Source organism: Helicoverpa armigera, chromosome 14 (genome assembly GCF_030705265.1).
Source record: "Helicoverpa armigera isolate CAAS_96S chromosome 14, ASM3070526v1, whole genome shotgun sequence".
Classification (NCBI taxonomy): domain Eukaryota; kingdom Metazoa; phylum Arthropoda; class Insecta; order Lepidoptera; family Noctuidae; genus Helicoverpa; species Helicoverpa armigera.
In genome coordinates, this window is record NC_087133.1 from 3,722,440 (window position 1) to 3,859,304 (window position 136,865).

The window sequence follows — 136,865 nt, forward strand, 5'->3', positions numbered from 1 at the left end:
AAATTCAATTAGAATTAAGTAAGCGTATCTGCATACTAATCATAAAAGTACAAGATGGTAACTGTGTGACTGTTGGTAGATAATATTACAAATTATGGGTTTTAGTCACGATTCCCTCCATTTGATATAAATCATAGCAACGCAATGGCCTGAGAGCGATCGTATCTTAGACAGTTTCGTAAAAGTCATATAATTTTCTTTTACGTCAATCTGGTATTTGCAAGCTTTTCTATTAGCGTTGGAAATATGAACAGTATGATCAAAATTAAGGTATCTGTCAAAAGTAATAGTTAAAACTAATATTTAAGATTAATTGAATTGTATAATATGTAAACTTTTTTATTTTTTTTCCAAGTGTTAGCTAAATTTGTCCAGTCATTTGACTATAAAAGCTAACAAAAATATGCTCACATTAGCATTTAGTTATCGTAGTTATGACAACTATTTACCTACTAGTAATCATGTATACCAAGTAATTCACACATCAGTGCTATGCATATTACGGTAACTATCCACTTAAATCCCATAGTCATTTATTTACCCAGCAACTGTAAGTGGGCTCTCTTATTAACATCACTTAGGTGAAAATTACTCAATCAACAATATAGGTTTTTAACGTATTGCATCTTTATCTTTGCTTGGGTTTTTATTTTTGTGTGTTATAACTCTTGTAGGGTTCAAAACTCCAATGCGAATCAAAATGTGTGTGATGTATTCGATTCTCGCGCAAGTACCTATATATTTAAATCAATAGATAACAAAAACCAGAACATTGATCGATCAATCGCTCAGGCATTTCTATATACAACGATGCAAAGGGCTTTGGCTGCTTGTAATCATGGCACAGGCGATCGTATAATATTTTTTTGAATTGCAAACTCAACGGCGTATCGATTTCAGTTTCTTTGGATCCTCATGATAAAAGAGCTGAATTTAATTGTGTTTTACCAAATTCAAAAGCATAGCCTTGAGAAGTCAATTTTGGTAATTATTTAATTCACATAAGAATTCTCAAGTATAAACAGTTGGATCACGTGAAGAGCTTACCTCATCTCTGCATCTCTGACGCACCTTTAAATGCCACTAACTTGTCATAATTTACAGATACATTTTTGAAAAAAATATGTAGTAAAAATATAGTTAAGATAGAAGTTCCGTCTGCATGGAATAATTGATATAATTATTCTAGTACATAGAAATATTTATTAATTGAGGCACAGAATATTAGAATCTCACGCGTTGAATTATTATTTAAAAAAAAACAAACGGGGTTAGCTGAATAAAACCGTTTAAAAATGGTGTTTTAATTATTTCTTCTGAATACAAAATAACGTCAGTAGCTGATAAAAAGGATGTCATAAAAAAATACACAATTTCAGCAAAGCAAAACAAACACTGCGAGTGATATTGTGGGCTGAAACTAGTATCCTAAACTTTGAAACATATTACAAAATTACATGAATTTGGAAATATCGAAATTAATGCTTTATTCAACATCAAAGAATTCAAGATGCATTTTTGTTGCATTTCTTACGGCAAGGTTATTTTAATTTACATAATGCTTTGATAATTATAATAATGTTATGTTCATTAAGTATTTATTTCCTAACGTATGTGGGTGGTTTACTGTTAATAACCTCTATTTGTACGTACTTAAGTATGCACAAAGTCAATGATCATTTACATCTGAATGAGATTAAATGAAATGTAATGTTTACTATCAAACTGGTTAATTAATTAGATAAATACAATTCATTTGCTGTTAGTTTTAAGTAAGAAACACCCGCGCATGTTTTCATTAGTCGGCATGCTTAGAAGAAGAACCAAATAAAGCCTAACTAACTAGATAACTTCAGTGCTGATTCTTATAGATTTTTCTTCATTAGAAACGTAATGCTAACACTTTTTTTCATTGAAACAAGACGAAAATTTTGGTCGGATCCAAAGTTTAAATAACAGGATTTATCATAATCCTAAAAGATACAGTGTACTTGACTTATTTTTTCAGTTTCCACATATCCTTAATTAGAAATAAAAACACATACATAATACTAAGTAGTATACTAAGTATAAAACTAGTATAAGAAATACAAGTCATCACCCGAGAGTGTAAATTAATGTTAAGCAGTGACTAAAAGCCTGTAATCGTCGCACAAAACGGTAAACTCTGACCATATTGGATCGGCAGAGATCAAAGTTCAGCGCGCGGTTAACGTAGTCGTTTAACTGGCTGTTAGTCAAACAATTTACAGTTCAATTCCGACACGTTTGAAAGTTTTATTGTGTGCTAAAATTAGAAGCTATTGATCAATTTATTTTTAGATATAATAAATCTTTAAATATAGTCTGCAGAAATTTCTAGCAATAAAAACAATAACGCATACATACATTCTTTCATTCTCTTATAGGTATTATAGACATAATAAATACCTAAACATATCAGACTATCCGACTGTGTCCCACACCTTCATAAGTGAATGAACTTAAGAGAAATGTTAAAATCCCAGACAGTTAGAAAGTTACTTAAGTTCACATCTTATTTTATTTCCACTCTAGAATCATAACTTAGTTCCTAGAATATAATTATGTAAACTATGACGATTGACACAAGACAATCGATTGCAATGTAACCAACTACAATTGTACTGTCGCAAAAATAGGCCTTAACAAAAAGACTATACTATAGGACAAAATTCTGTATCTAACACTAACAGATTCACCGTGAAGTTGCAAGTTATATTTAGCATGTCTTTTAGTATCGAAGTTAGTTTGCAAACGTCCTTCTGAGAGTCGAGGGCGGTTGCAAAGCGCGCGACTTTCATCTGTCGACAGGCTTCGACGCCGCGGTCCGAACGAGAGCCTTCAGTGCCTGACATACCGCACCGACGTAAGCACGTCTACCACAATACTACCTTATATTATTAATATTTTCACACTGAAAGTTTGAAGTTATGAACATAACTTAAACTGGACTTAGTGCTCGTCTTTGTGCCTAATGGTATATATAAGTGATTTGTGAAGGACTTTCAATTGGACAGTGAGGAGATTCTTATGATGATATCGAGGTACGTTTAATTTTTATTTATTTTTTATTGTTTTTCAGATTTTTTTTTACCAATTTTCATTTTTAGAATTGTATAGCCTCTTTTTCTTATGACGAAAATATTTTAATATTATTTTGAACACTAAAAACGCTAGATTTTTATGAAAAAGGATATCGCAATAATAATTCCTTTCAGTACAATATCGTTGAAGTCTTTTGTAAGGAAGTAGATCGTAGCGGCTACGAACGTGCTACGGACAATGGCGTAGCGCGTAATTGTAAAGCTTTTAGCATACTATGTCTAATGAATATGCGTCAAGTTGTAGACTTGCGGTTGATTGAATAAACTTGTATTCGCAATGTTGATCTTGTTGTGAGGTCCAAGGAATCTTGAGAGTGAAGTGCACTTAAAATATTTACAGCTATATTTTTTAAAAGAAAAAATAATATTTTAACCGCCATACTTAAAAGTAATGAAATTGTTTTGGGAATAAAGTTAGACATCATCTAACTAGCCATGTCTAAAGTCTTTAGCGTTGTAACATTGACTTCAAGACCTTAAAAATTCGAATGCAGTTTTTTGAACACCCAAATTGCATTTATTTTCCACAGTTTAGTTTAAGTAATGTCCATAAAGCTATATAAATAACAATTAATATCGACTATAAAGAATTACATTAATATTTTTGCAAAGTCATTGTTATGTGACCTCATGGCATAGTTTAGCAAGAAGGTTCAATATCTTTATATTCTAACATTAGCAAGTTTGCATATATCTACATAGGCACGCATACATATATGCAATATTCGCATATATCGTACAGCCTACGGTAGGACGAATTAATTTACATGAATTAATTAAGAAATAATTATAATTAGTCATCATTATACGGTCCTTACATTTTTGTCTTAATCTATTCTACATAATTTAAAATTTTCGTCATGTGTTTTTAAGTTATGAAATTGAACATACATATTTAAATATTTGTAAATGTTCTTGCATGCGAAGTAAATAAAAATTGAAGAAACATGCTTAATTATTTTATTTATCAAAATAGATCGAAACAGATTCCTAATAGATAAACTTACAAAGCAATAAATCCTCATTAGTTCTCAATTCAATTTAAAGTGGGCCAACCTTTTTTACCATGTTAAGGCATTATTACTGGCCAGTTACATCCAGTTAGTGTTGCCAGCGTGAGGGATCCATATGGCAATATTTCATGATAACTGTCACTTAATTCAGTGAGGCAGGAGTTAAGCAAAATGACGTAATTACAGTGTCCACTCCTGCGCAGCAAAAAGTGCAACTCCTATTAAATTGCTGTTTGATATTTTTTGTATTAATTCAATAGTGGAATGTGTGAGTTTTGATTACTGTTTAATATGGCCTAGTTAACCGAAAAGTTGCGCAACCATAAAACAATCATCAAATGATAACTCCTTTCATCGAAAAAAAGAAAAGAAACCATCATAATTAACTTAAAGTACCCGGACAGGACACTGCAGACTCAGAAGTCGGCTGACAGTTGTCACGATGGTTGGCATTTTTTTAAAGAAAATCTTGATTCCGGTAAAAGTTTTCGGTCGATCTGAATACCGACTAATATTCATCGTCATAGTGATTTATAAGCCCGTGCGGATACTCTTAGACTCTTAGAGCACACAGTATTAGTTTTTGGCTAGCCTTTTAATGCCAAAATTCCATATATTTCCAAAATTATAAAATACTGTACATAATACGCACAATTTACACATAATCATTTTCGACAATGAACCGTAATCCAAACAGCATAAGCTCCAATTTCGTCTTAAGTTCTCACACACGTGTAAGTATCTCATACACGGATAAGCAGGTGAAACCCGCACGTGCGAGAACCAGCTCCGTCAATAATAAGATTAGCTTATAGGTACCGTTACTTACTAACTCGTCTTGTGGGTAAGCCATACACGGTTCTCTATGGACGCTGTGGGTAAACGAAAGTGTTCGGCTGGTTAAGGAAAAGATTAGCTTAGTGTATTAGGAAATAGTTTAGTAAGTTTAATAAATGGAAAGGTTTGTTAAGTTAATATTTGTGGCTTATGAATTGAAAACGAATTAGAACTTTAGAGACAGGGAAATCCGCGGCAATCATTAGTTAAAATTTGTTTCACCCACAGACTACTAAAAATACTTTTCTTACAAGTCCGTGGTTTCACCTTGACAATATTTGTTACTCCAATTTTGTAACTATCTGGGTTGCAAAAAGGTCATACAAGTCTATAATAACCACAATAACAATATACCATCTACATAAAATTACTTCAAGTGAAACTAAAGTCAAAAGAAATTAATCATCCACCAACACTCCTTAGAAAACGAAAGCAACACCTGTATGACTCAACAACTAGAACAAAAACAAAAAAGAAACAATTTGAACAACTCCAGTGACACATGACTTCGAGCCATTAATAACAAAAACAATAATCTACATAATAACGGCTATTATAACTGGGCTCTATTATATTTATTAGACAATTTGCTGTGGAGAATCACGCCTAGTTTTTGACGTCATGAAGTAAGGGTAAATACATAAGACGACTTATAAAATCTAAGCTTAAATCGCGATACAAATATCACGAGTTATAGTTATTGTTTCTCACCCTGTTACTTGATACAGAGACAGTAGTCCTAGCATTGATCAACATTTTTGTCTAGGTGATCAGATATTTCAGACTTTTTAACTAATTGGATCTAAAGAAGACTAATAAGTGATAAATAAGTACAAAAGGACTCTGAGAGCCTACAATTGGAGTCACGAAAAGGACGGGAAGAAGAATGTTTATGTGTACAAGCCCTAACTGTAACTTCGAACTACGTTCCACCGAAAGCGAAAGCTAACCCAAGATTTGATAGATTACATTATACTTGTTACGTTTAGTGCCGTATAAGCATTGAGCATTGAGCATCGAGCGTCTGAGTAATGATGCTCGAAAGAGCTCATTTATCATACTTGTATTATATCATATAGTGCTTATTTAATACAAGTGACATTTGACCTGCACTTGTATGTTAGGCTAACGAGAGGTCATGTTTTGGACCTTGAGTGACCTCGGACGTAGGCCTGTCTCCTCAAGTGGTTTTTAGAAGGTTCTATAAATAGTCGCAGTTAATTTATACAAACGGGTTTGATATTGTAATTTTGGTGATCTGTTTATTTATGTATGAGGTAATTTTAACTGTATGTTTGACTGCATGGAACTTACCTTTTTGAATTCAGACAAGTAAGCAGGTGAGTTTAACCAATTATAAAAGCAAAAATGTATTAAGATTTTATTAGAAAAAAAAACCGTAGACAATGCTCAAAAAAAACCCAAGCCCGGCGCAAACGAAAAGTAACTCAAATTATAGGTAATAATAAGTAATGAAATACTGCATAGGAGGCATCATCGAAATCAATGACTAAATGTATGAAATTGCTATTTGATTTTTAAAGGGGTAACATGAGCAGCTGGGGCTTATAGTTTAATTAAAGTGCTATCTGAAACAACAAACAAGTAATAAGCCTCTCCAAAAAGATAAATCAATTCCGAAGTACAGCTCAGGACTTTGGGATAACTTCACTTTAGCAGTGTTCTTTTACACCTACATTCTTCATAAAAGGGAAAATGGCAGGAATGGCATATCAGGATATTACTGCTCATGTATTCATGGGTGGAGGACATTGGGCTGCAGTGCCCACGTCATGAGCGTTTTATATTACTTAGGGTGGGCTAGACATGAGGAACAGTTCGCGCATACCGCAACATTTTTGGATCATGTCGTGCTAGAAATAAAAAATCGATGACTGTTAAGCGTAATTATTAAAACGTTTTACAAAAAAAAAAATAAAACCGACTCCCAAAAACACTGAAAAGCAAAAAAAAACTATTCTTAGGTGCATCGGCCTAGAAGTCAGTTCCAGAGTTTATACGCCACCGACTTCTAGGCCGATGCACCTAAGAATAGTTTTTTTTTTGCTTTTCAGTGTTTTTGGGAGTCGGGTCTCCATCATCAGGTCAGCTCCAAACCTTCACAGTTGCAAAGTTCATTCAAAGTTACCTCTAAAATCTTGAGTAGCAATGTAGCGCAGATGTTAAAATTCGAATAGCAATTTCACACATATAGCCACTGATTTCGATAATGCCCCCTATGTAATATTTAATTACTTATTTTTACCTATATTTTGAGTTACATTTCTTTTGCGCCGGGCCTGGGTTTTTTTCTCATACTTCATGAGCATTGTCCATTATAATGTAGATAATGTTTTCTTGTCTACCTATTATATGTGTGTCAATGTGATTCCAAATATGCGTTTTTTACGAATATTTTGCATAACAGTTGCCGTCAAGGTTAAGGCCTTATGAAACAGAAGCCTATCGCATTAATTTTCTTAACGACTTCGTAATTTGTATTCAAACATTTGAACTGCAATATTTCTTAACAACTTAGCGCATACCTATAAATTAATATTTTTGTTATAGTGATAAATTAAAGACGTGGAACATTTAATAAATACAACAGCGTGCAACAGATATCTCTAAACAAAGTACCGTTAACCTAAAAATCTCAATAGTGACTAAAAATAGAATTTGGGTTTGAAAAATTTAATTTATTTGCATTCTATAACAGAAAGACAACATACTTGCAACAAAATTTTAGTGCATGATAATAGCACTTATATAAAATAATAGTTTTTCATAAACTATAAATGAAGATGAACTTAAAATAAATACACTTTGCACGATTACAGACAGGAGACAGCTTAGCTAATAAGTTTTGATCGACAGCTAACTCAGAAAAAAAAAACACAAATAAAAAAGTGAATTTAAAAGTAAAGTAACAAAGTTCAAGTGTTGTATAATTAGATGTTCGGATGTTTGACCGGTTCGCATTCGCAAATCTGTTACTTTCTAATGAACTCATATCTGCTATCTAAATCTAAAACATCTCTAATCGATCGCAAAATGATATGTTTGTTTCAAAACATCTTATCATATCATATCATATCATTTATTGCATTCCATAATGTACATTTGGTGGAAAATATAAAATAATAGAGGTAGTCACAATTATGGACCCTGATGGGCACAGCAAAGAGTTAGAAGAGAGGAAGGCGTTTAATGTAATAAATTAGGTAGTATGTAGTATATTATTCAAGTATTTATTTATATTATAATATTGCGTATATTTTTGTGTAGCACAACTACATTTTATGGTTATTTTTCTTTATATGTTGCTTTTATTTAATTTTCAGTTATTTCTTTATCGGTAATATACTCGAAGTACTTAAATGCGCATCGTAATTATTTCTGAACTTTGACAAACCAGTTTCTTTTTATTTCGATTTTAAAGATCGAACAATTTATCGATATTTAAATTCAAATTAAATTCCTAATGGTTCTCTAATACCTAGATCCTTTCAATTATATCGGCGTCTAGTGAAGGGTGAGGGGTCGATGACGTAAGCCGCGCATCGCACTGACCGTCAACACCGTCGCTTGCGCAACACACGGGAACCAAAGAGAAAAGTGCGCGATTTATATTCGACTTTTTTCACATTCATGATTCGTGACGTAACAGTCTGCGTCTCCTAACATGAAACATAAGACAAGTTGATACCTATCTTGTTTGCTAGCTTATGTAAGGCTTCAGGAAGCGTTTTGTTAGTTTTAGATTCTTTACTGTACTGTACCCAATTGATTTTAATGTCATCTGCGAATTTATTGGTTAGTGTCAGTGTCCATTATTAAGTAATTGTTCAAAAAGAATGAACAGGAAAATGGTTCTTATTATTTTTATTACGTAGTTACAAATATCTAAAAAAAGTTTTAAATCACTTTACCTATGCAGATAATTTCGTTATCTACTCTCCACTGATTAAATTCTTACAACACGGTCGAACAGTCATCTCAAAAAATAAAACCCAACTCAATTTTTCCGAAACACGCGAGTCACGTAACAGTAAAAATAAACTTCAATGGAGTATTCTTAAATTGTTTGTTTGTTCCCGAGTTAGCTTGCAAAGCACTCATCATGTCGGTCACGCAAGATGCGCCGGCGCCGCGGTCACTGGGGCAGCCATCTTGCATAATGGCGCCGAGACAAAATAACAAAAATGTTCCGCCTTGTATTGTATTTGGTTCAATGGGTTTTGTTGCAAAAACTGTAATGGTGAGAGAATATTTTATCAGGTTTTTTCATATATGGAACATTTTAAAAGCCTTCGTAAATGTAGATATCGTACATGTCAAAAAATCTCATGGACAGAAGACCGACCTAAATCTAAAGTAGAGCAAATTCGATTTAAATCATCTATGTAATTATAGCTATTAGAATAACATTATACATATGAAGTAGACAATGGCAACAAACTTGAACACAAACAGACACACATGTAAACAAGCGAATCGTGTGGCAACGCCATTAAGAACCCTTTACAAAGCATTCAAATGCTATAAACCACATAATTTGTCAGATGTCACAACTAAAGTACGTAAAATAGAGCAATTATATACGTTAATCAAGTTCGCAGTAAACATTGATCAATATTCGCAGTGAGAGGATTAAGCGATGGCATTTAGTGACGAGGCCGTCGAGTTACCCGAGTCACGAGGGACGTGACAAACGGAAATGGACGCTTTTCACAAATGAGTACACGCCATAGAGAATAAAATGATTAGCGGAGGTACCTTAGCGGAAAATCGCATAAAAAAGTAGCGTAGAAACGCTACTGTCTTACACTTTATGCGCCTTCTTTGGACCCGACCAATTTTAATAAAAAAATCGTTGACAGATGTCTCAGAGAACCTGAACGTAATTACTCGTAACTGGATAATTTTGGTCATGCCCTCTGTACGAATTTGACATAAGTAGAAGAAGGCGCCTGACTTATCTGCATTATGGCATCTCCATCGTATCTTTTCTTACTCCGTGATACAAGTTTACTTGCCCTGTAATGGCAAACATGGTAATTTTATTACGTACGTATCTACTAGTGTTTACAACGTCCGTTGTAGTTCAAGTTTGCAAATTTGTTGACAGTTTAATTAATATAAAGAGGTTCTGATTCTAAAGTGAATTTTAGAGCATACTTAAGTAGGTTTTATGAGCGAGCGAGAACGTTAGTTATTTTTAGTTAGTTTTCTTGGTAATATGTTTAAAAGCTTCTTTATATAATTAATTTGGCATTTAATTCATAAAACAAAAGACAACAGTTGTCCTTCTTACATAGTAGTATCCTTCTTACTAAATGTAGAATTTTTAAAAAGAATACTCGTTACAAAATTCTACGTTTTGTAACAAATATTATTTTTGTAACTGTTGAATATTTTAAACATAATTATTTGAATAACAAATCTGTTGCAATTAAATTATTTTAATACGTAATCGGTACCACGCGAAGTTTTTACGTTGAAGTTCACACACTTAAATCTTACTTTTGCTAATAAATCAATCTAAAAATTTAAAACCCCTTTTTTAATACGTACCTACTTTAACTTGATGTTACTACTTTAACTTGATGCAATACGAATAGATCACCCATACACAACAATATCAATAAATCAAACACCTTAAAATTATTCAAATTTATTTCCCACGATAACTATTAGTTTTTATAGTTCCAAATTACCAATGAGATGAATCAATTAACACTTTAAGATAAAAATCCCATAAAAATCGATTTCAATAAAACACAGCCGCGAGGCAGAAAGTCGAAAGAAATAGAAAGTTGTAATTCAAAAACAAAATACCAATATACTTAGTAAAATAATTGGCCCTGTTTGTGTATTAGTTCTAATTAAATTAATGGCTATATTACCTGCAGTTTATTCTACGGAAAGTTAGTAATAGTTACGCAATGGATGACGTTTGATTGATTGATAGTTCTCACCTAGCGGTGGCTTATAGGCAAGACAAATGTAGCAGGAACCTCGTTATACCTATGTATGTTGTATTATGGCAAAGCTGTGAAACTGGTGCATCCAGCTTATAAGACTCACCCAGTTCAGACCAATGGCTAATGCTAAATACAAAAAATCTTGTCGCTTCCTTGTAATAATTGAAAACTTTGTCAAGACTTTTTAGTTCATTGTAGTCAAGTTGGCGAAGACGAAAATATGTGATAACTACTGCACCAAAACATTGCTCCAATTGCTTATTGCACCGTTACATTATGTTCAAAGAATAAATAAAACACTTAACGTAGCTTTAGCTTGTAGTAGTAGTAGTTGTTGTGTAGCTTGCTGTTTACCTCGCATTTTTTCTCGCGTCAATTGAAATGCCATAAAATCATATTTCCAGCCAGCTTTTCAATTGCAGAATCAGAGTTTATAAATATAATGTCAACCTCCTTACGAGAATTCTATTGATATCTGTGTCAAGAATGCACTATGCTTTCGTAATTAACATCAGCATTTTATTTTGGATAATTACTTTTAACTATTTCTCGACGTCAGTTAAAAAGTTTGTCTAAGCATGTTAGACTAGACCTATTAATTATTTTAGTATTGCTTCACATGTACATAAACCGTCTTTATTTCGTAATGAACAGCCTAGGATTCAAGCAATGCTCTAGTTAAACTTGCAAAATAAATACATAGATTTTGAAATTCACATTACATTTGTTACTTTGCCACAGGCATGTGTATTGGATTACTTGCAAAATGCAGTACTTACGAGTATCACGGCCTAAAATCTCGCTCAATCATAATGATCTAATAAGCAGTTTAAGGTAATAAATAATGGCTTCATCGTTAAAGATCGATCAGAACGATTGTGAGACATTTTAATCGGGACCAATCGATTGTTTAGGCATGATCTTCAGTTCAAGATTCAATGCAAAATTGAATATTCTCCAATACGCTCTAATTTTGTCGATTTATTTTGTAACTTCTAATCGAAGATTTGGGCATTATTGATGTTATAATGCACACATAGAAAACTGATTGTTTCATTATAGCTTTATGTATTGAATTGCCCTCAAAACTCCGTGTTACTAAGACATATGTTGTTATTTAGAGGTGTCAGGCCGGATCATTAGTCACGTCGCGATCGCTTGAACTGCCGGCAGCCGGTAAGTACATTGGGTGGTCAGCCGTCGAGCTTTCACTGGTCATGCCGTCTGACACTCTATTACTTTGTAACTATGTACTTAGTAAGTGGTTTTGTCGTCTATGCATTATCATAAGTAATATTACAGTAAAATTGAGATCAGTTCGCCAAAAAATTTAGCAGATCGAATAAAAGTATATAGCTTTAGGTCATATAGTGCCACCACCATTGTATTCCTTAAATCAAGAAAATTTTGCTTGAAGGGTTAAGCTGTGAACAATGATAAACCTGGATTTACACCAGTTTTAATGAATGCTATCAACCAAACCTATAAACAGACTTCAGGCATCTAAATTGCCTGTAAATCGGTAGCTTAAGAAACAATGATGAGAAGAGGCAACCACAGGCACCGGGCTGAATCATATTAAATTCTAAAGTATTCGTAATGACCGTCCTAATAGCCAAGGAAATCTTTCATCATGTAGATAATTGGAATTTTCCTAATAAATATTTACCGTGATATTAAGTGTGTTTCGGTGTTGTAACACATAATCACAAGGACGGTATGTCTAAACGTTACACAGCTCGTTATGAAGTTAATATTATCAATATGCGATGTATTTAATGAACGCGAATAAACGTTTTGATTTGATTTGAATTTAATTTATTTGTATTCTGTGGTAGATACGAACCATCAAATATGTCAAAACTATTTTCATCAATTTGAAATTAATTTTTAACTGAATTGGTAGCGGCACTGTTAAGTAATCTGTGCTAGCAGCAACTAAACTTAGTGCTTACACAGATAAAAATATTCTTAAATAATACCATTAAATTCAACGTATTTAATACATGCAAAACTATGCTTAATAGAATGAGTAACAACCGTGTAATTAATCTAATTGAATCACATAGATAAAGTGCGATGCGGTTTTAAACACAGACTATAGACCGAGTCGGTCTCGGCGACCCAGTTACAGACAACTGCGGCGCCCGGCGCCCGCTTGTAATTGCAATACCTTCTATAAATGGTAAAACGAATCTGTAAGATTCGATCCCCAACTTCATTCAATTACGATGCCCAAAATAAGATGATTTATACTTACAAATAAAATCGGTTTTCCTTTCAATTGGTATGCAGTGCAGAATTGAAAACGAAATCAATCTTAGATGGCACAACAAAAAAATCGGTAACTTGAACATATTTAAAGGAACCAAATCAAAGAAGCAATCTTCTTTTATTATGGATGCGTGAAGATACCGTTATTTGTTTACCCTAGCTAATACTTAAAAAAAAAACATAATTTGCACATCAGCTTCTGATCATCTGATCAAACTTTATTTAATACCAACCTGCAGACACAATTAACTTTATCGGTCGAGGGTTGATTACACTGAAATTTAAGTTGAGGTTTTTACCTGAAGTCTTCTTTTAACCATCTTATTTCTTCTTCCAGGATATTTTTAGCAGCGTTATGCTGCGCCTACGCCGCGGCACTGTCGCCGCTGGCGCCCCCACACGCGGTGGGCGACAGCGGGGACTGCGCCCTCTATCTCAACGGGCCGGGCCGCACGTCAGCCTACGACTACAGCATCAACCTACTCAAGGGCAACTTGTGAGTACCATACTGCAATACAAAATAAAAACTATGGTAGTGCAATATCTGATTTCTATTTCAACATGAAATCAGGGCGATTTTCCCCCGATGCTCGAAGGGCACAGCATCTTGCCAAGGCCATGGAAATGTGGTCGACTTAAACGGTATCAATTTTAGTACCATGAAAAAAGGGCCAAGCTTTCTGCTACTATTCACTCAGCAGTTACAATAATGAGAAAATAAGATTATTATGTCCTTAACATGCGAGTAATTTCGACATCTGAACAAAAGCAACGCATAGCCAATCTTACGACAATGTCCTAGCAATCATACAAACAACTTGCATCATTAATTCATAACCTACATACATGTAGATTGTAGACTATAATAATTCAATTCTGTAAATACATACATGATATTGCTTAATCCATATTAACATTAACGATGATAGATAGCCATTGCACGGCTATTAGGCCATTTAAGTAAGCGGGAGTATGTATCGAATCACTTATGTATACATACGTACGTGGGGACATGTTAAATTGGTCTGAAATTACCATTCTCACCATAAATAATGTATTGGATCGATTTAAGCGACAGCTTGAACGTATTTCAATCAGCCTCCGAAATGTATGGCCGACAAAATTGCGTGGCGTACAATTTATTTCCTGTTTATGTTAAATTCACTTGAAATTAACGGTATGTATTTAATGTACTGCAACACGCATGCAGTATTAATATACTGGTTTCTTGTGAGAGGGTCACCAACAATCATTGCTACTGATCCTTATAATATTATAATCGCTAAAGTTTGTATGTACGGATAGAAGGATATACGGATGTTTGTTCATCTTTTATGCACAAACTGCTGGAAGAATTTTGATGAAACTTGTCTTAAAAACCAGAAGCAGGTTTGTTTAACGAGGAAATTACAAGAAATAGCTTTAACATGAAAATCAACTAAGATTAGTCAAGAACGCGGCAAAATCTTATTCTGTCAAACTATAACATAATGACGTTCGAATAAAGAACCCTCCAAGCATAGATGCACGGCTGAATGGCGAGGTGTCTATGGTCGCTCGTCTCTGCTGGCCTCTTTGTAACTGCTGGCAGCTAACACTTGGCTTATGTATCAAAATAACACATAGGCTTCTTTTTAATCCATGTGAGTCATTCCCTCAGGATGTGGATGAGACCGTGGTTGGAAGCTAGGTTAGATATACATATTTTTTACACAACATCCTTAGCTGATTCATAAAAAATCAGGAATCTTGGCTAAATGGGACTACTAACTAACTAATAGTGATGTCTAGGAACCCTATTTTTAGCAGAGGTTGATATCTACTCTACTGTATCAATAAAACCAGCCACAAAGTGATAGGCACTTGTCCAAGATATAAATCTGTATCAAATTACGCTTAGAGCATTCAATTTCACTGTCACTCGTCTCATTGAACATGCGGCTAATGTTACGCTTTCGCAGACGCCTTTACAAGTCCATACGACAAACAAGACCTATTGTGTGAAAGTAAATAAATGAAGTTCGTAGCCTAATAGCTATTATTCGTAGTGTCATAGTGAGAAATGAAAGCACTACTAAAGTAAATTACTATTTATAATTACGGTATTCCGATCTTGCTAAGGACAATGATTTGATAGAACTTGATGGTTTTCATGTCCTAAGAAACTGCACAATTTAAAATAGGAAGAGGACACTACATGTTTCTATAACCTTTATTTAGGGCTAACTCTCGAGGTCCTCAAAATGATAACACAGCTAACCAATATCCCACTTGATTTTTTACCTGAGACCCTGCCTAGCGCCAGCCCTACACCATCCGAGTACAATGTCATCTGCGCGGGAGTCTGTCACCGTTACATCACGCTGCCGCAAACTTGACACACTTCGCGACACACTTGACACTCCGACATCTTTCTCCAACAGGTGATAAATGATACGACACGCATTCAACTGAAGTTAATCTGAGAAGCCAATGACCTGTGTCGTTTAATTTTTCATGATATAACAAAAAAGTTTGAGCATTTTTGCCATATTAACGGGCTTAAAAACTAAACGACTTCTACTTTTTACTAATAGTTCCTTCTGTTCAACTACAGCTACGCAACCTCAAGTCAGTAGGTACATATGCGGTCATCCGAAAATAAAGTGTTATAGATATGTGCTATAGACAAAAGGCACTAATAGAAATAGAACCTACCTGGGTTCTAAAACACAATAATTGCCTACCTAAAAACCAAAATCTGAAATCATTATACTGAAGTAGATAAAAGATAAACTATCACAATTAAATGAGGTGTAATTACTTTCTACTACCCAATCTGCAAGTTTGGATTATAGATCAAGCTTTTGTTCTTTAGACCGCTCTCCGAGATGACCTCATGTCGTAACACTACATAACGCAGGTCTCGTGCTTTCATCTCCACGGAGCGTAACATTAGCTAACTGACGGATAGACTCGCGTTCACTTTCAAAATCCTTTCGCTTAATTTGTTGTACCTTTATCTGGTAAACAACGTTACCAAACTCTGCGGGAGAGGTAAGATCTCTACCTACTTTCAATCCTACCTAAACGTTTGTAGAAATGTAAATCTTATACGGAAATAATATTTCAAATCATATTTTAAACATACTGGATGTTTTCCAGCGGTTCCACGTGAGTCCAAGAGGAACTACCCAGCCAGTACCCGGATAAAATAATGTAGCCTATTTTTCGGGAATACTGAAGCTTTCAATTAATAAAGTTCAGTAGCCTTTGAGGTCCCAACAAAGAAACAAACTAATACCTACTCTTTATTACCCACACATATTAGTATAGATAACTGTTATGCTTGTAGAAAAATAATCTCATGATTTTCTTGTAAAGTTAAAGTTCGCGTAATCTACATAACGAGACAGATAGACATCAGTAACAATGACCCTGTCAACCTTCAAAAGCTTTTTGTGTAAATAAATGCGTGTACGTAATATAAGGCTGCTCTCTTAATTTTTTTTTTTTTTTTGCATATTTAATCTGTTTTTCAATTATGTTTGAGTCGTTTTATCAGTGTCCACGTCCAAACTTGGCTGTAAGATACGGCATTTATTCGGAATACTACTACGGCTCCTCTTGACAATATTGAGGCAAAACGGTAAACTAGTCGCGGACACATCATAATCGATACTAAATGAAACGGCAATCGATGAAATTCCATCGTTGTTTTAAAAGCTTACTGAATGCAGGTTTCTTAAAAGCGAACTATGAGAGTCTCGAGATTAGATATAGAATTTTGACTTTACCTTCGTAGATATTGTGTCAATTTTCAATCTCTAATCGTAAAACTATAGATAGATCGGATAAAGAAATCTACCACTAGTGGATATCGACTACCGGTTGGCCCAACTCTTCCCACTTTTGAATTTAGAATTATGTAGATGAAGGCGCGTAGGACTGAGAGTCAAATAAAAACGCGTTGTTACCAAATGTGTAGGTACTTCGATGCTATAAAATTTCAATAAAATCATAAGTATTGGATTTCATGTAGGTATCTACTTTCTATTTATTACCTTTTATAGAAAACAGAAGAATCACAATGCAATAAAATAAACTCCAGTGATTTAGCAACAACCACAAAAATATACATACCTACTTGTACATTTCACATGAAATAAAAATAATGACTCTATAGAAAAACTACGAGTATTTCCACGTAATAATTTCAAAAATACACACGAGAATACCCAGTCATTCTTCACTGGGTTAAGAAAACACATTAAAGCTCACCCAGACTAGACAACCGCTACGCAAACATATTTATTTTCGCATGCAAAGTAGCGTAATAAGTAGTAAGTAAAGAAGACATGTTGCAAGAATAACATAGGCATTGGAATCCTAGCAGACTGCAAACTTTTAGTCGGCCGATAGTTTGACTGAAATAGAGTGAAGTAGTGCGCATGTTACGAAGCATTCAACCAGCATCAGAACCACTAAAAAGTTTGATTGCCGTCGACCAACCCTCGGGTCAACTATTGGCCCACATTTTAGTCGGCAGTGTGTAAGGGCCTTTGAATGACAGACATGGTGAGAATCGAAGACGCCCAGTAATGTGTATCGTGGTCGTGGGAACGGGACGTTTGGTAACCACTAACTGGCAGTAACTGGTGTCATTACCAACGTTAACGCCTTATAATTACAACAGGTTATAAAGCAACTGAGTAATTAAATTGAATTGTTGTTGAAATTGGCCGATAAAGATTTATTAAAGTTTTATTTTATGTTTAAGGTTTCTAGACTTCTTTTGTTTATGACTGTTTTTACCTGTCTGGGAAGGGAAAGTCTAAGAGTCTGGTGGAAAACTAATACGAGAAAATAATTTCCCCTTGGTCAAGTATGAGTAACAACTGTGATATTTATCAACATCATTTCTCTAAAACAACCATCATAAAAATATGTATAGGTAGTCTAGTCTAGAAACTTTTCCAATACCTAGTCATGTGACTTCTTTAGTATAAAAACACAATGAAAGTTATTTTCTAACAAAAACAACAATAATTTGTACGATGTAACCATTTTGGTTTTATCGATTATTTATGTTAAAATACTCAGCAGAGACCGGAATAAATATAAAATGCTCATAAAAATTTAGATTTCCACATTCATAGTTTATACTTGGATAGAATGGTTCCGTATAACAATATAGATTGCCAACAATATAGGTAGGTACTCTATTTTAATAATTTATGTGACTGTTATTTTTGAATAATCCAACTAAATTAAACTTCGACATGCTTTTTAACCCGTTACTTGTTTAGAAAAAATTTAAAGCATTTACTTAACAGTATTTAGCTATAGTTTCTAAGGAACCCAACAAGTTTACGGTTGATTCTTATTTGAATATCACAAACTTAATGATCAGAGGCGCTTGTCGATTTAATTATAATGTCCATAAATTAATTTTACGCACGCCTCTTCCGCAAAAAGTTGTTTGTATGCAATCAATAAATATGTATTTCATGTTTTTCATATTTTAAACTGTGATACCATTGAAATAATATTATTTTACGAATACTATATCATTTTGTTTCATTATTTAATATTTTGACTCTCTCGGCAATAATTACCTTTAACATTACACGTACAAATTGCCTATTTTCTACAACAAATAAAGCTACGAACGTTCCCACCAGTTTACGTAACAGGCCATTTGTTTCTCTATCTAGAAAGGTAATGAGTGCCCCAGTATCGGCGCACCATCTCCTAGAGATGTTACCAAATTCACGAATCACGTGAAAATACTTAAACATGTTGAATAACACTGATTGCTATCACGTTAGTTAAGTAACTGATGGCCTTATACACACTTACCATCGGATGTAGGCCACGAGGCCAATTGCGAATACTTAATGTGAATCTTAGTGTTAATATTGGGTGAGGTTACTGCTGTTAATTAAATCGAACATATGTTACAAATGGATTCTGCATCATCTGTTATTTAAGGGCACATTAGCCCAAAGTAATCATGAGGCTACATTATTGTCTCTCACCAAGTATTCAATATGCCGACCATTCATGAGGCCTTGTTGAACCCATCGAAACTCACAGCCAGTTTTATCCATTTACGAGTGTAATACTCGTAAATTGTATTCAGTCAATCGCACAACATAAAATCCAAGTGCAATTGCATCAACATTCGACAAGTATGAGAGCACTTGCAATAAACACCACTAATGTTTATTTTACAATTAAATTATAGGAAAGTACTCACGAGTCTAAGTAATAAACATTATGGCGCAAAGTAATTAAACGTGTTTTCTGTCTGTTGCAGTGGGTACGAAGGACAGTCCAATTGCATCACATACGAAGCTATCAATCAAGCTTATCTCGAAGCCAGAAACAGAATTTGTAAGTATTTTGACTGTTGATAAGTATCTGTGATGTGATTTTTTTTTAAATATTTCCGTTTTTGGTAAATGTGAAACATATTGCGTGGTTTTGAACACAAATATTTTAACTTTTTTATTCATATTTGCATGTATGAGATTGGTAATGTGAGTATGAAATTGTATGACACAATAAATAATAAAAATAATACGCGACCGCAAACACGCAAGTCACGTTACTGTGCCATCAAGTGCGTGAACATCTCAACTCGTTATGTAGTTACCGTCAAACACCTTTCGATTTATTATAATGCAACAACATTATTATAACATCTCTATTTACATCATCACGTCCAATATTGTACGTTGAGTCATTATTCTCTTTATAAAAAACTTTTAGCCTTAGCATTTTGATGTGACAGGTGCCAAAGTTTATTAAACTTACGTTAAAGTTAACATTTGGTAAGAGTGCGATAGGAAAATCGGAAATTTGTTAATAAATGACTTCATAATATTTCTTGAAGCTTAATATCCGTTTGTTCCACAGTGGTCTCACAACCGAAAGGCGATTGGAAGGCTGAACACTTCGCGAGCGTCGGAGAGCTCATACTCGACATATCCATCAACTTGGCCCGAAGGTAAGCTAAAATTATTCTGACATTAAGATTCATTTCAGTGATATACAAGCTCCAAACTACTTTCTACATTCGTCTCGATCTGTTAATGTCAACAAAGGTAAACTAGACGGGATTATTACAATGCATAACCTTTTTGATAATAATGTAGGCTCATAAAAAGTCGAGGATTAATATTAATTATTTGCCAGTGAACTTTCCTTCGACATTCACCCACTGAACTTGCAGCCTTAAAAGAGGTTACATTATCTCTTTATCCTTACACAAGTTTTAATTGAAAGCTATAAACACGAATGTACAAGGCTGGTCTTCTTTCAAATCCGTTCTTTTGTCTTCTATGTCAATTTGTTCAATGCCAACGTCCACTCACGACGCGGAAAGATACTCGAACCAATGAGTCTATTGTGGCAGCACTTTATCAAATAACATTTATTCTTCAACTGTCATGGACCTCATTCTAGTCGACCCCGTATCGAATCGCAAGCTACTCATGTGACCGAATACATGATCAAGGAGCCGTAAAATGATCGTTTAATTTGAAACCTCGACCGCAACGACACACATACGCCATTTGCACATGCAAAATGGGACGGATTCAGTTTGTCAGTGACTAATACAATCACATTAACATCGAGGAAGTAATTTAAAAATAAACTCTCAAAAACGAAGCTATAATTATTGAGTGCGCAATTGTAGACAAGTTATGACTATTTTTGCATGCACAAATCGATTATTTTAATTATGTGCCGAACATGTAGGTGCACATTGAAATGGTGTTAAAGCTAAACCTTGATCGGTGTCGCCTACAAGGTGTAGTGACCTTTGTAGTGAATGTCCTGTGCAAATGTCATCTCGGCTCATTAGCGGTAACCGGAGCAGTGAATCACCGGCAGCCGTGAGTGCTGGGAACACGTCACAGTTGGCGCGGAAGAGAGCGAGAGTGGTTCTACCGAGACTCGAGCTGTTCCTTTGTATGGCACGACGACAGTGCGATGGCCGTTCACTTCCTCGTGTGATAGTAAAGGGTGGTTATCGAATAGAGATTGGATGATCGATCATCGTTAATCGTTTGAAAGGTGCTTTGAATCTTTAACAGAACAGTCTTTTCCTCAGTCAGAGTCAATCAGCGATTTATGAATGCATAAATTGAAACATGCTATGTCCAAATTACTACAAAAGACACAATACGATGATAGTACCAGCCTGAAAGCTCTTTAAAGCTTTCAGTGATTAGATAACTTGTTGAATCGGTAGAATGTAAAGTATTAGTTAACCGATTAATGTTTTACTTAGGTATCAGGCTGTCAATCTTTCGTGCAGATCTATAAATATTACCTTGTACTTAGTTTTGTATTCCGCTTGTTATCTGATCTCATTGTCTTATTAGGTACAACATGATCTTAAACAAAAAGGATGCATTAAAAAAAATACTTACCATTCATAACTTTACTGGTATACACTATACAGTCTCACTTGTTACCGATTTCAATAAGTACTAGTCAGCCAAAGACATTAAACATGTACCTACCTACTTAAACCTCTTTGGAGTTAGTCAAATGCCAGTATTTTCCTTCGCTTTTTATACGGCCTGGCATTTTAATTTAAACCGCAATTTAATGCATGTAACAACCTCAAACATTTGTTTTATTTGGTGTCATACCAATTTATGATGCAAATTCTCTGACTCACTTTTGCCGCGTCTAACAAATTTTAATTGTTATGACATCCGCTATGGTTAGTTACGAATTAAAAAATTACAAATTATAATTTGCATAAAGTATGCGTATAAATAGGCTTCATAATGTGCATGACTTGACCCATAAGCAGTTTGCAAATCTCTTAAGAAACTGGGCGTTGAAATCGGCAAGCTAATTTTGATTAATGTTAACTCTTAGATAACCGACAAGGTTACTTGTTTGGGTTGCAATTAATATTGTAACAAGCCTACTTAATTACGGTGTTGCATGCAAATATGTGAAATGTGAATAGGCTTCGTTTGCGTCACGCATTGTTTAAATAAATTAATACAAGGATTCAATTATGAACTTGTATATAGCGCCCGCACACCTTCAATTGGAATCTTAAAACAATTCGAATAATCTAGCTTCGTGCTTTCATTGACCTTCTAACATACAGACACAGCTACAAAGGAGATTAATTTAATGAGTTTTGAAATACATAAATAAACCTAAGTAAAATTGATGGAAATTAATGTACTGTTCTGAATAACATCTAGATAATTTAGATTCCGTCTGTACAAATTCGCCGTTGCGTATCACATCGTGAAGGTCGAAACAAAAAGAATTTAATTCTCGTCTGTCTGTCTGTCTGTTGTGATTGACGGAATTAGGTCGATATTAGATACTCGTATTGTTTCAATGTAACTTGTCAAACGGCTACTGTTTGATCGGTACCAGATAATGATTTAATTGCTTAGATCGTATTACTTGTTATATTTTATTTTTGGAAACGACAGGATATTTAATATTAGGAAGTCAATATTGTAGTACATATACATAGGTAATGTATCTCTGCCTACTTTACTTACATTAGCATTAACAGAAATGCGAACATATAGGTGGACAAATTACAACAGTTAGAATTTTTTTAAATTAGATATGTTATAAAACATAGGACTTTCTTTGTTTTATTATTAAAGCGCTACTTTTACTTTCTTTTGTAGTCTATTGTAAAGAACAAAAGACGGATAAAATCTAATTTATTACATTGTGTTTATGTTTAAAGCATCATTTAACACAAACCGTTCTCTTGTAAATAATGGACCGCTGAAAAGAAATCTTTAATAACTTATAGTTGTGTATTGTGTTTTTATAATTTTAGTTTTTATATTATACTTTCAATAAAAAGATGGTAATTAAAGTTTTTAAAGAAATGTTGAGTAATTAAACTAATTAGTTCATCCAATTGAAAGGTGTAGGTAATAATAATATTTTTCGGCAGTTATTAAGATTACATTTGTGTACAAATGTTTTTTGAGTCATCAATAACCATATCACAGTATCATAGTATAATCAATTAAGTTCAAGAAAGTTTAGCTTAGAACACGTAGGTCAAATTTTAAGAGCTCTCTCACTATGGCAGACCACTAAGCTTAAACTGATAACAAGTAAAAAGGTGTAGATTGTTGTAAATTCACTGTTATGGAAATGTATGCATATTGATATAATAAAATTGCCATTTGAGGAAAAATAGCGTTCACAAAAATGCGATTATGTAAGTTTTTATTGTGAACTCTCTGGTATTGTGATGAAACTATCCAATTACTTATATAACACAATAGAAATGCAATATATTGAGAATATTTCCTTATAATAAATACCTTTCCTTTTTGGTGTGAAATCATCAAATGGTACTTCCCGCTGTGGATGGAGCCTGGGGTAGTATCAGACTCCTACTGGCTGAAACCCACCATTTTCCTTCTGGAGCCCTTTGTGTATTAGGGCCGCGGTAACTCTTTCGAACAATCAATCGCAGCCATTGCAGAACATGTAATACCTAGAACAATAATTGATTGTTACACTATAGGTAGGTAACTATACTAATGACGTGTTTCTCGATAAAATCCGATCTACAAAATGCATAATTGCAAATGTTCCGCAATTTAAAGGTCAGTTTTAATAACAGTGGTTGGTTATCATTGCTAACTTTTGTTTTAAATGTGTACCCTTGAAAGTTGCCATTGATTTTTTGCGCCTTACCTTTAAGCTGGTAAGTGCAAACAATAAAAAAGCAAAACATTTTATAAGATCAATCGATAAAATAATTGAGAAGGTTTATCTAAATACACTTTGCAAGAAAATATGACGTTGTTTTACAGCTAGCATTCCAGCAATTGCATTAAGACAACAACAATTTAATCAAGAATATTTGTCCATCAGAAAGATTGCCTTATAATACCAAAATTCTCTTTCATTGCTTTTCTATAACTCAAATCTTGAAAGTTATCCTTGACTTCCAAGCAATCACGTTCTATCGCGTGAAAAGAGGTATTATTTAATACCGGAACCAATTCTTAGACAATAAAATTTGTAATCAATTAGTGCAAAATCTTCGTGCAAAACTAACTTGGGTGTAGTTTTGACCTACAGCACATTGTCTTACATTTAATGCAATTAAGAAACTGGTATGTGAATGCCTTGAACTACATGTAGATTATTTTTGACCTTTATTATTATGGAGTAGGTAATATATGTTATATGCATCGTTATGCACCGTCCATAGACTCTCTTACTCACGTACTGGAGTGTTACTAAAACTATTTACAAAACCTACTTAGCTTTTCTTTCGTTGAGATATGACCACAGTTATGACATTATTTTTTGTCGGTATAGGTAATACGTACGTACGTAAAAACTACGTAAAAATAGATGATTATTCTCGAGTTTCCTCCAAGGTAAAAAAGGTAATCAATTCACATTTTCAATGACACATTACCCAATCAAAGATATTAATTATATTAGTTACATACCTACTTTGCTTTTAATTAAAAATAACTTAATTACCGGAGGATATATTGTGTCATGTAACGGATTTGAATGATCTCATACTATACTTAACATTGAAAATGCCAAGGGACTCGTAATTTAATAACATCATAAATGGTGTTCCCAAATAAATCTTAAAACTCTTGTTACGATAGCCATAAACCTTGGCATTTGGATATCCGTTACGGAATCTATTGCAGTAAACGGCTTTAAAGTGTATCAATCAATTATTTTGTTAAATAAACGCCTATTGCAATTTTATAACGTGTTCTAGAATCGATTTGTTTCAATTTTAAATGCCATGTTAAGGTTCGTTCTATTGTTTATTTATTTATTGGATACGATTGTCAATGCTACAGATTTTTTTTGGTTTTAAACTTGCACTGGTTACATCATCGACAAGCAACATTTATCCCGTTACTTACAGTTTCTGGGTCAGAATTTATTTCTCCAAGGAAGGAATCTATAGCATGTCGCTCAGCATCTTTATGTCGAATGATGTTAATTAAAACGATAACAATTTCAAAGAACCCTTTGCAGACTATACCTACTTTTTGTTCCTTAATAAGGCTTATCCAAAGTATGTAGGTACCAATGTCCAGTCATCTAAGTGCAGGCATATAATCACGGCTGTGTAAGATATTCATATGGAAGTTAGATATCAAAATGTAAAACCATACCTAATCTTCTACCTGAAACTCCTTATGTAGTCAGTAGTAGATAATAAGGAAATAGGGAAATGAAATGCCGATTGTATGAGTTCATTTAAATATACATATGTATTTTAATAGAATTTCGATTGGTTGGATCGTTATGAGAGGCATTCACAGTATGTGTAATGCTATTTACGATTAGATAGGTGCTTGTACAGGGACCTAAATTCTATCTACACATACTTGTTCTTCGAACTTAGCTGTTTGATTCCTATGTCTTCGTTGCTTTGTCTATATTTTCAACAAACCTTCCCATTATCATAGCTGCCTCTTTAAGTATCAAAGTATATTGGATTATTTTCATTTCAAGTAATCTGTCTGTCACCAGAATTATTTTCATCAACATTAACATATTTTCTCTTTCCCAGATACGGTCTAACCTACGAAGAAATCGAGAAGGGTCTGCCACTAATCGATACATCCCGCACCCTCATCCGAGAAGTATGTCCCCCGGTGTTCTCGCACGTGGAGTGCCGCGCCGGCAAGTACAGGAGATTCGATGGACTCTGCAATAACCTGCAGCACCCTACATGGGGCGCTACTATGGCGCCTTTCCAGAGGTAACTGACACTTACTTTAGAAAGGGTGTATTACAAAAAAGCTAAGGGTATAAAGGTGAAAGTGTTAGGTAGGTATAGGGGGGTTTAGTAAGATTAGAACCTGAATATTAGGTTGATGTCTACAAACCGGTTGAAAATAAAAGAATGGTTTATCAGAAATCGACTCATAAAGTTAGTGATCTGCCATTTTTAACTGACTGTCAATAGTGAAATCCGAGTCAACCCAAAAGTATCGCAACATTCTTTGTTGTTTTTAAAACAGCATCTGTACGAACTATCTCTAAATAAAACACAATCAAGATTCAAGATAGTAGATTTCTGGTTCAACGAGAAAGTGAAATTCGCAGTGCAAAGCCCGGAGCAAGTATATAAAATAGAAATACCCGCTCACATATGGAGCTTGTGTGTCATTTGTTTCCTCTTTTCAGATTAATAGGACCGCTTTTCGCTGACGGTATCAACTCGCCGAGAATTGCTCATCATGGAAAGGACTTGCCACTTTCTCGTGTGGTCTCCCGCACTATGCATCCTGATGAAGGTTTTCACGACCACGCTGGTACCGTCATGGTCATCGCTTGGGGACAGTTCATGGACCACGATTACACTCTTACTGCGACTCCACTTGGTATGTTTCGCATCCAGACCAAAATTATAAAGCAATTATTGCAACCTTTTTTCTATTTCGATATTTATCTTCCACCAGACCCTGTCAACCGTAACGACCCCGAGGAATGTTGCAAGCGCCCCCCTCACCTGAAGCATCCTTACTGCAACGAGATCCGTATCCCTGACGATGACTACTTCTACCGTCTGTTTGGAGTGAAGTGCATTGACTTCGTGCGAGGTTTCCCGTCGCCAAGGCCCGGCTGCCGTCTGGGTAAGACACTCTTTAAATATCTACATCTACGAGTCATAAAATTAAAACCTTCGAGTTTTTGAAAGTCTGCAAATACTTTTAGATTTTTGAGTCGCAAAATTGTTAGGTCATGGTTCCACAATCTAAAACTCAAATATTTAATTTGGACATTCCTAAGGTCACATACAGTCGCAGATTCACACACGATTCACATTTTCTTTAGCATTGTACATGTAATTTTGTCCAACCAAAACAAATCATTTAACAATGCTTGGATAATAATACAATTCGATATTCATTTGTTTGGTCCTACTTTGCGGTTATTTGACACACATTGTGCGAGCATACTGACACTTAAACTGCATTAAATTATACAACATTACCTTCAGTTTCACGCTAATCTAGTTTTATCTCTCCGGAAATAAACTAGAGGATATTTCGCTTTCGTTTTACGATTACGAAGGAAACCGCATACAAACTGGCGTTTTAAGCGCATTATGTCCGAACTGGTAGCACGTACTCAGGCGCAGTGACCCCTCTTGGCATTGTTCGCGCATTACGTTAGATCCGATGGTTATCTTAAAATCTCGTCATCTGCCAACGGACAGAGAAAGCGGTGATTATTACGTGGTTACCTCTGTTCTCATATTGCGCAATTTGGTTCAGAACATTGCCTGACCGCTCGTGTTTGGCATTCAGAGATAAGTGTAGGTTGCTTTATGCGGAGAGCACCTGACTATCATTAGGTGTTGCATTATCAGTGAATTATTATGCGCTAAATGTTGCAACGCACTACCCACTGACTTTTTATTATTTTGGTGCATTTTTTATTTGTTGCGTTATATTCATGTAGTGTACCTATCATGATAAGCTTTTCCTCCACCTAAATTGCCAGAGATGTTAAAGAAAGTGATAGTTCAGTTTATAAATAAGAGACGTGAAGGATGACTAATCAACCAGCAAGCTAGGTATCCAATATCGATAGAGATAGTGTAGCTTCATATCAAAATAGACATTTACTGAATACAATTTCACAAAAAAAAAAACAAATGAGGAATAGGTACGCCTTTCATGCTAGCAATGGACTAAAAGACACTCAACTAAGTTGCAATAGCGCTGTTGCAAGTATGTTATTAAGAAATCGATTGCAAACCGAAAGTAAATTTTATGTTAATATATTGTGTGTTTAACGACACACGATAAATTCGTTACCTAGAGCATAATATACAGACATTATGGGGAGACTGGGCAAATCTGGTACACTAGTTGAAGGTTGACCGGTCCACTTGATGGATAATAGACCTATTTAATAATTTGATTGTCCATAATTGCATAGATAAGAGCGGAGCTAATCACGACAGACTAAGACATGTGACATGACATGGCTGCTTTAAAATAAACCGTTTTGTTAAAGCTAATATTGGTGTTTTAGGTTCAAGGGTTCCTTTCAACACTCTGACTGGAACTATTGACGGAAACACGGTGTATGGTGTAACTGAGAAGTTTGCCAGGTAAAGTACACATGTATACACATTTACATAAGAAAAATTGCTTGAATATATAATTACTGTATGTAGGAAATGGCTTAGTAACTGATTGCACAAGAATCAATGTCAGTGGCATTTGGTTATCTATCAACCACAATCTGCAGGAAATAGAAAAGGAAATGGTTAGCCAATTGCCACCTTTACTTTTCAATTCTTTCAAATTAAATTAAAAATATAATATAGCCATTCTCTTATTTCATAACTTAATTTTATTCAATTTGGTAAATTACAGAAAACTGAGGACAGGCTTCGGTGGTTTGTTGCGCATGAACCCAGTCTTCAAAGAGTATGGACTCAAGGACTTGCTGCCACTCAAACTTGACATCCCTGATGAAGGATGCACCAGACCTAACAAGAACATGTACTGCTTCGAAGCTGGTAATTATCTTATTCAAATTGAAAATTAGGATGAGTCATTCGAAATTACAAATGTATGTATTCCGTCGTTCTTTTTAAAATAAGATGTCATTTCTTTTTAAGGTGAAATCCGAGTAAACGAGCAATTAGTTTTGACCGTGATGCACACTTTAATGGCCCGCGAACATAACAGAGTAGCGAACGGGCTTGCCGAGGTCAACCCTCACTGGGACGATGAGACACTGTTCCAAGAAGCGAGACGCATCAACATCGCCGAGATACAACACATTACCTACAACGAGTTCTTGCCCATCCTACTCGGAAAGGACGTTATGGAGAAGTTCGGTTTAGTGCTCGAGAAAGAGGTGAGAATAGCTAAGATAATGGAAAAAACTATATTTCTTAAGATTTAATAGAATTTCTTAACGTCTTTGCAAAATTTGATGCCGATCAAAGTTGTTCATCCATCAAAATTATGTAAGAATGTTGCAGCTAGGTAATTGAACTTGTGACACCTCGCCACGGTGATCTACTTAGCGATTGCAACTGATTGACTGATTGGTTTCAGGGTTACTGGGACGGATACGATCCAGAAGTGAACCCTGACGTCATCGCATCGTTCGCTTCAGCTGCTTACCGATTTGGACACTCACTGTTACCTACAGCTGTTGAAAGATGGTCGAAGGCTCACAAATTCATCGGTAAGCTCTCACTTGTCAACCAACATTCATACTATCTTATTATTATCGTCAATGTACCTTTTACCTAATGAAACCTTGTCATTTCCAGCATCGAAGAGACTGTCAGACCTCATCCGTAGGCCTTACGACTTATACAGAGCTGGTGTTCTTGATGAATACGTCATGGGTCTGATGAACCAGGTCGCTCAAGCTATGGACGACTCCATCACTCAGGAAGTGACAAACCATCTCTTCAAGAAGGTTGGAGCTCGCTTCGGTATGGACTTGGTGTCATTCAACATGCAGAGAGGTCGTGAGTTCGGTATTCCCGGATACATGGAGTTCAGGAAGTTCTGCGGCCTTCCTCCGGCTGAAACCTTCCAAGACTTGTTTGGATCTATGCCCAACGCAACTGTGCAGAAATACGAGACTATCTTCGATCATCCCATCGATGTGGATCTTTGGTCCGGTGGTGTGTCTGAGCGACCTCTCCCTGGTTCTATGTTGGGGCCCACTTTTGCTTGCATCATCGCTACTCAATTCTCTTACTCAAGACGAGGAGACAGATTCTGGTAAGTGACCAACATACATTCTCAAAGTTATATTCTCAGGCTACAAGATTACTTGATCAAATGATGTTTTTTCCAGGTTTGAGCTGCCCAACCAGCCATCATCGTTCACGCCTGAACAGTTAGCTGAAGTCAGGAAAGCACGTTTAGCGCGAGTCATCTGTGATAACACGGACATCATCGACACTGTTCAGCTTTACCCATTCGTGTTGCCTGACCATGAACTGTAAGTACCTACTTTTAAGCTATATTGCAGGCCATACTCGAATTGTTCAAAAATCGAATCCTTTTAAACCCTTTTTTCTCATTTCAGAAACCCTCGTGTACCATGCAGAAGTGGTGTCATTCCTTCAATGGACTTCAGCAAGTGGGCCGAACCCGCGCCCTTCCACGGCGCCGGCGCCGCCAAGCAATTCGTGAGTAGCTTCTCATACGACCACTACGTGGGCAAGAAGTAGTCGCACCAGCACCTAGACTAGTGTTCACATAGATAGAGTATTGTTGTAGTCAACGGTGTAACTGTACGCTGTTCAAGCTGGGTATCCTCTCGCAAATTCGGTGATCCTAGAACCTACATGTAACGCCGTTAAGAAATAATTTCACATTTTCATCGTATTTAGGAAAGTAGATTCAGTCAAAGTTTTTTTTCAATAAGTTCTTCTTTTATGGATATAAGTAGTATTTGCGTAGAGGTTGCACAGCTTGAATTTTTAACACAGACCACGATAGTTTTGTATACTTTCACATGTTTGGTCTTCACTGTATAATGTAGAGAAGGTCTTTGTTAAAATTTATCCTAGACAGTTATAGTGTATTATAGAATTAAGTATACGAAAGCACACGATAGCTTTCGTTAGATAGCTGCTAATGTAAAAATAAAATGTCTGATTAATTCCAAGCTATCTAACTTAAGTTATCGTAGTGTTCCTTCAAGTCATCTTTTTAATATAAACCCTAGTTTTCATTTGGTTGTTGACATTCTTCGTTCACACCAAATGTGCCAAAATAACGTCGAAGTGCAATCTATCAATCACGCATGTTAGCTTTAAGAAAAACTATTTATAAATAGAATAGGAACTTTGTACAAAATCATAGATGATGGCTTAGTCGAGCTAATGTGCTTTTTATTGCCATATAATTAAGTAAATGTAGTTTTGTTCGAAAATACCTATTCACATTTTATGTAGTAATTAAATAAGCACTTGTAGAAGTAGAATTCAGTTAATGCCTTCGTGGAGGTCGTCGGAACAAAATGAATGTTTGTCAATTGCCAATATTTTGCAAAGGTACAATATTCTTCAATGTTAAAAGGTACCTAGTGATAGTTTTCTTCATATTTAACAGCCAACTCCTAATCATTTTGTGTGAGGCCTCCAGAATAACCCATTTATTGCCGTAGTTAGTAGTACCTCAGTATCAGCTGTATTGTGTAAGTAGTATTTGATGTAGAAGAGTTTTTATATGTTCAATCCATAAGTAGTTTCCCATTTTCCATAAGTTCGTCAAACATTAAATAAAAAGTCATATGTTGAGCCCACAATTTTTGGTGTAGTTGACCTGCATCATCTAGTCTGTCTGAAACCACGATCGTTTTAAACCCTATTTAGACATCTACATACTTACTATCCAAACAAAAGTAACTATCGCATCACCATCATTCTTATCGATCTAACTTAAGGACAACATCGCTTAATGAGATATCGCCAAAAACAAAGTATTTCTTATAACTCTATGAGGACGTTCAGAGGGTTGTAAACTGTAAACTCGCACTCATGTAGAACGCTTGAAGTCACATGCATACAACAGTTGATATAGTCAATCAGTAGATGAATAAAATAATTCATTCGTAGCATTTTATCTTCATCAAACCCGGTGGAAATGTATGTACCTAAATCAGTTTTGTTACTTTTTATTTATTTTTAGTGCAAGTTAATGTTTAATTTGTAATTATGCATGGTTAAGTTGTAGTAGATTGTGTAAATACAAGTATGTTGTAATAAATGTTAGCATAAAGCACTGGTTTTATTACATGCAAATACAAATACCTTATTTTTTTTAATACAAGAAACTGCACCTGTGTTCGCTGAGGTAAGTAGGATTTTGTATTTTTTTTATTTTACGAATATGTAGGCACCTATTTTCTATATTTTTGTAATTGTCGTCAATGTATTTATTTCCCAGATGACCAATGCCACGACTGCTGAAAACAACAGCACGAATTACTACGAAACCAACAAAGAAAAGTGCAACCAAACGTCAAATAATGATGAGGAACTACAAAAATGTATTATCAATACGCTTCGTATACTGCACGACGACTGCTCTAATAACACAAGCAATAACAGTTCCCACCTAAACAGCCATTGTGCAGCTACCAACAAAATAAAATTAGATTCATTGAATAATACTAAAGAAAATGAAATTCAGGACAAAGACACAGTTTTGAAATATGTATACAAAAAAGGCGACAAAGCAGAAATTCCCACGAAAGATAAAGGTCATATCAAAAACAGCTTACGACGAAAACGAGCGACAAATGAATTACACAGCAGAAGCCCACTCCCCAGCAAGTTCCAAAAGCCCATAACAGTCAATTATGAAACAATACATGGACCTAGAGAAGTAGAACCCTTAGCACCTCTCCGAAATACAGAAAACAAAATACTAGGAGCCGACCTAGCTGACTTTAATATTGAAACTGTTCATCAAAACACTGATGCAAACAGCAAGGAAAATATAGCCCCTAAAACAAACAACGACTCGAGTGAGGAAGTTCATTCAAATGAAGCAAGCAATGAAAGAAGTAACAACAGAAATTCCGTTAGAAATACTGAAGATAGTAGAGAACGTGGAGAATATAAGAATAGAAAATCACAAAGTGATCATGACAGCAGTGGTGAAGACAGAGATTACCAAAATAGGAAACCCACTCGGGGCAGTTCTGAACGGGATGACTATAAATCATCTAAATCAGAAAGTGATGAAAGTGGTGAACGCGGTGATTATCGAAACCCGAAATCTAGTCGTGAAAACGATAATAGTGCTGAGCACACAGGTTATAAAAATAGACAATCTGGACAATATTTAGATACTAGTGGAGAACGTGGTCACGAAAGGGGTGAAAGTGGAAACCGTGAAATAAATAAAAACGATAAATACAGACAAGATCAAGACGACAGTGGCGAACGTGGAAATTATCAAAACAAGAGAAATGGCTCCGGTGAAACTTACAGTAGTGCAGAGAGTAATGAAAATAATCGCAGACCTGACACCAGACCTTCCTCGCGACAAATTAAGGAAGACGATTCAGGAAGTGAGGAAAATAGGAAAAGTGATCCCAATAGTGCTGAAAGTCAAGAAAGTGCTGAGACCGGCAACAAAAGCTTAAAATCGCGCGGTAGGGATTATGCGCCAAGAACAAATGAAAAGTACCTTGAGAATGACAGGTCTTATGAAACACCGAATCATCACAGAAAGGGCCCAGAACTGTCAAATGAAAACAGTGACGAAAGCAACGAAGGTAAAGAAACTAAACTACCACAAAAAGAGGCAGATGACAACAATCAAGCTTCACCAGCTCCCATTCGTGAAATTGACTTAGATGACTTTAGCTATGAAAGGGTAAACGTAAATAAAGACGGGAAAGTTGAACCACTGAAAGATAATCTTGAGCTCGTAGATCCCAAACAAGCTGTAGAAATATTACCACTTTCCACAGCTTCACCAGACACAGCTGAAAATAATAATAATGCACTGAATTCGTTGGCAGAGAGTAATGCTCCAGAAACTCCAAAATTAGAAGGAAATGAAAACAAACTAATTCAGATAGATGATGGCGAAGTTAAACCTGTTGTTGAAATAAATCCTGAGAAAGATAGCGAATCAAGTGAAGAAAATAATAAATCAAACGTAAGTGATGAAGTTGAAAGTTTAGAATCAATTTTAGGAGTAAAGGAACCAGAAATTGTAAACGACAAGCACAATGATCAAAATGACAAAATAGTCGAGCAGAAGGCAGCTCAAGATGGAGACGTAAAACAAGAATTTGAAAGAATTCCATTGAATTACAATCATGCTAAGAAAAGTGAAAATGGGAACAGTCAAACTGAAGCCCCTAAAGATGCCACAGAAGAAACGCCAAGCGATGGTACCCTAGACGTTTTTATACCTGATATCAAATATGACGAGCATTTAAAAATAAAGTTTGATGATGTATCTATTAAGTTACCGGACATCAAATTGCCAGACGATATTTTAGCATACACTAGAGATGGTTCTCCATATGCTCATGATGATGACGATGATGACAAAAAGAAAGATAATGATGATATTTCTAGTTATAAACCAAGTTACTACCGTAATTACGCCGATAGAGGAAAATCACAAGATAATAAAAATGCTAAAGAAGATGACGATGATTCAGATGATCATAATGATGATCACGCACCTCGTTATTACGGATACCATGGTGACGATGAGGAAAAACAACAATATAAAAAGAAGGAGGCAGAAGCGAACGAAGCAGACGAAGAAAGTGATGAAGACGAAGATTTGTACGAAAAGTTTGTTCGTGAACGATTTGGCAAACGAGGCACATTTGAGAAAAGGTCTGAAAAATTAGAAGCTATGAACCCTGTTAATCCTGAATTGTATAAAACTATTAAACACATTCTTAAAAAGACTGCAGATATTGATGAACAAGCTAAAAAGAGCGGAGATCCCAACGCAGGTTACATGTGGACTCTCGAGTATGGAGAAAAGTTGTAATGTAACACTGCATAATTTTAATTACGCTATAAGTTATGCTAAAATAAAATAATGTTATCTAAATAATAATTAGGTAATATTTCATAGTCTGATAGCGTTTAAGTAGTGAAATAGGTATTCAGCGTGTAAAAATTAGACACCACATTTGAATAATCTTGGTCGGTTGTACCACAGAAATGGCTTCAATGCACAGCAGTTATTTTGACGAGAAAGCTTATAAATTAAGTATATCAAAATGTATTATGGAAATTCGGTAATCAAACAAAAGTTCCGCCAATCATGTTCCCGGGACCGTGTCTTCATATCGATGTATGTAGAAATCATCACCCACAATGGATGTAAATTAAAGCAAAAAGCGCATTACATCAAAGCTCTTATATAAAACAAATGTAGCTAACGTAGGATCTCATGTGATGACTTATTTTAAGTAAATGCCGATTAATTTAAATAAAATATTTTTCTTTCTATATTTAACTTTTTTATTTTCTGTATCCTCATCCCATCCTGCACAGCACAACAGTAGAGGGAGTACCTACGTAGGGAGAGTACATTCACACAATTCCAAACAAAAAGCGACAGTCCAAAGGGGTAGTATATTGAGGACGTAAATAAGTTAGTGCTTACTATACGTAGGGGCGTGTTATAAGCAAAAAGTTTTGCCTGTGGTCTGTATAGTGAACAGGAGAACCACATCTACAAACGTATTTCAAGAAAATCTTCCGTTTAGTGCCAGCTTATAGGGGAGAATGTAGCATATAAAAAAATAAGTTATTGGTTAGTGTAGTTTCATTCTTATAAGAAATATCTTAAAACTAAATAATAATTGTATGTGTACATTACATACACGAGGTTATAAAATATAATAAAAGAGTTTTTGTGGTCTGCCTAACTTAATGGGAAAACTAAACGTTCTCAAATGTCAAAATTATAACCTCACTTCTCTTCAAAAATAGATTTTGTGATTGTGAGGCAATCGTGATTTGGAAAGCAGAATTATAAAATAGCTTATTCCATTTACCAGATACATAGTGCATAAAACATTTTGCTACAATGACTGAGGAAATCCAAAGAAAAATGCAGAAAGAGCTGGAACTGTTGAGTGGTATACAAAAAGAATACCGTAAGGCGGTCGCTCAGAAACAACAATTAGATAGTCAGTTAAATGAAAATAAGGCTGTTAAAGAAGAATTATCACTGTTGAAGAAAGATGCGGAGGTATACAAACTTATTGGGCCCGTGCTCGTGAAGCAGGACCCAGAAGAAGCTAATCAAAACGTCGCAAAGCGAATGGAGTACATCAGCAAAGAGATCAAGAGAACAGATGACCACATATCTGCGTTAGAAAATAAACAGGAAGCCCTTCAAGAAAACCTGACGAAGTTAAAGAACGATATAAATAAACTCAAGTTAAAGGCTTAGTTCTTATACCTCAAAAAACGCTTCAGTTTGCAATTAATTACTTTTGCATTGTGTATTTAACTAATTATACTATACTTTTAATACCTATTGCCGTTATTTTTCTTGTAATTTTAATTCCTGTAATACAACAGTTTTCTGTGAACAGTGTATTCAGAAGAAAAAATGTAGACCCAGGTAGACCATTGAAATGAGTCATTATTCTGATCAGACTATGTCTCATGTACTGAATATTTGATAATATCACTGAATATTGGGTTGTCCTTTCATCTTGACTATGTAGATTATAACTATTTGCAATATCAATATAAACTTGGCTACTTTATAGCACAGGAATTCTTATTATTGAACACTTTTGCTTGCTATTTAACCTAAATCTTTTTAAGTATAGAGTCAGAGATGTCATAAAATTGTTAGGAATTTTAATAAGAAATAAGTACTTTAACTTTTGTCCTAAGTATGAATTATTATTAAAGTAGTATAAGAAGGGTACGAAAATGAATAAAACAAGCATGTATACTCTTATCTTTATTAATTGTATATCATCCAAAAATAATACATATTTTATGGCACTTTTATCCTGCTGTGCCCAATAATACTAAATATAAATATATTTCTTATGCTGTCATCTAAATTTTTAAGAAACAGTTGCTTTGTATAGAGCTCCCTTTTCGTTTATAATTATCACAATAATAAGACTAACTTACACTTGGCTCTTACTTTCTAATGTAATAAACTAAAATTTTGGAATTGAATAACATCAAAATAAATTATTATTGGCAAAAATACGTTTTATTTATACTCCTAAATATCTTATCTCAAAGCAATGAAAAATATAATCTTAATATAGTTATGCCTTAACTGAAACTGCGTTGGAATGCTTTATAATTAATCTAAGAAATACATCATAAAAGTAAATGGTCCCAAAATTGGAGGAACATTAATTTCTTAAATCACAATACACATAGGCACATTGTAACTACAAGTCTTTTACGTTAATTACTATTAAAAATATAGAGAGACATCTAAAAATCTATATCTTTCTAAAAATCTGTTAGTGTATAAAAATATATACTGTAAAATGTATACTTATATAAAACACTTTATATAAAAATATGATAATTGGCATCTAGGGACAAAATATACTCTTTGCATCACCCAAACAACTTACATTTGATTTACTTAATTCTGCTCTGAACACATGGCACGCTACAAAATGGCATCTCTTGTTTGACGACAAAGCGTCCGCTTAACAGACTCTTTCCGCACATACGACCCGAACATATAAAGCAATCTGCATGCCAGTGCATGTTGCCCCACGATACTCCCTGCTGCTCCGGCCCTATAACCCCACTGCAAGCGCGACAACGCTCCGCATAGAACTGATCATAACATTGCAAACAAATCGGCAGACCCGTCTTATCATCGGGGACGTACTTTTTCCCGCCAAGCGGGGCATCGCAGTGATAACAGCAGAAATGTTGCACATGGAACGCCCTTCCTTCCGCAGCTGTGTAAGGACGGGTGAATATCAGCTCGTCACATCCTGCACAACGGGGAATCTCCAAAACATCGGCCAAATCTCTAGCGCAGTAAATCTCGCCTTTGTAGAAGAAGTACACGAGATCAGCCAATAACTCATTACATTTGCTGCATGTGAAGCACTGAGGATGCCAGATGGCTTCGTGTCCTGCTCTTTCTGCCTTGACCGCGACTTCGCCCGCGAACATCGACTTGTTACAGCGTTGGCAAGGAACTCCTTCATTGTACAGCTTCCTGTTGAATTCCACCTCAGCAGGACTGAGCGACAAGTCTGTAAGCTGATCAATTATCTGTTCAGTACCTTCACCATAGTTCTGTGGAAGAGCCAGGTAATCAGCATTTTCTCCAACAGGGTGAATATTGTCAACCGGCTGGTTGTTCCAGTCTGGCACTGGTGGTGGTGGGACAGCACCGGGATATGTGCTGTAGTTTGGCAGAGGCGGAGGTGGCAAGTCATCTTCGGAGTGACTTCTGAGGTACTCTCGCAGAGGCGCAGTCTGCTGCGGTTCTACTTGATTTATAGGTTTAGTGACAGTGGAGTACTGCGGGTTGATCTTTGTAGAGCAAAGAGTACCACTGTGTTCAGGAGTCACAGGTTCGTGTTTCCAGCTCCAAATCTCTCCGTTCGGCGCAAATATAGTGCCCTTCTGTATTCTGCTGTCTAGCATTTTAGCTGTACCCATGACGTTGTTGTTGCTGTTAGACCATAAGTCAGGCATGATTTGAGCCCCAAGGGATTTGCTTGAGAATTCAGTAGTTTCATCCTTGAACTGAGGATTATTGTTGTACTCTTCGCGGAAGAGCTTGATAGGTTGCAGATAAACATCATTAGTAACAGGCATGTTCAAGTCCTCCAAATTCTTGAACAGTTTATCGTAGACAGGACCATGTTCAACTGCGCTCTTAATTCTGTCCGACTCAATGCGCATTACATGGAGTTTGTCTTTGACGATACGGCTCAGTATAGGACTGGACTTGTAATCTGGCAGATTGGCGGCACTGCTTACAACATTTCCTTGCGTATCTAAGACCAATTTCTTGTCGGAAGCATTTTTAGGGACGATATTGTATTTGACTCCTCGAGATACGTTGGATATTTTTAGGGGCAAGGCGTAGGATTTTGTAGCGGAATGAGTTTTGCTGCTCTCCACAGAGAAGACATCTCCATTTTGCAGAGGTCCCACTCTGACAACATTACCCATACCCACGACATGGTCTTTGATGCGAGTGATGTATTCCTGGGAAAAAAAAACATAAGTCAATTTATCTACTTAATTAAAAAGTATATATAGATATAGTATATAAAAATATATGATAGGTAGTACCTATACTATGATTTAATAAGGGTAAGTAAGGCGCACTATCACAGCTTTTATCACCGGCAGTCTGACCTAAATTGAGTGACGTAACAGTCTATGCAGCTCGGGTTAATATGCATGATGCCCTTTTGCATAAAATGTGCAGTTGACTACATATAGTACCAGGAACATTTCTAAAATATTTCTTCATTAAACAAACAAATAATAAGAAATCTTATGATACATGTTAATTAGATTTAGGACTTTATGTATTTTTCAAAAGCTTTTTAATGACTGGAATATATAAATCATGACTCTCCAAAATTCCCAAACTCGATATCTAACCAACAACGAATACTTATTATTTATAGAACGAATTATATTAGGCAAGATAAGATATCAGTCATAATCCGGTTCAAAAAAATATCAAAGGAGGATTGACTCACAGTGTGTTCTGACTTCTCAAAGTCACTGGCATGTTGTCTGACATCTGGGGCGACGTCGTGTGGTGGTAGTTGCGTCCGCAGTTGAGCGCGACGACGCCGGGCCGCTTCCGAACCGGAGACTGGGGCCAAGGAGCCCAGGCATGACATATACTCTGATACCTGGTGAATAGAAAAACAAAAAAGGTTTTAGTCACAATAAAAATTCTAGTGGCCAGTAGGTATAACATGACTGGTCAGGTATAACAATTCAAAGATGGAATGAGAGTCTGTAAAGAGTTTCTCATAATTGAGGTTCTATTGAAGATGATGGTTATCAGAACAACAATTATGTCTTTATTACTGTTCATAATATGAATTTAAATGAAAGGTCCTTCTGTTCAGTTGTCCACACAAAGGTAAAGGCAGGTTGGGTGGAAAATAAAAGACAGTCCAAAATGTGTATAACTTACCAGCTCTGTAGATGCATTTGGAGGCACCCAATCAAGTTTGACAGGTTTGTCTGTTACTCCTCGAATTTTTATTAGGGGTACTGAAAAATAACAATTTTAAAGTTAGTCTAAACTCTTCTAGATATCTTATCAAGTAACTGCTCAACCTTGTCCTTTTAATCAGCTTGTTATAGATTATTAAGCCTCTTGAAAAAGTCATGGTCAAGGGTGCTCTTTTTTATTCATATTCAAAGGAGGAAGCACACAGCATATTCTTCAGCTTTGAAATACTTGTACAGACCAAGTTGTATTCAGAAGGTAACAAAAAGAAGTCATACTCACATGAAGCCTTTTTCGGCCTGGCAGTGCCAAGAAGTTCAAACTGTGCCCATCCTGATAGGTCATCATCTTGTACGTCATGGACATCTTTGCTGCAGTGACATGAGCGGCACACCTTCCTCCAGAAGTGAAGGTCCAGGCCAGGGCATGATGGTCCTGTATAACCAGAGTAAAAAAAATTATAAACTTTATAAATTCAAATAAAGAATCAAAATAGTTTATTTAAGCAGAAGGTTTACTTTACATTATTTATTTATTCGAACTTCTCATGCAACAAATACCTATAGATATAAATAGACTTTATACATAAGTAAGCAACAAATTGAGTGGTACTTATATCTTGTGGAGTTTTATTTATAGAACAATATTGTTACACTGCTAAACAAGTCTGTTAGCAATATAACTGCTTTACTTTTTGAAAGTATACATACACCAGAATCTTATCATCTCCCATATAATAAAACCATGGTGAAGACAAATATTAGCTGATTTTATGGTGTGCGAAGAAGTTTACTCAGGATGCAGGCAAAACTACTGGAAATGTCTAGGACTGATATTAAAAAAAAGCTGTTGATTTGTTAGGTTTACTTATGAGCTAATATACTGATTAAATTTTGATGAAACTGTGGGTGTCTATAGTGGAGTGAATTGTTTGTAGATAATATTGAAACACTTGTCATGAGCAATGATGCCTGAAACCATCTTTTTAGTCACATGAAATATCATAAAAAATAATGTCTCAAGGAAACATTAAGAAAGCCAGATGTTGACTGCAGCGCCCGACCGTAATTACAACGACTGCAATACTTCTTTGCATGTATTTATATGAAATCACAGTCACCCTCTGATATCAACCGATTTCATGCAGTCACTGCATGTTCCGTTGGCCATTGGCTAGCAACTCTATTCCAAAAAGTACCTTTTCACACACAAAATATTCTATAATTCTTAGAAAAGATTTATTGTAATGGTTTCACTGTTATACAAATTTCCTACGGTTGTTATCGATGGCCAGAAGTATATAAAATAAGTCATTAGGGAAGTTTCCTCATTCATAAAGACATGAATCACCTAGTACAATATAAAATATTAATAAATATATAAAATCTTCCAGGAACACAATTATAAATAAAAAATACATTATTCCTTATTTATAATAATTCCTGAGAGGGTGAATCATTTAAATAAATAGGGAATTTTACTAAAGTCTCATAAAGTTAAAGTAGGAATTAGTATGAAAAAACAAGTGATTTCTTGGAAATATTAATGTTCATTCATTAAATTCCAGACACACTCATACATTGGCTAAATCCGTTAAACGCGTGCACAATGATAACGTTTGCATTGTTTTATTAATGACGTCATTTCTGCCGTAAATAGGATGCTCGAATCTAATGTTTATTGGCAAATATCTCTATTTAAGAAACCAACAATATAATATAATTTGTACCAGCTTTTATATTGAATAATAATTGAAAATAATAAATATTCCTTACCGCAAGAGTTGCAAGGTGCACCGGCTCCGCTATCATGCCCAAGTCGTGCTTTGCTTAACTTTTCCCTCTGACTTTCTAGCTTCGACAGCCAAGCTGGTGCTTCCGGAGTCTCCACACAAGAGCCACTCATCTAAAAACCACGTTTTATGTTATCAATTATTGTTATCACTAAGTACAAATGCTAATCCACAAAGTTTGAAGCACCCAAGCACAAAGTTTCATAACTTTTTATTTACCTTTTTATCCTGAAACTTAGACATTATACTGGTTTTCTCCCTCTATGACATGAGTCTAGCTAAGCAGAAAATTATATTAACTAAACAGTCACACAACCAAAAGCCAGCGGAAAAACTAGATAAATATTAAAACTTCCGAATCAGTGTTGAACAATAGATAATAATATCATGACATCATGACGTACGTGCGTGACTGACAGCACTCTATTATATTTTTTATAACTCAAAAATTATCGATACAAAAATAAATAAATTGCAAGTAATAAAAGCGAAAATATGTGATTTTCGCTTTATATACAATTTATAAAAACATATGAATTGTTAGTTCATGATTAAATAACTTTTGAAAGTAATCAACTTGAATACGATAAAATTACGAGGTAGACAATTAAGTTATGCCAACAATCATTAAAGAAATACCCTAATTACTCATTTTAATTAGTCATGCAAAGTTTCTTAATTGCCACTAGTTATTAACTAATGTGTCGCATAAGCAGAACTACGAAATAAATTATTGCATATAAATGAACGCAACATCATCCGTCAACTCAGTTCAATTTATTATCTGTAGCTCTTCCGTAAATGTCCCCATCCATCTTTCAATGCGTTTCCTATTCTAATTCGATGTAAAATTTTGAAAAACTTGCCCTTCTATAAATAGTTTGTCAGTGCTTCAACTCTTTGTTGTTCGTATAGTGTTTGTAATTCAGAAGAAGTGAGAAAAACTTTTTATACGGTAATAATATCTGATTGTTTTCAACATACGTTTCGGTTTTACAATGAGTCATAGGTTTGCCTTTATTTATCAATAATATTCTCTTCCATAGATGTCATCAGGAAGGCCGATCAAATGTGTGGTCGTCGGAGATGGTACTGTCGGTAAAACTTGCATGTTAATATCGTACACTACAGACAGTTTTCCTGGGGAATATGTACCTACAGTGTAAGTTATATTCACGTTGTATTGGAAGTTCTAAATAGTGTTTGAGCCCTAATTCTACAAGTGATTGTGAAGTTAGAGATATCCCACATAATTTTACCTTGATTGTAATAATTCCAGATTTGACAATTATTCAGCACCTATGGTTGTGGATGGAGTAGCAGTATCTCTAGGACTGTGGGATACTGCTGGCCAAGAAGACTATGACAGACTTAGACCATTAAGTTATCCACAGACAGATGTCTTCCTCATATGCTTCAGTGTAACAAGGTATGTACTCACTAGTGGTCAGTTTACTGTAATACTCTGAATGGAATGTGTTAACATATAACAATGAACAAAGAGAGGTCTTCATAGGCTCAAAGTTCTTCTATTAAACATCATACAATAGCCATGTAATTCTAAGTAATGGCTGCAGAAAGAAGAACCGGAAATAACCTCCATGTGACTAAATAATGAAGAATGTTAAATGCTTTTAATTACTCTACTTCTTCTAATTAATAAAGCCATCATAATGGGCACATTGCAGCTACAAAGGATAGGGACAATATTGAGTGTCTTCAATAATACGAACTCTAAACTTCTGAACCGGTTTCAACTGGTTCTACCTCTAACCACTAATAGCCTAATAGGCATTATCCTCCTACTTCACTTGTTCTGTTGAAGTCAGTCTGTGTGGCTCAAATTATCCTGTAAAATTCCACTGATAACCATAGACTACATGCTAAGTCTGCCCAGTAGGAAATAGAACTCCTTTAAATGCATAATGTATGCACAACTGGTTCTAGAGTATATGAATATTATTTATTTATAGAATCAACTAAAAGATAATATGTTTATGTAATTTTTTGCATTATTTTAGCCCATCATCTTATGAAAATGTGACTTCAAAGTGGTACCCTGAGATAAAGCATCACTGTCCTGATGCTCCCATAATATTGGTTGGTGAGTAAAAACAATTTTGTTTTAAAAAAACATGGTCTATTTAACAGTAATTTTCAATACAAACAACTATATCTTTAGGTAGCAATGTTCTTAGTTGCTATGTTATGTTATCAAATAAATTATGATAATTGATATATCACTGATTAATTAATTACTTTTATCTAATTACTTAAATACTTTTAATCACAGCTTAATGTTACTATGAGTATAATAGATTAGCCGATCATTAGCATTAATTTATTGCAATAATTATCTCTAATTTATTAAAAGAATATATGCGAGAAATGTGGAAACTAAATCCTTCATAATATCTAATGTTTCTTTTCTGTTAGACTTGTTTGTTACTTTCAGTCCGCCACATAAACAAGTAAAATTAAATAAAATGTTTAATTATAGGTACAAAGATTGATTTGAGGGATGATCGTGAGACCCTCAGTTTGCTGTCGGAACAAGGAATGTCGCCTTTGAAAAGGGAACAAGGCCAAAAGCTGGCCAACAAAATTAGAGCCGTTAAATATATGGAATGCTCTGCATTGACTCAGCGTGGACTCAAACAGGTGGGTTACATTTTTTTACTACTTCTCTATTTGAGTAGGCACCTAACTGTATCAACAATCTTGATATGACTTTTTACTTATATCTTTATAATATACAGCTTAAAACTAAACTGTGGCAAAAAGTCAATGTAAATACAATAATAACTATCACTAAATGTATTCATTATTATATTAAGCAGTAGTTTGTTTGTTTAATATGCATTTACGCAAAAGTCATACCAGATTTGGTCATACCTTTAGTTGCGTGCCTGCTCAAATGGAGTATAGTTATTTCTGTTGCATACAAATTACATAATTATAACATATTGAATTTGTAATGTGCTGTAGTTTAGGCTGGAAACAGCGCTCGGCCGACGGTCAGTGCTGACCGTATATCCGGACCGAATCACATACAAAATCACGCGCGTACCGTCAGCGTAGCTGAGTGCGCGTTCATAGATTTGCACAGATATAGCTACGTCGACCTCTCGCTGACCGTCGCTCGAGAACTGTTTCCAGCCTTACAGCTTTATAAGCCAAGTTCCTTTCTTAATGTACATTCCTTCAGAATGTAGTTGTTCTAAGAATTCTAAAACTGTATTATAATAAGCAGAGTTATAAGCTGCATAATACTAGTGCTGAAGGAATAGATAGAAGGCCATAAAAATCTATTCAAAGAGAAACTTGTATGTTCCTTTATGTTCTCAACAAGGACATTTTCTTAGGAGTGGTAGTTTTTGTTTGCATTTTTTCTTCATCGATATTTTTCTTTATCCCGCAGGTGTTTGATGAAGCTGTGCGCGCAGTATTAAGACCTGAACCACAGAAGAGACATCAGCGGAAGTGTTTAATTATGTAAATAAGACTCCATGACAAATTCGACAATTATACATGCAGAAATCTCGCGACGACAGTAATAATGTGTTTCTATACCAGTATGCTCTTCCAATCTAACAAACAACTGATTTTTTATTAAGAATATTGAACAAAATTACAGTAAATGCATCCCAATAAGTGCCATAAAACACATTCTCCATACTGCATAGTGATACTACAAATGTTAATAATTCTATCTGGATCATCACACAACTATTTTTATTTATATTTTCTGCTTATATTTAAGCATATGAAAATGCCAAAGATTTTATAAATAGATGTAAGACTCAGTATATTATTTAGTATGTTTTGTAAAGAAATCTTCAATGGTTAGAAACAAATTGTTACTGTTATGTAAAATGACTATAATGTTATTTTTGTATATGCAACTGGACCTCAATATTCGAAGTTTTGAAATATATTCTTATGCAACTTGTGAATAACGACTGACCGTAGATGCTAGTTTTAACATACTCAATTTAAACTCGAATTAGTTGCAGATATTTAAGCATTTATTATCCAGTGAATGATGTATTGGTTAAGCGGTATTTTATTTAGATATATTAATATTATTAATATCCATGCTTATAATAATTAGTAGGTTTGCTTTATTCTGGTTGAATAAAGTGTTATGAATTCATGCTGGTTCTCATAAGCTAACAATTTGTAAAGGCAATAACATATGAATTTTTATAGCCATGTATTACATACGTAATATAAATCTGACAATTCTCATACCGTATCGGCAGCTGAAATGACTGTTGTAAGCTTTAGTGGTGGTGAAATTTACTCTTATCGCCATTATTTTTCTGATTCTTTTCAATTTTCTTAACTTACTTATATAATTATATTATTTCGAATAATGTTTGTGATTAGACAAAGTGTGTTTATAGTGATTTATTAGGGCGAAATATTTTTGTATGTGGAAATCTTAGATTTAAGGAATATAATGCATTTAAAAAGTACTAATTTCGCAACGAAAGTTGAGCACAACAAGTCGCATGCAATGTCTCATGCATACAAACAAGGAAGTAGTGTAAGAGCTGATGTTTGCTTATTCTCAGTCCTCACAAATGAGGACAAAAGCGGGATTTCAGAATGAAAGATAATGTTGTGCGTGTTGATAACTGCACCATCAATTATTGATATTATTTGTAGACTGCTTTGATTTACATGTAAAGCTTCAAAAATAATTCGTGTATATAGGTACCTATTTATGTAAGAGCTAAATGAAACTTGTGTATTATGCACTTCATAAATTATTGAACTTTATGTTGATGTTTTATTTTATATCCACCCCCTAAAAGTTCTAACAAAACAAAAATGTAGAACCTATGGAATACCTATCGAGTCGTCTAAACTACTTATATGATACTATACAATATGATAAAGAGAAAACTTTTTGTTTGTACCCTAAGGGCTCCGAAACTACTAACCGGATTTGATAATTTTTTTCACTGTTGGAAAGCTACATTCTGAGTGACATCGGCTATATTTATTTATTCCGAGGCAAAAGTTTTCACGGGAAGCGAGTGCAGCTGCGAAAAACCGGGTAGTATACTATAAAAGGCTGTTATGTAGATATTTTTCCACATATACATATCATTAAATAGCTCACTCAGGCTTCACGCTACTTTTTACCGGGTGCATGCAGGAAGCGGTATCCGGGAGGAAAAGTTGGCGGAAGTTAGGCATTTATTTTGCAATAAAAATGAGAATGTATGTGGAGAAATATCTAGGTACCTAACAGGGTGCATCCAGGCATATACATACAACAAAATAACGTTCACAAAAAAGGATAATATTGTTAGGTATGGTCAGCAACAAGCCTACAGGCCACAGAGAGTCGTTTGCATATGCAAGTTTACCTACTAAAGTAGGTACATACCTATTCATGGTGTTTAAATCTTGTTTTTTTTTAACGACATCAAAAATCATCAAATGAGTCCAAAGACTATTTACTTTATGAATGAGTCCGTTCATCCCCATCCATGTACTCCCTTTATATACTTCCTTATGTACTCCCTTTATATACTTCTTTGTGTACTCCCTTTATGTACCTACTTCGTTATATATTGCGTTATGTATGTACTCCCTTTATATAGGTACTTCTTTGTGTACTCGCGTTATATACTTCTTTGTGTACTCCCTTTAGATAGTTCCTTATGTTCTCCCTTTATATACCCCATATCCCTTTATATCCCGCTGTGGGTAAGCAGCGGTGAGGGAGTGTCAAACTCTTACTGACTAAAAACCGTCGTGTTCCGTCGTAGGCCTTTTATGTACCAGGGCCGCGGTAACTCTTTCGAACAATCCCGCAGTCCTGGCAGGGCTCAGATTTACGTTTGAACTAACTATGATCGTCGGTGCTAAGCTATTTAAAGATTACTAGGCTAAGCCCATGGAGTATTTATAAAAGGTCAAAAGGATTTTAAATAAAAAACTCATTACTATATAATTTATTTATTTCATAACATGTTTACATGTTACTGAAACATTGATTAAAAACGAATAACTACACACGGATCAACATTAAAATTAGGACAGGTTTCACCAGAGCGCTTAGCACAAGTCGCAAAAACAGCAATCTCTTTATTGAAAGGGTCAATAATACATTATATTGTTAGGGTGGTTATAGTATGTCATGGAATACATCAAATACATGAAAATCGTCATTACGAAATCAATTTTACTGTGACTAGACATCTATCATTTTATCGTATAAAATATTAACATCAATCTTTTTTTTTTAGAACTAGGAATATAAAAATTGTAAAGATGTAATACATAAAAGGTTGATCTTAATTAACTAAATCGTGTGCGCACTTGAAATATTAAATAAAAAAATGCATTAGGAATAATCCTGCACGTGAATATAGCCACAAAAGAATACAAATGGTATCTAATTTCTAAATAACATACACTTATAAATAAGAAAATGTTAAATGCAACAGATAGGAAACCTATTGTAAATAATGCATAATTAGTCATGATGATAATGAGGAATTTCCTCAAAACAGTAAACACACTGTTAAAACTCCAATAATGTAATTATGAGATCTTTCAAAAGTTTAAAATTGATGTAAAATACCCACATATTTAACTCGTCTACAAAACATCAAAATCTAAATAACACACAAAATACTGATTAAAAACATTAGTGTATTTTTTAAAATATTTAAATGCCAGTACTTCATGAAAACAATTTGTGAGAAAATGCTTTTAAATATCAATTTAAAGGTACTGCTAGATATTGTCCAAACGAAGAGTTTCTTTGAAAATGCTTTTAAACAAATAATTTACTTAATCATAGTTAACTGGTATCTTATGACACTAAGCTCAATAGATTGCACATGCTTCTTATTTGGGTCTTCATATTACAATATAACAATCAGAATAAGAAGCTTTTTGACACTTGATATTGAAAGATCATTACTTACTATTTAAAAAATCCATTTATGGACTGGAAAACATGGATAATATTATTATTGTGCATTTTATATACAGCATTTTACAATATACTTTTACCTACTAACACTAATCAGTTTGTTTTTGTGATTTTATAATTTTTGTGATACCAATAAAACAATTTCTTAAATCTTAAACATCTATTACATAATAATGAAAACATTAAATAGTATAATATATTGGGAGTTATATCTATCAAACTGGACACAAAAATACATTGAAATAAATTGATAGACAGAATCATAAAAACATTTCAACCCACAATTATGTCAATTCTTACATTTAAACATTACTAGTAGCATACAATGGGTATAGTATTTTTTTTATTTCTCAACAGAAACTTTTGAGTATACATTTTCTGGATAAGCTTGCCATTTCAAGCACCTAAAAAAGTTTACTAGCCTTCTCCGGCCGGTAAATAATCATCTTCCTGATATCACATAGCTCTATATGGCCCTTGAGACTTTAAATATTGAATTACTAGAGAAGGTCCCGAGGACACCACTTCTGGTGGAATAGCAGTCAGTGGGCAGTTCTCAATGCTCATGATCTGTAAGCTCACACAAAGTGCTAGCTCAAACGGCAGATTGCACAGGTTGGGGTTGTCATTCAGATAAAGTGATTCTAGATTCTCCAAAGTGCCAATTTCCTCAGGTAAGTATTGCAAGTTGTTTTCACCAACACTGAGATATGTCAGGTTGGTCAGGTGGCCAATTGAGCGGGGCAGTGATGTCAGCTGATTTGACTGAACAATCAGTTTTTGTAAATCATGCAGAAAACCAATTTCATTTGGCAAAACTTCTAACTTGTTTTCTTCAAGATCCAAAACCCTCAATTTCCTTAGGCTTCCAATACTGGGAGGTACCCGCTTCAAGCAATTATTAGATAATATCAGAACTTCTAAGTTTTGTAGGCATTGTATGTCATCAGGTAATTTGGCCAACTGATTTGTTCCCAAGTTGAGTTCCACCATGTTTACCCAGGTTCCAATATCAAGGGGAAGAGATGTAAGCAAGTTCTCTTTCATGTTCAACTTAGTGACATTCTTAGCCCTGGAGAATATTCCATATGGAATTTTGTCAATCTGATTGTGCTCCAGATTTATAGAGAACACATTAGTAAACTGAGCTGGACCTCCCGACGGGTAGCTCCCAAATGAGTTCCTTGATAGAGTGATACTTGTCAGTTCATTTAAACTAGCCAAGAGGCCATCAGGCAGCTGGGATATAGAATTCCCTTCAACATTAAATTCATCCATGTGCTTGCAGTTGCTGAGTGAGGCAGGGATAGCAGTCAGTCTGTTGTATCTGAGGCCCAGGCGGGTAATGGCTTGCAGATTGCCGATGGTCTCGGGTATATCCAATAACTCATTGTGTTGAAGGTCAAGTGTTGATAAATTAACACAATTACCAATCTCTTGTGGTAAATGCTCTAAATGATTGTGTGAAACATCAAATGTTACTAAATTCACCAATTTGCCAATTCCAGATGATAATTCTTTGATTTTATTTTCTCTTAAACTTAACATTGTCAAATTAGTCAAATGGGAAATTCCATTGCCAACAACTCTGATTCTATTGAATCTTAAAAATAATGTTGTCAGTGATGTGAGCTTATAAACAACGTCTGGTATGTCATTGAGCTTGTTGTGTCGCAGATCTAATACTTTTAAACACTTCAAGTTGGCGAGGGACTGTGGTAAACTTGTGAGTGAATTCTCATTCAATGCTAATGTTTGCAGGTTCACCAGACATCCAAACTCTGCAGGCAGTAATGCTAGCTTGTTTCCATACAAATAAAATTCCACTAAGTGGGTAAGATCACGGACATTAGGTGGGAGACAAGTAATGGAAGATTTGCTTAAATCAAGCCGTTTAAGTCCTTCGTCACGGCATCTTTGAAATTCTTTGATAATATCTAAATCTGCCTGTATGGGTTTATTCTTCTTGGCTGTGGGTTTCGGCTTATTGGACTCCGGATGCTTGACAGTCACGACCTTCGGCCGAGCACCCTCAGCGTTCGTCAGCGACGCAGTGGATAGCTTCTTTTCTCTCATGCTTTGATATTTATCTCTCGGGCTCACAGTACCAACAGAATCTAATGCTTCAGAATTTTCTCTCGATGAATTATCGAGATTCATTCCGTTCTATTCCAAACACCAACAATAGGTTCAGAAAATCTCTTACTCTTTTATATTATTTACTAAAACACTCTTGACATGGTTTTGTCATCTCATCGTATTAGACACAAATCAATACCCTATTTCAGTGGTATGAAATGAACGACTTCCTGCACTCATCCACGATAACACTCGCATATAAATAGCACTTTACACTAACGACGCAATGTTAAACTGAATCAATAGCATAAAATTCTTCAAACAGGCGCAGTAATCACAAAAATTGTAATTTTCACGAAAACAGATTTGCTCAAGTCAAGCGAAAATGGAATGGAATTCGATTCAGACAGATTTCATTTCATTTCAAGCAGGCAGGATTTGACAACCAAGCCTATAGATAAAAATTATAATAAACAAAAAAATCGTTTCGATAGTAAATTAGGCAAATACAGTGTGACCATAAACCGAAAAATCGACTAAGGTAACTCGGTTCATCTCTATAGATTTCATTATCTGTGACCCTCCTTCACTCTCTTGTCTCTGGTAATTGACAGCATCACTGCGTACGTCAACTTCAAAGTTGTTAATTTTTTACAGGTTATATTCATCGGAAGCTGAGTCGGTATTTATGTTAATTTTGTTATTTTTGAGTAAATAAGCAAGCCTACACAGCATTCACCATGGATAAAAGTAAAGAGAAGGAAGAACAGAGTATCATGGACAAGTCCATGAGATCTGTCTTCGGTAAGTTTTGAACAACAGTTCATAACAGTATCTAACGATCATATTTATCAACAAATATGAATTCGGTGTTTCTTTTCCAGTTGGTAATATACCGTACGAAGCTACAGAAGAGAAACTGAAAGATATATTTAGTGAAGTCGGTCCTGTGCTGTCGTTTAAGCTTGTGTTTGACAGAGAAACCGGCAAGCCTAAGGGATATGGTTTCTGTGAATATAAAGATCAGGAGACTGCCCTCAGTGCTATGCGGAACCTCAACGGATACGAGATCGGTGGGCGATCCTTGAGAGTAGATAATGCTTGTACTGAGAAGTCTAGGATGGAAATGCAAGCATTGATGCAAGGGCCTCAGGTGAACTCCTTTTCTACTCTGTATAACAATTACACATTACAATAAGTTACAGCTATTCTCTCTTACAAATACTTCTTAATATTGAAACCAGTGTACACACTTAATATCTAATAAAAAATTTCAACTTTCCAACACATCACTTTTTAGTATACAAAAAATATCTCTACTTTTTGTGATGTTATTGTGTCTATACACTGTTACAGATAGAGAATCCTTACGGAGAGCCGTGTGAGCCTGAGAAAGCTCCAGAAGCCATCAGTAAGGCTGTGGCCACTCTCCCTCCAGAGCAGATGTTTGAGCTCATGAAACAAATGAAGTTATGTATCCAGGTAAACAAAACACTTATGAAATACTCAAGTTTTTTAAATGCTTGTAACTGTATAATATTTAATTATGACTGTACTTTAAGAATGTATTAATTGAGAATTCAAATCTTTCTTACTTTATATTATATCATGTTGTAAAATGAATACTACAGGCTTTGTCTACAAACATTTCTACTGCCAAGTGTTTCAGTTGTCAGAAAAAGAACAGTAAAGTGAAGTTACATATCTTTATTTTGTACATAAAAATGTAGATGTATTGTTTTGATTACAGAACAACCCCAATGAAGCTAGGAACATGATGCTGCAAAATCCTCAGCTGGCATATGCATTGCTACAAGCTCAAGTTATTATGAGGATTGTAGACCCAGCCACAGCTGTTGTAAGTAGTAATTTATACCTAGTAATAAATTGTCTGTTTGCGGAAACAGATAATATTAAGAACTACTGGTCTGGTTTGATGAAACATTTCTGTAATAAATAGCCCAACATATTAGCTTACTAGCTTTTGCCCGCGGCTTCGCTCGCGATAAGAAGTATTATTATTAATTAGGTACCTATGGTTTTTGCGGTATTTTATCCCCTTAGGGATGGAATTTATCAAAATCCTTTCTTAAGGGTTGCCTACGCCATAGTAGCTTTATGCATGCAAAGTCTCAGTCCGATCGGTTTAAAATTGACAAAGTTTCATACAAACTTTCATCCCCTATTTTATCCCCTTGGGGGTAGAATTGATCAAAATCCTTTCTTAGCGGATGCCTACGTCATAACATCTACCTGCATGCCAAATTTCAGCCCGATCCGTCCAGTGGTTTCAGCTGTGCGTTGATAGATCACTATGTCAGTCAGTCAGTCAGTCAGTCACCTTTGAGTTTTATATATTTAGATACTTTTTATCTGGGTGGAAGCAAGTTTTAAAATAAGCAATAGTAGTATGTAGTCCAAAAATACAATATAATTTGATGTACTTTATATACCAACAAGAAACTTGATTATAATAATAAACTGGAATCTTATCCTTTATGAGCAAGGGGAACAAAGGCCATACTGAACCTGATATTTTTATTGCAGAGCATGTTACATCCCAGTAACCCACTGCCACCATTGATTCAGCCGGGTGACAAGATTCCACCTTCAAACCATTATATTCCAAGCAACCCACCTCAGAGTAAGTAAAACTGCACAAATTTTAATACTGTACATTTTAGTTAAACTTCTCAAAATGAAAGAAACATCTTTTAGGGAAGATTCATACAAGCGGAAAATGCGTCGAGCGTATCGTAAATGTACTAACGCATCATTGGTTAGGTGTGAATGATTTAATGTTTTGTTATATATTTTTCTGTTTTGGCGTAATGCAACCGATAGTATGCAACGCATGCTCTGTCACATATGAACCTTCCCTTTACCAACTATTTGGGATTAGCTTCCAGTCTAACTGTATATAGCTGAGTATGGGCGTTTTACATTTGCAAATCAGATTTATGTTCTATTCATTTAGTACATAATAGTTTAGTAAGTAACAGTGTTTAACATTTAAATATTAATTTTATTTTCACTTTAGATCAACCGCCTCAGATGCCGCCGCTGCTTGCTGCGCCTGTCCCGCCACCAGCTCAATATGCGCGTGAGTAAAAATATGTACAAAAGTATATATAGCTAAAGCAAAAAGTGGTAATGCAAAAAAAGCTCTCGCAATCTGTACGTAGCACAACATTATAATGCCTACTAATAAAAAAAGATTACTATAATTCTGTCCAAGTTGCAACTTCATCTTCATCTACACATCTTGTCCACCCTATAAATATAGTGTGCTGAAAAACAGGTGTCTCTCTCTAACAAATCGGGAGAAAAATGCCCTATTATGTATAGGGCATTCTTCTATATACTTGATCACATATCTACAAAAGTTATATCCCCCCAGCTCGTCCACCAATGGGCGACATAGACCTGCGCGGGCGCGGCGCGGTGCCGCCGGCGCTGCTGGACCAGGACATGCGCAGCCTGCCGCCCGCGCCGCCGCACCCCGTGCCGCCGCCGCAGCACCATGCCGACACGTATGATATCTTTATTGATATATGTTATAGATTAAAAAGATTGGGAACTTCGGAGATTGACGATAGTCGCAACCAGTTGTCGGTGAAAGATTTTTACATATATTCATGTTAAATAATGTTGCATATATTCATGTTAAACATTTAGTGAGTTCAAATACATAAGTATTTGAACTCACTAAATGTTAAGAAAAACTGCTGGACTGATCTTCTTGAAGTTTAAGCTCAAAGTTAAACATTAATGTATCCTGCGAGATCTGCGGGTTATTTAAAGGTATCAGTTTTAAGTAACGTATTTTCAGTGCTAATTTGATAAAAATATACAAACTGACAAACCCCTTTTCTCTCAAGTATTGCTCCCCCAGTGGAGAAGCCTACAGAACCGATGTAAGTCACATTTTCATGATGTAACTTATGCAGTCTGGATTTTATAGTATTTGTTCATGTGATACCCTGCTTTATTTCCATTCACGCATGGTAGTTTTAAGTTTGTTTATTCCTAAAGGTTTCATTATCTTCAAATTTTTTAAATTATTTTGTATTTTTTTTTCTGGAATAACGTTGAACAACCAGAACTTCATTTTACTGGCAATCATTCAAAATATGCACCCATATTTAACCAACTTGAAGAATTTTCTGAATTTAAATATGACTATTCCTTTTTTGTCAGAAAGCAAAAGCTATCTATAAAAAAGCTTCCGTAGAATAGCAATTAGTGTTTTTCTTAAATTTATTTTAAGAATAATTTATAATGAATTCTTCATAAAATTAATATTATTTTTGTATAATAACAGTGGTTTCCCCCGCGACCCGCGCCTGGCGAGCATGCAGACGCAGTCGTTCAGCGCCGACCCGCGCGTGCGCTCCAACGATCCACGCACGCAGCAGAAAATTCAACAACGTATGTTATTTAGCTTTCATTATATAAATGTAATTAAGCTCACGAATTTTATAATGAGCCTTTACGCATTAGTTCACCAACAACATAAACGCCGCGCCGTTTTCTTAAAACAAATATTTGCTATGAATTTTCACGTCTATTTTCCAAATTAAACAGTTGCTTTCAGAATAGCGGACTTGTATGTTGTTAGTGAAATTGGGTCTTGTTTACTCATGGTTGTTTTTAATACACTTTTCCTTCTCAACATTCGACACATTTCTTCTAGTAATTTTCAGTTTATTTCGTTGTATTTTACTATTATTATGCTTGCAGAACAAATGCCACCTGGTATGCCAAGCGCAGCCCAGGCTAGAACTATCCAGGGCATACCTTCAGGAGCTTCCGATCAAGAGAAGGTAAGTTCCATATACACTTATGGGTCAAAAACAATTTTTTTACGTAATAATTTTCATTAATTGTGTTCATAAAAAAAAAACAAACAAAGAACTCTCCATCTTCATAATAATTATACCAAGATTCAAAAAGGTAATCAACGATTTCTCTCTCCCAGGCTGCGCTGATCATGCAAGTACTACAACTATCGGATGAGCAAATCGCCCTGTTGCCGCCAGAACAACGCGCCAGTATTCTGATGCTCAAGGAACAAATTGCTAAGAGCACTCAACAGCGTTAATTGAGATAACGCATCTATATTGAGACTTGATTCATGAATTTATGTTTTAAGCTACGGTTTTTTTTTTTCAATTTTAGAGTGTAAGTTAGTGACAGATTTATACCAGCCAGAAAAAAAAGTAATTTTATCTTTCAATGAGCTTAAATACTGCTCAGGCTGTAGATCTAATATTGATAATGATTAGACATATAGGCAACCGAATACGTTACGTTAGTAAGTAGGTATTTTATATTCTAATGTCAACAAAAAATATGGAAGTAATAAGAAAATATTTACGAAAAGCCTTTGTTTTTTTTACTTACCCAATTTTCGTGTTTACATTATAATCTTACATTTAATAATAATTAATCACTTCGAGATTATGAATCGTTTTTATGCTTCAGGTCAATTCAGGGCCCGTTATCGCGTACGTGATGTTTTTATCGTACAATATTAAATATTGATTATATTATGGGTATCATTTGCTGTTTATCCTGTAAGCCACTTGTTGCCTGGCTTTCGGACTGTTCGCATAAGGTATGTATCTTGTACCAAAGCTTTATCTCAAGATAATATCCTAACTTAGGGTGACGCATTATTTTTTTGGTGGTACGCGATGGAAGCATAAAATAATGTTTCGACTTAGTGAAAGAGGATCTAAGGAACCAATCGGTAAACGATTATAAAAGTATATTCGGTTATACTTAATTTCTTCAATAAAATAAATGTTGTATGTATGCAGTTGTTATTTATTACGAATTAATTAATATACCTGCTGTACATACAGTGATATGATGTAATTTTAATAATTAATATGATAATTATAACGGATTATGAATGAGTGATTCGTTATTATTACCGCCAAATGCAAGTTGCAACTGCAACTCGTCGGGTGTCGTCGCGTCCCCGTCTCTTGGACTATAATTACGACCTCAAATGTCAAACACCTGCCTGACTGCTGATTCACGTTTTGGTTATATGTTATTGTTTTCTAGACAATATTAAACAGGAATGAAATGTAATAATTTGTGCCTAACCGAAGACATTTACGATATTTTTTAAATATCAGAGAAACATAAGGTAGGTATTGCAATTATTTCAGCTTTCTTATCAATGAGGTTGGTATTAATCGCTTGGTTTATCCTCAAGTTGAGTTAAAACAATACCTATTTGTATTTGTTTATCGTTTATGTGCAAACTCATTCAGTTCCGTTCCTGCGTTTATAGAAAGCGAACGTGTCTATACGTATTGTACGTGATATGTTATGATTTGCGCACATTCCAAGTACTTTGGTTATAAATAAACATTAGAGACGCGTGACTTGTGTTTTTGGCAATGTATTCACATTTTAAGTACTTATAAGCATATTCAGATTTGATTCTTACGCCGGAAAATGTCGCTTGAATAATTCTCCTTATTTCCTCTTATATTTATTAAACTTAATAATATTTTGTTGTAGGTTTTCAAAATGAAGTGGCAAGTGATTTTATTCGCTTGCTTGTGCTTTTTAAATGCGTTCGAGTGCAAACATTATCGGGGGAAACATTGGCGGGAAAATGCGAATGAGGTGACGATGAGCCCACGCTATAGGGAGGGCCCTCCTGACCACACGAAGTTAATTGCTATGGCCAGATATGTTCTGCACAATGCTGGTAAGTTCATATTTATTTTGATATAAAAACTTTTAGTATAGGTAGGTATATTTAGGAGAAGCCCTTATAAATAATTCAAAGTTCTTGTTGACCCTACCAAGGGCCAAACTACGTGTTTTTGTTCTAGCAAAATATTTTATCGTAGTAGTTATGTACTATTCATATTACAATCAAAGATAGGTATCTAACTAAACAATAAATATTTACATATTTTAATTCCACCGTTATGTCCAAGTTTATGCTTATGTGACAGATGTCTTGTAGTTTTATTCTTGGTACTACCTCTTATATTTTCCTGTTGCGTTATTTTTTTCCACACACCTTTCTCGCCAAACTTGTCACACAAACGGCTCACAAAAAATTATATAGGTCCTTATTTACTTAATGCATAGGGCCCTTACTTCTTGAATACCTCCCTTGCGGGTTGATATATCTTAAAAAGTAGATACCTACCTATTCTGCGCAGCGTCTCGCGCGTACTCCGCCTACTCTCTAGCCGTCATAAAGTTTGGCGACAATATATCTACTGGATTTTTCCTAGGTTTCGCCTGTAAGAAAAGTGTTAATTTCCATTTTTACGTACATATACTACTAAACATAGGTTTAAATTTTCCGCAGGCTGGGCATCCTTAGCCACCATATCAGTTCTGCCAGCCATTGAAGGGTTCCCGTTCTCAAATGTCAAGTCTATCGTGGATGGGTCCCTCGCCAACTCGACCGGTATACCTTACTTCTACATGTCGCCTCTGGACTTCAGCGCTAAGGATTTATCGGTATGTTGGATTTACTTTAATGGTAGGGAATTGTATTGGGTATCTGTCATGACAGTTAAATTGTTAAAGCTATTCATATCTTGACACAGTGCTACGTTTTATACGTTGTCTTTCATCTCAAACACTCTCTGTGTAATCGAAGTCACCTTGCACCACCTTGATTCAGAACCTTTTTACTCTATATATGAATGAAAACCTATTTATCGTTTTGACCAAGTCAAACTCAACGCTGTCCACAAAAGTCCAGCAGTTTCTTTCGCTTAATAGCAAAAATTAAAATAAAATTGCAAAATTATCAACAGAAAAACAGCCGTGCCACTGTCCTCGTGTCACTAGAAGAAACGAGGTACTGCGAGAATCAGAAAATTGACCCGGAAGACCCACGATGCACCAGGCTCATGCTTTCAGGAAAAATGAAGAAGGTACCTATTATTTTATACATACCTATTTACTTTCCATTTACTCTAAAATCGTCTTTGAATTTAATTAACACGAGCTTAACTAAGGGTGCATCTACACGGTGCAGGTTACATGCATTTTAAAAACGTGCGGGTCCAGCGACTCGCGCATGTACCAAAGCAAACCCACCCGCGTGCTCGTCACTTGTTCATGTTAACTTGCACCGTATAGATGCACCCTAACTTTGAATATAGCAACTACATAAGTATAAATAATAACTACATAATAAGGACCTACTTAAGCAAAATGCTTCTGCTATCAATGCAGCTCAGATAAGTTTTGATATCTATAAGTAGTGCTTTATCAAGAACAGCAAGCATTGCAAAACACTAGACTATAATGTGTTTTGTTTACTAAAACAACGTTATGCATTCAGATACACGAGAACACAGCGGAATACGTGTTTGCAAAGGGCGCGTTGTTCGAGAGGCATCCGTCTATGGCTGACTTCCCTCCGGGTATGTACAAAGACGTATTGTTTGTATATAAATTGGTTCCGCGGTTCCAGCCGCGTAGGTACTGAGGGAAATATTTCCCGCATCTGAATATAAAGTAGCCTATATACTTTCTCAGGCTCTAGCTAGACTATCTGTAGATAGGATACCTAATTACAAGTTTATTTTTAATAAGGCAGAGTTACTTTCGCATTTCTAGCATAAGTAAGGATTGAATAGGTATTTTGAGAGGGTAAATTAACGATTCAATCAATATATTATTCAAAGAGGGGTAGGCAGAACAGAAGTATTTTAAAATCTTTATGACCCTAGGTAATAATTGCGGGTTTTTGCTTTTAATGGAACTCAAGTCCAAATCAACAATTTTCCTCTAACTTTGTTCGACGTAGGGCCAACATACCGATTGGCTTACTATACATATAGTTCGCAATACATAATGTACCTACTAGTGTATTCATATGTAGCTAATTATTTTTATACGATTTTCAGACCACAACTGGTTCGTAGCTAAGCTGAAGATAGTTCAAATCGCCATGGTTGACTGGTTCGGCGGCGCCAAGTACATTCCTGTTCGCGATTACTTAGCCTACAACTATACTGGCAAAGAAATGATGGACTTCCATAGTGAACGTTTGAGAAAAGCTGTAGCTGAAGAACTGGGCTACTTACCTTCAGCTGTGAACTTCAAACTCGAGAAAAAAGTTGTGGGGTATTAGTATGTCAACCTCTTTAAAGTTTTAAGAGTGCATAGACAACTCTTTACTGGTGAATAGGTTATACATATATGTATTTTCGTAGTTTTTGCATCCTTGTTAAGAATTCTCAATGATTGACTGAAAATCAGACGACAATATTGTTCTTTTTTATGGTAATGTTATGATATCAAGCTGTGATATATAAACAATGAAAACAAAGTTGTATACATACCTATACATATCTACTTATGCAATAAAGATACCAAGATAAGCTTTGTTATTAAATTAAATCATAACAGTAACAATAAATAGTTTTATTAATAAACAGAATTATGTACATTTTTACACAAAAATGCCTTTCGGAATGAATTTCACCACCTTCCACAAAATTATTTTATAAAAAGATTTCATTATAAATTACACTTTACACATCGTAAAACTAAAATACAATAAAAAAAAAAAACATCGATATCTTGTTTTCAGAAATAAGGCAAACGCTTGTTTTCCTACTAGAGTCAAGTTTCCAATTAAAGAATTAATTAGCCATATTTCTTTTCCGTTATAGAATAGCACATAAACAAGTTTCTGAGGTCAACATTCTACGTGACTTCATGAAATACAATACATACATTTTAATTAATATTTATGTAGGTACACACTTCGTTATATTTTAAGGAAAAGAGAAACATACCTACATATCGTTAGTTTATTGCGTACCTAAAATTAATTCAATTTTCATCAATTATTGTTACTATTTCTAAGGATCGTCGGAAGACATATTGCTTGGTTAGTTGGTTGGGTATTTCAAATAAAATTATTATTAAATCAGAGCACCATAATTATAATTATACTAGACTAGCCGTTTCCTGCGGTTTGACTTGCCATCCCTCGGTTAATCCTACCTCAATATCTAATATCAATCGGTTGAAACATTTCACATCATAAAAACAAAACACATTCACATAATATAAAATGTTAGTAAGGGTCAATGTTAAGATTTGATTACAAGTAGGTAGCCTGTTTACTAGCTTTTCCCACAAAATCTTATTACCTACCTATAATTACAAAAAGATAAATACTGATATTATTGATACGTCTTCATTAATTGACGTTCATTTTACTTTAGTGTCTTGAAATACTTTATTTTTCAAGTGATCAATCTACAAAAATCAGGAAGATTTTACACTGTTTAGATAAAGTACAGTCAGCAACAAAAGCCTGTAAACACAATCAAAATATCCCTGTACAAATAAAAATTAAAGTTAAATGATAGTCACAATCTCACAAGTTCAGATGTTGTTAAATTCAATAACATAGTATATTCGGCCTTCTGACTGGCAATGTTACAAACAACGCTGTAGTGTCGTCAAAATTTTCGTCGTAATATTTTTTTTCTACTGAAACTACATTTCCTGTGATAAATGAAACATCATTGAAGACATGTCATTTATTGAAGGTTGTTCCTACCGAATAATTGTTAACCAGTTACGCCCGTTTCCCATTTGAAATTAGCCCCATAATGGGAACAATCTTTAGGCAACAGTCATATTTATACTTATATTCTGGCTGTCATTGAATATCCTTGGCAGTCATTACGGGTAGTCAGAAGCCAGTATATCTGACACCAGTCTTAACAAGGCGTATTGGGTTGCCAGGGTAACTGGGTTGATGAGGTAAGATAGGGCAGTCACTCCTTGTGAATCTCAGGTACCCAGCTGCTTCCGGTTAGACTGGAAGCCGACCCCAACATAGTCGAGATGAGGACTCTCTATATACCTAATCTTGTGCTTTACCACTTAAAGACCTTTAAATTACAGTAGTTGGACTCTGCCGTGGCAATGTACGCAAGAAGCGATAGGTCTCACTGTATTACCGCTGCTGCTGTAAGCGTGGTGAACTAAGGCGTTCACTGGTGCCTCGTTCACTTTCTTTACGTCGAGAGGCATTGCCATTACCTGAAAAATTATAAAAAATATATATAAATAATAATGTTGATGATCTGAAGATCACCCGAGGTAGAATGCTTATGTAAGTATCAGTCAACTTATTATCCTGTATTACAATAGGTTGTCTTTTCCCACTAGGTGTAATTCGAAAATATAATATAACACACCATTTTTTAGTCCAAGGTATGATAAAGAAACATGTTGGAAGTAAAATTAGTAATTACATTTAATAACTATAAATTCTACCAACATTCTAGGTATTTTTCCACGATTTATTAGTAATACTGTAGAAAGATTTCCTGTTATTCATGTCCATGTATATGTAGGTACTTACATTTTCAGCATTCTTTTCGCCTTCAGTGACAGAAGGCAAGCTATTCAAATGACTTATATCTTGCTTTTCAACGGAACTGCTTATATTTTCCGATAGTTTCAGATTTACAGATGTCATATCCAGAATATTAGTTGAATGTGGTATCGTCGCGTTAAAATTCAGGTTACCAATTGGACGGTTGTACATTTTACTGTTTCCCACATATTCAGTAATGGCGATATTCTCAAGCCACTTTTCGTGTAGACTGTATAAGTTTTTGTATGTGCATAGCATCATATCGCGCGCCCTGCATCGCTCGTCCAGCAATTGTTTTATTGCTTGTTGTAAATTTTCAGTCTTATCGCTTAGTAATTTCTTGCATTGTGCCAATTCTTCCACCATCAAGCTAAAAACAAATAAGTCATTTGTAAACAAGCTTAGTGCTAAGCTTATTAATATTATCCTTATTAAAAGGGACAGTAATGTCATTACTATCCCTCCTTATTTTATAAACAAGTTTATAGATACATACAATTAACTACATAAAGGGAAGTCATGTTTACCTGCTTGCTAGGAATTTGCTTCTCCATACTTCACACTGGCCCGCTAACCATTCCGTTTGTTCCTACGAACAAGGTGAATGTTTTTATTCATCATCACAATATGCTACTATTGTAAAGAGTTGATCTATTTGCTACATGTTCACTCTCAAGCGGATAAATGAGTTTAGATGAAACTAAGCAGTAACATACATAGCTTACAAAACAAACTAAGAAAATTAGCAATTTTACCCCAGTATATAACAAAATAAATCTGACATCAATTACAACCTTCTTTTTGAATCATATTGCTATTTGCTCATTGGCTTGACTGTATGAATTTTTTAAAGACAGTGGGTTTGTGTTTTTACTTTTTAGAGTACCAAACATACCTGATGAGTAGACAAATGTTGTGCAGAATTCAACAAGGCATTAGCCAAGTGCTTCTTATCTTCATTGAGAGATTGTACTTGAGTCTCAAGGTCCTCACCCATAGATGCCACCAGCATTGTTTTTAATTCTTTGTTGACCTGAAGATAACACATTCTTTTAAACAATAGTATGATGCAATGGTGTTGGCATGATATAGCAGAAATATGTGTAAACATAAGGATGATAACTTAATAAATAGCATTAAGATTATTATGCTATTTAAAGAATGTTGGGATTTGCAGAACTAAGATATGAAACTTAGTTTATCTATAACATTGGTGGTTAACTCGATTTTTGTTTATCCTATCTTATATTTATTAAAGGCTGAAACTCAGCAAACATTCGTTTTCTTTGACCTAAATAAAATATAAGATGTCTGACCATAAGTGGCTGATGAACAATGAGCTGCACTTCTTTTGTTTACAGTGTCTAAAGAATGCGCTATTTATGGTAAAATGGAGATATATTATGTCCTTTCATTGCTAACAGTCACAATTCAGTACCCAGCAATGAGTGGAAAATTCTTTATTGTGTACATCGCTGTATTGTTGTCATTCAAGGCTCGTTAGTCTATACACTTTTTTACATTAAGTAGGAAGAAGGAAGTTATGGTTCAAAGAACAACTGACCTGAACTTGTTGCTTCAGCTGTTCCTTCAAAGATTCGTTTTCATGAGTCAAATCATCAATCTTTTTCTGCATCTCAGCTTTCTCTGTGTTGCTCGTATCAATATCCAAGGAAGTTTTATCACCTGTGGAGTTCAACTTTGGACGAGGTTTGAATTCTTTCAAACTAGTATTCATCTGAGACATTTGACTTATCAAGGTGTTAATGTCCATGTTGTTCCTCGACTTTTTCATCCCTTTTGAAGCCGTTTGAGGCGTCATCGGCTTCACGGCCGCTGGATATGGCTCATACGGCACAAACTTTGGTGTCTTCATGTTTATCGACTTCCTCTTATCTGACTGGATCACTTTTGTAGCGTACACTTGCACCAAACGAGCCGGTAATAAACTATCCTTCCTTGTCGGACTAGCGGTACTTTTAGAACCCACATTATTAATCGTTTCTGTTGTGCTTTCATCCGATTCCATTCCATCACCCGCCGTCCTTGTTTTACTCATTATCTCTAGAATAGAATAATTAATTACATGACAATCATCATTATAATATTCCAGATTAAGATAACAGAAACACAATCATAAAGGTACATAGTAAAATGAACACGAAATGCATGTAATAGATTGATTAAAAGATGTGCATACTTGGGTTAAAAGAATAAAGTTTATCCATATCTACAAGATAGAAAGGCAGGAAAATCAGATCGTATAATCACAAACACTGCATCTACCAAATTTTTAATAATATTTTATGTTCCTTTCCCTTTTGGCTTTGAATTTAATTACAAAATAAAGTAGTCCAGTTTGGTTCGTCTTCGTCAAGCAAAAGCAACACAAGACGTATTTTGAGCTGTCAATGTCATGATGACAATGTGTCATTAAGCAAAATGTCACAGTCAGAACACTTTTTTTAAATGGCTACATTTATTTTGATGCTATATCATCACAACTATGGTTCTGCACCACGACTCGTAACTGATAGCCAACAAAGATAGATAAATAGTTCCATATTTATCCGCCCGAATTATAACGGGCAGTGTAATGTTCAGCAGTAGATATTCTATGGCTGAGATAACGGAACCCCATCTTATAAGGAAATAAAAGCGATTAAATTCTGCTATAGACCTCAATAGAATTGGGCCAAACGCGACATCTACATCGTTACTCCGGAGACCATTGGTGGTCTTGCTACCTGCATTACTTTACACGATCAGGTTTCGTTGTCTAACTTGACATAAAATCGTCAATTTCCCACCTACATTTTGTATAGGCCAAGTTTCATTAATAGGCATACTGAAGCAAACATCAATTTTAATAAAAATCAATCATTTATTGCAATAAATTAAATTCCTACAATGGATTAAACCATTCATTAAGGCTTCAGTGTAGCATCTAATTCTCCATTAGCTTGAAGTTCCTTGATTATATCCAGTCCCCCAATGAGTTCTCCCTTGACATATAGTTGAGGGTAGGTAGGCCAATCAGAGTACTGCTTTAGGCCTTGGCGGACTTCCTCATCAGTCAGTATATCAAATGTATCATACGGCACCCTGGAATACAAAGTATATTGTTATTTAACAAGCCTTTACTTTTTAAATCTGCACTTCTGCAGACAATCACTTCAACTGCAGATTGTTTTACAAACATTTTGTGGACTCATTACCATTGTTTAACATCTATTTCACAACAGGCAGTGTAAACGTTCACAAAGAAATTTATCATGCTAAGTTTGATAGAAGCACTACTACATTATGTAGCATGGCAAGGTATATTCTCATTTGTAATATCCTTACCCCGTTCCATTAAGGATTTGAATTAAAGTTCTGCTGAATCCACATCTAGGTTGCTCACGGTTGCCTTTCATGAAGACCATAACATTATGTCTGTTAATCAAGGCTTTCAGTCTGTCTTCTAGTTTCACGGGAGCTACATCTCCGAGGGCAGTCTTATTTGTACTATGGGCCTTAACTTTGGAAGTAATTTGTGCTGCATCAGCACCATCAACTCTGTCTATTTGTGTTCCATTTCTAAATAATATTACTGTTGGTACAGAGTCAATCTGGAAATTAAATAATTTATTCAGTTTTTTTGTTGCCATTGTAATGATTTTTAAACAAGTCTGTTCAGCTGTTTCAATACAAATTAATTTATACACATTTGCATGTTATGTAGTGTCAAATGGATATGTGAACTAAGTTTACCTTAAACTGCAATGAGATTTCAGACAACTTTTCAGCATCACAAACAGCTACCTTGCTACCATTGGACTGTACTTCTGGTAGCTTCAACAGTTCCTTCAATACTTCCGTGACTTGCTTACATTGTTCTGCCCAATCAGCAGAAAAATGAACTACTGTTAGCACAGGTGTCCTGAAATTCAAATATCGATTTGGAACACAAAACTTCAAGATAACAAACTCATGTTGAGGTTTTGTGTCTCCAGTCAAACGGGACGAGCAGGTATTGATGTTATCAATATTTTATCTACAGATATCAGTGTTTTGTTTAGGTAGATAATTTGATACTACTAGAATAAACAAAATATGTCACATGTGTTAAGCATGGAAAAAATTACGGCATTAAAATTGTTATCTTGGGTGACCTCATGAAAAGGTGAAAAACGTTATGATAATTGTTTTTATTCAAATCAAATTAACACATTAAATTATTAGATAATTAATAACCTTGTAAAAGCTTACAATAAACGCTACGAAGATCAGTGTAAGAGCATTGAATCTTAATATTTTTTGTCAGTGAATTAAATTTGTGACAAACAAAAGATAATTAAGTATGTCCCACAGTAATTCAGTATGTATGACTCTGAGAAAATTGTCAAACAACTAAACTTAATTTCTTTATGTAATGTAAAAGGTTGAAAGATTTCTTACCTAATAAAGTTTTGAAAATTCTCAATTGTATCCAGACTAGTGACAGACATGACGAAGTTGAATTGGGGTTAAGTCTCACTCAGAAAATATTAAAACTGTTCACTATTAGTATTTAACTTTAGCGGTTCTTTCATGAAACGTGATACGACTGCGATATCACAAAGTTCAATACATATTATTTTAGTAAATACTAAATTCCAAAATAGTCTAGAATTCTGCTGTCTCCGGTGTCGATCGCAAATTGGCGATCCACAGATAATAAATGGCAAAATAGTGTTGTTATGAAAATAACTCAATTTCGATTACTTCTATCCCTGTCGATTGTTGTTATTATGTAAATAGTCGATTATTCCATAGACAAAGTGATATCTGACACTGACAATTGACAACGACAGCTCAAGATCCAAGACGAACTGTCTATTTTTGCTGTGGAGTAAATTATTTGAGGTTACTTCAGGCGAATAATGTTAAAAATCTTGCATTTATTTGAATGATTCATATTTGCTAATTGGAGTAGGCGTGAAATATATTTTTTTTCAACCATGGCCACCGTATCAAGTGCACCAGCCCCAGGCATGCATCAAATAGATCTATCTAAGCTCAATTTACAGCAGTTGGCCCAACTTAAACAGCAATTGGATCAAGTAAGTTAAAAATATGCCGCAAGTTATGTATTAAATATTCTCATGAACTTAACTAACTATATTTCTGTGTTATACTTACTCATCCAACTCGTTTTATTTTCGGTACTTAAAATTCTCAGGTTAAGTATGAAATTTTATTTTACTACATCTTGTTGACTATACATTTTGTGTATTTTTCAGGAAATTACTGTATTTCAAGATTCATTACATACTTTGAAGATAGCCCAGGGAAAATTTATGCAATCAGGTGAATGTGTTGAGAAAATGACTCCTGAGAGCAAAGGAAAGAGTATACTTGTACCACTGACCGGTTCTATGTATGTCCCCGGCACAATATCAGACACAGAGAATGTGCTCATTGATATAGGAACTGGCTATTATGCTCAGAAAGTAAGCATTCTTCATATCTGCTAAAAGTCTGAAATGTGAATAGAACTTCTTATTGGCTTTTTTCAGTGATGAGTAATTATTTAAATTGTTTCTTATTATGAATGAAACTTTTCAGGACATAGCCGGTGCTAAGGACTATTTCAAGAGGAAAGTGACATTTGTCACAGAACAAATGGAAAAAATCAAAATGCTAGGTATAGAAAAATCAAAGGTTCACAAAGCTATCTGTATGATGATTGAAATGAAGTTGCAAGCTCAGATGCAAGCGGCGAAACCATCTACTTCATAAAATATTTAGTTGTTTCTAAGTAACAATTGCTTTACCATTTATGTAGCCTTGTAACACGAGGCTTTATTTAATATAGCATTAGAATCTTGGCATTTACACCACACACCGCCTACAGGGATAATCTGATCACAATTTTATATGGAGTATAATATAAAACTTATGGCGAATTGTAAGAAGTTTTTACCTCTCCTTGAATACTTTTTCACATAAATGTACTGAACTTTATCATTATAGTCATAGGCTAAGCTAAGCGAGATTCTAATGTCTTAATTTTATCATAAAAAATAATAATGCATTTCTGTTTCTGAATATTTGATATATTAATAAAAAAGTGTATGACTTCATTTAGTTAATTGATCACAACTTTGTTAACCTCTCTCTTTTGGCATAATGTGTTTGATAATAAATTAATATCAGTATTCTCTATTGATTTTACTCACTAACATTTTTCTTTTTGTAATACTTTAGAAATTCAAAAAAGTATATGGCATTTTCTTGGCTATAAGCCATGTTTCTTTAGATCATATAGATATGTTAGGCAGCAATAAATTATTTGGCCATTGTATTCATGATCATTCATTTAAGCACAAACAGAAAATGGTTAAGATTTTAGAGATTTTAAGATACATACATACTTATTAATTTCTTACCTTTTTATGGGATTTTGTATGTATGTACTACTATAATAATTTCTGCTGTGAATGGAATGTAACTATTCTCCTATAACCATGTACTCATTATATTGACAAATTACAACTGCTTGAGTTTTTTTTGAGACTGATTCAGGCTCCAAAATTCTACATTGTTTTATGTAAGTTCTGCGGGACTGCTCATGTAAGACTACAATTTCCACTTTTCTTTATGGGAAATTGATAGGGAAGTCAACTCGCCTTGCGTTTCTATGGTCTTTTTTAGGGATAAAAGGGGTAAAAACATAAAACATGTGACACCAAATGATTTATTCTTTTAATAGGCCAAAATGATAGAGCTGATGATATCTACAATAATAATGACTTAACAAACTATCTTAAAATGTATCTACAATATGTCTTATAGTCACAAAACAATATTAACTAAATAAGGCAACGACTATTCCTTAAGTTTGTAAACAATTTCTATTATTAAGTGTCGTAAAATGATTTTTATTCATTATCTCTTATCATGAACACGTGAAAAGGTGTTTGGATACAAGACAAACTTTAAATATTTTGTAGAAATTTACATGGATACCAGATTTAATTACAATTTATTCATAATTATGTTATATCAACAGTATTTATATTGGTAATCCGCGCAAGTATGTATCAAACAATGGCTCTTAGATTGGATAAACTGTTAATTTTCTTTTCTTAAATATATCTCCGATCATGAATAAGTATTTTCGCAACTGGGCATTTATTTATTTTTAATCAAATTCATCATTATCTATTTTTATTCTGTAGTACGCATCAGAGTAAAAATTTATTTTAAATTATCTATTACAATAATATTAAGAGATAAGTATTTATTTACAATTTATTACATTATCATTTATCATAGCAACTATTATAACAAAACAAACTTAAATTGGATTAGGATTAGCCGTGAATAGCAATCTTATACTTCATCGCCTTTTGCGAACACTGGAGTGTCAACACCGTAACCCTTATATTTAAACGTCCCGTACACAGTATCATATAAATTATCTTACACGAACAGATCACTCGCCTGCTCGGCGAAGTCCTTATCTCAAATGGTGTAATATTCAGGTGCGAAATCGTTAGCGAGATTGCTGAGGAAGTGAAAGTCCGAGGAGGAGTTGGAGTTGTCTCCGGCAGGCGCGGCGTGCGTGGCCTCGTAGAACTGCTGGAAGGAGCCGTAGCCCTCGGCGCACTCGGTGCCGTTGTAGGCCTCGCTCGCCGCGCCCGCCGCGCCGGCCTGCGCGCTCCCCGCTGCGTACCCGGCTGCTGCTTGCTGCGCGTAAGCGTTCCCATCATAGTAGTTCTTTGAGTAGTCAGCTCCATGCGCGGCCTTCTGGCCCTCAGTAGCATAGTAGTTATGCCCATGGTCATGCTGCGCACCTTCGTGGTAGTGGTAGCCGTAGTGACTATTTGCATAACCCATGTGTTCTCCGGTGTAACCCTGCGACTGGTCATATCCAGGATGACCGTATGCTACTTGATCTTTGCCGTATGCTGGATATCCATAGTTTTGATACATCTCATGCGGGTATGTTTGCCGGGATCCTACACCATTAGTTGTTCTCGTGGAAGGAGATCCATCTTGCCGTGAATGCTGCTGGTTGCGCACATATCCGTGTTGTTCAGCAGTCTGAATTGCAGTCCCGTAAGCTTCGTAGCCTCTGTTACCTTGCGGGTATTGTGCTAGTTTACCAATGAATTGTTTGGAGTCCATGCGGAAGTCAGGGTGCGGAACGAACTGTCCGGGTGGCGCGTTACCTCTGATGACATAAGGTGGCATCGCATTGGGCACAGCTTGAGGGTGCGGTGGGCCTGGCGGGGCATTCGGAGGCGATGGTCTGGGATAGTGGCCCAGTGGACTCGGGTGCATGCTCGATGGAGTACCTGGCGTTGACGACGGTGTCAGATTTACTGATGAGAATTTTCCGCTATCTGCAAGTCCAACTACTGGGCCAAGACCATCTTTAGAAGACGATGGCGATACCTTACACGTGGCATCCAATGACGGTGATCGCTTCCTTGATTCTTGTTTGATCCTCTTGGTTAAGTTCCTTGGAGCTGTTGTCATTACTGTGATAGGAGGATGTCCGTCTCGCGAGTCGTCTTCTGCAAGTTTGTCGAGAGAAGAGGACGAGGCCACGCTAGAGGCGCCGTCACTTGCAAAGCTGTTGTTGTTGGTAGCGCTTGGAGTGTTGTTATTCCGTGTGCGCGACGCTAACTCTGGCAGATCCTCTGCCGGGGAACAGAGAGCGCCGGGTGGTAACTCGCAACCCTGGCAACTTTTCTTGCCAGAGAGCGGTCCGTCATCGTCTAAAAATTTGTCGAGTCCTGTCTTAGAGCTCTTTCCCCCTTCTGAAGTAGTGGAATCCTTATCGTCGCCATCTTCGGTCTTGCTGAGCGTCTGTCTCTTGTGCTTCATACGCCTGTTTTGGAACCAGACCTTCACCTGTAACAAAAAGGATCGCTGTTACATACAGTCTCACATACTTCGAAATATTCTAACAATCTGAATTATCAAAAATCTTTGTGATTATTTTGTTAAACAAATTTTAATCATCTCTTCGTATATCATCATCTCCTTTACGTTAGTTCCAAATACGAATACCTACTGACTTACCTGTCTCTCAGTAAGGTCTAATGAGGCTGCGATCTCAATTCTTCTGGGTCGGCACAGGTACTTGTTGAAGTGGAACTCTTTCTCCAACTCCAGTAGCTGTGTGTTCGTGTAAGCCGTGCGCAATCGTCGCGGCAATCCATTCTCTGTAAAAAAACGAAGTTTTAAAACTATTCCATTAATGGTTTTCTGCTTTAACTTTGTTGAACGGCATATTCCAAATAAATTTTATAGAATGCTATTCCTGGAAGCTTTCAATAACATGGTTGTGAGGCGGGCTCGCGGGTACGCTTTCCTTTAATGTAATAACTTGATCGCATGTCAGAGCACCGCCCTTGACGCCATTGTGTCGAAACGGTGTTCTTTTTATTTTACCACAAAATACGAATTGGAATTCGAAATTCAAATTACAAAAGGGCGGCGAATAATGGGGCGATCGCGTTCGCGTGATGGTTCGGCCGCGGGGCTCGCGATGTCATCCGTGCAGTGGTTGTGGGTCTTATGTCGTGGACAATAGAGGTCATTATGTGATGTTAGTTTTGTTGATAAGGTGGGGTTGGTTCGTGTTTGATTGACGTGTTCGTCAGGTCTCGCCATTGCTATTGGACAAGGGCAGCTGTCAATCAAATTGTAATGCAGCCCTCGGTTATGCTTGGTTGCACTGAAGTAAATGCTAGTTTTAATTTGTTAAAATTATAGAGACTACCCTTGTGTGTCTATATACCGCATACACATTGCTGTGCTTACATCTACTTCTTTGGTACCTACGGTTAGTTCTAGCGCTTCGATAAATTCAGTGCAGGTAGAGGTAATTAATTCAGCCAACTTGCATAAGTCCGTGTACTTGGTCAACGATCCTAAATTATCGGGTTACTGAACCCGAAACTCGATAGCCCTTGGTCATCCAACAGAATTATCAAGTCTTAGTATAGAGGGGTGCGAAAGTGTTTACTTACAGTAATGTTCCTACATCATCTATGATTTAGGTACCTCCGGTTTAAACAGTATGTAAGAACATAATCCGAGATATATTGACCTCTAGAGTTAGCCTTTAAGATGCTGACGAGGAAACTTTTAACTAAAAGGTAGATAGTTGTGTATATTTCCGAAGAATGGAAATGTGTTTGTATTGTTTTTCTGCAGAATCTTTTGCACACTGTCCATAGAGGTTTGAAGTACCACTGGACGGCAGGAATAATGAAATTCCCAACTTGTGTGCACGCATGTACCAGGATGAATGTGCGAAAGATGCAAGTTAGTAAGTTTTTGCGGCGCGGCATAATAAGCACGATTATGCGGGCTCGAGACTTCGTATAATGTTCGCATTATCTCCGTGTACACTTCCGAACCACTGAACAACCATTTTTGATGTGGTCTTCCCCTATACGTTCCTATTCTTTGAACTAAGCTTCATGAATATTTGCTTGAATTCAATCGTGGGTGTTAAATAAATGATTGATCCCTGGTGATCAAATGCTGTCTACAGTGATGATTTACATCCAAATAAATTACGCACGTAGAGACTTGATAAGGTGAAGCTGATAGGTTGTTCTTCAATAGAATATTGTTCTAAAGCTTATTGATCAACTTGATTATCGTAACGTACTGTATCTCAATTTGATAAATATCTAAGCAAGAACATCAATAACAGATTGTTCAATCAATCATGATGAACTAGTACGATTTTATTATCGAGACTCGCACGATACGGTACAGGGCAATCTGAAAGGTCGGAGGTATTAAATTATGAAGGAATGTAAATATTTCTTTATTGCGCACCCCTGTCTTGTCTACAGCGTGTAGGTAACAAATGATTGCCAAGTAGGTTGTTTAACCCTCCGGTTGCGGACAGGGTATGTTGGACCGAAGATTTACTGCGGATTAGGGGTCACTACATCGGTCAAGTCAAGAGTCCGCTTGTCCGCACTTAATTTGATAATATCACTGTACTCCGTGTTTGAATTGAATTATTACTTTTTAAATGGGAGTTTGTTTTAAGCCAAGTTATTCGACTGTATTTTTGGACATACTTAAGCTTTACAAGTTAGGTTATTTAGGCGAAGACGAAGTCGATTATTATGATTATTGCTTTTCTACAACAAATAGACCTTCTAACTGTAATGAAGTTGGACCCATTGAAAAGTAATATTTAATCATTGATTCCCAAAAACAGCTAGCTGTAATCCCAAGCATTTGATCCCCGACGTGTAAATGTAATGTAACAAGCAGTTGTAAACAATTTGCGGAGTTGCCGAGAGCACTCCCTCGGGCAAGTTTAAATAATTAATCAAGAGCCGGTAAAGGATTAATGCGGTGGCCAGTTGGTGGTTGGATGCCATTAGAGATCGTTCGATGCCCCTACGAGGGCCGGAGAGACTAAATGCTGCGGTCACATTATTTGTGTCGGAGGCGCGAGGAATCGAGGGTTACTACTGCTTAATTGGTTTTCTTAACATGTGGATGTGACACAAGAATTGCTGTAAAATATTTTAATAAGCTGCTTGCGAGCGCCTGGGATGCTACAAGTAGGTAAGGATACCTGTAGTTGACGCCTTCGAAAATTATTAACCTAGGGGGGATCGAAGAAAAAGTTTGCATCTTGGAGATGGAACAAAGTAAATGTAGTAAGTTTTCACAGAAAAATGTGAGAGAGCGGAGTCGCGTGCCACACACTGACGGAGATGATAAAGTGCCAAACATTTATTTTGAATGTTGCCGCTGCAGTGGAAAAGTTGCCGAGCGAGGGGTTCCCACCAAGAATTATTACGTTATGAGGTGTGAAAGGCATAAATGTAAAAATTCAATATTTCAAAGAAAAAAGCAAAATTTTTCCACAATTTCTTGCAGTAACAATGTCGTTTGGCGCGTTATGGGGAAAAATGAGCCGATGTGATATTTTGTTTTCTTGCAACATTGACACATACGAGTACCTACTTATACCTTTCTTAACTGCAATAAATAAGCTTCGATTGAGTTATAAAATCACAAGGAAATAATTTAAAATCTTATCGATAATGTCAACAGTTTGAAATCCTAAAGCGAGTTTCATTCCGTCTTCTGTCAAAATATAGCTACAGTAAACAATTGAGATTGCTAATCAATTTGTACTTGAGTGTGTCAGTGTCGCAACAATCGATCATGTTGTGGCGGATTTGTATTTTTCCGATTAGCCGGCTGTATCGGGGCCCTGTTTGACATTGTCGCATCAATTATAACCGTGGATTACGCCGAGACAGATCTAAGACGGTTCAATTTCGTTTCGGTGCGGGGAAGAACGGCGGGCTTCGTGAAGGGTGATATCAGGAAGTGACTCGAGATTGCCTTATCAGAGCTTGATGAAGGCCTGATGCTCCCCATTATGCACGCTGAGTTCCGCTCGTGTCCCAACTTCGGGGTTTCGCGATAAGTTTTTTTTACTCGATGCGTCTGATGGCCGAAATGTAGAGTAGTTATTAGGTACCTATATATGTACTCTTCCAGTTAAGAGTTTTGCTATTTATCAAACATATAATTTTGATATTACTAGTAAAGTGATGCTCCTGCAAGCAGGTATTTCTACCCTTTAATGAAAGTTTGCGTTCACATTAAGTTTGTTGGAAACGTAACGAGTGTCGGATTGTGCTGGATCCCAAATCCATTTGGGTGATACAGAAGGTTATTAAAAGTTGTCGCACAGACAGGCGGTGCGAGTTTGGAGCACTTTGACAGCCCGTCCCCAGGGAACGCGGTTCGATTCCGACGACTAGGAAATTTCATTAATCCCGTTATTAAGAAGTTCTATTTTCCTAATCGTTTGTTTTAAGTTTTGAAACCGTTTCGCTTTGTGGAACTTAGGCGTCACAGTATATAAAGGTGTGTAGATACTCTTGAGTATTTTTAATTGAATTTCTAATATATAGCGACCTTCTTATGACCTATCTGTTATGATTTATAAGTACTATTTCGTTTGGGTTGAAAAATGCTGCCCTCTGCCCTTAAAGACGGAACACAAACCTGCGACATTTTTCCCCAAGAACTGCGACATTTACTATCTTTATTAGCTGGTCGATAATAAACTCAAAGGGAATATGCAAAGCGTTTTAAGACTGGCGGTATTTAATTGCCCTTGAAAGGGGCGACAAAAAATAAACGATGGTGGGGTATAAATAACGGTGCACTTTTCATAATCGCAATTGTCGCCCGGAGAATATTTAGTGCGCCGTAAAACTGGCCCGATTGCGATCCTTGGGGATGCGTGGGGCTAATAGTGTAGGGTAGCGAGACTTAACGAGATGCAAGTGCAAGACCTTATCGACTCCTTAAAAATGACAGGTAGCTCGCTGGATGGGGTGGCGAGCTTTTGCAAGTGTTCCATAAATTGGATTGTGATTCAAATAAGACCTCGGGGTAAATTAAGCTGTTTTGTGCACCTGATGATGACGGTGTTGGATTCTTTTATGTTAGGTAAATCTAGACTGCTTTAGAAACTAGGTACCCAAGAAGACAGAAACTAAAAACCTCAATAGGTACCTAATGTAAAAGGACAACTGTTTAAAGAACCGTTTACGTTGTCACTTAATTCGTATTTTCCATAAACAGTTTAGAAACAAAGACAGTGGTTTATAGGAAGTTAAAACCCACAAAGAAGCGGGGAAGGCAGGCGGCGGGGAATAAATTTTATTTATCAAATAAAAAGGATGGTCCGCTCGTTTTTCACCGCGCTACAGACATTATCGCTTCTTTTAATTATTATCCCGCCGATATTTATGCGAAGTACACTATGCCTCCTCTTGTACTTGTGCCCGATGCGTAAAGCAAAAAATTAGGGTTCCCTACTACCGACATAAATCCCACCCTTAAATGGTGCGACTATTAAAAGTAGATTTTCGTCGGCAGCCCTCCATATGATTTTGGAAAATAATTTAAACGTAGCGTACGTTCTTGTTATGATTGATATTTTACCATACGCGGTGCAGATATAAAGTGTATAATTTTGCATTAATTTGCATAACTTATTGTGAAAATAAAATCGCTGGATGGGAGATTGAGGGCATTAAAATCGGGTTTTCGTTAAATCCTTTCATCGAGCGGTGGAAAACATGGTTGCGAATAATTTAGGTCAATACCTATCAAGGATTAAAATGCTTTTATAACTATTGCGTCATGTACAACTATTAAGTGCCTTATTGCATGTCTGTATGAACACATAATTATAAAAAAAATAAACGAACGTTTTAATTCTGGTAGGGCGGCGCCCTAGCCACGCGGCCTTAAGGAAATGAAGGAAAAAAGCGGCGGAAGCTGCGGCCCCCCTCTCTCCCCTTCCTACGTTCCCCGCAGCCACCTTGTGGCTTTTTAAATGGAAATTTATTGTTAAACACTTCGTCAGACGAAGAGCCGAACGCTTAACAATATGCCTAGTGGCGGCCTTGCTTCAGCCCAGCCCTTTGTTTGAATGTGCTGACCTCACTACAAAGTTAGCTTTTGATTCCACGCCGCGATACAACTATGTAAGTTATTTTATAATTCATGTTTGCGGTACAGCCTTAGAATATTCCAAATAGCTCCATTATTATTATCGAATAAGTTTTTTTTTGTTTCACTCGAACAAGCAAATGAGTTTATCGTTGGTAAGTAAACTCGTTCAAAAGTCACTGCTTTTGCGAGTTCATAAAATTCACTCGAACCGAAAAGCTGGCCGTGTTCCCCACAATTGAAAAGCGCGAGGGAGCTCCGGCGAGTAGATAGGGCACTTACTGTAAAAGTTAAAGCTAATTGCCCTTAAGACATATTTTTAATTTCATTGCCCATTCCTTCTTTCTTAGTGTTTGTTGGAGTTCACTAACTCTTGGTCCCGACGAGATTGCAAGGGTAGCTGTAATTGCCATTTTTACGAGATAAGGTCACAACTTTAAATGTCGAACATATTTTATGTTGCATTCGGGGCGGTTTTCGCGCTAAACGAAATATTTATTTGACATTAAGAGTTTTTTAAAGAGAACTTTTGAAGAGCGGTATGAAATAAATTTCATCTTGATTGCGGGAATAAAAATCCAAGTGGTCTAGTTTCAGAATTGACGTGATAAGACTAGTTTTTCTTAAAAGAAAGTTTATTTGGAATTTTAATCCTTTAAAGTCGGGCATTAGGCAGACCAATTAGTTACCGTGGTTACATGACTTATCGTCTGAAAACGTAGGTACCGCACAAATAAAGAAAAACTACAAATGGAGGATAAGTTCAACTAATGATTTCCAAACGAAAAAACTGTCCTTAACTGACTTTCTTCTTTCAAGTTTTGATTTCTAGGTATAAGATAGATCAAGCAAGAAATGATATGGTGTACCTAGAGTTTTATAATTTGGATATTTTCATAACATGTGATTGTTTCCTTAAATACTGATGATCTTTGAACTAGAAGGCGAACCTACGAAGTAGCCTGCTCTTACCTTCTCACGCTTTTTTCTTCACAGCCCAGTCTCCGATTCCCAGAGGAGCTGTAGTCGGGAGCACGTGGCACAATACCACAAAGCGGTGGCCAGTAGCCGCTCTCCTTTGTATCCGTCTTACCATTCATTCAATCTGTCATTTCATTTTCATAAATGAATCATTCTTCATTTGAATTCGGAGGTTTTTTCTTGGCCGCTGACCTGCCCACCGCGGGGGTCGCCGATGACTGATGATATTTTAATGGTTTATTTTTCTTTAACATTGTTATCACTAACTATTGTAGTTGGTAGCTAGCGGCGTGTGTGGATGTACAAAGAGATTCTTTTCTTGAATTTTAAAATTTTTATTTTGCTCTGTTTGGTTTTTGGCGGGGGATGTTCTTTGTTAGGTTTGGTTTGGTTAGAATTATCGCTCATTGATAACTTTTGGGCTCACATCATCAGCAACTAATCTTAGAGAAGGTTTGTTTTAAATCTAAGTACATAATTTGTACCTATCTCAATTGCATCCTCTGTATTTTACTGACGTTACCGTCACTGGAGCTACGTATGCATACAGCGACCAGATTGCCATAAAGAACAATGTACACAGAAATATATTGAAATCCATAAATCCATTGAACGCTGCGCCTCCAAAGACTAAGTAATAATAAAGCTATCAATGAACAAAACAATAAGTTGGTCCGGTAGCGTGACACAGAAGCAACAGCAGTCAGCTGTCAATAGATGTCGCTGACACCGCTGATGAATGAGTGCGTTACGTGGTGCGCCCGCGCCGACGCGCCGGTCATCATTAGCTGTAGCTCGAATGAAAAGGTACAGAAGGCTAAGTCTGAATATATGCTAATAAAAAGACTTGATTACGACAGACCTATTGGTAGTACCTAAGAGGTTTGTTAATATGGTAGGTAGATGCAATGATAGCTTGATCAGCTCATGTAGTAGAGATTTCTTTGTAGGTTCTAATAAAATCTATAACGAAGCACAGTTGTTATGTGTCTTGTGTTAGAATAAGTGTAAGTCTTGTGTTCAGTTATTGTAAAAAGGCGCAAGTTTTACCTTCTGCATGTTCATGTGTGTCGTGTCTAAATATTCCATAGTAGCTAAATGTTGGTCGGAGGCGGAGATTAAAAGAAACAATCCGACGGCTGTCCAAGACAACAGAGCGGAAGTCGGTACATGACTTTCAAAGCTTTATCTATTTAGGATTTGCCTTATTGTGTCTAGTAAATGAAAATATACAAAGAACCGGAACGAGGAGGTATATTATATTGCATTGCATGATAAGATAAGGGAAGTATTTCACTGGTTTTTCTCCGATAAATGCATGCGATGATGCAATCATCCTAATTTACCAAGAGTAGTGAAAATGTCGTGGATTTATTAGTTTAGCCTATGAGCCATTTAACTTTACGTTATTCTAGCTATGCCATCACTTCTTCATTCATACGCTAAATTCTGCCAAAAGTCGGCGTCCGAGCGTCGCGAACAAAAATAAAGCGAAATAGAAACTTATTTAATTTTAAACGTTTTGACATTTGTCTACACACATGAAAACTATATCCGATCTTTTGTTTTTTTCGTGGCGAGTTTATTTTTGCGTTTGTCAAGGAAGGTGTCGATGGATGCGTCAGTGAGGACTTTCCGGTCACTGGAAAACCGAATTTTGTGAGAACGGGCGCAGTCTCTGCCTTTGAGTCTGCAAACATGTGATGCAACTAGATATTTTTGATATTGTAGGAATAAACCGTTCTTTGTTTTATTGTTAAATCCAACAGGATCATTAACTACCTACAGATCAACACGACTTGTTAACGGACATTACTGTAAAATCGTATTCCTCAATTGACACCTACGTTTTACGCAGAAGCTGATGAAGATAGCTTCGACATTGGGCTCAATCTTTTCAATAAAGCTAATTTTATGTGTCCATGTTGTTAACACATGAGGCTGTGTGATATTGCAGTGACATGTTTTTATTTGTTTAGATGCGAAGGGCTAAAAACATACGAACACGACGTGTCTGCCAACGCACTCGGTGCGTCGGACGGGGCGACGATTGACGCGCGGGCGACGCGTCCTGCTGTCACACACGATATTCCGACATTTTAAAAGCAACATTTTATTCAATTCGATGAAGATACGTCAGCGTTGCCACGACGTTTGGTGTCAGAAATAACATGCTTGTAGCAGTTTTTTGATCGTGTTACCTACGTTTTGGACGAATTGTTTGTTACTAGCTGAGAATCTTGTATTTACGAGAATTTGCTGTTGTTCCACGTTTTGACTGAAATGTTGACAGTTGAAACAATAATATTATCTTCAAACATGGGCGTAGCCAGCTTTGGGCTCAGGGTGGGGCAGCAGTCAACCTATCCCCCGGGGGAGGGCGGGGGCCCTCCGATTTTTTGTATCTTGAGCCGTTAATTTCTTAATTTGCGAGTTTTTAGTTTTTATTTTCAGGTACAGAAAATAAACAATCACATACAGGACAAAAGCCAAAAGTAAGGGCTTGTAGTTTCTGAATACGCGAGCGAAGCGAGCGCGAAATTTTTATCGAACTTAAACCAAATATTACGTAAAATTTAGCCCAAACGTAGTTAACTTTTTGTTTGTTGACAAATGCAAAAATAAGGGCATATAGTATCTGAATACGCGAGCGAAGCGAGCGCGAAATTTTTATCGGACTTAAACCAAATATTACGTAAAGTTTAGACCAAACATACTTAACTTTTTGTTTGTTGACAATTGCAAAAATAAGGGCGTATAGTTTCTGAATACGCGAGCGAAGCGAGCGCGAAATTTTTATCGGACTTAAACCAAATATTACGTAAAATTTAGCCCAAACGTACTTAACTTTTTGCTTTTTGACAAATGCAAAAATGAGGGCATATAGTTTCTGAATACGCGAGCGAAGCGAGCGTGAAATTTTTTTCGGACTTAAACCAAATATTACGTAAAATTTAGCTCAAACGTACTTAACTTTTTGTTTCTTGACAAATACAAAAATAACATAGTTTCTGAAAACGCGAGCGAAGCGAGCGCGTTTTAATTATTTTTTAAGACTTATATTTTCAGGTATAGAAAATAAACAATCACACACAGAACAAAAGCCAAAGGCAAGGGCATGTAGTTTCTGAATACGCGAGCGAAGCGAGCGCGAAATTTTTATCGGACTTAAACCAAAAACTACGTAAAATGTCGCCCAAATATACATTTTCATGAATGGGGGGACTAGGTACGACACACCTTTACGTCCATACGAAAACCCCCTCGCTCGAGTTAGTAAAAAAACATTATTTAATCAGACACCATAGAGGTCAGAGCCAGGGCCCAGGGTGGGGCAAGTGCCCTAGCTTGCCCCAGTGTGGCTACGCCCATGTCTTCAAATATTGAAAGTTTTAAAAAATAACAGTATCTTGAATGTTTGCTACTGAACAAATACCATAAGCAACTAATTAAGCAACACCTACGTAAACAGTAATACCGCAATGATTTGCAATATCCACTATTGATACTATGCCGACGTCTATCAAACGTGACGTAAATCTATTGGATAACAGTATTAAATATCTACTAACTGCTCACATACAAAGGCCTGCGTGTATTTTATATGGCTCCGACGTGCTAAGAAAAGTTTTTATTGCAGCAAATAATAGGATTCACATTCACAGTTGGATCGTATTCGTGGAGTTTGGCGTGGTCGCGCCTGTGCTATAAGTAGTCGGAAAGTTTCGAACATTCGCTTATAATGCGACTAACTCGCACCGTGAATGGCCACCATGTTTTGTTCTTACTTATGTACGCATATCCGTCTGAGATAACATTTCTCACTTTGTCTGGGTATCCATTACAAAATAAGTATATGAAGATAAGCCAAAAATGTTGATAAAATGTACATTACCATTTTGTTAACATTTAAGCTACTTGTACTTATTTACTGGTTATGCTGCTCACAGCATATTTTAGATATCTATTATATCTATCATTTATATCTGTGAGCTGCGTTAATTTTTCAATAACCCTACCAAGCCTTTAATTATAAGCACTTGCTATTTTCAAAACTTGTAACGTTATCATAACACAAAATCTGTAGTTTATAATGGCGAAAGTTAGGCAACTATTAAGTGGTGGCACAACATTTAAGTGGCCATCAAACCCTGCTTAGATGGCAATAAGTTAGTATCAAACTTGTTTGGGGACAGGCTTCATTAAGGGGACAACGGGGCAATGCATGGCGTGACGTACGGTGGTCAGCCCAACTCGGCCCGTTAGATGCAAGTGTCGCACATTGAGTGGACTCGGGCTAACTGGACCAACTTTCCTCTTGAATATTCCTCTCGCGCCGCCACCACTTGTTTATGGAGGCAGGATTCACCCCCGTTTTTGTGGTTTCGCAAGTTAGTGCGAATGGCCAGTTGAGTGTCAACCCTTAAGATTTAGATACCGAATTATGGTACGGGCCTTTATAGCCTATAACTGGAACTTTAAATATTTTACATAGCACCCACCCTGCTACTGTTCGCAACTTTTGGGAAATCTAGCAGTAATTGTTTATACACACATTCCTTAGGAAAATCATTACGTCAAATACCTATATGATTTATTCAATAATCGTTGTCAATTCAACGGATTAACACATCATAGCATCACTTAAGTAAGATTACGACGTGAGCATTGTGTTTGTAAAGACAATATTTGCTGGGCAAACATTGGGGGTCGAAGGGCGCTAGTTGCCCATAACATGGAGCGCCGAAGGGAGGTAAGTGCAAGTCACTCATATCAATATCAGGCAAGCTGGGGGCTTTGGGGGCATCGCCGTGTTTTGTTTCACCAGTTTTTGCGTAACTTGTGGAGTTGTGGCTCCCGTTTTAAACTTTGTAACAAGAGTTATCGTTACAAACTGATGTGCTTCTCGGATAAGGGTAGTTTATTTTGTGTTTTGTGAGAGATTTACGTCGTGTGATATAAATGTAGTTCTAAACATAACCAAGCTAGGAAACCTTTTAAGTATTCTGCTGCTTGATTGAGTGTTTTCACCGAGCAAAAGTATTCCTGTCTTACAAATGCATTCTATATTCTAGAACTTTCAATTATTTAAACCTGAAGTTAACAAAAAAGTCTAATACAAGAATTAACAAAAATCTTTGTATGTAACATAGAAAATATTTCTAAAAAACCATCTACCGCGATTACAAAGAGAAAAAAAGATGTTCCACATCAACTTTCACCTCGATACTAGTAGAGTAATGACGTCGCTTGGCATACAAACGGTACACGCCACGGCCGGTGCAGCTCTCCACATTTTTTCTCCCATTCGTCGTAATGGGGGAAGGGGGGGACTTTCCTGCACTACTTCTGCTTGTGTAAAGTTCCCGCTTTGACGGTAGGCATCCGATTGCGGTGACGGAGCACCGTTACATTTGCATTGCATCATTGCTGGTAAGGTACGCAAAAAATATCTGTGCTACTGCGGTAAATGTTTACTTTTTTTTGTAGTTTTGAGTACTTGCTTCTTACTTGTATGTATTTGAAGTCTATATAGGTATCTATCTTTATGATCAATACCTTTTAGAATAACTATGTCTATCAATATGATTTTAAACGTTTCTCTTTATATGACTGATGGCTACAAAGGACTCATCGTTTCGATACCAGTGACACTATGTATTGAATCCTTAGACAATGTAGGAACATATTTTTTTTTCACTTTATGTAAGTAGGAGATTGATTAAAAAATTCAATAGAAACTGTTCAAAGTTTTTAGGCGCTTTCCAAAAACCTCAAACAAATATGTAGTAGGAAAATAATAAAATTTTGCTTGCTGTCTTTACACAAGCCGCAGTGATTTGGCGCTTTTGACCCCATCCTACTCTAATGCTTCTGTCTGTTTGCAAAATAAAAATCAAACGTGGCCTTATTTCTTTATATTGAATTATTTGGTGTCATGCTTACGAAAAACTGTTTATAAAAGTTTAATTAAAGTTATCTGTGTAAAGAAACTGTACACTACTATGTACCTAACTATACGCAAAGGTTTATGAAAACGTAAACACAGAAATAAGTACATTAACCATTTTAATTTCCTCGAAACTTTCCGCTGGTTGTTAAAATAACAAAACAGCAAATAGATTCCAAAATAAATCACCAGATTAACGTCTTCCATATTTTCTTTTTATGACTTATGTCTGCGAGTGCCAGCTTTTAATTTCGCCCAGTGAACGACTTCGATTTTCCTGCAGTTTAAAAAAGTAACTTATCAGTTAAGAAGAACGGGACAGCTTTATTACGTCGCTGAAGTTAGAAGGAGACGAAAGAGTGCACAAGAGGGAACGAAAAATAAAACAGGGGAAGAAAGTTAAGCGTCCGTGACTTTTCAAGATTTTTTCGGCGTTTATTTTTTAAAGTTTACGCCCGGCGCAGTTCTGTAGCGAGTATATAAAAGCGAGCGTTTTCCGATTTGTCTTTTGTTTTCCTCTTTTATTTATTTCGTTCCATTTCTTTTTATAGACGCTACGGGAACTCAAGAAATAGAATGGTTTTATGTAGGTATGTTTGTTCATTTCGTTTAAGTTTAATGATTAGGTATCTACTTTACGATATACATACCTAAGTAGGAAAAGCTTTTCTTTCACAATATGGCGCCAACCGTCGTGTATACAACCATATCGAATGTCTGGTGTTCTCACGCGTAGAATAAAAATAGTCCGACAGCAAATGAAATCTATATTAGAAACAGTAATAGGTTCATAAGCAATAATGAAAGTAAACTTCCGAACCCCCTAATTACTGTGGAACGTCTGAAGGTAAATAGTACGAAGGCGCAGTTCGATCATCCATCACTGATAGAGAGCCGCTCTTTGTGGCCACCGACCAATTACTGGCATGAAAATTAAATTCACGAAATCTAATTAAGAACAAATTGTTTTATTTATTATGATGCGTCGGGGTCATTTGTTCTTGTCGCGGTGTGCTCTGCGCGGCGCCCGGGGCGGGTCCCGCCTGTCCGGAGAGCGCCCATCAAACCAAGCCTGAGTTTTTTGGACGATCGAGAGATGCCTCGGAGACAGTCAACGCCACCGGGTGATGTAATGAACTGGCCTGAGACCTTGAACTCGCTAAAGTAAGAAGCCTTATAAGAATACGTATGCAATAACCAAAAGTTTTACCATAATTTTGCCCTTCACTAGGGCTGGTTATGACGTATGTAGTACGGGGGATTCGGTAATGTCCTCATTTGTTATGTTTGCAAAATGGCCGTATTACTGGCCGCCGACAGCCGACACAAAGACTGACAACGTTTTATTGTGAGATTGCCTACAAATGGATCGTATATGTTCTGTATTCGGCCCCGTGTGACCACTTCGTGTATTTCTTTCGTAACTTTTTAGATTTGTATTGATAGGTCGGTTTTCTTTGATTTTAGTAAAAGGTTTAACGTTTATTAATAAAAAAGTAGTTTAGCTTTAAGTTTTAAGTACGTTGCTCATAAATACTAGTATTCCAATAACATACATATTTGTTTTACTATAAGTACCTACCTATTGATTCTAAGGACCGCGTTGCTGAAGGCCTTGATCGATTTCATTAAAAAATAGTTATTAATCGTCCGTGATTTTAATAGTTTGTAGATATGTACTTTATTATATTATGGTAGAATAGTTTTTGTCATTTATGTACTTATAAAATACTTAGTTGATTACACTTGATTCTAAGATTGACTTTGATGTCTTGAATTCAACAATAAATAAGTAAAGCACAAGAGATCGCTATGGAATCGGCAACCAGTGTTTCATGTTCAAATGAGTTAGTAGAACACGCGTGATATCGGCGAGGTGCCGCCATACATCACGCGCTCGGAAGGCCCGGTCAGCACCGTTCCAGATCCTCAGATATCGCTGACCCACTGCTCACCCTGTATCAACAAGGTCGTCCAGCTAAGGGTCGCAAATGAATTACTTCTGTACTACGTCATAAAAATGCTACTCACAAAAACCGCCTACGATCCACTACAGTGACCTAATTCAGCATGAAATTATACTAAGATTGAAACAGTGGCCCCCGGCCGATGTCGTATTCACGTTCTGTTCTGGACAGTTCATTTTTAATAATAAATGAGACGAAATCAAGACATGACGAATAAATGAATCCAGAACTTGACGAATAAATGAATATGGAATATGATAAATGGAAGGCTCGGATCCCTCGCGAAGATTTTTTCTTTGGCTCCGGCCGAACGGAAGACGCTGGCTTTTTCCTTTTGTAGCGGGACAGGTTAAGCGTTTTTTGGACGGCCGAGCCAGGCGGTGTGATATTTATCATTTGATATAAAAGTCGGATCTCCAATTGTGTTCTCACTTTGATTTCGGCCACTGGATTCCGAATTAAATAGTGAGTTGGCTCGATTAATCGTGTGTGGTTTGGTACGCATCATTAAACTTGTGAATGTAATATTTTAGTTTGGAAGTTGTGTCGAAAGAAAGAAACATTGGCAGCAGACGCGTGATCCAAACGACCTCGCAGCGCGGAGACGGGAGACGTGTCGATTTAATCCGGGCCGCGTAATCCGCGACTGCACTAGTCACTGCCACGTGGTTCTATGATAAAGTACCCGAACAGATTATGCAAATTCTTCAAATTCAATCTCTGTCCCTCTCTGGCACAGATTATATATGTGTAGCGCTCCCGTTCTCGCGACGTAGCTCACCCCACTGACGCGCGCGATGTCTGATGGATGATGCGTTATTCCAATAACAATTTGGATATCGTATGTTGAATATTTGAAAGTCAGAAATGTGTTTTATATGAATGGATGCTGCTGTTCTGATGCACTTTCTACGTTTAATCATATATCATGTTGTCGAAGATAAGCACTTTGTCAATTTGTGTGCATAGGTAAGTTGTCAATTTTAGAAGAAAAGTGTAAAATTACTTGTGATACATGTTTACTATTATTCAACTTGTACAAATGCAATTTCCTCGGAATAGTGTAGTGGTCTGTGTATAGTAATCAAGCATGGGCGATCGGTAAGTAGATGAGGTGAACACGTTAGTTCTCAGTAATCGTGCGAGTCCGTGCGAACGGGCATTTTATACCTGTCACACATTCGCTGCTAAATGAACTGTCGATGCTATCGGTTTTTATTATCTACAACTAATATTCACTCGTTTCCTTCAATCTTTTAACGTGATTATTTCATCAAATGGATTGAGTTTCTAAATCGTTTTTGTTTTTTATAACTCCTCATTTCATTTTATTATCTACCGTGTGATTTCAACCTGACATAGAGTTTGAAATTCAATTTCAAAATCAAATTCACAGATCTTTGATACTTTGACACGACAGATCCATAGGGGTGGGTCCCAATGAAGGAAAAACCAACGCTCAACACTAACATGTAAAATTCCACACATGTGCTAAACACTGGGCTGACTGTCCATCGAGATTTGACACAGGGTCGGTGAGTCAGCATTCCTACTGACTTCGGCTCGCGAGTAACACATGCACGGAACGTGACTTGCACCAAACTGACAGGCATTTTTTAATTGCTTGTAGCTTAGACAATTCAATGCTACTGGTAACAACTCAATTCGACACGTGTTGTGTATTTTTTCCGCGTACAAAACCTCAAACCTTGATTTTTTTCGTAGGTACACAAAATGGCATTGAGTCATCGCTTTATGTAATTTTGGCCTTTATTCTTTTTCCTCTTTGCATTAAACCCCTTTATAAAACAGAATAACCGCCTAAAGCCAAAATATAAGCCTGCTGTATCAAGCATAAAGCTCTACCATAAAAACAAAAAATAATTTTCGGAAAAAGCATTCGGCAGTTAAATAAAATCATCCTAATTAGGCATGTAACTGCTTTTCGTAATATTTCTTTTACATAAGCCACCTTCATTTTGTAAAAGCATCGTGAACCTACGCTGCGAACCGCAAACTGGCATCGTCGGCGGTCAGAAAAGAAAATAGTGCACGTCGGAATAATAACTAAAAAAAAACAAACCTTGGTGGTTTGTCTGTGTGTGTAGCAGGAGTGTGGGTAGGCAGCCTGCTAAACGCAATATAAAGTGTGGTTGTCGTGCCATGTAGGTATAGGTAGATATTCCCTCTCCCCGCGCGGTCATTAGTCCCGCGGGCCCCCGCGCCCGCCAGGAGAAAGTATGATTTTACTCCTATAAAGCCGTATTTCTACTCCATACAGGAATTCGAATACGCGTGGAGAAGTTCCCGGGTTCCGAGAAGGACATGTGGCGGTTGCTTGTACATAATATCCAAGTTTAAACAATCTCAATATGGCGGGTGTGCGTTAATTTTCTCGTTGTTTGATGTTAACTTACAGCCGGGTACGAACAATGTTGTAAAACAATTTGCCTCTGGAGAAAATTTTATGTAAAGATTTATTATTCTTATGTAATTATTTTTTCGTAACTTTAGCAACTCTACTATCATCAGAATATTCGTGTAATATATAACTCTATCCTATTCCATTTGCTATAAAAGTTACGCAGCATTTTGTTTCTTTCACAAACCTGCCCAAAACATTATGATACAAACGTAACATTATAACATTCATTTAATTATGAGCCAGTTATTTATGGAGCGTCCTTCCCATCGTAATTAGAAGGTACCCATACATATATACGTTACAGTAATATGAAATATATGTATTTATTTAAGTGGAAAACTCACATTCGGTGGTGTGGGTTGTCCCAGCTGTGCAATTAGTGTGACCACGTGTCCGAGGGGACCAACCGCTTCTACGGAAAAAAGGTACGCCGTAGCTGACCAAATTATTGTGAGGTCTCATTGAAGATTATAGCTTTCAGAACTGTGCTGTGTACATGATAATTATAGAGTAGAGGTAGGTATGTTTAGTAGGTGGATTCAATTTTCAACATATACAGAGATGACTATTTACTTTTATTAACTCTTTGGTTTTACTGTAGTTTTATTTCAATAGATAGAGAACTTAAACAAACAACGCGATTTTCATTGGAGCTACTTTTGATAACTCAAACCTTCAACATATAAGTCTATCAGGCTAATACCGAAATACAAACTCTTTGCTTTAAAGTTCGATATTTAAAACAAAACCATAGACGTCACACGGGATCGGCAGAACGCTACACAGAAGGCGAGAGGAGCGCGGGAGTCACCGAGACACGAGGGTCGTTGCCATATCGATTTTCGATTTACACCCGCTGCACTCGAAGTAGGTCAAGTGCTGCCCGAGGATCACCCTGATCTGATCCTGCACGCAGTCAGATATACGGTTTTGTATTGAGATAAAAGTACATGAATAGATTTGGCTTCTGGTGTTTGCTGAGCCAGGAATCAAGAGAAGAATCGGGTTTTGAAATTCGAATGCTTTGTATCTGGCTGTATGCTTTCAATGTAAGCTATACTATTTATTTTTCATGGATATTCACTGAAAAATGCTATGTATAAACATTGTTATTGAATCTAAGCTGAATTAGCTGATGAGTATGTTAGATTGCTTTTGTCTGTTCTACAATTTCATTCTCTTGTCGTAAATGTATTTCAATTGAAGAAATAATATTGAGTTATATTCATCATGCTATATTGATTCACTTACCACTAAATCAGTTTGTTTATTCTTTGTTATTACTAAACTTAAATTATAGACACTGTCTACGCATTAGGTGCCCAAAATTGAGTGATTAGATTTCATTTGAGTTACAGTTCGCGTGTGTCGGCGTAAATAGAAAAGTTATCGATACTGAAATGAGGAGTTTTCCAGTTTTCATTAGGGTGCGATCGGGGCAGTTAGAGCCCTTTTATTATCTGCTCGGCTTTAAATTGCCAAAAAGAAATTCCTCCCCAGGAAAAAAGGGGAACCGGGACAAAACCTTGTCCTCAACTTAGCTACCAATGGCACACCGTTATTTAAAAATCGAACACGATAAGAGCCGAAATGTTTTTATTTTTTTAAATGGAAAGAATTTATGTTTGCCTTTAAAAGTAAATATTGCAATCGATGGCAGTTTACAATGGCGAGGCTTCGATAAGGAGTTTTTATTAGATTTAGCGACAGTTAGGTTTCGGACTGTGCGTGCCTAATGTAGCATTCGATTTTCGGTAATGGTCAGCTGATAAGCAAATGATGTCATTATTGACTCCGCCTTAGTTTGTATCGTTCGCGTTCCATTTCACTTTCGCGAAATGAGACTCGTCTCTGGACCAATAAAAATATCTCGTTATTGGTTGACAAAAATAAAATTTTATGGTTTCGTTAGCAGTAAAGTGTGATTTTAATTAAATTTCAATGTTGTATCGAAAGAGATAATCAGATGGCTGTCGTCGAGCTATACATTAGAGCGGCCGGGGGTGAATCCGACCCAGTGTGATACACCCCCGGCGCTGATAAAGAATTGAGGGTATTAAACGATTACAAATGCTTCGCGGTTCAATAAACAACCCACTGGAGGAAACCAGCGTCTTCCACGAATTACTTAACGTATAACGCTTTTAAATATTTCTTTAAAAATAAATGCCAGCTAGTTTCAATGTAGTGTTAGCTATTTATCTTTATTATGGCTGAGTTAGTGAGGGAAATAGGCGATTATGGCATTCGCACACAATGGGTATGGTTATGCAATATGGATAATTTTAATACGTTACTGCTATGACCTTAGCCGATGACAATGTGCTACGACATGAGCAAAAACCATGTAGTAAGTATCACACATTACATAACTTAGCATTGTATGCATCTGAACAATTGATACATAAGTGCAAAAAAGTTTGATCTGCAAAAGTGCAAAGTATCACACGCTTGCTACTACGTACACATCGGAAACTCTTCTGAAGAAGATCACGTTTACAACCGCATTCAAAAGTAAGAAGTGAGGCGACAAAACTGTTCAGATAAGGGACACCTTCATCCACTCTTATTTATGTAGCCCAGCTTCCGATTGAGAGCTCGACGAAAGAGGCCGGCATTTACACGCGAATACTTATCTACCCCCGACCCTACATTTATTTCCGTCGAACTTCCCACAGGCTGATTGTGCATACCTTTGCCTAAGAACCGGTAACTTTTCAAATAGTGAATCGAAACTGTGTTCGAATTTTCGAATGTAATAAACAAATGGGTTTTCCATTTCAAACTTTTAAAGCTGTAATCTCTTAAGTAAATAAACGAAACAGATAAATAAAAGAGGACATAGAGAACAATAAAATCGAAACAGGGAAATATTTAAGGTGGTATTTTTGAGCGGGAGTCGCGTAAAGTTAAATGAGTTTGTTGGCACCGAGTAATCGCGTCTTTGTTGTGTTACTGGATCAGATAAAAATTGTCGATACACTTCGCTTGATTTTAATATTTATTTATTTTAGAAATTTTGATTTTAGATTCTTTGTGTAGATAATATAGCAGAAACTTTGTATTCTCATTAAGATATATTTTTATAAGCAGTTAAGCATGGGTGCAGGGAAATCGGTTTGATAACTACAGAACGATTCTCCCTCGCGTCTGAGCCATTACAATGCAAAGAAAAGTAATACGTTCAGAGGATCTAATAATCTTAAGTGTATTGTATGTTGAACATAACATTTGAAACCCCTAGCTTTTTCACGACGATTTTTACACTTCCGTGTTTCCATAGATAAGCAAATACGGGGACGCGTGTGATGGATATTAAGGGCACACCTTACATCATTTGCGTTATTACCCACCGCTCGTCCCCGCGGGGGGAGGCGGGGAGCCGCAAGACGCGCTCCTTATATCTAGATGTTACACCCCCCTTAATATGCTAAAATCAAATTAGTTCCAAAGCGGAGTGATTCCCTCGCAATCGATCGCCCACTCTCAATATTACGCGCTGAGGGTTGGGAACGCTTTATTTGAATAGCATGCGTGTTCCGCTTAATTAGACATTGCATTTTTGAACTATAATGTGAGATGTAATAGTGCGATGTTATCGGGGAGCCTTGGAGTTGGTTCAAAGCGTCAATTTCCTGCGGGATTCCTGTGAGCAGTTATCTCTGCGGGGATCGGGCGGTGTCAGCGGTAAGTCGCGGGTTTCATTAGCACGGTCTTAGCAAATTAACACCCTCGTGACGAGACGAGCCGGCTCGTGTACCCGACCACTCACAAACCCTCACGTTAACGCTATACTTAATGGTTATTTCGGAACTATACCTTCATTGTGACATTTATCTTGTGTTCGTCTTTAATTGTGTTTTGGGATGATCACTTTATGGTTCTTAAGGGTCTGTTAAATGTTGGAATTGGTTTTAATGATTGTCATCAAATATTGGGTCTTATCAGTTGAATCAGAAATTGAATATGCAATATTTTTTAGAAAATATTTTTTTTATTTAAAGAAATAATTATTTAGTTAATTAGCCCAGTGTATTCAGCGAAGTGAACTACACAAGAAAACACAAAAATATACACATATTTTCCCAGAGCTACACTCACACTAGTCACGAACATAGTCAGAGAGCCGGTCGCCGGTCGCCCCAGGAGATGTAGTTGTTTATGCAGCAACGCTCCTCGGCTAAACGTTGCTGTGACGGTGACTAATGACGGATGCACTAATAGTTGTGTCGCATTCGCCAGCGCTGACGCCATATATCATGCGAGGGTAATGGGGGGAAAACGTCCTATCACCCTTGGACGTGATAAGGTCAAGAATCGTTTGTCCCCACAGATATTTTAGCGAATTTTCCGAAGCCGAGTTTTCGATTTATTGACTGTGATGTGTGGTTTGGGTGGTAAGGTGTTTTTTGTGTGTTAAAAAGAGGCTTTTATTGGATTGAGTAAGACTTCTAATCTTCCAAAATATTTTTTTTATTGTATTTTCGGCAGAAATCAATAGTAAATAAATCAAATACATATTTTGATAACAATCTATTACCGTTAAACATAATAAGAATACTTAGTGCTCGTTCACAATAATATCACGTCCATCTTCACTTCATTAACACAGAGCACAGTAGTGAACAAAATTGATGCAATAAAGTATTAAACACGAACAACATTAAAATAACGACACGCATAATATAAATGACATTCGTGTCTAAACAAGTCAGCGGTCACATTAGCATTAGCATAAATAAAGCACTTTTGTGTGCGTTCATACTTTTAAAATTAAGTATAGATGAAAGCTTGGCGAATACAAATGTAAGGATTTACTGTGTAGTCATGTCTCGGGATGTTGGCGAAGTGTCGTAGTGCGAGCGTACAGCAGGGATCTCCCTCGGCTACGGCGTAGCGGCGCTACGAGCTACGTCTCAAGATTAATACATCATCGTAGAGGCCGTGTTAGTGGTGCAACAATTTGTCTCTATAAATGTTGACTCAGCGAGCGGTTGGCTTGCGGTCTCCTCGCGCGATTAGCCCCGCTAAATTTATTGTTTAATTTCAAAGGCGTTATTAATAACTCGCGAGGTGATTAAACGGATTTCGCGGCTTAGCTTTAAGATGTTCGCCTTTGATTTATACGTTAGAGCTTAATATGCGGTGTCGAGGCTTTGTTGAGATATGTGTCGGCGTGAATATTTTATATCGCAACTTGACGCTTGACTAATAATTTACTGTCTAGCTGCACAGTTAAGAAATATACGTACCTATACGTGTTATTTATTTATGTTTCTGATAATAAATCTAATATGTCAGTCACGGTTACTATGAATGTGACGAATTGGTATCGTGATTGTACTGAGCTTAACCTGTCATTCTTCATAACTTTCATTTATCAAACGATATAGCGGTATTGAGTCGACTCTAAGTTGTGAACATACCCACAAATGTATAGAGTTACTGTTTTATCAATAAGCACTTATGCATAGAGTACAGAAACTTAGTTAATTACCCGCGACCAAGCAAACTCGTGTCCGGAAACCGGACAACACGATACGTCGGGCGTCGCACCCTCGTCTCAGACATGCTCCTGTTTGTCGACAGCCGCGGCGCGACCAACAAAACAACAAGCCGCCACTCACATGCCAATCTCGACCCTAAACCCAAAGCAAAGAGTTTAATTTCTGACGTACAAGTAAACAGAGTTTGGACGTTTTAAATTAGCGTTCGAGCTTCCACAGCGAAGATGATCTAGCTATGTTATCCAAATATGTGCTTAAAGTTTGAGTGCATATTGTCGAGAATGTTTTGTATCTGTTGACAATAGTTGCGGTCCGCGATACCACGGTTTATGCGTGTAAGATGATGCTTGTTTGGAACTCTCGCTGATATGATAAATCAGTTTAGAACCACCAAACAGCTCACTCGAGACTCGTCGAGGGGTGCAAAATGCCAAACAATCTTGTGTTAAATGAACAAATTGATTATGCAGAATTGTTTACACTGTGGTGAGAATATAGGCTCATTTGTTTGTGTGAAGCTGTAGGCAATGTTACAGTTTCAGTTTCATTTTTTTCTTAATTGTGTATTCAATATCGAATCATGATCATTATTGATTAAATATACGGTAATATGGTAGCGAACAAGTACTAAGTATGAAATATAGTTACTGGTTTTTCAGACGAGAATAGTGAACTTTTTTCTGCTTCTGTCATGATGAGTTTTTCATAATGCTGCCGATACAAGTAGTAATAATTATTCGGCGCCCTGAACTCGAATCTTAAAAAATACGACTCAATACAAAGAAAGTGTATGAGAGAATTAGGATTATACCACACAGCGTAACGTAACCGGCCCAAAAACAACAAATTCATCTCAGTGTCCATTCAGAGTGCGTAAGAAAAGTGCTGAGCAATACCTCCGTCCTTTTCTGGAGACCGCCCACGCAGATCTTGTGTCTCACTCACCAATCCTCTAATAGGATTACAGTGGACCATGGCAGGTAAGTGTCTGTAATTGCTGTTAAAATCGGCGCCGACAATACGACACAAAGAGGCGCCCAGTGTGCGCCCGTGTGCGCTCAGTGTGCGCCCGCCCTTAGCGAGAGTGATTTATTGATTGGCGTTCTTTATGTCGGCTTAGGATTATGTTTTGTTTGTTTGTTTGTGAGTTAGCGGCTCCCGTTTCGTTTGTAGTTTCCTTTTTATTTGATACGTTACAGATTTCTTGTGGATCTATTGTATGTGCGCTTCATACATCTAGCCTTTACCTAAAAAACCATAGGTTTCGCTTTCATTTTCTTTAGTTACGATTGATATGAAACCAATTATATCACAATACACACAATCACAAAAATAACATTAAGTATTTTACCAGCACCAGCACCATCGAATCTAAAAGATATCGAGTATAAAAGTTTCCCAATATGACAGACTGAAAAACTGACACAATGACTTAAAATTCAAAATACATATTCTTAAATAAAAAATCTTCACGAGTCACTTAACCCTACAAAACACACCAAATCGATTTGGCCACAACCAAATCGATTTAAAATACAAAATACACAAATAAATCCAGAGGAAAACATATCGCATTAACGTTTTAACCTTCGGGTGTCGGGTGTATTATTTGGTTCGGCTATAAACGCACAAAAGGGCCAGTTGTCGCATTGATTTATGTCCTGCGATGATAGCCGGGGCCAGCGAAAGTGTTACGGTCGACGTAAATCATAGCCCGAAATGTATTGACAGCCACTGAATACGCTTGTTATAGACGAAAAATTATTATATTTTTGTTTTAGTTATACGCTCGTTTATTGTTTTGTGATTTTATTAATAATAGACTTTTGGTATTGAAAAAAATGTATATGCTCTTTTTTCTTTAATGAAATGAGTCATGTTTGGAAATTATTAGTTTTGGAGTTCATGGAACTGTTGTAATGAAAATGTTGATAATATCTTCACATCGGTTCACATGTGCGATATGTTTTAAAACATACAAGGGCCAAGGTTATTATTATGCTTACATACAAAAGTTTCGAAAAAATAAAATATTTAAACCTATAAAGAATTTTCGAGGGTGAACTCGTTATAAGCAAAGTTTACCATTTTATTTTCCACTAGGTTTAAACTTTCATACATATATAATAAGTTGCTAAAAAAGGTTTAGCAGTATCATTTATGTTTTATATTTATTTAAGAGTTATTATTCTCTAAAGCTTTTTTTACTGACAAAGACAGAACTAATAGTTTTAAATTGCTTTTTATAATCACTTTACTTTAAAGAAGAATCTTAACCTAATAATAGTAAGTGGGGCTCAATGATACATAATAGGCCAGAGGCACCTGTGGTGACCAAGGAGAGCCCGCCTTACGGATATCATTCTAACCTAAAATTTACGATCATTTTTCACATAAATCAAAGCGGGCCGACCTAAAGATTTATTGCTATATTTGCGAGATGTGGTCAACTGTGCTAGATAAAAGACTACCTGAGTTGTGGCGTTTGTTCCGACCGTGGCTAATTTTCACAATTTATGACTTATTTTTGCATTGAAATCGAAAGTGGCGCTATTTTGGCACACCTTGCGCATTTGAGGGTTGAGGATCTGATGTAAAGGCAAGTGTTTACATTCAATCTTTTTTTTTTATTTAGGACGTATGAATTTCAATTTCTTTTGTAGGTTTAACTATATTAGTTCCGTAATTTGAAACAAACTTTGAATAATTTTGTCATATAGCTTGCAGTACATAATGGGTGTACTTTAAAAAGATAGCACAAAAAATTGCTTGCTTGAATTTCCTGCATATCTAATTTAAAAAAATAAAGACCAAGCCTAACAAAAAATGTTAGTTAGCGGTAAGAAGGCAGAATGACAAAGTTCCCATGCCATCATCATTACGTGTAATAGGTTCGTATTACAGTGAATATTTCAGCTGCTTATTTACAGAACGCGATACAGCGCACGCGATTTTGTGCCGACCTAGTCTTTGTTGTATCAAAAATGGTTGTTACCCTTATATCGGTTATTCGATTCGAAAAATGTCAAGAGGATTTGAGAAAGTGTTAGCACCAGCATTAATTGAAGCGTTAAAAATTGAGATTAAAATAAATGGAGCTACCAGTCTTGAATTGATCCACGACAGTCTCGCGACGCATCCTTCACATGCCACGGACCCTTCAAGACACCTCGGTTACATTTAATCAAACCTTTTGTTACTCAAAAGTCATTACAGTGAAGAAGGAACGTGAAATCGCGAGTGTCTCTCACGTCACTCACGATCGTCTGAACAAATTGAGACAGTGCAGAAATAACGCGGCATTGTATTAAAGAATCGGAATGATCGATCGTGTCAGGGCGTTCATTTTAATTTCGATCTCCGAGATCAGCCCGGGGCGTGGTTGTGCGAACAATTTGTTTCATGTCCCTAATACGTATATCTATCTCCAGATTCTATTGAGAATCGTCTTCTATTAGACATCGTGGTCACTGCCTCGCAGTTCCGTTAATATTTTTTTGGAAGTTTAACGGCGAACAATAGAAAATGACGAGTTTCTAGCAAAAACTATTGTATACATCCTTGGAATATTAACTGCAAATACCTAAGTAGATTTCTAAAAATAATCGCGGAAGTTCAAGTGACGATACGTCTTATGATATTTCTTTGTTCTTGCTGTTGGCGTTTTAGGTAACTGTTCTTTTGTGTTTCAATCATCTGGGGAGTAAAAAAGTAGGAAGCAGTTGTAAAAAGGCGGATATGCGGCATTTGGAAATAGACATGGAGTTGGGATTAGTGGTAGTTGGTGAAGGCAATATCTAAGTTTAGGCGGGTTGGCGGCGGTGCATCGCGGGCGTGCAGCGCTCGATAGCGCTGACAGTGACGGATTACCCCGGTAGCGCCCGGTTCACGGCCGGATCCACAGCCCTTGTCACTAGGGCTGTGGACTGACGAAACTTGTCACAGATTCTCTTTGTATGATGTCGTATTTTGGTAGTAGGTTTAAACATACACATCAAATAAAATTGGACTTACTGAACGAATAAACTATAAACTTTATCGTGACTTTTAAAATGATCAATATGTACCTATTGTTAGTACTGGCACAGATTACCTTAATAGTTACTTCGTGCACAGATTCCATATTTTTCATTTCACAAGGAATATTATATTTGAAGGAATTTGAGTACATATTTTGTACATCGATAAAATCATCCTCAGTCAATCATCAACCAGGTACCTATGTACCTATATACTAGGCACTCATTTAATATGTATAAGTTGCTACTAGAATGATGTTAAAATTACAAGCGACGCTTAAAATACAAAATATGAACGTTAACGTTTCAGTCTGACAACCCTACATGTTTGTGCAAACTTATATTTGGAGTGGTATCATCGGGGTGCTATAAGCAAGTTTGTGTATAATAATATCTGCAGTAATATAACAGCGTAAGTTGTACTTTGTCATCCTCATCGTATCAATATTATTATAATGGTTAGTATTTTTGTTCGTTGTCTTCATGATGCGTTTGATGCCTAATGCTTTTGGGCATCACCTGATAGATGTGGGAAGAGGTGGAACTATGAGCTTTCCCGATTCCTCCTCGTTCTTATAGAATCCAGATTAACGTCATTGCAAATGTCATGACGAAATCTTTTTTCTCCTGGAAATGCATTTCTCTACACTATACTTTGTAGATGTCACTCTTGGTTTTGGTTTTTCAGGAGTTGACGGTGGTAAGAATAGGACAAATAAAGATAAAGTTGTTAGAAGTAGGGAAACAATTGGTTCTATTATTTTGCTATGTATGCAGTATCTATGTATGTATGTACCTCTATGTTCTCTATGCAGCATGTTCAGTAAAACTCTCGATTCTGATCTATTGGCAAAGGATGGCAAAAGTTTAAACTGTAGCTATACTCTTGGTGAGATGCCAGCTGAAAATGTATCAAAAAGCATTTGGCTCAGGAACATGTAGTAGGGAGAATTTGTATACTTTTGTAAGTGGCCCTTACAGTTTCGACGCTCTGAATTTGAGGATTAAACTCAACTGAATATGTCAGATTTTAGGTTTGAAATAGATGAATTTGGTATAAACACAAAATTTGGTACATAGAGTAGCATTAAACTTTTTCTTAAAGTTCAACACGATGTGTAAGCGCCAATTTCTTAACAGCTTTTAACTAATTCTACAAGAAACGCTTAGCAAAGAAGTAGCGTCCATAAAATCATGTTAACGCGTGCGTTTTGTCGGCGAGACCTCCCGGAGCGCCCCGCGGGAGACCGCTCCTGTACGCCACGCGCTAATCGCCTCAAATATGAAAATATTATCTATTACACGTTGTAAAACTGTTCAACTTTTATACGAATCGCCCACAAAAAACTGGGAAGGTCGCAAATGTGAACGACCGAGACGAAAGTGTAGAATCATCGCCTCTGATTGGTCTTGTGATGTATAGAAAGGTGAACGGGTAATCAGTTCATATTGCAACGGTTCCTAGAAGCGTCAGTAACATACACCAGTCGGGCTGGCTGTAATCCTCTTTTTGTCCTTACACACGTCATTTCGAAGTGTAGCTGTTTTTTGTTTTGGAACTTTATGTTCCGAAGGCAATTTGAGTGATTTGGATGCGGATCTTGACATGATGAAGGCAATGTTTTTGTTTGTTGTTGTTACACCTAAAAATTGTTCTACCATACGTAGGTATTATATTCTACATTGTTTATTTAGCTCAATGGCGTCACCAGCTGAAGCAGTTTTTTTATTGGATTGACGTAATTCCTCGCTAATTGTATCAATATTTTCCCAAGCTAAAGGTCGGTACAGATATGTCGCAATTTGTATCGCATCCTCATGATGTATCACTTACCAGGTGAGGGTCGGTTCACACGACGGATGGTGATGGATCATCCACCGCTTATTGTTCTCCCTAACACGCGTTTTGTCCCAGAGACAAATTTGGGGTCACTCCATCTTTTATCTAGGTATCGTTTAATTGTATAAAAAATAAATGTTTCTATTACATTAAAAATCGTAAAAAATGTGACATACTTTTTTCTCTTCCTTCAAAACTTTGTCCAATATATGAGTTATATAGGATATTGGATTGCATGGCCAGTTTCAAGATGTATGCATGGGGGCGATCGGTAAAAATAAATAAATGGTCGTAAACAGGTTCCCACTCTATTCTTTGAATTTTACCTACGAGCTTGTCAGCATATAAAAATTATGTTCTAAAATGTTCTCACTTATAATTTGTGGTTATAGTGCATGTCGGGTATTCCGTTCCGTTACACGGCATGTTGGAGCGGGTCGGTGGCTCGGATAATACCTCTGCCGACGCGTAGCGATACACTCCCACACCAAGACCAACTACAGTTACAGACACAAAACGTCGGCGTCGTCGCGCCACACAATTCAATATATTTCGGAGTAATTTAATGTTCATTAAAGAAACTCTGAGACCGTGAACCAGAATACAATGGTTGAATAGCCATTTGTTGAAGCCGTTGAAAGGCACAATAATAATTCTGAAGTTGTTATTCACGCGACAGTTAGGCGCACTTACGAAACGAAAACGTGCACGTTTGATGGAGGACCCATTTTCTTAGTGCTGAACTCAGCGCGATGGTGGGGTCGACTGAATGTCTTTGACCGCTATTTACGCTTCGTAGGTGTAAGTCAAAAATCTATTTTAAAGAAAATTGTCACGTACCTTGTTGACTGCTCTTTCTCGTAGTTTTTTTCTCTTTCATCCAAGGGTACTCGGGCACGTTGAGGCCGCCACCAGGCGAGGGCAGGTCGGGCGCGTAGCCCGGGGGAGTATGTTGCGGGCTGAGTTCTCCTCCTCCTAGTTGCGGTAAGGCAGTCATGAACTCAGCCATGGAAGGTTGGCTGTTGATGAAGCCAGTCTCAGTGCATGTCTCGAGCATGGGGTGCGGCGCGCCGGCGGTGGTGACGGCCGCCAGCCAGAAGCCGTTGCCACCATGCTCCATGCGCGGGTGGTCCTGCCCCGGCGCCGGCCCCATCGGCGGCGTGTTCCTCGTCTTCACGGCGAAGTCCTCTTCCATCTCATCGCGCACCCCCATGCCAACTCTCGTGTGTTGCTTCCCTCTGATCGTGGGAAACTCTTCGCATTTTATCTTGCGCACCAGCGGGTTAGTGTCGAGCGGCAAGGCAGCGGTGTTGCATATCTCTTGCATCGCTGTGTGTGTGCCGCGCTGCCCAACGCCTGATCATTCACGGGACGTCTTCGTCTTACGTTTGGCCGCATGCGTCATTTTTCGAAATACATCAGGTTTATTTGAATCGGAGATTCTTGTGTAATATTGCTGCACTGGATGTTGACAGTAGCAGCATGATATCTGAAAAATATAATTAGATGTTAACAAACTAGTTTGGTATATGTAACCGATATGTAACTCTTATAAAGAAGTGTGAATAAGACTGAGTAAGCTCAGTCAGACTAGCAAGATTCAGACCTTTAATTGTATGCATTTGCCAATGTAAATATACTTAGGTTCAATCAAGACAATTAAGATCTTAATATAAAGCTGAGCAATGCCTAATCGTCCTTAATTTGACGAAAATAGAGAGGCGCCAAATTTAATGTAACGGGAGAAGGCTGTCTCGCGGTTATTTCGCAATTATCCGCGGACAATCGACATTACCGCGGCTTTGTCGAATAATTTGTACGTAAAGCCGTGATGAACCCGCGAATAATGAGCGAACCAAATTGTTTATTGTAATTTAGAGGCCTCATGAACTGTTGCACGTGACCGAGGACAATGAAGCTATTACATTTTTATAAACTCCAGTGAAAATTATGAAAATGTAATGTTCAGATGTAGATAGAATGCAAATTACATAATCGTGTGTTTGTTGCTCATGTTGCGGTGTTATTGATATTTTTTTGTGTTTTACTGCAATTTAAAACTGTTTTGCGTCGTAGTCAGCATAAAAAGATGCGGACTGTAAGTATGTTAATCAACTAAATATTTATACCTTAAGGGGTTCAAAAAGTAAACTATAGAAGGGTTTTGTACTCCTTTATTGCATCTGTAAGATACTTTGTCATGTGGCTTCGCACCGCTTGAAGTAAAGGGAGGTCGAGGCTGCGGACGTGTGGCGTCACTTTTATAGCGCACATGTTGTGGCCAACAGTCCCAACCGCGGGTCCCAGCCGAACGAGATGTAAACTCGAAAATGTTCGCTACGCCCGCCGCGGTTCCGATCCCGCTGTTGGCTCAACGTCAATTAAAATTCAAACCGCGTTCGAAATACGATTTTTTCCACTGGAATTTGCGGTGCGGCCTGGAGAAATGGCGGGAACGCGCCTTTTTGTTTCATTTTATTTTTTGAAAATGGAACGGCTGGCGGTTAAACCTATTTTAATGCGTATGGGTTGCTGTGTGTTTTGAATTAAAAATATTGTGTCTGTTCTGTTTGCGCGTGGATGGACAATGAAATGTAATTTCCTTTGGAGAATAACATTTATATTTGTACGTGTCTAGAGAGCATTATGCGGTACATGTCGGTGACTGCGTCCACTTATCTAGATTACATTTCAGCTACATTTGAGTAAGATGTACCAACTTTATGAGGTAAATTAAAATAAATGTTTTCCGGCGATATTCTGAAAATAACTAGTCTAACTAAAAAAAAGTCGAGAAGAAAATACTGTTCATTCAACTAACTCTTTTACTAAACCAGGGCTTTTAAGAAGGCAAAGGAAATTTCAAAATTCCCCTTTCCCCTTGTTTCTCAGCAGGGTTCCGTAGGTTTTACGCCGCGTTTCACTTTACCGGCGCCCTCAAGGGGCTCCCTTAAAAAAGCATAAAACGTGAACAGAGCCTACTTATGAATTTGTTTATGGCCCCATTTTCAGGAGACGTCGTCTTCGAAATCTGGGAGCTTACGAAATAACAATATTCCTAATTTAATGCCTCTAAATCTTTATTGATACGAGCAGTTCAAGTAGGTTATGAAATAGGTGGAATGACGGTGATATCTTAGCTTGTTTTTGTACCTAATTAATGATTTATTATGTAATAAATACTGTTTAAAGATTAGCGTGTATAGTGAAACTAAATTACCTTAGTTAGCATATGAATCTTACAGTACCACAACCTCATTTATACGCACATAAGAAAAAAGAACAAGTTATGTTTCAGCTGCAAGTATTAATTGACAACCTAAAAAACAAAACAACACTAAAACCACGATTCATTTACATCGCCAGTGTATCATACAAAAGGCCTCATAATAAAGGCAAGGGATAAGCAGCTATTATCGTCAATTTAGTTATTTATGTACTGCAGAGTAAATAAGCGAACATCTGCGTGTCCAAACTAGTGGTTAGGGTCCAATTTGCTGGCCGTAACGATTTCCTCTTCGGGGAATCGAATGGCGTGCGTCCGGATGACGCCCACCTACATACTTACATACGTAGAACTGTGTATAGTGTGGTGTGGTAGGCTTTCGATGTGGTTCAATGTACGGTATGCTCGAAGAAAGCCTCAATTATCGTTCATTTGCCATGTTTGAGGTTTTTGAGGTATGTAATTCTTGTTCTACAGTAGGTACCTCGAATGTATGAAGTGGTACATTGAACAGTACAGTGGTTAAGTTATGTGGCGAAAGTTTAACAAAAATACTGTTCTACATCCTAATTTAATAACATGTTTCTATTTCTATGAATCATAGTTCCTGCATAAGCTTGGGAGTGGTTCAAAAATGTATATTCAATGTAAAATAAAAGCTTCATTGCATGTTAGGGACATGATGCATGCAATAGATCTGGTTTGAAATGACTGCGTTGCATTTCGCAGAATGCTGTACGATAGCGTTGGTATTTGTTAATGGAATTGTAGAAATTAAATTGAATAAGGAATAGTAGACAGAAGCAAATAAAAAAAAAAAACATAAAACAAATGAATTTACAATTCCACATCCATTATTTTCACTTCAAAATTCGAATGCGTCTAACAGAAGCAACAAAAACCAACATGCCTCCATAATACGATGCAATTAAAAAGTAAGCTCGACCAATCAGACACGAGTTCTAAATACGAACATTTCTAGTCTATGCGTCGTATGAGCAAGTATATGGCCATCATTGCTCATTATTAGCCAGTTCTCACGCAACACGCACGTGCAATCAGCGACAACAATTGACCGCCTGCTGGCTTATTTGTCAATCTGTATTATTGGTGGGTCGTATCATAAACCTAGTACTTTAGCAGGAATGCAGTCGGCCTCGGCTAAGACTTATTGATGCTGAGAATGAGTAGGTGAGGATATACTCTATAACGGTGCGGCTTTGTTTGAATTAGAAAATAACTCAATTTTTATTTTCTTAGAAAAATTGCATTGTGTAGAAAACTAGAGGTACAAGTTTGGATTTGCTAATGTGGTATTTGAATTGGCAGAGAAAACCAAACCGTTTATGGTAGAGACGAGTACTGCTTCCAATTTAATATCTTTGAAAGCTGAAAAAGCACTTTTTGCCATCTTATTCAACATACATTGATTCCCCTGCCCTTATGCCAATTTTGGGGCGGAGTCATCTATCTGCAGTTTTATCACAAGTAACATTATTTGTAAACATTTCGAATTTCACTCCATCCATCCTTAATTTGGTGGTTCCCTTCCTACATACCTACATTCCTCAAAACCTTCCTCAATACATGATCCTTATGCCTCCGTATTACATGCCCATACCATGACAGCAGTTTCCACATACTAAGTTTTCCGATTAACACTATGTCTAAAACAGATCCACAGACAATTGCATCCAACAGCTAGTATTACACAAAGCCTCGAGTTTGCATGTGATATTTAATAACAGGTCGTAAATGACTGAACATAAGAAACGACTACATAGATGCAAAGCAAACATTGTACGCTAACAAGCTAAAAAACATGTAATTTGCAAACGGAAGCCTTATAATTGCAGAGTTGTTTCAGCTACTATTACGATTGTTCACGAAATTTTTGACGTATTGCGTTGCCTATGATACTGAGAACAATGGCTGTTATAATTTGTCGGAGACATAATATAGAATAGAATATTGAAATATAATACATTTACGAAATACATATATGGCAATACTTTGGTAAGTAAAAACCAAATATCAGTGGTAACTTTGCTTGATGAAGCCTACTTTTTGCTTGATGAAGAGTGAATGAACTAAGTTGCAGCTACTGCAAAAAAAGAGAGAAGGTGACTTCTGAAGTAGAATTCAAACAATAGAAAATCTTCCAATAACAATTTTGTCCATTGCTTTCCATCATTCTACTTTCAACATCAACTAACAACGCGGTGAAGAAACACACAAGAAAACTTATTAGAACACTCCATAAAAATCCTGTCACAGACTTGACATACAACTTAGAAAAACATAGTAATCTAACATACTATAACCTGGTGAAACTACTCGTAAGAAAACTAAAAGGTAGTGGTACACCACCATTAGAAATTTGCCTATTTCATGTGGTATTAACTTTCTATTTCCATCCGATCTAACCATGGCTAATAAGCAGGGGAATTATTATTTTTTTGTGGGAAATTATACTAGTTATGTTTCTACGTGGTCCCACAAAAAGCGGTTGACACGAAAACCGACTTGATAAGTGCAATTTCTTAGTAAATGCTGGCGTTTCCCTAGACTGGGCCTTAAATTATAGTGGGACGTATGTATGTGTCATTATGAAGTACTTCTATGAAGATAGACGTTTGTTTATGAGATGCAGAAGTTGCAATGTTTGTGTATTCTATTTACATCACAGTTAGTTAGTATTTGGTTAGCAATTCATTACTGTTTTACCTGCCTATCCTCATATTTTCAGCAAGTTTCGTGAAGAGATACCACGCTTTTTTTCTATTTTTGTTCTTATCAAGTATTTTTTGTACTTATCAAGCAAATCTAATAAAAATCGATTTAACAAAAGGTTCGGTATTTATCATGTTTTAATAATTTTACTGCATATGTAATTAATAACTATACAGCCACCAATAAAACTATTGGACCACAAACAAAGCAAATACATTTTGACAACTACCTTTTTCTTCATTGAACATACAACATTTTATACATCCTTGCACAATAGCAATAGGTACCAATCCGTCTGATTACTGTTACAGTAGCAAACATGATATCGTTGTAATTAATTGCTAATTATCATTGTGAATGTTGTAGAACTGACATCAATAGGTGCCTTTGTTGTATTAGTTACAGTCCAAATAAGTAGCATTTTTATTATCTCATTAGTTTGAAAAGATCTGGATTTAAGAGATGATTGCAAAACTGCAGTACTCTGTTAGAATGTTTCAAAATCAATTTATGGATGCTTCTATTCAACAATAAATTCGTTTATACGCTCTTATAACTGGGTCATTGCTATAAGTACCAAATGTATAAATGTCGCTGGAAATTAAAAAAATAGTAGCAGCTTTTCAGGCATTGGGTTTTATCAAGCAGAACTTTCTTGCAATCATTTATTTTCTGCGATTTGCGATAAAGGAAATTCTCTAAGTAAATTGTATATTTTTCGTTTAAATCATATTTACCATATTCATACAATATTTTCCTGCCAATATACACCTGTATATAATTTGATGTGCACGAGCTGATTTTAAGTCCCGAATCAAAGGACCAGAAAACGATCAAAAACACAAATCTCCTTATAAACCCATAAACCAATATTAACCTAATAAATATATTGTAACAACACAAGAGGGTGTGCTGACAAAGTGTGTGGAGTTGGTGTGGCGGAAAGTAGGTATGCATCATATCTGGTCGTAAACGTCGGAGGAACATCAGCCTCCGGGATAGGCTGTGATTTGTGATGGATCACGCGAAGGGAAACTGGGAAACTCTCATTTATTGAGCCCTATTCTCAATGTATAGTCTCAATGGATATTGGGTAATGATTTTGTGATTAATACTAGTGAATTAATGATTGTATGAATTTCTATTTTTTGTTAGATAACGGTGAACTTTGAAATTATAAAACATTGCTGTGTTTTAAACAATTTGGAGTTTCTTAAGCCAACTTTATGACAGCCTTAAGACAACTAAATGAGCCTGCTTTCTATTTAGGTAACACAGTCTGCATTTGTTTAACTAAGACTTTACTGATAAGTAATACATTACTGGTGTGTCAGAAAGTATGCATCATATCTGGTCGTAGACGTCGGAGGAACATCAGCCTCCGGGATAGGCTGTGATTTGTGATGGATCGCGTGAAGGGAAACTGGGAAACTCTCATACATTGAGAATAGAGGGATAGTGTGTAATGATTTCGTGATTAATAGTGGTGAATGAATGATTGTATGAATTTTGCTAGCCTTTATATTTATTTGTTACATGTTGGTTAATAATGATGAAAATATGTAGCATGACAAAAAAGCATCATAGTTGAAAGTTTTTTGGGAAAGCGGTTAAATATAGCCTCGTTTATAATGATACAAGAACTTGGTCCAACACAGCTGAATGCGCCTTTTACGGTAAAATATTCTACAATTGTTTAAATACAATATTCTAAAATGTTATGAACATCTTCAAGTATCGATATTAGAAAAAAAAACACTCCATAACGGGCGAGCACCTAAGAAAAGAAAATTCTAAGAATAATAATAGATTCGACTCGAAAACATAATTCTCTAAGGTAAGCGTATGTGTATATTGAGCGCAAGTACAAAGTATATTTAGAGATACAACTATTTACGAGAATACTCAGTAATGCGTGAGTCAATGCTCTTTTAATTACTGTTCACATAAGTCTCTGTTAGTGTTCAAACGTACAAACATACATACTTGACATGTAATACATAAATAAATATAGGTATATTATGTTGCAATGATTACGTTATACATATGTATGTATCAATTGGTATTTGTCCTGTAATATTTATAACGAGGATTTTTTAGTCTCTTAAAAGCTATGAGAGTACTGAAACAATCGTTCATTGGGAAGCTACATTATCCCTGGGCGACAAAAGCTAAGTATATTTCATTATTATCATGGGAAACAGTTACCATGGGCCATGGGTGTAACCACGGGAAACAGGTTGTTTTAAATCAGTAGGCTTAATTCTCGAAGTACTTTAAATATTTTGTCTACTAACTTTGAGCAGAGGTTTCACCTGTCTCATAGGCACTTCACGCCCTTGGGCAAAAAGTAACCTTCCTCAGTAATGGGCTAACACTGAAATAATTTTTCAACTGCCAACAATATAGGACCAGTAAGTACCTACCAGTTTTTGAGATTAGCGCATTCAAGCAAGCAAGCAAGCAAACAAACCCTTCAACTTCAAAATATTACTCCAGATTAATTATAACCTATAGATACTGCAGCAGACAATATTAACTTTTGCATTAAGCCAGTAATTATTTTAAGAGTGCCACGAAGAGTTTCAGTGATTGAACCGGTGATGGATCACGGAAGGGGTGTGAGACACCCTCAGTTGTTACTCGACATCGGTATACACTTACTAGGAGACACTTTCTTTGTATCTCTTTAGGAAGTGCGGATTTGTGAAGAGATTTGGGATTCGTTTTTGTTGGTTTTTATAAATGTGGATATCTAGGAAATTGCTTACTTGTAGTGTCTTAAGTAGAACAGGGAAATCTACATGTAGGTTTCTGAGTGCAGCATTATTATTAAAGAACTTCTTGAAAGTAAATGGACTATTAATTTACTTTCAAGAAGTTCTTTATGGTTCTGTATCCCTGGTGATAAGTATGTATCTATTATTAGTGGAAAGCTCCCTTGATGTTCTATCTATCTGTGTTAGTCCTCAGGCAAAATGATGTGAAAGTGCGCGAGCAATTGCAAACATAGATTCAAATACGTACTTTAACATTCTCCTTATTGATCAATTTCTTTCAGTTTATACATACTACTTGTTTACCCTCGTTTAATATTAAAGTAAAGCGAAAAACACGTTCGTCATCAGCATCAACGTGCAATTCACAAAGCCCTCTTATTATACCGAATGCTCTAAAATCTCTTAAATCTAAAGTTTTCACACCAAGCTGTTAACTAACACATACTTGGTCTTTTCATAACCCAAAAGGACCAAAAGGACCAAGACCGAAGAACAAAGTGATCCTTTAGTAGCACAACACATGGTACACATGTTTACGTTGCAATATAAATTCGGAGCACGCACTAACAGTTGGGAAGGCATGTTATGAACATTGTACCTATTTATTAGGTGTTTTATTGACTTTACGATGTGAATATAACGGGGATTATGTGCCTAAACAGTGTATTAAACGTTTTAAGAAGAAAGAATTATGTCGACATTAGGTAAGTATACTGCTTTATGTGATACGTCAAACAATAACTCTAGGATGCAGTTTAGCTTTTGTTTTTGTTCTAAATTATAATTAATTGCATATAAAGATTACAGTGAGGTTAATATATTTTAGTAATGGTAATACGTTGTTTTATTTCTTGTACTTATAAACAAATAAAAGACGGAAATCAATTGTTTGAGAAGCTAAAGTATTGCAATTCGTTTTGGGTCTTTAAACCATGATTTAGAACGCGCCTAAGGTTTTTATTGCTTTAAGCTAGATTTACCTTCAATATGACAAGCAAACTTTTCTCCATTCTCACACGTTCACACACACAAAACGTTACACAATATTTTCCTTTTACCTTCAAAACTCATAGCAAGAAGACAGACCAACAAAAAAACGATCACATCACATTTTTACCAACACCTACTAATCCTACACTTGTATGCATCCCACAAAATACCTATATACGTCATAAAATTTGAAATATATTCACACGACGGTACGTAAGGCGTATTCAAAGCGACGGCGGCGGTGGGCGTGTCAGCTCTACGACCGCCCAGCGGACCGCCCTAGCCGACTAGATATGAAGCCTTGGAAAATTCTACTCAAATATACCTAGAATATGTGGAATTAGTTTTTGAATAGATAAGCTCTGGAATATGAAAAAAATGAAGACCAATTTTTTTAGAGGTCTTGCTTCATATCTGTTGGTTTTGATTCGTCTTTGTTATATGCAATACCTATGCGATATTTGTTAGAAGTTTGAATATACCACATTAGATTACATATTGATCATTGTCCTGTATGCCTGTCAAGTGTAGACAAAGACTACATATCTACCTAAGGTATAAGAAAAAAAATCAATTTTCTTTTACTATAAGTTGTAAGCATGTTTTTCCTCAGAGTCCGTTTAGTTTTAAATTCAATAGAAACTCCGGTTAGTCACTAATACCTAAGTATGTAGTATAAATAACAGGCAGTTTACAGTTTCAGAATTAATATTGTTATGTAGGCAATTTCTCAATTAGTGTCAGACCTTCATAAACGCTTACATTTCATTTTCATTAGGTACATAAAATCATTCTGATCTTAAGGTACCTACGTACAATGGTGAAGATTTTTTTTTTGTTATGATTGTGAACAAAAATGCACAAAACAAATAAAAAATGTGAAATCTGTAAATACATAATAAATCCTAAGAAGAATATTGAACAATGGTAATGCGTCAAGTAAATTAATTTAAGTAATCAAAAATCAAAACGTATTTTTAAATAAATCGATATTTTAATATCTATTTGAAGACCTCTTGTGTGATATAATGTTATACACATAAGTAGGTAGTGTTATACATAATAGTAGACTATAACTATACTCAATTAATCTATTAGATATATTATTATATACTTATTTTAGTAATAATAGAGGTCGTTTCTATTATTCTAATTTCAATGAAATTATACCAAAGGTGTACCTACTAATAAAAGTATTACTTAGTTATTTATTTATTCAGTAATTAATTGAAATAAGGTATCAAAATAATAATTAATAGCTCTCAATACCTAATTAAGTAGATACTTAGCAGGAACTAAAGTAACCTGTCACTTACATTAATTTATACTTTTGTCTTATAGGTAAATATTACGCATATTACTAAATACCTATGTATTTATATAAAACCATTTATAAATATGTCACATAGGTATTTAAGTTGATTTAATTATCTGTGTTTAAATTAATGTGTAAGTATACTGATACAACTGTCGTACATAACAACTGTAACAATATCGTTGAATCAGGTACACTCCGGCTCAAAAGTTTATTTTGTTTGCTTCGATGACATAATCATTGAATATTTTTGGTGATTTATATAATTTAGGTGGATATAATATCTAGATTTGTAATATTTTTATGCTAATAAATTGATATATAAACAACAATAAAAAAGTTACTTACACCTTAACACGACGCAAGACCACTAGGTACAGTCAACACAAAAATCTTAGTCATTATCCAAGAATCACAAAACACAGCACTGCACTTAAACTCGAGTAAGTATTCACGATACACAGTTCTCGTCTATAAAACACTAGGCACGAACAGTCAGCAAAAAAGGATTTACTAGAAATTTGTTATCAGCGTTACTATCGCAATGTCAGTGTGGCGTGGCGACTGTCAACTGTCTACTAAACGAATCGTCACTGCTTGCTTGCCGCCATGCCCACTTCCATACAACGTCTATTCAACATACAACATATAAAGAGAAACTAAACTTGCTAAATACTCCCTTATTCCGTGACTAGAAGGCTCTAAGTGCTGCTTCCCTCTTTTGTCGCTTACGTCAAAATTAATACTGAGCGCTCCTATAAAATATATTTGCTGTACTCCTCACACTGTAGCTCTAGGTAATGTTTTGTCTCTGTCAATTCATGTTTAAAATTTTAGTTTTTAAATACAGAATTGTTTTTAATTTTGGAAATGATTTTTTGTGGATTTTTGGAAAATTAGTTTATTCTGTAGCCCAGACTAGGCATCAGTTTTGGATATCTGAAGTAGGAATACAATGCACAAAAGTGTTTGTTGAAGCCCAGCACCTACCGGGCGAGTAGCGCCATCTCATTTACTCTCATATTTCTTGTTTGTTTCACGTGCCGCGATTGGGCCAATAGCATTTACGGAGCAACCCACCTTACGGCATATAAACTAGCGCGGAATATTGTACTCTATCGCTTGTGAATAAAGTTTAACTTTTTACCATTTAATTCCGAGTTACCGGCGTTTGTCACGCAAGAGTTCTAATTTTAAATCAAGTGTAGGCGGAGCTCTCGTGTCGGAGCTTTTATATTGAAAAACAAAATGTCTTTAACGAAAACCTGTTTTGAGAAACTTAAGCCTTTTATGTACGGAAGTTTTAAGTTTAGCGTTGGAAGAGAGATAGAACCTTTTGGTCCGGAGCGCGGAGCTAGTCCCGCTGAAATAAAGTAAAAAACTTTAGTAACCGGCTTGTCGGTGTTTTCCTTTTGTTTGATTTTTGTTTTGTGAACGGGACATTGCATGAGAAATGCAATGCAACAATATGGCGTCGTATTCATCTTTACTGTACGTATGCAATTTTCATGGATTATTGAGCTTTGTGAAAGATGAATACAGATAACGATATGTATTGTATATTTTGCTGCAGTGGGTATGAATATTGATTTGTTGTATATTTTCTAGTATGGTCTACATTTGTTATCTTTGTTCTGAGAGGCTGGTGGGTGCAAGTAGTGGGTAGGTAGAGTGGTTCGTCTGGCGTCTGTTCGGCGGGTGAACTCATTACGGTTGTCGGTCAAGGCCTCGAGGTCGCTGCGGTGGGTGGCCGCCTTAATTACTCCCTACGATTTAGGACTTCTTTCTCGTGCACTGTGGGCCCAGCTACTCGTACATTCTTGTGGCTACAGACGTGTGACTATCAAGATGAGCTTGTTTTTTTAGTTACACAACTTGCTTAGGTGGGTATGTGTGTAGTGTAAGTACGGAGGATAGTACAATATAATTACTGAAGTCACTTTTGATGTTGACTGTACACAGGGTTCTTTTAATGAGTAATTTATATAGCAAAATTTTAAATATATATTTTTTTACTATTCTTCTTTAAACCTATAATTGTATAAATGGGGATTCATATCTATAGTGCTATTTGCACTATATATATTTAAGCATCCTCAAATATGTCTTTAAAAAGCAGATGCATTTTTTTTCTCAAAACATTTTTCTTTATTAACCCTCCCACTTTGCCATGTTTTATTATATGGTCACTTACCATATAAAATTAATGTTTATACCCAGTATAGCCTTCAGGCAATAGCTTTGTATATCGTTGAATATTCAAGAGAAGACTTAAAAGGAATAATTAAATGACGTTAAAAACTTATTTAAGTATTCTAGAGCTACGATCAGACATCAGTTATTCAAAACCTGTTTCACTCATTAGTTCAGTGCGTAGCACTATGCTATTAGTATCTAGTGTCTATGAAGGAATCTTTTTGTAGATAAGCCTAAGTATAACTATGGTTGAGTAGGTACTATTCCTACTAGTATTTTCGTATTTTCACTTTGAAATTATAATTTTTTTGTAGACTGTATCAAATTCCAGATTAGTTCAAACCCAATAAGTAGCCCTACAGGTCTGTCTTGATTTTTGCGATGAGTGACATAAACCTAATCTTTTCCTAAGCCTTGTAAATCTGAAAATCCAAAAATGATGCTGAGATTGATTGTCCTTAACTGAAACAACCTTATTCTTCACTCAAAACATGGAGATGTTCATCCGTATTATTGACTGATCCATATCACTGCTGGACAAACATCTTGTATGGAAAAGCCACATTTCTGTCATATCTACCAATCCTTTTCCCAAAGTGACTGTTTTTCTGACCTCCTCAACCCAGTTACTAGGGCAAGCCGATACCCTTTGGTAAGACTGGCCTTTAACGTGGCTGTTGAAAAATCGGTGTCGGTGTTAAAAATCTTTTCAAAAATATTACCAGTACTAGAACAACATTCTGTACTTGTAATACCTAAGTGAAAAAACGCATCAATAACGATCACCGTTTATAGTAATTGTAAGTTAGTGTTAGATCGTGATCGCTGAGTGTCAATGATTAATGTTCACACGATACACGGTTAATTAAAGTGTATCAAACGTTAATGTACTGTAATTATAAACGTAATGTGAGATTGTAGGTTTCGATCTAGCCTTGTTTTTTTAGGAAATAATGGGGTTTGTAATTTGACGGAAATCTATGTCTAAGTAGTATAGAATTTGGGCTTAGTTACAGAATCCGATTGGACTTTGAAAAAATAATGGCAACCAATAGCTTTGAGAGCAAGCTCAAGTATAACGATGCCCTCATTAGAATGCTGGAATGCAGGTCTTAGAAATTTTAGGTACCTTATACCTTTTTTAATTCGTGGCATTCTAGGTGGTCTCTAATATTTTTTGCAGATTATTTTTTGTAAGTATGATATAGAAGTATTCCAGGAATATTTTTTCATGTCCCTAACGAATATAACAGCCCATTTCACACTACCAACAACGGTTTTTCATACCCACTGATGCAAAAACAAAAATAGAAAAGCATCAGCCCCGTCAAGTGATAAGGTATAATTTAGCCTCATATTACGTGACATGTGCACGAGAGGGTTAACTGTCATTAGTGTCAGATGCTTCGGTCGGGGCGACCGTCTGTCAACTGTTGACGAGGCTGCAGTCAACGGGTTACATCTTCCTTGTACTGAGTCAAGGTGAACGGTTTCGTTGGCATAATTTTACCGATATTTTAACTTGTATCTACATAAGTGTAGAAAAATACGTGATTTACTATTTTTACAAACTTCACATAACATTGCTGATGCTTACTACTGCTTGTACTTATAAACTGCTTATTAGTTACTGAACTTTTTCTTAAAAAAAAGCTATTGAAAAAGTCTCAAATCGCCAGCTGTGAAGTTGACTCTTTGTAGATATTAAGTTTTAACTCTCCATCAGAAATCAAGTAGAACAAAAATGCCTTAAAATAAACTAATCACAAAAACTCAACAAAACCATTTTGCTGATCCATTTTACTGAAAATAATGCCCAAAACGAAGCCCACTAACGGTACATTTATTTCATTCTCAAATCCGTTGTTTCTCCGTCTAATTAGGCCGGGTTTCCTGTACATTTGCTCTCACCTGTCGTGGCTTGCCGCTGACGTACCTAGCGCCTACCACTCGAATTAATTACACCGATCGATTAATACCCGCCAAGCCAAAACTTAATTATGGGGAGAAATTATTTCGCGGCTTTTTGTGCCAGCCGTCGTTATTTTAGGGTTTGATATGATTGTGAATTATATTTTATCGGGATAAGGAGTTTTTTTTTGGAGTCTCAAGATAAGTTTATGGGCAGTCTTCTAGTTTTGAGATTGATTGATAAGTAGGTAGGTATTCTAAATTCTCATTTATGCTTTGTAGCTTTTAGTACTCTTGGCCTATACCATCCTATGGAGATGTTGTCTGTCAGCCTTATATCTACAATAAATTGCCAATAGGCACCTACATATTTGATTTCTTTACATAGAAGTAGCTGCTGTCTAATTTTTCGTTCCTTTATCAGAGATGTTGTCATCAAACCTGTCGTATGTTCAACACCAGCGTACTACGAGCTACACGTCCTTCCAACATATTTCTTCGTTATTGTCAGATTTTAAATGGTTACAATGTATCAACAGTCTCCCGGGGCAGTTCAGTGCACCTCGACCACCGCTTTTTGTGGCGTCGAGCGCTCACCCGCTTATTTGCCATCATTAATCATTATTTCGGCCCAGCCATGGACCGCCGTATGCTTCACAATTTGAGAAAATAACCCTTTTTTGTGTTTTAAGTAAGTTGGTTTGCAATAACATCGGGTCCTCAGAGCGTGGCGATCGCATGCCGTGCACATTATTTAAATTACGTACCAAGAAGGTTGGATGTTGGAGAGTATCATGTGCCGCGTTGTGTTATGTGTACATGTGTGTTATGTTCAATATTACCTCGCCAGCTCGATTTTTGTGTTAACAATTTTAATCTTTAACATTTGATGTAATAAGTTCTGTTTTTACTTCCGTTGTGTTGATTAAATTACTTCGGCAAGTCGGACCGCTAATGGTGTGCATCCGTTTCATTGGTTCAAGGATGACATTAGTGAAACTCTCATCCGTCCGTTTTTGCATTGTTTTGTGTGATACAGGTAGCTATTAATATTGTTTAACTGTCATTTCAGTTTTTAACTTTTTCATCAAGTTTTATAAGTGTTGGATTTCTCTTTGAATTAATATAAGATGGGTTTTAGTCTGTTTGGATATTATGATCATGACGTTAAGCTATGTTAACTTCACCAACCAACTTATTTATTCACTTGAGACAAGACTAGAAGCCCGAAGGCTTTATAAAGTACCTTGAAATTGCAAAGCTCTTCAAAGCGTATCTTTCAATGACGTAACGTTCATTGTTCGGAAGCACATACGATGCGCAAGCGCAGATACGCTCATATTACTTATTGTGCGATGGTATCAATAGTGTTGCCAGCCGTGTTCTCGCACCGATCGTGTTCGGATACGCAAAGTGTTGTGTATGAGCAAGTTTAATTAAAATGCAAGATCTTATGTTTCACTTTGTAAGAAAGTTAAAACGAAAGTACCTAGTGCAATTTGCAAATTGTTTTGATGAGTTTGTAGGACAGTACAGGAACTAGGTTTTAACATATTTCATTATTATTGGACATTAGTGATACAATTCCCACTGTGGGTATTATCTTGTATCTTCTTAACATATTTCCTTTTTCAAGAACATTGATAGAGCAGCCAGATCAGCGAGAAAAGATTTTCAAATAAGTAGTTTAATTTTAGCCCAGCTTCCGAGTTAGAGTCGGATCGAAAGAGTGGTGCATTAACACAATCTTCTTTCTTATAACACAAACAATTGCCAATATAATATGTATTGTACCTAAACTAGTGCCCCGTATGGCCTGTAAAATATAACTGGAAAAGTAATTTTCCCTCTAACAATGTCTTAGAAAACATGAATGTATATGGAGTAAGTAATAGGACTGCGAGAAATTCCGTAATGAAGAGAATATGCAATCGCGTGCATTATGTGATTTTTCTTTGAAATCGTAACAGCAATCACAACCTAGGTATATTACTTTCAGTATCAGATGAATTAAACCACTGAACAAATGTAATTACTATGTAAATACCACGTAAATTACTTTTGAATCATTCATATTGTTCGAACAATATTCATGGTCAAGTTGTAATAGAGTAAAATAAAACTGATAGACAAGAGTTAATTACTTACGTGAGACATTGTTTTAGGATAGTCAAAAAGAGTGCTGTCAAATAATAATCTTTTATCAAATTCTCTACTGGCAAGAAAATATAAAAGGAGATAAGCAGAAGTACCTAAACACTGCTAGATTTGAGTTATTTTTTTATTGAGTCAATTTAAATTCTCTCAATAAGTACCGTAATTTTTGGAATAAAAATGGAATAATAAAAAAATGCAATCTATTTCTGTTCTCTTTGGTGTCAAAATGGTAGTGTTCTATGTCTTATGTACTTACTACAATTAGGGAAGAAAAAAAAATTACAGGTGAAATATCACATTAATCGCGAGTTCTTTATTTGAAACAAGCTACATCCAATACCCACGTTCATTCGTGTCTACGTCTCGGCAAGTGTAGTAATATTTTCATAAAGATGCAGACGCCGCAGGTGCGATCTGTACGGAACGAATAGCGCCTTTACTGCCAGTACGTATATATTTCAGACATCTCTTCGACTGCGATAGTAAACTTGAGATCTTATACCATGAAGATACTACAGTGAATTTAATCTGAATAAAAAAAAAAACTATAAACTATGGTAGTTTATAGTTTTTAGATAGCTGTAAAGGGATAGCTTATACGTTACTACATATGTATAAGTGTAGGACAAAACTGCGCATAGCAATCGCCTCACACATATGGTTGTGTGTGTCATTTTACTGGAATAAAGAGATAGTTACATGAAAGTAAAAGATGATTTTGGCAAAGCCCAGTTTAATCAGCTTTTAGGTTCAAGTTCCCATTAGATACTAATTAGCATAGCAGTCATAGATGCTAATATAACCACGAAGGAAATCAACAAAACTCCTTACTACATACCTCTAGAACAAAAGTGACATGTCGAAGGTGTACAGTAGACAGTACAACACGTATGTCGTATAGTTGCGGGGTATTGCAAGCGAGTCGGATGCGGCGCGGGGCGGGGCGCGGTAACAGATGCGCTGCATTGCCGCCGCGCCAACTCCTCACGGTGAACAGGGATGGACTTGGTGAAATGTTTTATTAGATAGCTGTGATGTGCAGGACTTGAAGGTTGAATATATTGATTGGCACGATAAGTAAAACGGTACCAGTTCAATGTGGTTCAAAATACTGAAAATTACCTACATTATTCTTAACAACATCGTACTTACAATTTACATGCTCAGCTCATGTAAATACTTTGTGTGTTCAGAAACAGGAATTTTTAAAATTTGTTTTCCTGTCGTGCATTATTGTCCATAGATATGTCAGTAAGAAGGCTCAAAAGAATTATTTTTTCACCTTGCTGGTTTACACACTATTTCTTGTAACGGGGCGACAAAAACAGAATACAATTTCTCCGCCACCCAAATCCGTCCCTGCAATAAAACGCGAGGGAGCGTCGATGACAAAATACAAATTTTATTTTATTAAATTCAAAAAAAGCCTCCAATGATTGATAGGAGCGCGCCCTCCGCTGCATAACTCTTGCTACTCAATAAAATGGATCATTGATTTCCGTGGAATACTCACGTCTTTGACGGGTGGAGTACAGACTAGTAGGTAGGTACTGATGTTGCAGTTCCGTATTGCGTATTGTTAAGGAAATTGGGAAGGGTTGTGGTTCGGTTTGTTGTGTGTTTTTGTTTCTCGGAAAGAGTTCATTATATAGAGGCAGCAGATTCTTAGCTCACTTGAAAAGTACAAAAACATTTGTCGCTCAAAGCGAGATATTTGGCGCTCATTTGGGAAGGTCTACGTTCAGTAGTGGATGGCAGTTGGTTACGATGATGATAGTGATGAAATCGTCATTTGATCAATGAAGTTCACGTAGGTACTCCAGCTTGGAATAAGGATAGAAAATGCTATAACAATCTTACCTTAAAACTATGTTTATTTTCGCGTAGCCGCCTTATTCTACGCATAATTGATGATTTTATTCCGAAGCGAATAGCCAAGTTATTTTATACTCCGAAGCTGCAGTAATTATTTACTTATTTACCGATTTGCGTACCCACTAATTTACGATACGGGCATAAATATCTCGGTAACCGGTATTCACAATAAGGGCCGGTGCGCACTTGCGAATTGCGATCAGGTTTTAATACGGTGAGCGTAGATATATCAGCGACAAGTGGTCGCAAGCAGTTTACAAGAACGCGACATAATGGCCTCCGTGTAAAATATTGGTTTGTTCCACACGGGACCCTTGTGTCACCCCTAAGTAACGCATAGAGTGTAGGACTGCGTGCTTTTTCGGTAATACTCTTTATTGCTTCCGGATTTGCAAGAGACTTGGAGACGAAGATTTTGGTAATGGTTACTCAGGTGTAGAGTTGTAAGGCTTATTTAAATGTATCTAGCTAAACACAAAAACAGACACTTCATGAAACGTATGCTACGAAGTAGTTCCAGCTTTTACAGAATTCAACGTTCATCTGTGCAGAAGAAAAAATGAAAACTCATTTTATATGAATTTTCATCATCTTTACAACAGGTCACAAGAAGAGCAACATCGTGAGTGCGGGTCGGCGCCATCCTTCGGGCTACCCAGGGCTGCCACACAGTTAATTTAAAATTCTCATTCGTATAAATAAGGAGGGTAACGTTTGCATTTTATAGCCTACAATGTGCGAATGCAATGTTTGTGACGCTCCTTTGCGGTTGTGGACGTATTTTAATATCGTTAATTAGGTGTTACGAGCGCCGAGTGCTCGTTTAAAGCGTTTTGTTATTTGGATAATGTGAACATGAATTTTGGGTGCGACGTTAAAGATCTAATAGGAGTAAATCTGTTTAGAATAGTTAGCAAAATATTTTTTTGTATAGGTAGGTGTAGTTGCTTTTTCTTGGTCCTTTATGAATATGTAATGCTATGTAATTTATTGATACGATCGACTAAACTACTTATTAGTAAACAAGTAGTTTAGTCTCAATTTCTAGCCAATACGAACTAATTTCTACCAGCAATAATGATACTCCAATAACAAATGGAGGTCAATTTCCTCTTCATTCTAGTTTAGAAATGTTGTTATACTTATCTAATTTGCTTACTAGTACAGAAAACAAAAATCCAAGACACGGCGGCAAACAAAGGCGGCGTCACGAAATGGAGCGAAACTTTCTTACTAATTAATTTAATCCCTTCGAGCCCTACCCCATTAGCCTAATTGAACTGCGGTGTACATGTCAATTCTTTGCTCTTGTTCTAAATTTAACTAAGTCCAAACTACAACCTTGAATCTTAGACAATAGAGTTCATTTTCCCTTGTGTTGTCTGGTCTAAAGTTAGAACCATGTTAATGATATGAGGGGCATACTTTGTAACGTTTTGCATAAGTGTCCGATTCCAATAAGCTTCTTAAAATATTTTCTTAAAATTTTTTACAAGGTTCAATGTTAAGTTTTTTGTTTCCGATTCCATTATAGTAAATCGAATGTAAATTGAGACATTGACGTCATATAGAACTAATAAAATAATTCGACACTAATGTATGTTTGTCAAACAAGACCTTAAGTGGAAGAGTGCCGTAATTATGATAACTTATTTTAGTTGTACTCCGTTCTTATAACTAAATCACTGCTTGTTTGTTTTACTGTACAAATAAGAATACACTTACATATCCCCATGTTTACCTACTTCGAAAAAGTAGAGCACTATAATTATTATGAAATTATTGGTTGTTTTGTCTTGACTTTAGAAAGTACTTACCTACTTATACTTTGGTACTCAAATGTTGTACCTAAAGAAAAGGTGCACTATGTATTTTATTATAGACATTACAAATGATTATTGCAGTAAGTACCTGTTTATTTTAATTTCCTTTTTTTAATTCCATGGAGCCCCGATAGCAGGACTGTGCATGCTTGAGACCTAAAATGAAATGTAGTCAACTATGAGATAAAAGCATCTTTGTCCTGTAAAAAATCAAGTTTTTGATATTAATAAAGTACCTAACGCAACTGTTTTCTTTAATTTAAATTTTAAATTGAGTGATCAGCCTGCGTCAATAGCGGAACCCCTGCAAATAAGCGTTTTGTTCACCATGACACCACGAAGCAAGAGAACAGTAGGACTAGTTCACTTTGTACTTTCAAATCAAATAACTTTCAGTAAACAATGATGTGATGAACACTGGTATACATCTATATTTTCTATATTTTTGGGCGCTGTCTTTTGAATTTTTGTTTTTGACGTTTGGAAAGTGCTGTTTTGCAGCCAAGTTTAAATAAATGAGTTTTGATATGATTTGATTTATAAAAACCAGAATTGAATTTTGTATTAAGGTGTGTAAAAATCATTTTCATGCTTTTGCTTAAGAGGATTTTAGAGCACATGATCAAAATAAAAATCTAAAATCGTTTATCCAAAACAAGCACTTTTCGAACGTCTGAATCGACGACAGCCCCAAAAACGCCCACTCTTTATGGCTGAAAACAATAATACTTCTGTCATTGACTTGTATAGTGGTTGCATTGACAAACACGTCTGCTGACACGCATATCCTTTTCATAGCGACCGCCATTGCTGTACACAAAGGACCTTCTAAATTCGGTCGTTTAAACTTTGGACTATTCACTAAAGATATTGTGTAAACTCTCTATAGCGAATAATGTTATTATGCTAACAATTTTAAAAGCATTCAAGTTTAAATAGGAATTATCTTATCTGGGGCTAGGTTTAAAATTAGGTTGGATAGTAATTGCTAATTTATCAATTGCTGATAACTGAAACTTTTGTTAAACATGTTGTTTTAGAGCTATGTTCCATTTTTTAGGTTTATGTCGAATATCGTTTTCTGCAGTATCGTGTTCAGTATCACATATGTACAATTTAAGCCAGCAAAATTACGTTTCTTGTATTATGACTAGTGCTAAAAAGTTGATTAAAGGAAACAAACAATATACCTATCTTCCTATCAAATAAACGAAGAAACAGTTCTTTTATTTTATGCTTGATTACTCCGTAACGAATGTACCTATATTATATCAAATTATTAATTCGTATGCTATCGCTTTTTGTCTACAAAAATAAATTTAATTGCTTCAATCAACGCGGAGTGGTCAAAAAGGACCAATCAGAATAATTTCGTTAAAATACCGAGAGATATAAGTTTGAACCATGACAAAAGTTCCGTGAAATGGGGTAAAGTAAAACTAATTCGTCCCCGGTCAGTGCTAGCTCGCCATGTGTCCCGGGTTCGATTCCCGGGGGTGCGCGTCAGTAATGTCACGCCTATTATTCGCCGATAAATCTTCCGTTCCCGTCAATATTTTCATTTTCGTGGATATCTGTCCATTTGGGAGTTCATTATGTCCCTCTGTGTTTGTTTCATCTTCCAATGTCATTTGTTCAAAGTTACGCAGTGTAAGGACTTTTTCCTCACGTATAAACAGGGGGCAAATCATTAGAATATCAGAGACTTATAGGTATCTACTCTATGTGGCTTTCTAAAGTGAAGCATAGACTACTAAGAAAATTAAACAACCAATTTTTTTCGAATCCAATCTCTATTTTATATCTCAGTATTAACCCACTCAATTTGCAGACAAAGATTGAAGATATAGGTTATAGTCCGTCATCGTCGATATTTGTAGCCAGGCGGCCATGCATCAGGCGAGGGTACCAGACAATCTTATAAAGTATCCCGACCATCACACGTCAAGCGCGCTCCGACCGGCCATCCTTTATTCAAATAAACCCTATTTTTATGGAAAACCTGCCCTTTCCACATCAATATCAATTTCCCAGCGATTGTTGCAGAAATAAAGGGATGACCCTTCAGGGACGCAGGTTATCTGCCCAACTATATTAGAGGAGCTTTTAAAAGGCATTTTGGATACTGTATTATGTTTTTTCAGGGATTTTCCGTGAAGGTTTTCCTTTGGTGAAATAGGGAAGTGACCTTTACCTTTAAAAACGTTTCACGTAAAATAAATATTTTGTTCATACTTTAATCAATAATGGTCACTTCAGAAATATATGACAGTCTAACGAAAAAAAAATAATTTATGTGAATACCTATATGAAACGTGTCTGATAATGACACGACACGACTATTAAGTACCTACGTTTAAACATTTACCTTATACGTTCTCACGGGCTCTATATCACTTACCACAAATACATAATGCTATGATCGATGTGCTTTTATTTTAAACAGGCAACCAATAAATACCACATAAGAGCGAATGAGGCGACCATTTACAAAATGATAGGCGAGGAGCCTGAGAGCGGCCGGCAGTTGTTCACCACTGTGATTACAGTCGATTACCCCGTCACCAAACTCGTATTCGGTCCCCACTTAATATAATAAGCATCGCTGAATCAAAATCGATGCTATTACATGTCTGGTCCCATTTATAATCAGTACATTGCGTCCCGAAGCGATCGTGCCGCCTTAGGGCCGCTCAGTAATCGGTCAATTATCTATAATTTTCCACCATCAGTCTTTACCCGAACCGGGCTAGATTCCTGCCAGCCCTAGTGTAATGGTTGTCCGGTTATCGATCTAATTGGTAAATTATGTAAGTATAGCCCCTCAGGAGCCCAAGGAATGCTCGTGGAATATATAATTTTAATAGGCATACTAGTCGGAGTTCTGACTTTAAATGTGGAGAGGGTCTCTAGGAACAAAAATAAAAATTACATAAGAGAAAACAAAACTTGATACATTTCAATTAGGTATCTATTATATGAATTTGAACTTTTTAATGTTCAAAATTATTAAAATACTTAGTGATTTTTGGATGAAAGCATGTTTATACAGGGTTACTGGTAAGTAGACCGCATCCTTTCAGGAGGTGATAGTATAGGTCAATACGGACAAATTTGACCCTGGGATACACGGGGCAAAAGTTAACCCGTTTCAAGATAATCGAATTTTAAGATCTTTTCTTTACAAGTCGTCTAGGTACACGTATACATTTTTATTACTAGTTAAAAGTCTCGTTTTTGCGGATTTTTGTGTGTTTTGTGGCTTTTTGGATAGCTAGATAAATGTAGATGTTTTTTAAGTATTCTGCACAAAAAAATGAAAAGTAATATTTTTGAGAAAATATCTACTAAAAAAGTAATTGCTGTTCGCTATAATTTCCTCTGTGATTTGTACAGTTTTATGGTTTGTTATTATGAAATGATTCATCTTCTATCCAAAAACAAACAAAAATCCACAAAAATGAGACTTTTAACTAATAATGAAAAGTTATACGTGTACCTAGACGACTGATCTTGAAATTCGATAATCTTGAAACGGGTTAACTTTTGCCCAGTGTATCCCAGGGTCAAATTTGTCCGTATTGACCTATACTATCACCTCCTGAAAGGATGCGGTCTACTTACCAGTAACCCTGTATAGGTACAAAAACCCATTCAATTTGAAGTTACGAGTCTGTCGGTCTGACTGTAAGTTTATTGAATATCCTTGCATGAGACTGAAATCAATAAAAAGTGTATTTTATATTGGTACATGCGTACACTTAAAACAAAAACAGGTTGTAGTTGAAACCGATCCGCGGTGAGCATTCGATCCGCCCCCAGCGGCTGCAAGCGGTCGCCGCGTTTTTTTTCATCTTTTTTTAGACCAACCTTAATAAACTTTTTCCTATTGGCCGCAAGGAAATTATACATTTTTTGTCCGAGACGAAATAAAATTTATAGCAGGTGGAATGCTAGTGATTATTTGAGTTATCGATTGAAATCGGGTATCGATCGTCGCGATTGGTCGGTTCCAGTCCAATAGGGTTGGAGATCGATACGTGCGAGATAATTGATGTAATTATTCGAGTTGAATTGTAATTCTTATTCGGTTGTGGGGAGTTTCGTGTAGAACTAGTTTATCACGATATCTGAACAGTGGTTTTTGTTGGTAGGGATATATTTTAGGTAGTGCTGCCAAACGCGATCTCGCGTGACGGTAAGGCGTGGCATGCGATTACAATTAAAACATTGTTCGGTGCTTGGTCGTTCCAACCTAAAGAACAGACGTATCCGAAATTCGATCAAAAATCTTTGTTCATTACTAGGACTTGTGTTTGCTGTATGCTAACTTAAATTAGTGAGTAATTTAGTTTATTAAGTTTTCACGGCACGACTGTAGATTTTATCAATGTAGTTTGATGGAGAGATAATTGTGCACAAAGGTCATTTCAATAATAAAATCAAATAAGTTACCTACTTTCTAGTTAGACCAGACTTCTATACTTATATCATTGAGTCTATGAATCATACCTGCTGAGCTTTAAGCACAGATAAAGGACATCAAAGTGCGCCGGTTGTTAATTTCGTTAGAAACATATTAATGACATCATTAGTTCACGTCACCACAAATGGGATTCGTGACAAAATATTGACACGACACGGACCAGACGAGTGTGTAATAAAAACATGAATTAAATGTTATTGTAACAAAAAGTTGGAGTGTCAAGCAACACATTTGTCTACAGACCGTCACTAATCCCATTAATACGCTTGATAGAAGAATTTTAGGGTTCATCTGTACATTATTATAAATTCCACTCACCTTACATCTTCTAAGTCTTATCAGAATATGACTCAGTAACTTGGTAGACCATCTAATTGCATCATCGCGGGTTTTTCATCCAAAATATATGCGGAACCAAATGTTTCAAGATTTTTTCGGTAACACGGATGTTTCGTCATGCCTGTATGAATTCGTTACGATTTCTTGTCGTCCATTTATTTTATAATGTGGTAAATAAAAATATAAAGTAAGTTACATAAAGAACTATAAAAATGATACAATTTTACCGCTTGACTTTTCAAAAAACGTGGTGTTACATAATGTAGGTTTGTCTATTTCAGACTAGACCGTCATATTCCGTCCTTTATACATTTGGTACACGTTCATAGAAACAGAAACCCTTAGGTTAAGTCTACGTCAAAGAATAATTATCAAGGTTAGGTAATAGTTTCCTAAAACAAGACTGTTTTAACTTACTTTGAATTACTGCATTCCTTGCAATACCAAGGCTACATACTCGTAAAAGACCAACAGCGTACATAAAGGTTGTTCTTCATAATGAAAAAAAAGGCAGGTGCAAATAGCAAATTACGTTTTGATAAAGCGTTCCTATTCTGCGATAGTTTATTGTTATAATTAGGTCAGGTGTAAACATGAGCAATACGGGTATCATTTATTATCCTGTAAGTCTGGTGGACACTCCCCCAGCATAGGAAGATGCAAAATTAAAAACCTTTTTTGTTCTTCGTATCTTAAAATGGATTGCGTGTAATTTTTCTTATAGGGCTGCTACTTAACATCGATTTAAGTTTATAATTAAATAATGAATTGGTAAAATATAAAATCATGACAAAAAATAACACGATCACTAGTACCTATCACACTTAGATCTCCTAAAATGTTTTCAGATTTTCGTCTCTGGTAAAATTTTCATATCTGTATTCTGAATCACACTGACTTCAAAATAAATCTTTCGGTGTTTCCCAAAATAGCCGCTGTGTTGGTATGAATCATATTGTCCAAAAACAATATGATTTCACAATAATAAGTTAAGGTACACTCAACACCAGCCTACTTTAACAACATGACAATTTATTTTTTCTGAAAATACTTGAAAATAAGGTTATACAAGTTGGCTGTCATTTTTTTAATATTTAATTTATATCGTTATGGTTTTTCAGGCTTAAACTAAGGTTAAATACGCTACAGGTCTAGAGGCAATGGAACCACAGTCTCAAGCCTCACAGCAGCCAATCGTAAAGGGTGATACGATGACGTATACCTCTCATCAATACGCGTCGCACGTCCGAGCATTAACCCGCGCCTAATGAGGTCGGACAGCGTTTAATAGAATTAAACACTGGCCGCGGAAGGGTTAGTCGCATACTAACCCATTTGTTACTATAGTGCCCCGCGGTGACGTTCCATGCCGTGATGACGCTATTTCCTGTGGAAAGTGACGCGTTAAATTTGACGTGTCAAATATAATGTAGTCATCAATTTTGGTTCTATTCAAAATGGGTACTTTCTTAGATGCTTGTTCTTTTTTATTTAAAAAAAATACAAAAGTTTTTGTCAACAATATTATCACTATTTAAGCAATTGACGAGAATTCTGCAGACTTTTACTTCCCTTAACAAAAGTACGACCTCTCTTCTTTGCCTTTAGTTTTACGTCATTTAAATCAATCACATCAATGGAGGTCACATCTACATCACTAACTACAATTTCATAACGATAAAACAATTTGCGTGCGATTGTACCTCTGTATTTGGTCAACTTCAACCACCTTGAAACCTCACCGCTTCATGTGTTTGTGCAATAACACTAAAGATTTCCCAGCTCACCTCTGGACTGTATTATTCGTGACTAGTGGAGTGGTCAGGCGGGAGGGGGGTGTTGAGGTCAGACGAGGCACAAGGCTTGTTACCAACAAGTAAATAACATCAGAAAACCCACTACTTTGAAGTCCATGACACTGCCTAAGCAAAAAATGGATCAAGTACTTCAGCAAACTTGGAAGACTTGTCACTGTTTCTCAAGACAGATTCTGGTCCTTTTGCTAGCTGTATATTGAGGACGAAAGTTTATGGAGCAGGTCTTCTGAGCCTAATCTATGCAGTGTTGTATAAGACCAGGGGGGCAAGGGGAGCATGCATCTCTACGCGGGCGGTACCAGGCCGTTCTCACGCCTCTGAGGTCACGCCTTACTTTGACCAGCGCCGGCAACATTACAAACCCAGCGAGTACTAGCTTATGAGAATAATGGAATACCTTTAACGGTATTGAGGTTCTATGCAATATTTCATTCGACGCCCTTCTGCCTGTTTCACCGCGGATTTCATGGGAAATACTTTCTAAAATAGTTTTGAAGATATCTTTATTATGTTGCTGTGTGTTGGTTATGGAAAGTGATGTATGTGCTTATTTAAATACAAATGTTCCTAGATGTTGACTCGATTATAGGTCCTTATCTATTAATTGAATTATATGTTTATTTTATCAAAAAATAAAATAAAGAAAAGCTACTTTGAGATTCAAACAGTTTTGACACTTTCGATTGCAAACGGAAGGACGACCCAAAACGCAGTATTTTAATAACTTCCCTGTCCCATGTGTCATATGTGATACACACCGATTCTTTTACTATTGAGACTGCATCGTGGACAGTGAAGTGGTTAAGATGACTAAAACTTGAAAGCAGTTCCACTGGTTTGGTACCATTCTCTGATTATGAACAGTTAAAAGCTATCGAAACGTTTTATTCAACAGGAAGAGGACACAACACGGAATTAAAACTCATCACACTGTTGCATCTTTCCACACTCCACCTATCACAACTACATCCTATTTCTCCACAACTTTTACACGAAACGACAACATAGGTAGCAACATTGTCACACAAAAGATTCAAGCAGACGCCATTGTAATCCGTCTATGTAACAGAAGCATATGAAAGCAACGTCACAAAGCGGCTTTATCCTACTTGAGCACAGCCATTGTGCGGAGACAGATAAACGCGATACACAATGCGCTTAATATTGTAATCTATGAATGTTTTCTATTGCGCGTTAAGTATGTGGAAAGTCTGATACTGAGGAAAGCCTGTTGTTTTGTGTGGAGAGGTTTGTTAAGGAGATTCTTGTAAGAATAATTAGAAAAGGATTACGGAAGGTTGGTGAGCATCCAATTGGTTTTCCTATATTGTGCAAATGCTGAGGCAGTGAATTGAAATCAATTTAGGACTCGATATTGTCATTTTATAATAGGAATTGAAAAGACAGCTATTTAGCTATGCATTGAGTTACTATACTCGTTTACGAAACATAAACTGTCATTTTAAAATCTCTTCATTTACAAACTGTGTCGTGTATTTCCCCTCTCACATCGTCATACAAGTTATTGAGTGAGAACCATACATTAGCACAATTTAGTTGGTACAGATATCTTATTCAGGGCTGGGGCCGCCCACGCCGTGGCTCGACGGCGCCCGCTGCCGTGACGCAGCACAACCGGAGAAATAACACCTTCCCGGCCCCAATTCACACCAAAGCCTCGTTGAAATGATTCAAATCAGAGATTTCAGGACGATACCCGATTGTATTATTCCGGTTTCGTAACCAAAAATCCAATTGTAGTCGGATCCCTTTCGGGAAAATTTTCGGAGTCCCGCTGAGATTGCCTGAATCGAACCGGCCTTCGTGGGAATGAATAACCGCGAATAATACGTTGTCATCCGCCATTATTATCTCACAATGATACAGTGCTTTTACGATAAAAATCTCGAATAACAATCGAGCAACTAGATTCTGTTATCCGTATATAATGTTATTTTAAATAAAAGAAGATATCATAATAATTTATGTAATAGTGGCCCATTAAAACAATTATGTCAATGTCTTTATTATAATAAGCATGCACTGGTTTTGATGTTGTGATGTCGTCCGTAAAAACATTAGCTAAAATGGCCGGATTCGAAAATAGCTTCATATGCGCTAGCGATGTGTGTGTGATAATAACTGAATATGTTATCTACAATTACGTGTTATTATAATAGTCCGAGAACTACGTTATCGAAGAGCTCACTACAAATCATCATCTTTTGCTTTTTATATTTGAAAGTTTTCTTAGAATGATTTTCATTGTTGTAGAAGAATGACTAAGCTTAGGGATGCAATCAAATAGAAAGACCAATTCTAACTTTTGATCATGATATAAACGCCTTGTATTTTGGTCAAAGCAACAAAAATCATAACTTCATACACACAAGCATTAGCAGACTTTGAGCTAGCCTGACCAAGTATTACCTATTACATAAATAATACATTTAAAAATACTACCAGCTTGTGCGTCTAGGCCCTCCGCCCTAAGGCACGATGGTTCATGATAAATGACTGGCCCTGCAAGCTAGTGCAGTTTGTAATAACTAGGTGCAGTGCTCGTTCAGCTGTTATTGATTGTAAAGCGTTGTCAAAGTTCTAGAATATTAGTCTTTTCAATTTGAATTATGTGGAAATCTGGTTTTTGGTTTATCTGTTGAAAATGTATTACAAGACACCTACCTGAGTGAATATCTAGTTTAGGAACTCTGACTTGTGATTCCAGGCATTTACATCAGGAAATTAATTTCCTACACCTGGACATATATGTCAGTGTCTACTGGGCTCATAGAAGTAATTTAGTCAATTTTCTTCGTAGTATTAAATTGTAGCTTTCTCACTATTTTCTTTCACCTATGGTCTTTCACTTTTCAGAAACTCACAAGGCACAAATTGAGCTTGAAAAAGCTTGAAATTCACATAGTGGATGTTGAAGAAAAGGCAGCAGCCATTTTTTTTCATTCATCTTATGGCAACATACTGTTCCTCCGTGAACAAAGACAATTTCGTGTTTCACCTAGGTAATTATAAAGCTAGCCATACAATAAAACTCGATAAAGATAATATTGTGATTGGTATGTCTGCGTGTTGTACGCTGCACGGTGTACCATGATAAATGACTGCAGTGCGCTCAGGCTTGCCTCGAGACGGAATCAGTCGCACTTTGTGGTGCGAGTGTTGTGGATTGGCGTAAAATTTTTAGTTACGTGTATGAATTTCCGCAAATATTATGATTAGCTAAGTGATAGTGAGACACAGAAATTCGGTAGAACTCAATACTGTTTAGTCTGCAAAAGTTTGAAGATTAAATTATCTTAAAAAGTCTTTAATGAATTACATACCACGCCAGATAAATGGTTTTGTATCATTCAACTACACTGAAAGTTAATAAAGATATTAAGTCTTATTGAATCACATTCCGTCCAGATAGGAAAATGGTTGTTTATTACTCAACTACACTAAAAGTTAAGTAACAAAATAAGTTACTTTTTCAACAATTCTGATATAAACAAAAAAAACGCTTTATTTTTTTTGTGCCGTAAAATATGGTCGAATTAAACAGTCTTGCAGAGTTTAAATCTTAATAATTTCGACCACTCCACAACTCCATCACTATAACCAACCATAGACACAAAACAATGTCAATCGAGGTTGACAGTGAGATGATGACGTCACAAAACGTCACTCCCTCCGAGACAAAGATAACGAGCATCCACCAGCACCAGATTTGTGTACGAAAATTTATGAATACCTTCGAAATACTGATATTAAGAGGACGCGATGACGCGGTGACGCGGCGGAATACTGAATATCTTGTGGAAATTGTTTTAATGTACTTATCATCGTGGAATTGTGTATTTGGATTAATAAATTAGGGCTGACAGAATTTGTAATGATTTTCATGCTACGTGGTTTCACAATTTCGTTTACATTAAACCTGGACTGCGTACGAGAGTAATTCAATGATTTGAATGATTGCAAAGGATAATCATTTCATTTTCTCGATTACATGGTGACTTGCGACACCAAATCTCTTGCATACGGCTGGCAATCAGTCCTCATTTAATACTATACCAAATACTAAAAACCTCAGCTCCCATTATCTTAAAAAGACAATAAAAATATTTACAACTACGAACCGAACATACCTATCAGTATGACTCCATACCACGGTAACATCAGATATAAAGTACACAATATCTCGGGCACTTACGATTGGTCGAAGTGCAGGATGTGACGTCAGGGGTCCTATCTCCGCGGCTGATTGCTCGTAAACCCGTCGTCGGTTGATAACGTCTTCGAACTTTGAGAATAGACTCCCAAGATATGGAACCTATGTTGGAAGTGGAATACCTTATGTTCCTGTTGGTTGAAGATTGCGTGGTATGTGGATTAGGTTGTGGAAAAATTGGGGCCAATTTTGAGCTGCTCTTGGAATTTTTGAACAAGAAAAAAATACCTAGTTGTTGCTATTAAGTCATGCTGTTTGAGTGATGTCCTAAATTAAAATGTGAGTCATAACATTATCCAAAACATAACATGTGCTTCAAATACAGGGTTAATCTTATTTAGGTTTTTGTCTTATAAGCTAAGGATGATGCACAGGCGCATCAATTTATTAGCACTTTACTAAAATTCTGCAACAACGATAAGACCAATTTCACTGATGAGGCACAAAACATCAAAAGAACCACCTTATCCAACAGCGAATTAATTCTACAGGTACAAAATTAAGAAAAACAAATAGACAATAAGGTGCAATAACGGTGTCTATAACAAGTTTTGCTGAAAGAATCAGCATGGGCATTCATCGCCACAATGGTTGCGTGGCTCCCTGCTCCCATTGTTTTAATTTCACTGGCATCACTAATTGCCAGGGAAGGGACTGCGCATTTTAAATTTCCCCGCAAACGGTTTTAACAACCACCTCATTGCATTTTAAAAGAAAGGATTATAATTTCTTTAAGCGAATCGGGGATCTTTTATTAATTCTGTCGGGTTTGAAGTTTTATTTTTGTTTTTAATGTTAATTTTGTTTTATTTATTCAATTTGGTGTAGGTACCTATTTTTATTTTGTAACATGTATACTCTGCCTAGCTTACAATTCGTAGTAGATTCTTACAGAAAACTGCATTATTTTTATAAATAACGATAAAAAAAGTAAATGAAGAAGATATATTTTTGATATTAGAACCCTCACACAAAATACTTTGCATATCAAATACGTACTAATATTTTCTAATGAAGGAATAAACGCAGTAGCTTCACAAATTAATCATTGTTTCGCGGTGGATGTGTGACACTTGACGTATCCTCATCGCGCTTGTAATTCACGCCCGCTGTGACAGATGGCGCCACCGGCGACGGTTCTCATGCCACCGTAAATCGTAAGGGTTAACCAATGCGCTATAAGGTATTGATGTTTATAAACTGTTTATAATTAGAATAAAAAAACATGCACAAAGGTGAAGAAATCTGTGAAAATTGATTTATGAAAAATAAAATAGGACTCGAACATACAACCTTTTCTGGAAGTCTGTTAAAATAAAATATTTTTTTTGCCTGACTGTACCAAATCCATATTCCACAACATTCTAGAAAAATACTATTTTCGCAAATACATAATACAGCACATCGCTCACACAAACACTATTTACTAAACATGATATTCTCTTAAATATCACGCTACTCATAGAAAATACAATACCGCGCGAGTCGAGTCGGGCGAAGCGAAGGTACGCTGCTTTTTGCGTCCAAATGACGAAATAATGACAGGCGTACACCGGCGGGCTTAAAACGTCCTCCCCGCATGCTAATACTGCACGATGAATATTTATAAACGTGATCCGACACTATGGAAAAAAATCAATAGGATCAAGATTGTTTTATACTTTTTTTTGTACTGTTTCATACTTTTTTCTGGGTTTTAATTACGATTTAATTTTTGATTGTACATGCATTGCATGTTGTAAAACTAACAGAGTACCTACGGAATTAACGGCTTTGTATATTTTTTATATTTGGTATAATCGGGCGCGGCATAGGTACTCGTACCTTAACATAAGTCAGTCATGTCAACACAGTCTGCAAAACACATATTTTGGTAACGCTAATTTTAAACACACGAATAATTTCTCACCATCAATTTTTCGTACCCTTCCAAAAACAAGCTAAACATTTTAGTAGTTAAAAAGCGATGTGTACCACCGATTGTGTATCCATTAGAAGAGGGGAGAGTGGGCTTTCCTAGGATTTAAATTTAAATTGCAACGGTCTCTATCTAAAGAGTGTCACTCGTGTCAGAGCTTGATAGATCGACGATTGTATCGAGAGTTGAAAGAACATAATCCTTCACACAAAGATAGCTGGAGGTCCACTTTACTTGGGAAAAGAGTTTAAAAAGGTCTTTGAATTTATTGGCCTGTGAGATGAGAGTATTTTTGATTAAAATTGTATTAGCAAAAGAAAATTCGCCTTATACACTAAAAGTAAGAAAATTGAAGCTATAGCTATTGAAGAGCATTGAGCCGCAACGAATGCAGGAGACCACGGACACATTGTGGTTGACCTACTCTCGTAACATTCAAAGTAAAGATACTTACATTGCCACTTTCAAAACTAACCTTGAATAAAAACAAGACAAATCTCATCGTTCAAACACAAAATAAACACAGTTATAAATGCACATAATTTGACGGCAGGCCGCAAGATATCTAACAGAAGGAAAATATTAAAGGGAACTTTACCTACATTTTTAAAAGAAGTTTTCTTTATCCGACGAATAAATCGAAGGTGGGAGGGAGAAGTTACCCGGCGGAAGTAGAAATCTGTTGTTTTATTCATGAAAAAATAAAGAAGGGAAAAATGTGGGATGCCAAGCGGTTTGTTTCTGTAACTTAGTTCAAGCTGGCAAACATGGAACCTAGAACTTTAGTGTTTTAAATTGAAAACCGAGGAGCAATGATTAAACTCCGCTGAGCAATCAATAGCTCAAAAGTTTATAGGTCTTTGAATAAACTGCAAAGCTGTGAGTAGGGTGGCACTCGTTTCTTTATGCAGTGAAGTTAATTAAGGGTTTTTCAAGAGTACAGACTCCATCAGTAACGTTTTTTATATGAGTAACACAAACGTCGTACTAACGTCATATCCAAATTGGTGTCAGTTTTTACAAGGGCGCTCATCGTAAACAAAGAATAAGTATCCTTACAAACATCACGAAATTCCATCCAAAACATTGAGTCGTTTTCAAAACAAGTGAAGTTGTTGACAAATCCTCACGCACGGTATCCATTAAATAATGCAAATTTGTTGTAATCCCCACTCCGCGAACCGCCGGCTGGGAGTGAAATATTTAATTTTCATAAAGTATACATTAGAGGAACAAGTCGGGGAACTCACTGCCTTGTTAACTGAACCGCAGAAACACTTATAATATACCTATTTTCAAGATGCTGGGTATTAATTAAAAAGCTGGCTTTTATGGCTCCTTTAACGTGATTTAGATTAAGTTTTTAATGAACCAGAAATCCACGTTTAAGTTACAGAATAGAATGTTTGACCAAACCATGAAACGTACTTTGACATTATTCACATTTCTTTAATTTGGATTAAATTAGTAGGTCCTTCGGGACTTTAAACGATTAGATTTTATATTTGCCAACTTTAATGTGTATCTCAATTTTACATATTGTATTTCCAATAAGTATTCAAACAAGATCCAGTTGATCTCATTGTCAATTCATGAAGCATTAAAGTAAAATTTTATAAAGAAAAACTAGCGCTGATTATATCTCAAAGCATTTCTTGAAATAGCATATGCACGTGAAGGAAAAAATACATCTTTAATAAACCCGATGTCCAACTATTATAGGCACACAATCGTTGGCAGTTCGACACGAGCCGACAGCAAATTTGCATATCACCAATATTATATCGTCACGCGAAAAACGTATCCCTTACGCCTGTGTACACATGAATGACGCGTGATGCTGCCGACCTTCCCTGACGTCATCCATCATTCGACGTGGCGCCTGCACCTAGACTCGTGACAGCGCGGGTGGAACTAGAAATCACAAGCCAAACCCAACTGTATTCCTTCAGCAGAAAGTTTGAATTGCAATGTCGAGGAACAGTGAAAGGTGGCACTCCACCTCCCCGCGAGCGAGGGAGGATCCCTGTCAAACGCTGGCGAAGAGTTTGACAGACGCGGGGCGCGGAGTATTTGACATGAAGGGGCTTGTTTGATACGGGGGTGAGCTGACAGCGGGGAGGGGGGCGAATTCTGCCCGGTCATGAATAGGCAATGGGCTCGCTTTATTTATAAAGATTGTTAGCCCGAACACGGGCCCAGTGAACTTCAGCAGGAAAATAAACACGTCGTGGCTATTGACGTATGTAGATAATCGTCTTATTGGGACATACGAATGGCGTTTTCCAATAAGCTGCAAACGGATTATGTTGGAGAGTCTGATTAGAATTCAAATCGGGTTTGAATGTGGGAGTCTCGAACTGGAATCATTAACAATAAGTCTGACAGCTTATATCCTCAAATTGGAATTCGAAACTTATTTGAGAATTCTCTATAAATCTGCCAGGAATTAATTAATACCATCTTTTGATTGTGGAACTGAATGAAAAAAAAACAATGACATGGTAACGCTCTTCCTCAGTACAATCGTGTTGATATTCCACGTGTCAAGTAAAAGAGCACATAAGAGTTTATCAACGACAATTTAATTCAAGCAACCGCAACGCTACCCTCAAGCATCTTGTTAGGGGGAATAAAATCCATAAAAGACACGGCAGTGCAGAGGCAGCGTTGGGAACAAAATTTGATTATTCCGCGAGGTTGGCCTATCGCCAGCGCTTGACTATTTATCAAGAGCTCTCCGCGCTCGACGCTTTACAAGGATACTAATCATCGATATGGGATCTGTATAGAGTGGTACAGATGTGATAGGCGATATTGATGTGTGACAAATGTTTTCAGATTGGGAATTTATATTCACTTAATCACTTTAATTTTATGCTTTAATTTAGGTCCATTATATGGGGCAACCACATGTTAATTAATACAAAACTAAAATTACATCTTAGAGTGTCGCCAGTGACAGTTGCAGCCATTTAGACGGATTTTTTCTCAAAATATATTTTTTGGTTGCATAAGTTTTGAGAGGAATTAAGTAACTGCTGTAAGAGTGAAAATAATGAAACAAAGTTTAATACATATATATTAAACTCTATCTCACTTATTCAAATTAGTCTAATTAAATAAGCACTCCAATGCAATAAAATATTTTAAAATATGAAATCGTCGTCCATTGGATAGCAGCCCTGAAACCAAAAACACATTCGGAAGATAAGCTTCTGAAAAATGTAGATGTTATAGTTAGATCGCAAACGGATTATTTTCATACTTTATCTTCATTTCTTTTGTGATACATATGTACCAAGAAGTGAGTCGAGGCAATTGTTGGTTCATGTGCAGCTTGTAGCTGTATGTCATGTATGTATGTCGATGGAAAATAATTTATGAATTATGAAAAGCGGTATTAACTACTCCCAACAAGTACGTCGTCGTGAATTTTATAGAGCTGTTTTATTATTGACATAACATTTACTTTATATTAGTATTATTTTGGCTTTCAGTTTATCAAAGCAAAATCCCCTGAGGGCATGGCATATAAGATTGTTTTTTTTATATTATCAGTTACAAAGACTTATACATTACACACTCATACAATATTAAACCTTTTCTATAAAGTTAGTTTCCGTATCAATTAACAACATAG

At 36.2% G+C, this 136,865-nt stretch overlaps 12 protein-coding genes across 16 annotated transcripts; 7 read left to right on the plus strand and 5 right to left on the minus strand.

Moving 5' to 3' along the window:
* The first annotated feature begins 2,773 nt into the window (after positions 1–2,773).
* Positions 2,774–32,027, plus strand: LOC110380531 (peroxidase). The gene is made up of 14 exons (XM_021340531.3): positions 2,774–3,065; positions 13,574–13,732; positions 19,538–19,614; positions 20,140–20,230; positions 25,814–26,005; positions 26,434–26,630; positions 26,709–26,882; positions 28,294–28,372; positions 28,641–28,786; positions 28,889–29,130; positions 29,334–29,466; positions 29,555–30,017; positions 30,094–30,240; positions 30,328–32,027. The coding sequence occupies exons 1-14, from the start codon at positions 3,052–3,054 to the stop codon at positions 30,470–30,472; spliced, it is 2,259 nt and encodes a 752-aa protein (XP_021196206.2). The 5' UTR covers positions 2,774–3,051; the 3' UTR covers positions 30,473–32,027.
* Positions 32,028–32,195: 168 nt separating this feature from the next.
* Positions 32,196–34,781, plus strand: LOC110380145 (uncharacterized protein DDB_G0283697). Its single transcript, XM_021340040.3, has one exon. It carries the CDS (start codon positions 32,196–32,198, stop codon positions 34,779–34,781), a length of 2,586 nt encoding a protein of 861 aa, XP_021195715.3.
* A 944-nt stretch (positions 34,782–35,725) lies between these two features.
* LOC110379749 (probable prefoldin subunit 6) lies at positions 35,726–36,287 on the plus strand. Its single transcript, XM_021339550.3, has one exon. It carries the CDS (start codon positions 35,832–35,834, stop codon positions 36,198–36,200), a length of 369 nt encoding a protein of 122 aa, XP_021195225.1. The 5' UTR covers positions 35,726–35,831; the 3' UTR covers positions 36,201–36,287.
* A 425-nt stretch (positions 36,288–36,712) lies between these two features.
* On the minus strand, positions 36,713–42,158 carry LOC110379743 (testin). The gene is made up of 6 exons (XM_021339537.3): positions 41,983–42,158; positions 41,747–41,876; positions 40,254–40,406; positions 39,933–40,012; positions 39,484–39,642; positions 36,713–38,977 (listed from the first exon to the last, which is right to left on the minus strand). The coding sequence occupies exons 1-6, from the start codon at positions 42,004–42,006 to the stop codon at positions 37,376–37,378; spliced, it is 2,148 nt and encodes a 715-aa protein (XP_021195212.2). The 5' UTR covers positions 42,007–42,158; the 3' UTR covers positions 36,713–37,375.
* A 377-nt stretch (positions 42,159–42,535) lies between these two features.
* Positions 42,536–46,551, plus strand: LOC110379553 (ras-related C3 botulinum toxin substrate 1). The gene is made up of 6 exons (XM_021339267.3): positions 42,536–42,718; positions 42,810–42,925; positions 43,043–43,192; positions 43,785–43,867; positions 44,264–44,424; positions 45,185–46,551. The coding sequence occupies exons 2-6, from the start codon at positions 42,810–42,812 to the stop codon at positions 45,260–45,262; spliced, it is 588 nt and encodes a 195-aa protein (XP_021194942.1). The 5' UTR covers positions 42,536–42,718; the 3' UTR covers positions 45,263–46,551.
* Positions 46,552–47,726: 1,175 nt separating this feature from the next.
* Positions 47,727–51,242, minus strand: LOC110379544 (leucine-rich repeat protein soc-2 homolog). The gene has a single exon (XM_021339255.3). The coding sequence runs from the start codon at positions 50,885–50,887 to the stop codon at positions 49,184–49,186; it is 1,704 nt and encodes a 567-aa protein (XP_021194930.1). The 5' UTR covers positions 50,888–51,242; the 3' UTR covers positions 47,727–49,183.
* A 172-nt stretch (positions 51,243–51,414) lies between these two features.
* On the plus strand, positions 51,415–56,121 carry LOC110380670 (cleavage stimulation factor subunit 2 tau variant). 2 transcript variants are annotated; one of them, XM_064037754.1, is made up of 11 exons: positions 51,415–51,610; positions 51,691–51,959; positions 52,163–52,288; positions 52,557–52,664; positions 53,354–53,450; positions 53,847–53,909; positions 54,207–54,339; positions 54,688–54,723; positions 55,131–55,237; positions 55,550–55,632; positions 55,788–56,121. In XM_064037754.1, exons 1-11 carry the CDS (start codon positions 51,547–51,549, stop codon positions 55,908–55,910), a joined length of 1,209 nt encoding a protein of 402 aa, XP_063893824.1. In that variant the 5' UTR covers positions 51,415–51,546; the 3' UTR covers positions 55,911–56,121. The 2 variants fall into 2 exon arrangements, with proteins under 2 accessions (XP_063893824.1, XP_063893825.1); XM_064037755.1 differs by lacking the exon at positions 54,688–54,723 and having other exon boundaries at positions 55,788–56,119.
* A 152-nt stretch (positions 56,122–56,273) lies between these two features.
* On the plus strand, positions 56,274–60,233 carry LOC110380746 (protein CREG1). Of its 4 annotated transcripts, none has more exons than XM_021340843.3 (6): positions 56,274–56,426; positions 57,350–57,542; positions 58,161–58,315; positions 58,618–58,737; positions 59,151–59,232; positions 59,719–60,233. In XM_021340843.3, exons 1-6 carry the CDS (start codon positions 56,361–56,363, stop codon positions 59,943–59,945), a joined length of 843 nt encoding a protein of 280 aa, XP_021196518.3. In that variant the 5' UTR covers positions 56,274–56,360; the 3' UTR covers positions 59,946–60,233. The 4 variants fall into 4 exon arrangements, with proteins under 4 accessions (XP_021196518.3, XP_021196541.3, XP_021196525.3 ...); XM_021340866.3 differs by lacking the exon at positions 56,274–56,426 and adding an exon at positions 56,858–56,969; XM_021340850.3 differs by lacking the exon at positions 56,274–56,426 and adding an exon at positions 56,991–57,140.
* On the minus strand, positions 59,965–64,611 carry LOC110380737 (golgin-45). Its single transcript, XM_021340831.3, has 6 exons — positions 64,420–64,611; positions 63,784–64,283; positions 63,115–63,252; positions 62,747–62,808; positions 62,205–62,589; positions 59,965–61,879 (listed from the first exon to the last, which is right to left on the minus strand). The coding sequence occupies exons 1-6, from the start codon at positions 64,445–64,447 to the stop codon at positions 61,736–61,738; spliced, it is 1,257 nt and encodes a 418-aa protein (XP_021196506.3). The 5' UTR covers positions 64,448–64,611; the 3' UTR covers positions 59,965–61,735.
* Positions 64,612–65,083: 472 nt separating this feature from the next.
* On the minus strand, positions 65,084–66,910 carry LOC110380771 (glutaredoxin-3). Its single transcript, XM_021340878.3, has 4 exons — positions 66,663–66,910; positions 65,976–66,144; positions 65,568–65,833; positions 65,084–65,324 (listed from the first exon to the last, which is right to left on the minus strand). The coding sequence occupies exons 1-4, from the start codon at positions 66,710–66,712 to the stop codon at positions 65,147–65,149; spliced, it is 663 nt and encodes a 220-aa protein (XP_021196553.3). The 5' UTR covers positions 66,713–66,910; the 3' UTR covers positions 65,084–65,146.
* Positions 66,911–67,064: 154 nt separating this feature from the next.
* On the plus strand, positions 67,065–68,404 carry LOC110380781 (probable prefoldin subunit 5). The gene is made up of 3 exons (XM_021340890.3): positions 67,065–67,306; positions 67,487–67,696; positions 67,812–68,404. The coding sequence occupies exons 1-3, from the start codon at positions 67,205–67,207 to the stop codon at positions 67,983–67,985; spliced, it is 486 nt and encodes a 161-aa protein (XP_021196565.1). The 5' UTR covers positions 67,065–67,204; the 3' UTR covers positions 67,986–68,404.
* A 528-nt stretch (positions 68,405–68,932) lies between these two features.
* LOC110380731 (homeotic protein proboscipedia) lies at positions 68,933–111,031 on the minus strand. Its single transcript, XM_021340817.3, has 4 exons — positions 110,815–111,031; positions 100,263–100,911; positions 71,283–71,425; positions 68,933–71,111 (listed from the first exon to the last, which is right to left on the minus strand). Exons 2-4 carry the CDS (start codon positions 100,747–100,749, stop codon positions 69,714–69,716), a joined length of 2,028 nt encoding a protein of 675 aa, XP_021196492.1. The 5' UTR covers positions 100,750–100,911; positions 110,815–111,031; the 3' UTR covers positions 68,933–69,713.
* Positions 111,032–136,865: the final 25,834 nt, after the last annotated feature.

What these genes read in the sequence shown, in the direction of transcription:
- LOC110379749 (XM_021339550.3), top strand. Translation starts at nt 35,832, where the DNA reads ATGACTGAGGAAATCCAAAGAAAAATGCAGAAAGAGCTGGAACTGTTG.
- LOC110380737 (XM_021340831.3), bottom strand. Translation starts at nt 64,447, where the DNA reads ATGGATAAACTTTATTCTTTTAACCCAA. An exon ending in ACTTTATTCTTTTAACCCAA is followed by an intron (nt 64,284 to 64,419) that starts GTATGCACATCT and finishes ATTCTATTCTAG; the next exon opens with AGATAATGAGTAAAACAAGG. An exon ending in AACATTTGTCTACTCATCAG is followed by an intron (nt 62,809 to 63,114) that starts GTATGTTTGGTA and finishes CCTTGTTCGTAG; the next exon opens with GAACAAACGGAATGGTTAGC.
- LOC110380731 (XM_021340817.3), bottom strand. Translation starts at nt 100,749, where the DNA reads ATGCAAGAGATATGCAACACCGCTGCCTTGCCGCTCGACACTAACCCG. An exon ending in GAGAAAGAGCAGTCAACAAG is followed by an intron (nt 71,426 to 100,262) that starts GTACGTGACAAT and finishes GTTTTTTTACAG; the next exon opens with AGAATGGATTGCCGCGACGA. An exon ending in TAGACCTTACTGAGAGACAG is followed by an intron (nt 71,112 to 71,282) that starts GTAAGTCAGTAG and finishes TTTTTGTTACAG; the next exon opens with GTGAAGGTCTGGTTCCAAAA.
- LOC110379553 (XM_021339267.3), top strand. Translation starts at nt 42,810, where the DNA reads ATGTCATCAGGAAGGCCGATCAAATGTGTGGTCGTCGGAGATGGTACT. An exon ending in GGGGAATATGTACCTACAGT is followed by an intron (nt 42,926 to 43,042) that starts GTAAGTTATATT and finishes TAATAATTCCAG; the next exon opens with ATTTGACAATTATTCAGCAC. An exon ending in ATATGCTTCAGTGTAACAAG is followed by an intron (nt 43,193 to 43,784) that starts GTATGTACTCAC and finishes GCATTATTTTAG; the next exon opens with CCCATCATCTTATGAAAATG.
- LOC110380531 (XM_021340531.3), top strand. An exon ending in GTTTAGTGCTCGAGAAAGAG is followed by an intron (nt 29,131 to 29,333) that starts GTGAGAATAGCT and finishes GATTGGTTTCAG; the next exon opens with GGTTACTGGGACGGATACGA. An exon ending in GTGTTGCCTGACCATGAACT is followed by an intron (nt 30,241 to 30,327) that starts GTAAGTACCTAC and finishes TTCTCATTTCAG; the next exon opens with AAACCCTCGTGTACCATGCA.
- LOC110380781 (XM_021340890.3), top strand. Translation starts at nt 67,205, where the DNA reads ATGGCCACCGTATCAAGTGCACCAGCCCCAGGCATGCATCAAATAGAT. An exon ending in TTAAACAGCAATTGGATCAA is followed by an intron (nt 67,307 to 67,486) that starts GTAAGTTAAAAA and finishes TGTATTTTTCAG; the next exon opens with GAAATTACTGTATTTCAAGA. An exon ending in CTGGCTATTATGCTCAGAAA is followed by an intron (nt 67,697 to 67,811) that starts GTAAGCATTCTT and finishes GAAACTTTTCAG; the next exon opens with GACATAGCCGGTGCTAAGGA.
- LOC110379743 (XM_021339537.3), bottom strand. Translation starts at nt 42,006, where the DNA reads ATGTCTAAGTTTCAGGATAAAAAG. An exon ending in CTAAGTTTCAGGATAAAAAG is followed by an intron (nt 41,877 to 41,982) that starts GTAAATAAAAAG and finishes CGTGGTTTTTAG; the next exon opens with ATGAGTGGCTCTTGTGTGGA. An exon ending in CAAATGCATCTACAGAGCTG is followed by an intron (nt 39,643 to 39,932) that starts GTAAGTTATACA and finishes TCTATTCACCAG; the next exon opens with GTATCAGAGTATATGTCATG.
- LOC110380771 (XM_021340878.3), bottom strand. Translation starts at nt 66,712, where the DNA reads ATGTCTGTCACTAGTCTGGATACAATTGAGAATTTTCAAAACTTTATT. An exon ending in AATTTTCAAAACTTTATTAG is followed by an intron (nt 66,145 to 66,662) that starts GTAAGAAATCTT and finishes TTTGAATTTCAG; the next exon opens with GACACCTGTGCTAACAGTAG. An exon ending in CAAATCCTTAATGGAACGGG is followed by an intron (nt 65,325 to 65,567) that starts GTAAGGATATTA and finishes TTTGTATTCCAG; the next exon opens with GGTGCCGTATGATACATTTG.
- LOC110380145 (XM_021340040.3), top strand. Translation starts at nt 32,196, where the DNA reads ATGACCAATGCCACGACTGCTGAAAACAACAGCACGAATTACTACGAA.
- LOC110380746 (XM_021340843.3), top strand. Translation starts at nt 56,361, where the DNA reads ATGGGTATCATTTGCTGTTTATCCTGTAAGCCACTTGTTGCCTGGCTT. An exon ending in ATATGTTCTGCACAATGCTG is followed by an intron (nt 57,543 to 58,160) that starts GTAAGTTCATAT and finishes AATTTTCCGCAG; the next exon opens with GCTGGGCATCCTTAGCCACC. An exon ending in TTTCAGGAAAAATGAAGAAG is followed by an intron (nt 58,738 to 59,150) that starts GTACCTATTATT and finishes TTATGCATTCAG; the next exon opens with ATACACGAGAACACAGCGGA.
- LOC110380670 (XM_064037754.1), top strand. Translation starts at nt 51,547, where the DNA reads ATGGATAAAAGTAAAGAGAAGGAAGAACAGAGTATCATGGACAAGTCC. An exon ending in AAATGAAGTTATGTATCCAG is followed by an intron (nt 52,289 to 52,556) that starts GTAAACAAAACA and finishes TTTTGATTACAG; the next exon opens with AACAACCCCAATGAAGCTAG. An exon ending in GAGAAGCCTACAGAACCGAT is followed by an intron (nt 54,724 to 55,130) that starts GTAAGTCACATT and finishes GTATAATAACAG; the next exon opens with TGGTTTCCCCCGCGACCCGC.
- LOC110379544 (XM_021339255.3), bottom strand. Translation starts at nt 50,887, where the DNA reads ATGAATCTCGATAATTCATCGAGAGAAAATTCTGAAGCATTAGATTCT.